The 144,179-nt window shown below is 41.8% G+C and overlaps 1 protein-coding gene, 1 long non-coding RNA gene and 1 pseudogene across 7 annotated transcripts; 2 read left to right on the top strand and 1 right to left on the bottom strand.

Annotated features, from left to right (window-relative positions):
• The first annotated feature begins 1,200 nt into the window (after positions 1–1,200).
• On the top strand, positions 1,201–13,730 carry LOC121136069. The gene is made up of 5 exons (XR_005873181.1): positions 1,201–1,342; positions 3,406–3,584; positions 3,862–4,097; positions 7,363–7,739; positions 11,462–13,730. It is a non-coding gene; the product is annotated as an uncharacterized LOC121136069 (long non-coding RNA).
• Positions 13,731–38,320: 24,590 nt separating this feature from the next.
• Positions 38,321–143,588, top strand: LOC101828751 (spermatid perinuclear RNA binding protein). Of its 6 annotated transcripts, none has more exons than XM_040735707.1 (18): positions 38,321–38,360; positions 79,733–79,902; positions 81,390–81,610; positions 85,525–85,690; positions 88,635–88,779; positions 96,872–96,963; positions 97,838–97,933; positions 99,190–99,301; positions 99,887–99,984; positions 100,185–100,296; positions 109,384–109,476; positions 110,096–110,295; positions 118,942–119,100; positions 122,777–122,911; positions 123,418–123,558; positions 131,773–131,896; positions 136,379–136,423; positions 141,110–141,960. In XM_040735707.1, the coding sequence occupies exons 2-18, from the start codon at positions 79,900–79,902 to the stop codon at positions 141,202–141,204; spliced, it is 2,037 nt and encodes a 678-aa protein (XP_040591641.1). In that variant the 5' UTR covers positions 38,321–38,360; positions 79,733–79,899; the 3' UTR covers positions 141,205–141,960. The 6 variants fall into 6 exon arrangements, 4 of the variants coding, with proteins under 4 accessions (XP_040591641.1, XP_040591642.1, XP_012977481.1 ...); XM_040735708.1 differs by lacking the exon at positions 38,321–38,360 and adding an exon at positions 38,591–38,610; XR_005873204.1 differs by lacking the exons at positions 38,321–38,360; positions 141,110–141,960 and adding exons at positions 141,967–142,100; positions 143,444–143,588.
• On the bottom strand, positions 68,285–68,641 carry LOC110343109 (annotated as a pseudogene).
• Positions 143,589–144,179: the final 591 nt, after the last annotated feature.

Below are 144,179 nucleotides of genomic sequence, written 5' to 3'. Positions count from 1 at the left end.
TAGACTGAGACTGCCTGTCTGGCCCATGCGACCCACTTCCTGGACAGTGAATCCAGGTATGTAAAGAAGCCACCACAGGTGCAACACCTCTGAGAGCCAAGTCCCACAGGGACGATGTCAACCTGCTGGGGGCGCACAGCTCCTCTCAGGGTTTGAGAAGGGGCCTCACAGGGGGCAGAGGCTCTGTCTCTGCAAGAGTGAAACCAGTCGGCATGAAGAGAAAGAAACCAGGACAAGAGAATCAAGAGTGAGTGAGATGGGTCTGGGGGAAGAGTCCTTGCACAGCAAGTAGAAAACGTTGGGACCCTGGACTTTACACAGATGTGACAGTGACTAGCACAAGCATTCCTCAGGCTCTTGACTCCTGGTTGCGGGTGTGACGTGAGCAGCTGCCTCAGGGTCCCGCCGCTGTGAGTCCTCACGATGAGTGATTGCACCTTGAGCTCTTCCATAAATTGCTTTTATCCCAGCAACAAGAGAAGGAAGACACCGAAAGGTTAAAACAAGGATGGCGAAGGACCTGCCTCACCATCCTTGCTCTCTCCACGCTTCCCACGCTCCCGTGTTCCCTCCCTTCCTTCGTCCTTCCTCCTCTATCCTCCCTTTTTTGGTTTCCTCAAGCAAACCTGACTCTAACTCATCACTCGGTGATTCAAGCACCCAGAAGAATCTCACTGACGTCTCAGAATATGGAATCTTCTAGGTCCCCCTGGCAAAAAAAAAAAAAAAAAAAAACATTTAAGTAGTTTCTGGCAACAGAATTGGAGGAGATTGAATGGAGAAGGGGTTGAAGGAGGTGACCCAGGTGGTGGGGCTGCCCTCTGGAAGTGAGGTGAAGTAGGGGAAGTCTTTCCGCCCTCTGGAAGTGAGGTGAGCTGGGGCAGACTTCCGCCCTCTGGAAGTGAGGTGAGCGGGGGCAGACTTCCGCCCTCTGGAAGTGAGGTGAGGTAGGGTAGGGAGGTAAGGAAGTCTTTCTGCCCTCTGGAAGTGAGGTGAGGCGGGACAGACTTCCGCCCTCTGGAAGTGAGGTGAGGTAGGGTAGGGAGGTAAGGAAGTCTTTCTGCCCTCTGGAAGTGAGGTGAGGCGGGACAGACTTCCGCCCTCTGGAAGTGAGGTGAGCTGGGGCAGACTTCCGCCCTCTGGAAGTGAGGTGAGGCGGGACAGACTTCCGCCCTCGGGAAGTGAGGTGAGCTGGGGCAGACTTCCGCCCTCTGAGGTTGGCATCATGGCCAGGAGAGCAACAGTGAGCACAGCACATCCAGGGAGCAGTAAGAACGGAACGGATAGGAGGATACGTAAAATGAAGGGCGAGGGGCCAAAGAACAGCGCGTACAAACGATAGGTACAGTGTCCAGAATCAATATTTGTTCAGTAGGCGGCTGAGACCCACGCCTTTCCAACCGGCATTCTTCCCACCTGAACACATCGTCTGGGGTCAAGCTTTGGCTCCAGTGGGTTCCAGCGCTGCCACTACGGCGTTTTCTGCCTTTCCCCCTCTTCCCTTTTTTTCTTTTTGAAAAATCAGAGGCTTCAAAGACGTGCTGTTCACACATTCTTTGGGAATGTCACATTTGATCTGGCCACTGGACGGGTTTGACTGCTTTATTTATGATTTCTGGCACTTTTCCTCTGTGGCTGCTCAGAATAGCTTCTGATCCTGCTTGCTCGCAGACACGGTGAAATCGAATCTTCCTGTGCTCATCTTGATCTAAACAGTTTTGCTTATGTAAGCTTCCAGGCCCTCCAGAGGACCCAGACACTGAGAGTCTTACACCAGCAAAGCCCGGCACAGATGTCAAGTGTGCTTTTCCTTACCTGTACATCCTTAACTTGCAAACTCACGAGCACGCTGGTGAAGCCCATTCCTCTCTAGAAATCATGTGGCAATCTAGAAGCCGTGTGCACTCTCAGAAGGCCAAGGTTGGGACATTTGCTCTCTTCTGACCTCTTTGTACCCCTTTAAATGTTGGGTTTTATTCCTCGATAGTATTCAAATCAATACCCCGACTTACTCTATTCTTTTGAAATGTCATCTTCTTCCTCAGTGTCACAGGACTTCTGATCAACTCCCACATTCCGGGAGAGCAACAGGCCCAAAGCAGTATTTGTTATGGCAATATCACATGTGTATGTTAATTATTTTCTTATTACTCTGGCAAAACCAACTTAGAGAAGGAAGGGAGTTACCCAGCACACAGTCTTTCATGACAGAAAGGGCATGGCAGCAAGATCTCCAGGCAGCCATCGGGTCATGTGGCAACCTCAGCAGCCAGGAGAGAGATGAAGGCTGCTGTTCATCTTGCTTTCTCCTTTTCATTCAGAGCAGGACCATAGACCGAGGGTGATGCAGCCAGACCTAGGGTCTCCCTCACAAAAGGTCCAGAGGTCTGTTTCCATGGTGATTTTAAATCTCATTGAGTTGACAATCCAGAGTAATAACCGCCATAATGTATGTGAATGAATACATGAACTTCTGTGCATGTTGAATGATCTCTGAACTTAAAAGCAAACATGTAGGTGAGTGGGACGGTTCTTTCAGGTTCTATCTGGTAATTTTAGTCATCTTGTAGCTCAGCAAACATGTCCACATAATAGCTTTTACATGAATGTACATGGGAGTATTTATCTCATAAGAGTACCCAAACTGTAAACTACTCAAAAGTTGGTTAACTGATAAGTGGGTAAATGAATGTGGTTTATCCACGTAGTAGACTATTACTCAGCCACAAAAATTACGATGCTGACTCATGCTCCAGTATGGATAAACTCTGAAAACAGTATGCTGAGTGAAAGAAGACAGACACAAACCCTGTCCTTTAGTGTCTCAGGCTGCCATGGGGCAGCACCACAACCAGGTGGCGTAAAGTACAAAAGTACACTGTCCCACAGTTTGAGAAGCTGTGAACCCAAGAGGAAGCTGTTGGTCAGGTTGCTTGCTCTGAGACTTCTTCTGTAGCATCTCTCGGCTGCTGTCAATCTCTGGTGCTCCTTGGCTTCCCCTTTACACGCTGTTCTTGTCCATCTCTGTATCTAGCCTTCCTGTTGGTGTGCGCACATCAGTCATACTGCATTAAGGCTCATCTTAAATTATCATATCGCCTAGGACCTTATTTTCAAAGAAGGTCATGTTCCGAGGCACTGGGGTAGGACTTCAGAGTATGAAGTTCTATAAACCACACATTACATGATCCTCTTTGTGTAAAGTGTCCCAAATAGGTAAATCCAGGAAGACAGAAAATAGATCCGTGGTTGCCAGAGGCTGGGAGAAAGGAGGAATTGAGAACAGCTGTTCATGGATTCAGAGTTTATTTTTAAAAATGTTCTGAATTTGCTAAAGCCCAGCAAGCCCCATAGATGGCGAACTGCTTGAGTTAAACCTCCTTAAACCTATGATTTTGATTTTAGGTGCAGTGCTTGTCACACTTTTACCACAGCAGGACCAGGCCAAGTATGTGATACCACCGGAGCAAGACATTTGAAAAAAAGCAGCAAAGGCAAAAAAATTGTAGCCTCAGGTCTTCAATTTCTCAAAAACCTTCTTCATTTGCTGTGTGAGCCCCACCCAGCTACATTGGGGAGTATCTGTGAGTACCCTCAGGGATAAAGAGGCCCCAGTTCCCTTGGGAGCCAACCCCACAGCTGAAGTCTGATCACTCTTATTCTGCTTAGGAAAACATTGTCCCTTAAACTTCCCAGAGTTTCTGGCAAAATGTTTGTCCATACTGAGTGGTGGTTAGGATGGATACGTGTGTCTTAACTCACAGGGCAAATACGATTTTATGGCAGTGTCGGGACTCCGGAGGCTGACAAAATTCTCGCCTGTGCCTGAGCTGACACCATGCATCTTTGCCTACACCGCAGGGAGCAGTTGGCAGAGCCCCAATGTGTAGCTCTGGAAGGGATGATGGCTTACCCGCTCCACTACCAGTAGCCACAGGAGGCAAAGGTGTCCTCCTCCTGACCGTGACTCGGGCTGACCTTCCGCTGTGGATCCCGCTGTCTGACCGTCCGCTGTCTGACCGTCCTCTGTGGATCCCGCTGTCTGTGCCTGCTCTGCTGGGGGAAGTGGGAAGCGCATCGGGATGAGCATGCGGCAGGTGAATAGCCCAGCGCGGTGAACCCCAGGATTTAGTCTATCAGCCTCTCTTACTTGCCTGTTGCACTCTCACACCTGGGGAGCCAAGCCCCCATCCTACCTCAGCAACGCCTTGCTGTCTGGTTTTGGCTGTGTTTCTTAATACCTCTGGGCCTCAGTTTCTCCTCCTCTACAAGTATATAATGGTCCTTGTCACATAAACTGCACCAAGAATGAAACAAGACTTGTCTTCCCAGGAGGACGGTGAGGTCTGATGGGTAAGGTCCATCCTGACTACACCGAGAGCAAGGGAAGAGCAGAGCAGGCAGGTACAGCAACCAGACTCTCACGGTTAGTCCAAACCCCAAGTTCAGCTCTGTAATCCTCTGTAGAATGTCCGCCCGAATCATCCTGTGCCACTGGGTTTAGGGTAAGGTGAAGAACAGTGGGATTGTGGGAAAGAAATAGCTTAGAAGCTGGATGGGGTCTGGGTGAGAGATGCCTCTGTCAGTCAAATGCTTGTAACTGAAGCATGGGCCTGAGTTCCATCCCCAGAACACACAGAAAAAGCTAGGAACAGGCCAGTGAGGTTGTTCAGCAGATAAAGGCACTTGCTTCACAACCTGGAATCCCCATCCATCCAGGTGGGAGGAGAGAACCAACTCCACAAGGTCATCCTCGGCCTCCACATGCAACCACATGGTGTACACACACACACACACACACACACACACACACACACACACACACACGCACACGCACACACGCACACACGCACACATGCACACTTTTTTTTTAAAGCTAGGCAAATCAGCATGCACTTGTAATCCCAGTGTTGGGGAGGCAAAGACAGGAGGATCCCTGGGACTCACTGATCAGCCCAGTCTAGTTGATGAGCTCCAAGCCAATGAGTTAAGAGGCTTCAAAGATGGCTCAGCAGTTAAAATTGCTTGCTGATCTTTCAGAGGACCCAGGCTCAGGTCCCAGCACCCACGATGGGCAGTTTGTAACTGTCTCGACTCCAATTCTAGCAGATTTGACATCTTCTGTCCTCCAAAGGCACATGTGTACACACATACACAGACACAGAAATAAAAACACAGCATAGTTTTTTCAAAAAGAACTTTATTGTTGTTTTCAGACAGGGTAGCACAGGCTGGCTTCCAAGTTACCATGTAACCAAACGTGACAGTGAATCAATCTTGCTGCCTCTGCCTCTCAGATATTGAAATCATAGACATGTGTCATCATGCCCAGATTTATCTTTCATATTTTGACAATGATCAAAGCACTTGTCTTGCTGCATGGATTAACATAATCCAACCAGACCTTATGACACACACCTGTAATCCTAGCACACAAGAGGCTGCGGCAGGAAGGATAGTTTCAGGCCAGCCTGGGCTACAGAGCAAGACCCTGTCTAAAAAAACAAAAAAATTAAAAACAGGGGCAGGAAGAGCCGTGGAGTGTAGAGAAGTTGCAGCCGGTTCTGGCACACACTCAGTGAATACTTGACACTGTCCTTGCTTATTCGTTCAGTTGTTCACTGGGCGGCCACTCCCGCTGCTTGTATCTGCCGGGCTAGAGACACAGCGAGGCAGAGAGAGACCCTGGAGGCTGTGGAACACGCAGACAAGAGCGTGGCCCATCTCCTTTCAGGAGAATAACAGACTGGAGAGTTGGGGCTCCTGTGCACAGTAAGGGAGTTGGGTTCTGGAGAAGTGGGGAGGGGACAGCTCCCTGGTTTGAAGAAGCCTAGCAGGGGAAAATGTTCCCTGGGCCATGCAGGGTGTCGGGACCTCACTGCTAGTGAAGAAGCCTGAGGAAGAGACTGGAGGAGTAGGGTGTACATTCTGATGAACTTGGGGGCCCCTGTTCTGTTGCTTCCTTGCTGGTCCATTCTGCTGATTCTGGAAATGCGGAGTGTCTGCGACTTATGCCGCAGCTGTCTGACAGGCTGACCTGGGCCCAGGAATTTATCTCAGCCAAAGGTGGGGAACTGGTGACAAATGCCAAACAGTACTGTTCCCTCAGTGGAGTGACATCCGGTGGGGTGACAGCTCCTCCTGAATGCACCCTGGTATGGGCTCACTTCTGATTACTTGTTCCGCATTTCTGGCAATTACTGAGTGTCCAGTCCATGGCCAGTACTGAGTTCCATGTTCTAAGGTCTTACACACGCTAGGTATACACTCCACTAACTGATTTACACCCCAGTCCCTGGCCTCCACACTTGGGGAAAACAGTCCTTCAAGCAGTAGGAACTTGTGACATTTATGGGGTAATGATGGCTGACAGAATAGTGGGCCATCTCAGTGTCACTATAAGTAGCTGGGATTTCCAAGGTCCCCAACACAAAGACATGATAAAATGTCTGAGGTGGCCAGGTGTGGTGGCACACATCTTTAATCCCAGCACTCAGGTGACAATAGCAGGAGGATCTCTTGAGTTTGAGGCCAGCCTGTTCTACAAGTGAGTTCCAGAACAGCCAGAGCTACACAGAAACACCCTGTCTTAAAGAAAGAAAGAAAAACATTGTGTCGATTAAAAATAGATACATTTTTTTAAAAAGAATGTGCTATTTGAGGAAGTGTCAACACATATCTGTGAAAAGGAGAGCATTTCAAAAGGAAGGAGGCGGGGTTCATTTAGGGAAGGTTGGTGTCTGGTCCGGAGAATGTAGCTCAGTGGGAGAAAGCTTGCCTAGCATGAGCAAGGTCCTAGGTTCAAAACTCCTGCATGGGAAAGTTCAACTTAGCATCCGGCATTCTCACCTTTCGGAACCCTGGACGGCCTCTGCTGGGTGTCTGTCTGTTCCCTAGTCACTGGGAGCCATGGAAGTGTTTTGAGGAATTGGAGGAGTGGAAACTGGGTTCATGTGGAGAAAAATTAGGAGGGGTGAGGCTGGAGTTAGGGGCCTAGGAAGAGGCTATTGGAGGAGTCTTGGCCTAGCCACTACTGTATTATGAGCCCAGCTAAGGCCCTTCATGGCTGCTGGGCTCCTCCTAGGCTAGCCCCAGGCTCCTCCTAGGCTAGCCCCAGGCTCCTCCTAGGCTAGCTCCAGGCTCTGGGGGGCCCCCTCTCACAAGCCCCTCCTGCTTCCCCACCCTTCCTTTCCAGCTTGGCCTCCAGACCGACTCTCACTCCTCCTACCAACTCCAGTGTCTCCCTCAAGATGCTTGCTGTGTCTCCCTCTGTCTCTCTCCTGCTCTCTCCTGTGGTTAGCAGTGGGTACTCAGTGGGGAAAAAAACATAATAAAGCAACAAAAGCCCTCTCCTTCCTGCAGGCTGGCTCCGAACCATCCACTGGAGCGGGGACTGTCTTCTTTATACTTTAAGTAAACAGAATTGAAGCAACCTTGGCCTTGGACAGCCGGCTTGTCTCTAATGACTTTTCTTCAAAACCACAAATGCATTTTGTCTCGATTTGAGGTGCTTCTTGCCTCTCGTCTGGGCAGCCTTAGGGAGGGCGTGAAGCAGCATCTGGCAGCCTGAAGATTTCGCCGCAGATGCTGTGCTTTTGTGAAAAGTCAATGTCATTGCAAGCCAGACAAGAGGGCGAAGACGGCACAGGGCTGCAAACCTGTCAGCCAAGGCTGAGAGTCCAGAGATGGCAGACGGCTGCTCTCAGGGAGGCCCCGTGTCAGATGGGAAGGACCAGGAGGTGTGTCTCATGGTTGTTCACAGTGCCGCCTGAGAGGCACCACTCTGGGAATGTTATTAACCCTCCTGCCTCAGTTTCCTCGCCTTTCAAGTCCAGGCTGTTGTGAGGAGTCAGTAAGATGGCACCCAACAAGAGACAGCAAGCGGAAGCCACAGGAGTGAGCACCAGATAAGCGCAGGCTTCTGTTCCTTTAAAAACATCCCGAGGCTGGCTTAATTGGCAGGCCGCTCCCCTAGATTGATGAGGCCCTGAGTCGAGCTCCAGCAACAGAAGGAAAGTGGCGGTGCATGCCTCTAATCTCAGCACTCCAGAGATGGAGGCAAGATCAGGAGTTCAAGGTCATGCTCGGCTATGTATTCAATATGGGGCTCAGTGGGAGAGCACTCGGCTTGTATTTGTGAGGCCTTGGGGGTTTAGCTTCAGCATGGAAACAGCAGAACACAACTCTTCATCAAATTCCCCCCCAAACAACTCTTAGCATAATTGTAAGGTTACCCTGTGTGTGTGTGTGTGTGTGTGTGTGTGTCTCGCGCGCACGCGTGCATGTTTGTATGTACAAGTTCATGGCAGGGTTCATCTGTGAAAGTAGGAGGACAACTTTTGATAGCCATTTGTGGGTACCAGAGGTCAGACTTAGGCCTCCAGCTTGTTAGTATATGCCTTTACCTGCTGAAGCGCCTCACAGGCCTCCACCAGCACGCCCTGCTCCAACTTCCCAGCTCAAAACAACTGAGCCTCTGCTTTCTAGAAGTCTCTATGGTTTGCATGCATATTTCATATCACAGAATGTGACTGTGACCTTTTGTATCTGGTTTTCTCAGAGTAGCATTTTCAAGGTTCATCTCTTTGTTTGTTTGTTTTTTTAGACAGGGTTTCTCTGTGTAGCTTTGGCTGTCCTAGAACTAGCTCTTGTAGACCAGACTGGTATCAAACTCACAGAGATCTGCCTGCCTCTGCCTCCAGAGTGCTGGGATTAAAGGTGTGTGCCAACACTGCCCAGCTAAGGTTCATCCTTTTCATAGCACAGTTGAATCCTTCCTGAGTAATATTTTATTGTGTGGACATACCACATTTTTTTTTCCAGACAGGGTTTCTCTGGATTGCTTTGGAACTAGCTTTGTAGACTAGGCTGGCCTTGAACTCACAGAGATCCGCCTGCCTCTGCCTCCCGAGTGCTGGGATTAAAGGCGTGCACCACCGACACCCGGCTGGACATATCACATTTTGTTTGTCTCTTTGACAGTTGATGGGCATTTGGGTATTTCTACTTTTCAACTACTGTGAACAGTGCTGTTGGAAACATTCATGTGCACAGATGTTTTTGCTTCACTTGGGTGTCTACCTAGGAGTGCAGCTGCTGGATTATATAGCGCTGCTGTTTAACTTCTGGAGGAACCCTAGACTGTGTTCTCAAACCAGCGCACCAGCTTTTCTTGACTCTAGTTCTCCAAACAGTTTCCCTTGCGCCATTTATTCCACAGTCTCCAGAGGAGCCATGACAGCACCAAGAGGGCAGATTTGCACCCAAAGTCCAAGGCAAGTTAGAGACGACTCCAGATCCTGGGTCAAGAACTCCAGGCCTAGGTCTACCTTGCTGCCTCAGGCAGATGGTGTTTTTGTTGTATCTCTGGAGCAGGAGAGGTACCATTCCCTCTGCCCAGTGTAGCACTGCTTACCAGCCCCTCCCCTACCTACCTCAGCAGATGCAGGGGCTCTTGAGCGTTAGGCCAAAGGGGCAGGGGCGGTCATGATCTAGAAATGACTTTGTTGTCCCAGGTGGGTGGCTAGAATTTCTAGCACAGAGGGGACCCTGGAAAGATCCTTCTTTGTCTGTACTTCTCCTACAGACCTGGAGGTCTGCCTTCCTGGAGAGGCTCATTCCTCACTCACTCAGATTTTCCCCTTATGACTCTCCTATTCATCTCCTCCTGCATGGACCACATGTGTCCATGGCCAAGAATTCAGATACCTCTGCATTCAGGTGAAATGACCTTGAACCATGTAATCTTGATAGAACTTAACTCCTTTTTTAAATTTATTTTTTACATTCCAATCCCAGTTCCCTTTCTCTCTTGCTCCCCACACACCCCCCATCCTCCATCTGCTCCACAGAGAGAGTAAGTCCTCCTCTAGGAAGTGCACTAAATCTGTCCCATCATCTCATTGAGGCAGGACCAAGGTACAGCCCCACCCTCCACACCTATGTCTAGGCTGAGCAAAGTATCTCTCCATATAGAATGGGCTCCACTAAGTCAGTCTGCGCATAAGTGTTAGATCTTGGACCCACTGCCAGTGGCCTCATATACTGTTCCAGTCACACCACTGTCACCTATATTAAGGGAGTCTAGTTCGGTCTTATGCAGGTTCCCCATTTGTCAGACCTGAGTCAGTGATCTCTCACTAGCTCGGGTCAGCTGATTCTGTGGGTTTCCCCATCGTGGTCTTGACTCCTTTGTACATATTATCGATGATGGAGCTTACTCTTCATCTCTCCTACTGTACGTGGCTGTGAGAGAGGAAGGGGGTAGTGGCTGAGCCATGAAGTCGGCAGTCCCACAAGGGCTGGCGTGAAATGAGACTTCTGCTTCCCCCCTAGCTCTGCAACCTTGGACAGCTTACCTTACTTTAACTCGGAGCCTGTCTCTAATACTCTGGGGAAGGGAGGTGCCTGCAAAGGGGAGAGCAGTGTGGGCTGGCACAGAAGATACAATAAAGGGTCGCTGTGGTTATGATCACTTTTACAGACTACAAAGATTGCATGTTGATGCTATGTCTCTAGCGTGTGTCTTACGTAGTACGCAAGAGACATGGTTTTCATCAGCCTTGGCCTTTGCATGACTGATTAATACAAGGTTGAAGGCCTGAAAGAAACCTTGGCTGTGACCCAGAGCATTGATATGACCAAAAGATAAACTCCAAAGTGGTTGGGGCATGACAAGCCAGTGGGAGGTAGAAGCCTTGGGACAGAGCCAAGGGAATAGCCAGCCAAGCATGAACAGGTGAGATCATGAGGCAGGAGGAGCTTTGCATAAAGGCCACTGGGAGGGGCCCTGAGAGCCACTAGGGTTTCATACACTCAAATACGTGCTGTGAAAGCAGCCAGATCTATTTAAAGATCCAGAGACCAAGAAGTCACTTTGGAGATGCCATAAGGAACAGACTTTGGAAGCAAGAGTCTCATGACCACCAGCAGCAAGCTTACTGTGAGCTACATAAGTCAGGGAGCCGAAAGTCGATACAAATCATGGCAGGCTTCTTGGAGGGGCTGGCTTTGCAGAATGGACAGAGTAGGTTGTAAGGGGGGGGGCTCAGTCAGGAGAGAGGGAGGGAAGTGCTAAGGCTGGACCACAAAAGTTGCTCTAGGGGACAATGATGAATCTGCTTTAAAAATTAATATGGGGTGGGGGGAGGGTTGGCAAGATGGCTCCATAGGTGAAGACTCGCTGTACAGGTCTAGAGACTGAGACTGAGCCCCAGAACCCAGGCAGAGGTAGGAGGAGAGAGCTGACTCTAGAAATTTGTCCTCTGACCTCAACACATGGACTGTGGAGAGCGCAGGTGCTTGGGTATTCTCTCTCTCTCTCTCTCTCTCTCTCTCTCTCTCTCTCTCTCTCTCTCTCTCTCTCTCTCTCTCTCATACTTTTTGAAGTAGTTACTGGAGAACAAATCCAGGGCATGCTAAGTATATTGAGACACACAATTTTTTTTTCTTATTCCAACAGACGCACTTTTATTGGAAGAAAATTTAGTGTGGAGGGGAGATGCTCGACCAGTTAGGAAAAGGAAGAAGAATAAAAGACCTTTCTTAGCCTCGCTCCCCCGGGGCGAGCATCCTGAGCCCTGCTTCACCTGTTTTCCATGCACACTGCTACTGTTGCTTGCATTTTTTTAAAAGCAGAAACGGACTCCTGTAACACAAACTGTGGGTGACCTACTTTTTAGGATGTATCATGAGCTGTGCTCCTCATCATTAAATGAGCTTCTTTGCCACCATTTAATGACTTTATAGTAACTCTCATATGAATGGAACATAATTTATTTAAGTAATTTTCTATTCTTGGATATTTAAGCGGTTTCTAATTTTTCAGTATCATGAGCATCTTCCAAATGATTATCCTAATGGTTGAAATTCTGTGCACATCCTAATTATGTCCTTGGGATACATTTCTAGCAAAAGTATCACGAGAATAAAGGGTGTACAGAGTCTAAAGGATTTTGATACAAATTGTCAAATTGCTCCCCAGAAGGCTTGTACAGCTTTGTGCTGTTAGTAGCAAAACATGAGTTGCCTATTTTCTAGCAATTTTATTACCATTGGTTGTGTTCTTTTTCCTTTATGAATTTAATGACGGCCAGAAATCAGGAACCTGAGTAACCAGACACATGAGATGGGAATGATAACAAGGGGCTCTTTTACAGGTCTGTTGTGGCAATCAACCCGCATAATGGATGTTATGCATTTGGAAAGAAAACAGTTCGCAGTCAGGGAGCTTTGTGAAGGAAAGGTAGTTAGGAAGCCAGATAAATAAAGGGATTTACTTTCTCCCTTAAGTAGAAAATTAGTGTGTATTTATAAAAATTGAGATAACCCACAGGTCTAATGGTAAGAGGTAAAATCACTTCCTCACCTCCCCCACAGTTCTCTCGCCAGAGGTAGATGCTTGTAGCTGATCTTCCCTTGTATGTATATAAACCCTGTGTGTGCAATCATGTGCACACATCCGCATACACATGTGTCTGTGCATTCATCCATATGGTTTTTAAAGATTTATTTACTTATGTGTGTGTGTCTTTGTGAGTGTGCATGTGTGTGCAAAGGCTAAAAGAGTGTCAGCCTCCTTTATCACTCTCCACTTATTTCTTTGAGGCAGGATCTCTCCCTGATCCTGGGGCTCTGGTTTTCTCAGCTAAGCTGGAAGCTTGCAAGCCCCACCTCCTGTCTTCACCTCCCTGAGAACAGGGGTTACAGATGCGTGCAAGTTACTAGGCTTATTACATGAATGCTGGTGTCCAAACTTTGGTCCTCATGATTACACAATTGCGCTCAACCACTGAGTGGTCTCCCCAGCCCCAATCTACAGTATTCTGTTACTGGTGTACATGTGTGTTCATGGGAGTGTGGGCACACGGGTACATAACATAGTTCACATGTGGAAGTTGGACAATAGCTTTGGGCGGTCCACCTAACTCGGGCCCTCACACTTGAGCAGCAAACGCTTTACCTACCAAACCATCTTCGCATTCTGTGTTGTTCTGAAGACGGGAAGTCATGCGGGATTTTATTTTCATCTCAGAGCAGCGCCTCCACAGGCTTCCTAACGCCAGCTTGGATTCCATTGCTGGCTAAAGCATCCTCTACTCCTTCTTTCCCCTGGACAGTGTGGTGACAATTCACTCTCACACCCTTTTTCTCCAGTGCTTAGCTGGTGTTGGATCTTAAGCAACGGAATGTTAATTGGAAGTAGACGGTTGTTCATCAAAGAGAAGATGCCAATGTGTCCCCAGCTCTGGGGCATGTGGAAGGCTGGGGATCCTGCACCTGGGATTTCTGGCTGTGCCCTTCAGTAGCCTCACCTGGGTCAGAAGCAGCTGGTCGCCCACTGAGTCTTTTGACTATCAGCGTTCTGAGCAACCTACAGGGAAGAATGGGTCTGTCTCCAGCACATTTCTTGCTGTCCTCTACCGTAAGGCAAACCACTGAGGATTCTTTCTCTTGTTAATTAACTGGGGCTTTATTAAACACCTTAGCAGCTAGCCAACTGCTCTGACCCAGCCATTCCTAGGAGACATTCTGATGAGAAATTTTGTGTTCTAATGGGTACATATTTAGTGACAGCTTTTGTGTCAGCGTGTGCGTGTTTAATTGGATATGTCAGTATCAGTTCAACCTGGTCGTGCAACCTAATATTTATCAGGTTCTTAATCTCTGCTAGGTACCAGTCCAGAAATTTATGTCTAGGATAATAATAAAAATGATGGTGAAGATGCTTATTACTCTGTTACCAATAAGAACAGAAATTAGAAGGGAACTAGATGTCTGAATTACGGCAATTATTGAATGTGTCCTTAAAGGAGATGGAGAGATGGCTAGGGTTTAAGAGCACTTGCTGCTTTTGCAGAGGACACAGGTTTGGTTATCAGCACCCACACGCTGGCTCACAACCTGTAAGACCAGTCCCAGGGGGATTGACACCCGCCTCTGAACCATTTGCACCAAGTGTGTTCATGGTTCACATACACACATGCAGGCAAAACACTCACATACAATCAAATAAAAATTAAGGTATGTACTATGTACATCTGTGTGTATGTTAAAATCATGTTTATAGCCAGGCAGTGGCGGTGTATGCGTTCAATTCCAGCAATCAGGAAGCTGAGGCAGAAGGATCTCTGAGTTCAAGGCCAGTTTGAGGTCTACAGAGTGAGTTCCAGGACAGCCAGGGCCACACAGAGAAACCCTGTCTTGAAAAACCAAAAACAACAAAAATCATGCTTATAAATAATATAATAACATTAAGTTTATAAAATAACTTAGTAACAGGAAGATTTCTGAGAACCCAGACGAGGGCTGCCAACATACCGGACAAGCATTCCACATCCTGAACTGGGTGTGGTCCCACATGCCTGCAACCCCAGCCATTAGGATGTGGAGGGTGAGGAATTAAATGTCATCCTTGGCTATACATTGAGTTCAAGACTAGCCTGGGCTACATGCAACTAAGAAAAGAAAAGAGAGAAAACAAATGAGCAAATGAAGAGGCATGCGGGGCCCCCCCCCCGTCTGCTGTTTTGTAAGTAAAGGCAGTCTGTGAGGTACACCAAGCATGACCTCAGTTTGGTTTTCTCTACTTGCAATCTCTGTTTCCAGTTTGCCCTGTAATCTATCTATCTATCTTTCTTTTTTCTTTTTTGGTTTTTCAAGACAGGGTTTCTCTGTATTGTTTTGGAGGCTGCCCTGGAACTCGCTTGGTAGACCAGGCTGGCCTCGAACTCACAGAGATCCACCTGCCTCTGCCTCCCAAGTGCTGAGATTTAAGGTGTGTGCCACCAACACCCGGCGTAATCTTTGTTTCTTATCTCCCCTATCAAAACAAAATCTGCCATGCTCTGATGTGGCTGTATTCTTTCTCAGAGTGTGACCTAAACGCTCTGCAGTAGGTGTATAGAGATAGACTGACTTTTAAAAAAAAAGTGGTTGAAAAGGCAAAGAGATCCATGAAGGTTGAAATGATCCAAATGACTAATGAACATGCAGAGTGCAAACTCATTAATTATTAAAATGCAAATTAAAGCAACACTGGGATGTTCTATTTTAGCCTATCAAGTTTAGAAGAAATCTGCTAGTGAACAGCGCGTCCTGACAGCAATGCGGTGAGAGAAACACTGCAGACTGCACATTTAAGGCTGACTCTGTTTGGTCTTTCTGAAGAGCTCTTTGGCTAGATGTCAACACCCTTTAAAATATGCAATCTATCAATAAAGTTGATTTAAATATCTGTGTTTCTGTTCTTCAGCTATCTTAAGGAACTGCATACAGGTGTATGGTCGGGGAGAGCTTGTCACAGCATTTTTTTTTCTTAAATACAGAAGTACAAAGTTGTTTAAGAAGGCATGGCAGCCTGTGCCTGTAGGAGCAGCACCAGCGAGGCAGTGGCAGGACAATCCAGTGCTAACCTGACGCCAGCCTGGTCTGTACGGTGAGCCAGCCCATCAGGGCTACACAGCGAGACCCTGCCTAGAAAGAAAGCAGCAGCAGGGCGTTGGTGGCGCACGCCTTTAATCCCAGCACTCGGGAGGCAGAGGCAGGCGGATCTCTGTGAGTTCGAGACCAGCCTGGACTACCAAGCAAGTTCCAGGACAGCCTCCAAAGCCACAGAGAAACCCTGTCTCGAAAAACCAAAAACCAAAAAAAAAAAAAAAAAAAAAAAAAGAAAGAAAGAAAGCAGCAGGGCTATCGAGAGGCGGCTCAGCAGCTAAAAGCCTTGCTGCTCTTGCAGAGGACCCTGGTTCAATCTCTGGCACCCACATGGTGGTCCACACCTGTCTGTAACTCCAGTGTCACAGACCTGGAGTCCTCTTCTGCCAGACACACAGTGGTGCACAGGCAGGCATGCAGGCAAAACACACACATGAAATAAACTAAAAAACTTGCTTTAAACAATAAGGAAACAACATCAAAGAATTGTTTAAAAGAATACTGTAGAACTGTATTTATGAATGTGGAAATGTGAATAGTATCTTGTTAAATTTTAAAATATGGGTAGATACTTGCATTTGGTCACATCTCTTTGAAAAGTTTTAAGTCAAACTGGTCTAGAAATTATAATTAAAAATTTGGGATGGAGGCCGGGCGTTGGTGGCACACGCCTTTAATCCCAGCGCTCAGGAGGCAAAGGCAGGTGGATCTCTGAGAGTTTGAGGCCAGCCCAGTCTACAGAGTAAGTTCCAGGACAGCCTCCAAAACAATACAGAGAAACCCTGTCTCAAAAAACCAAAATAATAATAATAATTTTGAGATGGGAAACTTCATTCAGCCAAAAGGCTAGCCAGAGGCTGTGAGTGTGGAGCAAGCTAGCTACAGTTGTGAGGACCTGGGGAGCATGAGTAGCTAGAGGTTCCAAGCATGGAGAAAGTGCCTGTACCAGAAATGGGCTGCAGAAAGCTTCTAGGAGACAGAGTCCTGCTCTCTGGGTGTGTTGGGAATGGCTCACTAGACTGCATCCCTGGGACCAGCAGAAAGAAGACTGCCTTGAGCCTAGAGGTTGGGCCCAAGGTAGACTGGCCTTAAGCTTATCCCTGGGAATGGCCTGTCCTTTCTAACCCCTCATTTGTAGGGCTGCAGAGATAGTCCAGTGTGAAGAGCACTGTTATTGCAGAAAACCTGGGTTCGTTTCCCAGCACCCATGTGGTAGTTCAGAGCCATCAATCATCCCAGTTCTGGGAGATCCACCATTCACACACTTGGTGCACACACATGCGTGCAGGGAAAACATTCATACATGCACACAGGCAGAACATTCACACACACATGAAGTAAACCAAGTAAATCTAAAATCTAAAAATGAAAACAAATGAGCTTCTCATTTGAAAGCTGCTTTTTCCTATTCTGGAGCCTGAGCTGGAGGGTATCTTCTCCCTAAAATAGTCTCCCCTCTCTTTCCCTGCCCCCGGTGTGGCCCACTTTCGCTCATAGGAGCAGTTTGTCAGCTGCACTTCAGCAGAGCCAAAGGACAAAGCACTTTCTCAGCGAGGCCAGTCTTGAACTCCACCTCTGACCATCTGTATCCTCAGGCTCTTAACCACTTTTAACGTTCTCTAGCACAAACCACGAGTAAGTGTTTCGTGAGTGCGTGAGTGCAGAGGGGTGCAGCCTAGGTCACAGACAGGCAGAGAGCGGCAGAATCTGTCAAAGAGAGGAGAGGCAGTCGGCACGGAGTCTGGGGTGACACCTGCCAAGTCCTGAGACTGACGCAGAGGCCGAAGGTCAAGCCAAAGTCTCAGAGTCCCATCATTTTAGAGAGGGTAGGCACTCTGGGTTTTGCCAGACGAGAGAGTAGTAATAAAGTACTATCTGCTTTATTGTCGAAGGTTAAACTAGTTATGTAGAAGGTTTAGAATGAGGCCTAACCTGTTGGAGATGTTCATTGCTTCAAGTGAAGCATATTTGGTGCTGACTAGCATAGTGGGGAGGGGCTGGTATAAACCTTTGGTAAATGTGGATTTTAGTGGGCGATTGATGGTTTCAGGGTTGTATTCTCTCCCTAAGGCAGCATCCTGTATCCCCCCACCCCCAACACATGCAGAATGTCATCTATCCCTTAATCTTTCTGCAGATTCCTGCCAGTTTCTCTGCATTCTTTTGCAAGGCTGTCTTTCTGAAACCTCCTGTCGCCTAACGGCAGAAAAGCACATATGCTGCGGCGTATGCTTCTATTTAGAGTGGAGGGTTTGAAAAGGGTGTGCTTGCACATGTGGATGAGCATTTGTGTACGCGTTCATGTGGGTTTGTGGTTGTGAACACACACGTGCATGCGTATGTACTTGTAAAACCTATATTGTTGTATGCTTACTTGTTCACGTGCATATGATCTTCTGCCTGTGCATGAAGATGAGTTTGTGTTTAAGACATGCATGCACACGAGCCAACAAGCATGTATGCCCAGGGTTTGTGCTTGTGGTGTAGCAGGATGCACTCGTGGGCATCTAGCATGGTGCCCAAATGCATGTGTGTGTGTGCTTTAGACTGCTTATGGTGTGAGTCTGCCTCCCCTCCTGCCCGGACGCACCAAGGCAAGTGCAAACGATGAGGAACAAAGGCTACATAATTTAGCCTTTGATCTCTGCCACCCCTGAGTCCTCTGCTCTCGCTCCAGCTGCTAGGCAGCTTCTCAGCCCACTGGACCTCCACTTTGAGCCTATGGAAGCCCTGGCCTCTCCTTGCCAGCTTCTGTAGCTAACAGGACCAAGGAAGGATGAGCAGCCATTAAGCGTGCGTGGTAGATGAGGTGCCAATAGCAGACATCTTACATGCAAGTCTTCAGTCAACCTACAGAGTATAGCAGTTGTGTGCCCTTGGTTGAGGTTTGAAGAAATTAACCAGGGTATAAAGCCGGATGGTGATGGCTCACACCCTTAGTTCCAGCAACTGGGAGACAGAGACAGGAAGATCTCTGTGAGTTAGAGGGCAGCCTGGTCTACAGAGCAAGTTCCAGGTTAGTCAGGACTGTTACACTGAAAACCTGTTTCAAAAAACTGAGAAAGAGAGACAGAGAGACAGAGAGATAGAGACAGAGATAGAGACTGAGACAGAGAGAGACAGAGACAGAAAGACAGACAGAGACAGAGAGAGACAGAGACAGAGAGAGAGACAGAGACAGAGACAGAGACAGACAGAGACAGAGACAGAGACAGAGACAGACAGAGACAGAGACAGGTTTACCTGAGTGGCGCATGGAGACTGGACGGGAATACTAAACCCATGCTCTTACACTCTATCATGTGGTACTCCTGGAGCATGCCCGGCGTCACACCCTGAGAAGCTGAAAGTGCAGCCAAGTGCCGTGACTGAGGGAAGACACGTCCTGGGAGATGCAGAGGTTTGATGTGGGAGAAAAGAGGGTTGCGGTGGGAGTCTGTGGGGTCTCCGGAGGAGCACACTCTAGGCTCACAGACTGAAAAGTCCCAGGTGTCTAAGTGGTCCACAGGTGGAATGGACAGAGAAGAAAAGAAAAAGCCTTGTCTGTGCTAACTCCGCAGAACCATGGCTGGATCACAGCAACACTAGCCTCCATTCCTAATCTGTAAAATGTGTCACAAAGTTTTCCTTTATAAGAGCTGCCATGGTCGTGGTGTCTCAAATCTAAGACAGTCCATCATGATGGTGGGGAGCGTGGCGTCGTGCAGGCAGACATGGTGTTGGAGAGGTGACTGAGAGTTTTACATCTGCATTCACAGGCTGCAGAAGAGACGGTGAGCCGGCCACTAGGCCTAGCTTGGGCTTTTGAAACCTCAAAGCCCACCCCCAGCGACACACCTACTCCAACAATGCCATACTTCTAATAGTACCATGACCTGTGAGTCTATAGGGACAGTTTTCATTTAGACTGCCACGTTATTAATATTATATTGATGATTAAGGATGATATTAGTTCTCAGATGCCAAAATTGCTGCTAAGTCACACACTTTTATTAATTTTTTATTTATATGTTTATTTGTTTGTTGTTGGTTTTTTTTTTTGAGACAGGGTCTTGTGTAGCCCAGGCTGGCCTCAAACTCACTATGCAGCCGAGGATGACCTTGAACTTCTGATCCTCCTCTCTCTATCTCTCAAGTGTGGGGATCAGGTGTGTATCACCTTGCTCGATTGATATACTAGGGATAGAAACCACAACTTTGTGAATGCTAGGCAAGTATTCCACCAACTGAGCTACATCCCAGGCATAGCGATTGTTTTTAGAACAAGAAATGCTATCCCCAGCGAGAACAGTGATATATGCTATTGGTTCCCTAAGAGAGCCAGACCAGTCTCAAAGCCCAGCTCCAGGCACACTTCTAAGCTCACTTCTAAGCTGTGTGGCTTTGAGAGGCCTCATTTCCTTATCCGTAAGTATGAGAGTACGCCTCACTTGCTGGGCGGTGGTGGCCCACACCTTTAATCCCAGCACACAGGAGGCAGAGACAGGCAGATCTCTGTGAGTTTGAGGGCAGCTTGGTCAGCTGTTGTGGAATATTAGTTGTAGATGTGTTACATTTGTTTATGCTGTGGAATATTTGTTTAATGATGCAAAGATGTGTTGTATTCTTTTATATTGCATCTGTTTAACTCTGTGAAGCTGTGTTACTTTGCCTGTCTAAAACACCTGATTGGTCTAATAAAGAGCCGAGTGGCCAATAGCTGGGCTGGAGAAAGGAAAGGCGGGACAAGTAGAGAGAATAAATAGGAGGAGAAATCTGGGAAGAGGATCAGGAACTAGAGGAGAAGGAGAGGAAGACATCAGGGACCAGCCATCCAGCTACACAGCCAGCCACGGAGTGAGAAAGATATGGGCTAGAGAGTGACAAAAGCCCAGAGGCAAACAGTAGAACGACAACTTAAGTTGAGAAAAGCTGGCTAGAAATAAACCAAGCTAAATAAGAATAGGACTCTGTATTTATTTGAGAGTTGGGTGGTAGTCCCCCAAAGAGCAAAAGAGTAAAAAATAAAAAACCCAACTACAGTCTATAGAGCAAGTTCCAGAACAGTCAAGGCTACATAGAGAAACCCTGTCTCAACACCGTCCCGCAACACACACACCAAAAGAAAAAAAAAAAAGCAACCAAAAAAACAATAGCCTTAGTTCTTCAAAAGACAACCTAGCAATTCCACACAAACGCTGCTGGCCACATGAAAACTTGAGTTGAGATATTCTCCGGAGTATTATTCCCAACAGTCCCACAGCAAGAGCAGCCCAAACCTCCCCCAATCGACGAATGGATGGACAAAATGTAGACTGTTCATAAAATAGAGTATTATCCCATCACAAAAGGAATGAAGTATGAACACCACAGTGAGACGCGGCTGCGTACATCCTGGGGTGGAGAAAATAGGCATGGGAGAGGTGGCTCAGGGGTTAAGGGCGTTTGTTGCATTTGCAGAGGACCCAGATTTGGTCCCTGGAACCCATATGGTGGCCCACAACCATCCATGACTCCTGTTCTAGGGGATCTAATGCTTTCTTCTGACCTCCATGAGCACCAGGCGTGCATGTGGTACACATAAACACACACAGACAAAACACTCATGCACATGTAAAATGAAATAAATACATTTTTAAAAATTGAGCACACGGAGAATAAGGCTGGCGAGACAGCTCAGGGCATAAAGGTGGCCCATGCAAAGACGGATGACAGGAGCTCAATACTTCTTTTTTTTTTTAATATTTTTTTTATTTTTTAGATTTATTTATTACATATACAGTGTTCTGTCTAAATGCCAGAAGAGGCCACCAGATTGAATGTAGATGGTTGTGAGCCACCATGTGGTTACTGGGAATTGAACTCAGGACCTCTGGAAGAGCAGTCAGTGCTCTTAACCTCTGAGCCATCTCTCCAGCCCCAGGAGCTCAATACTTCTGTCTTAGGGTTTTTATTGCTGTGAAGAGACCATGGCAACATCAACTCTCCCTTTTTTTTTTTTTTTTTGTTTTTCGAGACAGGGTTTCTCTGTCCTGGAACTCTCCTTGAAGACCAGACTGGCCTCGAACTCACAGAGATCCGCCTGCCTCTGCCTCCTGAGTGCTGGAATTAAAGGCGTGCGCCACCAACACCCGGCTTCCCCCTTTGGTTTTTTGAGACAGGGTTTCTCTGTAGCTTTGGAGCATGTCCTGGAACTTGCTCTGTAGACCAGGCTGGCCTTGAACTCACAGAGATCCACCTCCTGAGTGCTGGGATTAAAGGCGTGTGCCACCACTGCCATGACAACAAATTTTTTTTAAATTTAGGTTAGAAACAATCTTGTTTCACATGTCAATCCCAGCTCCCTCTCCGTTCTCTTCTTCCCCTCCCTCCCTGCCAGGTCCCCCAGTCCCCCCACCCAGTCTCCAGTCTGATCCCCAAGGAGGGTGAGGCACTCCATAGTAGATCTCCAATAACTGTTATTTCATCCAGAGCAGGGCCTAGGCCCTCCCCCAAGAGTCCTGGCTGAGAGAGCCTCCCATATTGTGGCATGGGCACTCAAAGTCTATTTGTACGCCAGGGGTAAATACTACCCAAGGCCCCATAGATTACCTAGGCTTCTCACTGACACCCACATTCAAGAGGTCTGAGACAGTCCCTATGAGTTTATGGGGCAATTACAACCAAATTACCATTACCTGAGTCCGACAAGGCAGAAGGAAAGAATTGACTTCCATATGTGCTATGGCATGTCGCCCCCTCAACACATACACACAAAATTAAAATCTTCAAATAGAAAACAGCAATGGCGGTGTAGAGACTACAGAACCCTCACTCAGTGCTGATAAAAATATAACCTGGAGAGATGGCTCTGAACAACCTTGGCAGCACATCCATTAAGTTACATTGAGTTACCACATTGACCCAGGGACGCCAGAAGAATTAGAGCCAGGGACATGAGCCATTATTCATAGCAGTGTTGTTTATAAGAGCTAAAAGGCAGAAAAGACCCAAATATCTATCAACGGACTAAAGGAGATGTAAAATGTGGCCCATGCATGCCGTGGGGTATGGCATAAGAGATTGATACATGCCTCAACACAAATGAGCCATGAGGACATTATTCTAAGGGAGAATAAGCTGGCGTAAATGAAATATATGAACTCCACTTGATGAAGACACAAAAATATGATGGAAGCTTCCCAGGAAAGGGGAGAGAAGAATAGGGCGTTGCTGCTTAACTGGCACAGAATTAATATTGGAGACTTAAAAAAAAAACTTCTAGGTATTGTTGTGGTTTGGGTAGCTGTCCCCACAGGCAGCAGGTTAAAGGTACAGTATAGTATGTGGGGTGCCACTGGAAAGACACCGTGGATTTTAGCAGGAGGGGTCTTATGGGAAGTCCTTATGTCGCTGGGGATTGTGGGACTCCTGCCGCTATCCCTTTCTCTTTTTTCCCTGACCCACGGTGCAAGTAGTCAAATACTCGGCCGTGGTTCATTGCCTCAGTACCGTCTCAGAACAGTGGGGCTGGTAGGTAGGTCCTGAGCCAGGACCTCAGAAACTGAGACAACAAACCTTCCCTCTCTGTATGAGAATATGAGTTATTTAATGCCACTGAATTATGTTTACAAATAATTAAATGCTAACTATACAGTTTACCACAATAAAGGAGGAAGGGGCTGCCTGGGAGACAAAGTGCTTACCATTCCTCAGGTAAAAAGCTGAGTGTGGCGACACACTTGTCATTCGGTGTTGGGGAGGCAGAGGCAGGCAGTGTCGGGGGGGCTATATGACCAGCCAAAGCTAGCTGAATCAGTCAGCTCCAGAGCCTGGTACACTGGTGCACCCTTTAATCTCAGCGCTTGGGAGTTAGAAGCAGGCAGAAATCTGAGGTCAAGGCCAGTCTCATCTACAGAGTGAGTTCCAAGATAACCAGGGCTACACAGAAACCCTACCTCAAACCTCCCCTCCAAATTGAACTAGAGAAGGTGGCTGAGGAAGATACCTAGCGTACATGCACACACATGTACTCATACCCAGAGAAACATGTGTATACACATAAACACATATACCAAATTATTTAATTAATTTAAAAAACCCAGACAAACATAAGCTAGGCATGGTGGCTCATGTCTGTAAATCCAGCACTTGGGAGGCTGAGGCAGGAGGATCTCCAATAGTTTGAAAACACTTTGAGTTATACAGTGAGTTCCGGAAGTGGAGGGAGAAGGACTAGAAGTTAGGGTCATCTTTGCATGGTTAGCTTGAGGTCAGCCTTGGCTGAAAGAGATCCTGTCTCTAAAAACCAAAATCCAAAAAAACCAATAAACCAAAACCAAGCTTCAAATCTTTATGGAGTGTAAAGTTCATGTCTCTGGACCATTCCTTCATTGGGGGGGAAAGATCCTGATTGACAATCTTTCTAAGACTACAGATGTAGAGGAAGGAGAGATGATACCCAAAGGGAAATCCAGAAGCAAGGTGAAGAGAGATTCAATCCATGCTGCTGCAAATGCCTCACAGAGGTTCCTGGGAGGGTCAGAGAGATGCCGTGCTCCCACACTGAGAGCACAGGGACTGAGGGTCCCAAACTCAGCTTTCTCTGCCAGCAGCTTTAGATTTGAGTGGCCTTTGCCTTACCAGTTTATAAAGTCTGAAAAAGGCAGCAGGTGCCATACTAAAGGATCTGCACCTTGGAGAAGCAAGCATAGCACCCTCCTTCCAAGGTGCCTTGCTGTGTGGCCACGGGTCACTTACCCAATGTCCCCAGGCTTCAGCTTCTGTATATAAAGCGTGGGACACATTTTGGTCTCTCCTGGGATTTAAATGAGATATTTGCAAAGTTCCTAAGGATGGTGACAATAGGTTGCATAAGTATATAGAAGATGAGGGTTAAAAGCTCAGCCTTGCTGACTGTGGGTAGATCCATGGGGTCAGAGAGGTCATAGCACTTTGCACATAGGAAAAAAAAAAAGGCTGTGTCTCATAGCTGCTCTCCTGGTTGCGATTGCTGCCGGTGAAAAGGCTGGCTGGCACCGGCACTGCCATCTTTTGTGGAAGTAAGAGACATCAGATGTGCACATCGGTGATAAGATAGGGCCTGCTCCAGAAACATCAAGAATCCGAGAAGGATGAATCTTAAAACCGAGGATATAAAATATTGATAATTTACCGATTCAAATAACTAAGAAACATTCCTCTACAGTCTATTACCAATTTCCCAAAACTTAGAACACACTATCGCTTACTTAATGCTAAGAGGGCACAAAGGATAATTTGATGTTTCCTTGAAACCTTAGAATTTCCTTGACGGCAAGGTCAGCAGTTTTGAAATATACTTTTGGATGTCTAGCTAAATGTTTCCCAACCCTGGCTACACATTAGCATCCACTTGGGAGCACTTTAAAAATGCTGTTGCCTGGGTCCCATTTCAAGCCAATTAAATCTGAGTCTGGGGTGTGGGGGTTGGGGGAGCCTGAGTACTGGAATTTTTTTTTTGAAGCTCTCCTGGGTGATTGAGTGATTTGGATCCAGGGTGATTTTCAGAGGGTGCCAAATGAGTTCAGAGGTGAGACCAAGGAGGTCCATAGAGATTGGGCCACGGAGGGTATGGTAAGCCGCAGGACAGAAACAGGACATCATCTTAAAAAATGGGAGATTCTGAAGGCTGCGAATGAAGCACTTGCTCCAGAGGGAGCCCATGTCTGAATGACTGCTCTGGTGACCATCAGAGTTGAGCTGGGGTTGATAAAAGTGGAGATGCAGGACCTAGGGCGGAGGCTAACTTGTGTCAGTTGTCTCTGCTGTGTAACAAAACAGCCCTCAGCCCCGGGGGTTAAAGCAAGCTTTATCATGCGGGGGTGGGGTGGGGTGGCGCGGGCTCTGTGTGCTGGCTGGCTGGGCGGCCCCTCATGAGGCTTTCCTGTACACCCTTACCCAGCTCTGGCAGGCTGGCTGGGGTCTTGAGTAGTGCGTTCTCTGTCTCTCTCCCATGGTCTGTCATTTAGCATGATTGTCTCAGGGCAGTGTTCTGCAAGAGCGGGGCAACAGCGATCTGAAAGCTCTCTTCTGGCCTACACTGTCATAAAACAGTCACTCATATCTCGTTCTGTTGTACTCACTCAGCCAACGAGTCAGCTCATTCATTCAACAGGTGGCTGCTATTAAACAGCCCCGCGAAGCAGCAGACATTCCTCTAGGTACGGGTGAGAAAGCTGACCTTGACAGTGACAGAGCAGGACTCTTGTGGAGCTCGCAGATCTGGGGGTTTGTGGAAGCATGCAGTAGAAAAGAAAGCAAATCAACGCATCACATGAAGAGCGATCCCTGAGCGCTTAGGAAGGAACCGGAAGCAGCTAGGGGAGCAGAGAGGTTTGCGTCGGGTGTGGCATGTGTACAGAAAGGAGGGCTCTGGGTGAATAAACGCCGAGCAGAAGTCTGGGTGGGGTGAGGGAGTGAGGCAAGCATGCTAGGAGGAGGCAAGAAAAATGTTGGGGGGGGGAGAAGTTCAAAGGCCCTGAGGCAGAGTGTGTGTCATCTTCTGTTTGAGAGATAGCAAGGAGCCTTGCGTGGTCAGGGCGCAGAGAAAGTGAAGGATGATGGGGTGGGCGGAGCAGAAGTCAGAGTGTGTGGACTTTGCACACCATAACAATGAGTCTGAATTTTATTTCAAGTGTATGGAGAGAAGCTACTGGCAGGTGTGTGCAGGTCTGACCTTGATCTTGTGTTTCCAAGGTTCATCCTAGGTGCTGGGGCGATAAAGAGTGAAACGGGGGGGCGGCATTTACGAGGTTGTTGCTCGGACAACCTTTGTGGCAGAGGAAGAGCTGAGCAAAGGTCAGGCTTCGCGTGTACTCTGAGGGTAGAGGAGACAAAACTCCCTGAATTCTGCTGTGTGTGTGTAGGAAGAGGAGAAGAAGGTGCAGAGGCTGGATGAGGGGTGGGCTCTTCTCTGACATTCAGGGAAGGGCAGGGAAGAAGGCGGTACCCATGTTTGGCTTTGGACTTAGTAAATGTGAGATACCTGTTAGTGCTCCAGTGCAGGAAGCAGCCGGCCACAGAGCAGGAGCAATGCTGGCTGTGTGGATAGACATTTCAGTGTTGGGCTGGAGAACTGGCTCAGTGGTTCGATTCCCAGCCCAACCACCTGTAACTCCAGCTTCGGGAGGATCAGATGCTCCTGGACTCTGGGCACTGTGCTCACATGTATACACACACACACATGCACACACGCACGCACGCACATTAAAATGATAAAATTTAAAAACAAAGTTGAGTAGTTGGAGAGATGGATTAGTTGGTTAAGAGCACTTGTTATGTCAGCAGAAGACCGGGGTTCTGTTCCCAGCACCCACACAGCAACTCACAAGCAACTCAAGTTTCAAAGGATCCAGTGCCATCTACTGGCCTCTGCAGGCATTGCACACACAGGTGTACAGACATACTCAGAGGCACAGCACCCATACACATAAAATAATTTTTTTAAACAGAGCTTCTCTGTTGTAGCCCTGGCTGTCCTGGAACTTGCTCTGTAGACCAGGGATCTACCAGCCTCTGCCTCCTGAGTGCTGGGATTAAAGGCATAAACAACCATTGCCCGGCCAAAACAAATTTTTTTAATAAAAAGGAAATTTGAGTGTAATCAACAATTATATCAAGTCACAGGCAGAATAGATGACTCCAGAAGGGAATTCCCTAAGCCTGCTCCTTGAACCACTCCAATGTACAGAGTAGGAATGGGATATCTGGCCCAGGCTAAGGTGGAAAGTTTGGGAGGCAGGATGCATTGAGTCCTGGAAGCAAGAGTTTCAAAAGAGAACCCGTGAGACAGATGGTGGTGAATACTGCTGAGGAGACAGGTAAACTGAGGCAGAACTGACCATTCAAAATGGCAATATGGGTGGAATTCACTGGTGATGTGCACGTGTTTAAATGGATGGGAATAGACTGACAGGATAAGGCAACTGCACAGAAATCAGTCTGTGCTAGCGTCTGTGCTTAGAGAGCACAGAAGGATTTGGGTTGGACATGTAGCCCTCAGTTGGTTGGGTACTTGCCTAGCATGCATGATAAACCCTGGGTTTAGTCCATAGCCATCAAAAACTGAGCATGGTGGCGTATACTCCTGTGAGACATGGAGGCCAGTCTGTGATACACGAGATTCTGTCTCAAAAAATGGGAGAAAGAAGGAAGGAAGGAGAAAAGAGTATTTATATGTTGGTAGAAATAGTTTACTAGAAAGAGAAAATTATGGATTACAGATAGATCTTAGTAGTAGAGTATTTGCCTAAATTTAATTTAATTTAATCTCCACACCAAAATGAATAAATAAAAGAAAAAAGGATAGAGAAAATTACCAGGGACACAGGATGAGCAAGAATAACCGCAGAAATTATGGGCCTGGACTCAGGGGACAGGGGAGCAGGCAGCCTTAGGTAGCAGTGGGAACAGAGCTCCCATTGTCTGTAAATGGAGGCCAAGCTCTGGATGAATGCAGTCATCTCTGGGTTAAAGCGTGGAGCCCCATCCATCTCTTCCCAGCCCTGCGCCGTGCCAGGCAGAGGGGTCTGAAGATGACTCACCTCGTGTCCCTGACTGTTTGGGAGGCAGACCGGTGAACTGACAATCCCAGTGCCACACACAAATGCGCGCACACGGTGTTTTGAGAAGGGAGAGAGCATGAGTCACTGCCTGGGGGGGTCAGGGAGGCTGCGCAGAAGTGGCGTTGGAACGCGCTTCAGGCAGCAGCAGCTCACACCTTGCTTGCTGGAGGAGGAAGGTCGTCCAAGAGCGCACGAAGACCTCGGAGATGAGAAGACTGGCCCGCTGCTCTCCTCGGCTCCACCTGCATCTCGTCTTCTTTCTCTCTTCTCCCCTTTTCCCAAGCTGTCATCTCTCAGGCTTCCTTAGTTCAAGAGGATTTTTTTCCTCCTTTTGGAAAGTTTAATAAACTTCCGTTCAGCATGCTCTGAGTCATGACAAAGGTGTGCTTCACACTTAAACAAATGTCTCAGATGTTATTTTTTGCACTTGAAGAACGAGCTATTTTTAAAGAAACTCAAACTCGCTGGAACTCAGCAAGGGCAATCTCTGTGACCCATTTTGAAGCAGCGAGCTTTACAAATGAGCACAGTGACCAGGGGTGGCAGGACCTGAGGACCTGGCAAACGCTTTCCCTTAAATGCCTCAGTGAGTCACTGAGCAGCTTCACCTCGGTAAGCTGCTCCTTTGATCTTGCCTATCTGGTCTTCTGGAAAACTCCCAGGGAGTGCACAACAATTAGTCGATATCAGAATGAGGGGAGCTGAGGGCACACTCTCTCAGGGGTAGACCAAGGCAGCCTCACAGGAGGTGCGGAGAAGGGGGGGCTTTGAGAGATATCCATAGTGCTGGGGCTGCGGCTCGGTGACAGGTTCCACACTTGCCTAGCACGCGCACGTGTGCGCGCGGTTCTAGGAAAATGCATTAAGTCACGGAGAAAAAGCATGTCTCAATTGTTATGCCTGTCCGTGGGACTTGTCTCCTTCCTGTCTGGGCATCATGCATCGCCCACGTTTGAGTTCCATCTTCTACCCCTTTGAATCTGGGCCAGCTGGTGACTACTTAGACCACCTGAGCATGAAAGAGATGCTATAGGCCATTTCTAGGTTCCGTTTTTATGACGTTTCGTATTTATTGATGTGAGAAGCACCAGACATCAGGAAGGGTAGGGCGAAGTCATTGCAACTTTAGCTTTTCTCCTGAAAACATACATAGTGCTCTCTCTCTCTCTCTCTCTCTCTCTCTCTCTCTCTCTCTCTCTCTGATTTATTTTGTTTTTATTTCTATGTGTGAGCGTGGGTATGAATGCACAAAAACCAGAAGAAAGCATTAGATACCCTGGAACTGGAACTACGGTTGTAAGTTGTCATGCGGGTGCTAGGACCTAAACCCAGGTTCTCTGTTTGCACACCAAGTGCTCTTAACCACTGAGTCATTTTCCATCCCCTCAAAATGTAATTTTTAATGACTAAAAAATTCTCAACTTATGTTGGGCAGTGATGGTGCACGACTTTAATCCCAGCACTTAGGAGGCAGAGGCAGGCAGATTACTTCGAGTTTGAGGCCAGCCTGGTCTGCAAAGCAGGACATCCAGAGACAGAGAAACGCTGTCTCAATACAAAACAAAACAACTCAACCTTTTTTTCTCTGTGTGACCCTGGCTGTCACTGTAGACCAGGCTGGCATTGAACTCACAGAGACCGGTCTGCCTCTGCCTCCCAAGTACTAGGATTAAAGATGTGAGCCACCACCACCTGGCTTTTTTCTTTTAAAAGGAGAATTTTAAGGGACTGATAAAATGGTTCATTAGGTAAAGGTACTCATTGGCCAGCCTGATGACCGCAGTTTGAGTCTCAGGGTCCATATGGTTGAAGGAGAGAGCTGACTCACAAAAAAGCTATCCTCTGGATGAACCGTTGTTGTAAAGGGGCGTGGTCCAGTTTTGTGTAGAATGACATGTAGACTCTTGTTCTTTGTAGGCATGTTATGAACTTCATATAATGTTTGTGTTTGTGTCTGTGTTTGGCTTAGGGATTATTTAAAATGTAAAAGATTTAATGATTTAAATATTTGCATCAATCATTTATGTGATCTCAAAGTCAAAGCTACCTTATAGGTTTCACTGACAGAAGTCTCATTTCCAATTCTTTTTCTCCCATACTATGAGTTTCTCCCAACAGAAAGAAAAACTTACTTTAAAACAAACAAACAAATGCTTCATAGGCTGATTTTGATTAAAACACACACAAAACTCAAAGTCTTTTGGCAATCCTCTAACATACAGTAAAATCCGCAGGATAGTTCCACATCCTGCTGGCTTACGGTGAAAGCAAAGATTCTCTCTGTGACTCTACCCTGCAAGCTCTCCCCTCCCCACTTTTCTGTAGGAGAGGACACTGCGGCGTGGGACTGAGGTAAGGAGACGCTCAGGAAATGCATCATGCCGCAGGAAATGCATCATGCCCCAGGAAATGCATCATGCCCCAGGAACCATTTAAAAAGTGCTGTTCTACAAGGGTTAGCAGCTTTACTGGCTCCTACCTAGTAAGGGCAAAGACATCTAGACAGTACTGGAAGAGAGATGCTGGATACGGTGCCCACCCCTCTATTCACACTATTCAGGAGGCAGAGAAAAATGGGTCTCTGTGAGTCTGATGCCAGTCTGGTCTCCACAGGGAGTCCAGGCCAGCCAGGGCTACACAGTAAGACTTAAAAAAAAAAGGGAAAAGAAAGAGTGAAGGGAAGGAGGGACAAATTCGCCATCAGGTAAGATTGACTATTTCACATTTGATTGTCACTCTAGAATGTAGAGTCTAGATAACCACTTGGGTCCAACATGATGACTGAAAATTGAATTCTAGAAATCCTTTGTAATGGATCTGGGGATCCCTTAAACTCAGTATGGAGCCCAGGCGACCTTTGAATTTGTGGCAATCCTCCTGCCACAACCTCCTAAGGGCTGAGATTGCAGGTGTGCACCACCATGCCCAGCTCTAATAGATGTATCCAGAAGTTAGAACAAATTCTGGAAGAACTAGAGACTTCCTGACCCCAAGTCCCTCCCTGCTTTATTCTTGTATATTCTTCTCTCTTGAAATCAGCTTGAAATTTCTCATCCAAAAAAGGGAATGTAGCCAGGTGTGGTGCATGCCTTTAATCCCAGCACTTGGAAGGCAGAGGCAGGCATATTTCTAAGTTCCCAGGCCAGCCTGGTCTACACAGGGAGTTTCAGGATAGCCAGGGCTACACAGAAAGATCCTGTCTTAAAAATAAACAAATAAACAAAAAATAAAGGCAATGGGAATTTTTATAATGAATTCATCCAACAGATATTTGTTATATGAACAATATAGGAAGAGAAGACAGAACAATAAATTCTGCCTATATAGGGCCTTCTGTCTATGACTTATTCAAAATCAATGCTAACATGACTTCTACAAGGGAACTGACTTGGATTTATATTTAGGGGAAAGATTCAGCAGTTAGGAACAATTGACAGAAGCACAGAAGATATTCAAGTAGGTCACAGGTATCCACTGAATGATAGCCTGTAGTTCTGGATCCTTGGTGGTAGTTTCTAGACATTGTGCTGAATCTGGGTAGTTACAGTATCATTTATTGGGGTAAGAGAAGACCAAAATGCTTCATGTCCTACAGTGTGTGCTTAACACTGCATGGCTTTTGAATACTTATGTAGGGGAAAGTTTACTATGTAATCACTTCAGTTTTCAAATGAACAAAGTCCATTCCAGCATGATTTACTATTCTAAGGAGGCAAATGCTATGCAAAGTGAATGAAACGCTACACCCTGCTTTGTTTGGACTGTGCCAAGGGTATGTTTTACCCTTTGGAGCATCTCGTCAGCAGCAGGGTCCTACGTCGGAATTGGAAGCTCCATTTGATTGCTATCTGTCCTCGTTGCCTTTGGGACAGCGCTTCTCAAGCTGTAGCATGCACATGAATGACCTGGAGATCTTGTTTCATTAAAAGAAAACAATGGAAGGGACTATTTAATAATGGAAAATTTCCAGTACAGAGAGACTGGCCACATCAAAGGAAAACAAGCTACGGAGTGATGTCCCTTAGAGAGTAGGAAAGGGGGCAACCAGACACCAGAGAGAGACCGGCCATTGTTCGGTATCTGATTCTGTAAAAGAAGAGAAGGCAGAGGGAGTGGGGAAAGGAGACTAGAGATGGCCAGACCTACCTTGGTATGCCAGGACATGGGCTCTACAAGGGAGGTGTGACTGTTACTGTTCTTGCTTTGTTGTTATTGAGCCCTGCGTCAGCACTGACCTGCTTCTGCTTCTGGAGAGCTTTAACTGTGCCTAGTGTTTCTCTATTTTGAATTTTCTTTCTTTCTTTTTTTTTTTTTTGGTCACAGTCTCAAGTAGCTCAGGGTAGCTTGGAACTTGCTATATAACCAAGGATGACTTTGAACTCTTGTTCCTTCTGCCTCCACCAAGTTCCAGGAGTACAGGCTTCACTGGTTGACTTTATGCGCTGCTGGGGATTGAACCCAGGACTTGTTATAGGCCATGAAGGTACTCTACCCACTGAGATATGTCCCCTAGCCCTACATTATATTTATTTTTAAATACATTCAATTTAAATGGCCACACCTATTGCATGGACAGCACCGCTCTGGAGATTTCTTCCCTTGGCTACAGTGTCATCTTTCAGTGTCCTTTGGCCTAAGACTACTGCATTAGAGTCCATCCACTCCCCCTCCCACCCCCTTTTTTTGAGACAGGGTTTCTCTGTGTGACTGTCCTGGCTGTCCTGGAACTCACTTTGTAGACCAGGCTGACCTTGAACTCACAGAGATCCACCTGCCTCTCAGGCTCCCAAATACTAAGGTTACAGATACAAGCCACAACTAGTGGCTTAACATAAATCAGTTTCTGAATGCTGGGAATATTTTAATGGATATTCCATTAGAATATCCTGCAGAGGCAGGTGGATCAGTGTGAGTTCGAGGCCAGTCTGGTCTACAGAGCGAATTCCAGGACAGGCTCCAAAACAATACAGAGAAACAAACACACAAACAAACAAACAAAATGATTGAAACAGGCAATGCTGGTCTTTGAACTAAGGTGTGGTTTCAAAATAGTCTAAGCTTTAAAATGTTACAACATCCATTATCTTCCCACTATTTATAATAATGGAAACGCTGGGAAGGGGGTAATAACAATTATATGGAGTGTAGTTTAATAAAATGAACAATATTATAGCTGGGCAGTGGTGGAGCACACCTTGGATCCCAGCACTCAGGAGGCAGAAGCAGGTGGATCTCAGAGTTCAAGGCCAGCCTGGTCTACAGAGTGAGTTCCAGGACAGGCAGGGCTACACAGAGAAACCTTGTCTCAAAAAAAAAAAAAACACCCAAAACATTAAAAAAGAAAGAAAAGGTACAGTATGCAGGGAAACACGAGAAGAGCATCTAAAGGAAAGGGTGTACTCAGCCAAGGGCAGCAATACTGCCCCTCATCCCAGCACGTGGGGGGAGCTGGTGCTCTGTGAGTTAATGCCAGCTAGAGCCACATAGTGAGACCTTGCATTATAAACAATGAAAAGGTGTATTCACTTTATACTATGAAAAGCATCAATGCAGACAGTATACAATGATCTTACTTTGTGAAAGATATATATTAAACTGGGTATGGTGACTCATGCATTTGGGAGTCTGAGGCATGAGGATTACCCATAATCAGTCTGGGCTACAGAGTGAAAACCTAACTCAAACAGCAACATACATATTTACATGCACATAGAGAGACTGGACTAAGTCAGTGCAATCAACAGTGGTCATTACCACTGGATGAATGGCTGATTCCCTTGTCCCACTTTCTGAGGCAGTGTCTTACTAGTGCAGACTAGTTTTGAACTTTTTATATAACTGAGGATGACCTTGAGCTTCTGATTCCCCTGTCTCCACCTTGCAAGTCCTGGGATTGCAGGCATGTGTAGTCGCTGCCGGTTTACTTAGCACTGGGATGGAGCTGAGGGCTTCTTGAATGTAGACAAGCACTGTACCAACTGAGCTACATCTCCAGCCCTGATTTCCTTATGCTTACCTAGTATGCCTGGGGCTCTGAGTTCAATTCCTGATACCACAAGAAAAAAATTGCTGTAAGTGGTGGTGCTCGCCTTTAATCCCAGCACTTGGGTGGCAGAGGTAGGCAGATCTCAGTGAGTTCGAGGCCAGTATGGTCTACAAAGCAAGTTCTAGGACAGTCAGCTAGGACTGTTACACAGGGAAAGCCCGTCTCGAGAAAACAAAAAACGAGAAGAAAACAAGAAAAAAAAAGATTGCATCACACACACATACATATAGGAGACAGAAAATAGATTAGTGACTAGGAATAGGGATGGAGACAGAAGGAATTTATGAGAATCCATTAAAATATTCCCAGCATTCAGAAACTGATTTATGTTAAGCCACTAGTTGTGGCTTGTACCTGTAACCTTAGTATTTGGGAGCCTGAGACAGGAGAATCTTCAGTTCAAGGCCAGTCTAGGTTATTTAATGAGACTGTCTCAAACAATGAAATCAAACCAAAATAAAAACAAGTACCCCCAAACCACCCTCAAAGTAATAATAAAACATTAAGCTTGAAATGCATGTTTTTATGATGTGAAGGTATTCTTTAAAAATGTTAAAGATTTACATATATGTTTGTATTCTTAAAGTTTCAAGCAAAAAGTGTTTAAAGCAGGGGCTGGGAAGATGCTCAGTGGTTAAGAGGAGGTGCTGCTCTTGCAGAGGACCTGACACTGTTTGTAAGCTCAAGTCCAAGGGGTCTGACACTCCTGGTCTCTACGGGCACCTCCACTCATGCGCACATATCCACACGCAGCCATATATACAAACACATAATTTAAAACTGTATACTTAAAAACTTCAAGCAACGTAGAAGGAAAGTCCTCTGCTCTCCTACTCAATTCAAGACGGGGTTTCTCTGTATTGTCTTGGAGACTGTCCTGGAACTCAATCTGTAGACCAGACTGGCCTTGAACTCACAGAGATCCGCCTGCCTCTGCCTCCGGAGTGCTGGGATTAAAGGCATGCACCACCAACACCTGGCCTCTCCCACCCAATTCTATTTTCTAGGCAAAACCAGGAGTGATGTTTAAAAACTTTCTGATTTTTTTTCTTTGCAAATCTAAAATATAGATTATAGATACATGAGTTGTTTGTAATTTTTTTTACCTTATTTCCTTAAAAAAAAAAAAACCCCAAACCAATGAAATAGGAACAAGAACAACAACAAAAATCCAGGCTTCAGTCTCTTGATTTTGTTATATACCTGAGGATGACATTGAGATCTTGATCCTCCTGCCTCTACCTACCATTTGCTAGGGCTGTAATCTTGATTTATGCAGTCCTGAGGTGGCAAGCACCCTCTAGCTAACCCATACTTCACCCCCTTATGTTTGGTTTCTTTTTTTAAAAAAGATTTTATTTATTTATTACATACACAGTGCTCCGCCCACATCCCCACAGAGGGCACCAGATTGAATTATAGATGGTTGTGAGCCACCATGTGGTTGCCGGGAATTGAACTCAGGACCTCTGGAAGAGCAGCCAGTGCTCTCAACCTCTGAGCCATCTCCCCCGCCCTATTTTCAGTTTCTTAAGACAGAGTTTCCCACAGCCCAGGCTGACTGACTGACAGCTCTCTGTGTAGCGGAGTCTAGCTTTGCTTCTCCGGTCCTTCCTTGTTGGCCTTACGAATGGGGGACTCACAAGTGGGCAGTATGACACCTGGCCACTGTTTTCGTCTTTCACTGCCCATGTGATGGGAGACACAACAGAATCTTCTCTGCAAGTGTTCACAGCGCGCTCGCATTTGTCAAATCACACCTGCTTCTGCTTCCTGAGTCCGAGACTAAAGGTGTGTGCCACCACTGCCCTGCTTGCTTTAGTTTTTTTTTTCTTTTTTCTTTTTTTTTGGTTTTTCGAGACAGGGTTTCTCTGTAGCTTTGGAGGCTGTCCTGGAACTAACTCTTGTAGACCAGGCTGGCCTCGAACTCACAGAGATCCGCCTGCCTCTGCCTCCTAAGTGCTGGAATTAAAGGCGTGCGCCACCAACGCCCGGCCACTTGCTTTAGTTTTTACATTTTTATTTTTGTACTGTCATGTATGACTGTAGGCACATGTGGCATAGCATTTCTATACAAGTGGGTTAGAGGATAACTTGTGGGATTCTGTCCTTATACCATGTGGGTTCTGGGATTTAACTGAGATTTGTCAGGCTGGGCAGCAAACACTTTTACCTGCTGAACCATCTAGCCTACTCTCATTTGCCCATTTTTGTTATTAATGCTTGGAGTCATAAGCCCAATAAAAATCAAAATAAGAGACACCATTAATGGCATGCAGTCTTCTTACTTTAAAAAGGGACTGCAATTTCTAAGTGTTGCATTTCTAAGGGCAGAATACCTTAAATGTAGTCTCATTGACTCTTTGTAACAGAGCTCCAAGGCATGTAGAATTATGTGCGATTTGACAGATGAGAGCACTAGGACCTAGATCTGCCAAGGTCACATAGGTAGTGTACAGAGAGCTTGGATCTTCACACCGCAGCGTCTCTTCTCCCTTGGCAGACTTCCTTTTGTACTGCAAACCCCCGCGTTAATGATCTCATCCTCTGTGCATGTGGTCTTCCCCAAATCACTCAGGCAGAGGGCTGAGCCTTCCCTCAAGGTCCTTGAAATCCATGAAAGAGATTGACTGAACTACAGTTCAGTGACATAACAATGCATTGTAGGAGCTCCAGAGAGAGATGTTTTCAGCCGATAGAACCTGCTTTCCAGAAGGCTAGAATGTAGCAATCAGACAGAGTGATCTTGGGCCTCACACAGACTTTAGGAAGCTCAGAGGTGTTGCAGACCTGGGCAGACTTTGCGAGGACAGTTTTGTAGTTACCTAAGGGTCAAGCTGGCTCGAAGGAGGGGCAAGGGGAATGTGGATGCCCCAAAGTTGAAGGTCACACTGCCACAAGTTTTCCACTAAGCAATAACGTAACGCATTATTCTGTGAATGAATCACAGCAGTTCTATTTTTTTGGTGGTATTGTGGATGCAACCCTGGATCCTATCATTGTGCACTATTTTCAGTTCAGAGCTGGTAATAATATTTGTGTCTAGTACAGTAGGAAGATGAGAAGTACCACCAGGGGGACAGGTGTGGAGGTCATTCCTCCACCGTCTTCTTGCATCAGGTGGTCAGGTTCTTTGCCAGGAATTTGCTTTAGGCTAAGGACCTTGGCTCATTCTCCAGGGCATTCTAGCTCTCTGCACGGTACAGGGCACATACCTGTAGTAGGGGCTGATCTGGCTGGCAGAATGCTAACCACGAAGAAGATACCAGCCAATAACTGTATCCAGTACCAGGACTTAAACAAAGCGGGTAGGCTTTTAGCCAGTCTGCCACAACCCTAAGGAGGGAAAAAGATTTCCCAGACGGTTACGGGCGGAGTAAGCACAGGCGATTTTGAGTTCTGTTCAGTGCTTGCTATATGCCCTGAAAATTCATATCTATTGTTTTATGCCATCTGCTCAACGACTCTTAAATCGGAATTAGTTTTAGTTTCTGTGAAGTGGAAACTGAGGCTCAGAGAGCTTCTGTAACTTGGCCAAGGTCATATAACGGGTAATAGGAGAAGAGTCCAGGACGGGTTCGACTCTTTTACTTAATCAGGGTATAGCCTGCCCCTCCTCCACCAGGAGAAGCACTGCGGCGCTTACTCCGTTTGCGTAGAGGCTGAGGTTGGGGAAAGCATCCCGCGCCGGGGCGTGGAGCCTGGGAAGGCCGGTTCGCTATTGCGGCTGGGAGCCGCTCTGGGATTCCGAGGTTACAAAGTTTCCGCGCCTTTCGTTCTTTCCAGCAGCTGGCCTCCGCTCAGCAGCGCTTACGTCGAGGGCGCAGCGGGGCTCAGGTGCGACCGCGGTCAGCGCTGGGAACCGCGAGGTGGGCGGGACGCAGTTTACGTAAGCCATCTCGCAGGTGCAGGCGGCGGCCGCGGGCTTGAGAGCCCTGCGCGCTCCCAGGTGCGCAGTTAGCGCAGGCGGCGGCGCAGCACGGCGGCGACGGGCGCTGGCCGGAGCTCTCAGGTGCGGCAGAGCGCGCGTGCAGGGGGCGCGCGGAGGGCGAGGGGGCGGGCTTTCCGTTCCCCAGCAGCCGCGGGCCCGCCCCCCGGCTCGGCCAATGGGCGTGCTCGGCGTCGTCACGTGTGCGCCGCCGCCGCCGCCGCCGCGGTCGCCGCCGAAGCCGATCTCGGATCCGCGAGCGCCACCAGGGCAGCAGCCGCCGCAGCCGCCGCCGCTGTGCTGAGGAGCCGGAGACGCGGGCGGACGAGGTGGCGGCGGCGGCGGAGCGGGAGCGGGGAGCGGACGCGGGCGGAGCGCGGCGGCGCGGGTAGGCTGCGGCGGGGCCGGCGCCTGCGCGGCGGGCCGACCCGGGCGGGCGGCGGTTGAGGCGGCGGTTAAGTCGGTTGGCGGAGCGGGCCCGGGCCCCGCATTGTTTGTTGTGCGTCCTTAGCAGCGGCGGCGGCGGCGGCGGCGGCGGCGGCGGCGGCGGCGGCGGCGGCAGCTGCCGAGGCGAGGAGCGCGGCGCAATCCCGGCCCGGCGGCTTGGGCATTGTGGCCGCCGCTGCGGTGCCTGGCCGGTCGGTGCCAGGACTGCGGGCCCCTGCTTGCTTTCGGGGTCGCGAGTCCCGGCCCTGAGCCTCCCGAGGGCGTGGGCAGAGTGCGGGGCGCGAGCTTGGGGAAAGTGGGAGGGCTCCGGGCAGGTGCTGGAGGACGTTGCGGGCAGGAACCGGGGAGAGGCTGGGGGGGGCGGGCACAGGGTGTGGGCTGACTTAGGGAGAAGGGAGGGTTGAGGGACCCGGCCCCTTGGTGACCAGGGCCTCAAGGGCAGGCCTGGGAAACCCATGGGGGCCTAGGTTGGATTTGAGAGGGAAAGAGGACGGTCCGTTTGGGGGATCAGATGAGTGTGAAGGGGAATTTGGGGCGGGGAGGGGTAAGTGAGATGGTGGAGGGAGGGAGGTGGGCAATTCTGGGCAGAAATGGAAGGAGCAGATGCCCCGGTTAGCGCTGCGTGTGAGGGGCCGGGAACGGGGCTGAGGGTGGGAAGGCCACCGGACCGCCTAAGGGGAAATGGCGGAGGAGGGGTCCGTAGCAGGGAGTGTATGTGTGTGTGGGGGAGGGAGGTCGGGATGTCTGTCTGTCTGTCTGTCTGTCTGTCTGTCTGTCTGTCTCTGTACAGTCTGTGTGTGCCCAGGGCTCCTGGAGTCCCTTGATGGGTGTCTGGCCCAGAGAAATGGAGGGAGATGGAAGGGGTTGACAAGCTAGGAGAGAAAGGCAAATGTTTGTCCTGTACTCGGGGGAGAGTAGGATGGGGCTAATGTGGGGGGGGGGTGATTGGTCCAGGGATTGAGTTTGAGGGGTTTCAGAGAGAAATGGGGACAAGGGGGTTAGGCGATTGGATGGAAAGAGGTGTCCAGGCAGGAGGTGTGTGTAGCAGCAAAAAGACAACAGAAGTGGGTGAAATGAAGGTGTCTGTGTGAGAAATGTTGATGGGCAGCAGGAGAAGAGGAGCTGTGAGGTTGGGGGACCCTGGGGAGGGACAGGTGTGTGGGGTGGGGTGGAGAGTGGGGTGGTGGGCACGGGGAGGAATGTTTGAAACGGTAGGGACGTGTAGGCAGTAATCCTCCCATGCAGGAGGTGTGTGAAGAAGTTGGAGAGGAGGGAGATGAAGGGGAAATGTAGAGGTGGGGTGGTAGCGCGGGGCAGGGTGTGGTGTAGGCAGGGCATGCTAGTGAGGAGAAGGGAGAAGGCGCTCTGGGGTAGAGTGTACACTGCAGGAAGGACGAGGTAGTGATAGGGATGCATGTCTGACTGAAGGCACCGCCATGTGGGCTCTGCTGAGGGAAGAGGTGGGGTGCCCACGTTTAAGGGAGGGAATGACTGTTGGAGAGCCTTCACAAGTAGCTTACCTAAGAGTTTGGAAGATTTCAGGTGTTGAAGTGTGAGGAAAGACAGGAATATTTACAGTTTTAAGACATTAGAAGTCCCTGAGGTAATAAAGGGTAGAGTGCAGAAGTTGACTGGGAGGAAAAACACTAGAGAGGATTTCCTTCAGGCTTAGAGGGACTAGACATTTGGGGCAATGGCCAGGGGATGTGGATCCTAGACTGATATTAACAGAAAGCAGAGGACATTCAATTGTGTACCATATCTTAAAGTTCTTTTAGGGTCACAGAGAACCCTGGCTTTTAGTTCCAGAACAGTGAATGGGAAGGAATAAGGGAGAAACATGCCTACTCTCAAGTTGGGAGGTATGTGATGTGTATTAGCTTTGTTGACTGATGAGTAGACAGACAGCTATACAGCATCATGAGGAATACACCCAGAAAGGGTAAAGGAAATGGGATAGCAGCAGGTTAGTGGCAGATGTCTTTGTGAAGCTGCAAGAGAGCAGATCCCAGAGGCCAATAGCTTCAAGAGTTCGGAGAGAGGAAGGGATACCTTGGTGTGCAGTGTCTCAGGTACCCAGATGCTTCCTGGGTAAAGGGACAGTATTCAAGCATTGGATGATGTAAGACCTGAGCCCTATGCTATAGGCTGACAAAAGTAATGTATATCTAGCTTCTAAAAGTGGCAGAAATGGAACCTTTGGATTCTAACCTTTAAAATGTTAATATCTGATGTTGGATTGTCAGCTTTTTGTCCCCAAGCAAACTAAACTTTAGCTTGAGGCCTTGGTTCTTTGGTTTGCTTTGATGGTATATGCGATTTTAGCTTTAATGAGGGAAGACACCTCTGGAGTTGGGGGACATAAAGACCATCATCAGCTTGCTATGGGAACTAACCTTTAGCAGTCTGAGCAGAGACATTTCAGTGTCTTGTCTCCTTTAGTGTTCTGTAGCTTGTGTTAGGTGTGTGTGTGTGTGTGTGTGTGTGTGTGTGTGTGTGAGAGAGAGAGAGAGAGAGAGAGAGAGAGAGAGAGAGAGAGAGAGAGAGAGAGAGAGAGAGATTTGGAAGAATTAAGCAAACTGCTTTGAGACTGTTTTATAGTAAGCACTGTTTTCTAGACTCATGGAAAGTGATTTTCTCTTGACGGTTGAAATTTGTCAAATAGTAGATAGTAGATGTCCTCTTGTTATAGGAATAATTTTAATTAATACTCTGCATTTCATACAGTATGTAGTATGGGCTTCAAAGAAAAGGTCTGCTTTGGATATGTGGGGACTTTCTGGGTTTATTGTTTTTTTTTGTCAACTTGGCAATTATCTTCATGTAGTGGAGTGAGAATCTTGCTGAGACATAGCAAGGGGGGAGTAGAGCACCAATTTTTAAGTAAGCTAATGATTTTTGAAATCTAGGTTTGCAGTGTTTATGCAGGCAATAAAGTAATATTCAGAGGCATTGTGAAAAGATTTTTTTTGGAGGGAAATATATTTTAGTATGCTTTTGATCAAAACTCTCAAAAGCTTGTTGAGATTTGATGTATATATACAATAATTATAAGGAGCATATCTGCCCCTCCATTGCTCCTTGGCAGGGAATTTGAGCAGTAGGATATGAGATGACTAGAGTAACCTTTGAAAATTATCTCTTAATATGGTCACTGCTTCTTCCTTTAGTTCCCCTCCCCTTTTTTTGAGATAGTGACCCACTCTGTGGCCGAAGATACCCATAGAAATCCCTGTGTCACCCAGGGATTTCTCAAACATAAGAAACACCTTCATGCCTTCTGGGTTACAGACATGAGCCAGCACACTCGCACCATTGTTTTATTATTTTTTTGGGCAAACAATATTTCCTTGCCTCAAAATACTCAATCCTGAAATAGTGTTTTGATGAAATGTATTATTGGGTGAAATTCTACAGCTTGTGATAATTTGTAGGTACTTTAAAGAAAGATTATTTAGACTTTGCAGGCTAAATAATCCTGGTTTTATCTTCACTGGTGACTTGCTGGACAAGACACTTAATCCCTTTGTGCTTGTTTCTCTTCCAGAAACCTGACTCCTTATCTACCTTCCAAGAGTATTGAAGTGTTTATATAAGACAAGTTTGTCCTTTTTTTCCTCCTCCACCTTTAAGACTCACAATGTAGCCCTAGTTGTCTTTGAAACCAGTATATAGACCTGGCTGGCCTCTGTCTCACAGTTGACCCACTTGCCTTTGCTTCCTGAGTACTGGGATATACGGCCGGTGTCATAAGTTTAAGTCTTTTGGGAAGACTAGACTTTTGTTAATATGGAGATAGGTTCCTTTATTTCTTTTACCTCTGTGGCTTTTAGATTGGCCAAATATTAGTTAGGGCAGCCAGAGCTATAATAGAGAGTCCCTGTCAAGAGGGGGGAGGGAGGGAGGTCTCTTAATTCATTTTTGTCATTGTTGCTTTACTATATACTTTTTTCCTCTGCAATTGAATATACGGCTTATTTGAATTCTGCCATAACTGAAACTTGTGCAGGCATTGAGTTCTAGCTTAAGCCCAAGATTATTTCTAAACATGATTTCTAGAAGCAGTACTTTTTTTTTTTTTTTTTTTTTTTTTGGTTTTACAAGACAGGGTTTCTCTGTATTGTTTTGGAGGCTGTCGGTCCAGCCTGGCCTCGAACTCACAGAGATCCACCTGCCTCTGCCTCCCGAGTGCTGGGATTAAAGGCGAGCGCCACCACCGCCCGGCTGAAGCAGCACTTCTTAAATCATACTAATGCTTATATGTTTTCATATTTTCTTTTTTTGGTTTTTTTCGAGACAGGGTTTCTCTATATTGTTTTGGAGGCTGTCCTGGAACTCGCTCGGTAGACCAGGCTTGGTCTCGAACTCACGGAGATCCGCTGCCTCTGCCTCCTGAGTGCTGGGATTAAAGGCGTGAGCCACCACCGCCTGGCTTGTTTTCATATTTTCTTTGCAAAAAATTGATTCTTAGTAGTCAGAACAGAAAAATAAACCTAATGCTTCTGCAAGTGTCTTCCTGATTTATTGAGGTTTTTCTTTTTTCTTTTTCTTTTTTTCTTTTTGGTATTTACGAGACAGGGTTTCTCTGTATTGTTTTGGAGGCTGTCGGTCCAGTCTGGCCTTGAACTCACAGAGATCCGCCTGCCTCTGCCTCCCAAGTGCTGGGATTAAAAGGCATGCACCACCAGCGCCCAGCTAGGTTTTTTTTTTTTTTTTTTCTTTTTTGAGATAGGTTTCTCTGTATAGTGCTGGCTGTCCTGAAACTTGCTCTGTAGACGTCCTCTGCCTTCTGAGTTCTTGGATCAAAGATGTGCACCACCATGCCCAGCTTCAGAGCCTTTTCTTTCTTTTTTTTTTTTTTTGGTTTTTCGAGACAGGGTTTCTCTGTATTGCTTTTTGGACCATGTCCTGGAACTCGCTTGGTAGACCAGGCTGGTCTCGAACTCACAGAGATCCGCCTGCCTCTGCCTCCCGAGTGCTGGGATTAAAGGCATGCGCCACCACTGCCAGGCTCAGAGCCTTTTCTTTAACTTTTTTTCTCTTTATATTATTATTATTTTGGTTTTTAAACTAAACTTATTTTTATTTTTTCTGAACTCTTTATTATTGTTAATTGTGTGTGTCTGAGTGCATGTAAGTGTAGTTGCCTGTAAAGGCCAGCGGAGGGCATTGGGTCCACTGAAGCTGGAGTTAGACAGTTAGGACAGTGGGTGCTGGCAACTGGACTTGGGTCACTTGCAGGAACAGTGTGTGTATGCTCTTACCTGCTGAGCCAGCTCTCAAGCTTCAACTTCACTGATAGACAGTATGTGCTCTACTTGAAGGAGAGCAGTTTGTAAAAATTTAAGGTCTTTTTAATATTGTCCTTGGTTAATTTGTTATAAAAAGCTTCCAGATGCTACTCAGGACCAACACTGTAAACATGTAAGTAGCAAATTGCTTTATTAGACATTAATTTGCCTTGATTGTGGTAAGACCTGTCTTTCATAGTAGTCTTACTGTACCATCTGATCTGTTCAGCGGTTTACTGTCTCATGTGACATGTTTGGGACTTGTTAACTCTTTTACTGCTCTTCTGTTTTGAAAGATTGGCTTTTTTTTTTTTTTAATTTTTGAGACAGGGTTTCTCTGTAGCTTTGGATGGAGCCTGTCTTGGAACTCGCTCTGTAGACCACACTGGCCTTAAATTCTCATAGGTCTGCCTGCCTCTGCCTCCCGAGTGCTGGGATTAAAGGTGTGTGCCACCACCGCCTGGCAAAAGATTGTATTGTCAAAATTATTTTAGCTATTAAAAAAATTTCTGACAGGTAGCTGTGGGTAGCTTTATACTTTAATTTTAGGAAACTATTTAGAGGTATAAATTAAGTGTGTATGTCACTTGAAACAAATTGAGGGTAGATTAGTGGTGATATAACCATTAAATGGTTTATGACCGAAGCCTGTTACTCTTTAATCTAGCTTTAGGTTTTACATTGAATAGTGGCTTGACCAAATGATCTGACTGATCACTTTCTTCCCCAATTTGAATTATGTATTGCCCTGCAAGTCCTTTAGCACTGTATTTAGGAAGTACAATACCTGCTTTGCAAAAAGACTTTTACATGTGTGTGGTGCATGAAGGAAGAAACTCTAAATCTTAATTATTTGGTGTTCAGGGTCTCTTAACTTTTAACATGACACAATATAAAACACCTGCTTTCTCAAGTTAACTTTTGTATGACTTGAAAGGGTGCAGTTTATTATATCAGTAATAAAACCACGGTGTTTTTTGTTGTGACTTCATGGTTCATTTCCATTTGAAAAGTGAGAATTTGCCAGCTGGTGGTAGTGAACTCTGATGTACAGAGTGAGTTCTAGGGCAGCCAGAACTACACAGAGAAACTCCATCTTGAAAAACCAAAAAAACAACAATCAGCCAACCAGAACTATAGTCTGTGACTTTGGTTATGGTTAGTTACCTCACTATAAAAAGTATCTTTTAATATAGTTAGGCTGTAACCTCACAGTAAGCGACTTATTTCTGAAAGTTAAGATGGAGGCAGTCATTTTTGAAAACATTACTACATCTTATGTGCTTTCGTTGTGTGTACTGATACCAACCACAGTGTGTGTAGGTCAAGAGGAAGTCTTTTTTTGTCTACCGTGTGGGGGGGTATGGAACTCTCAGTTATCTGGAGGCAAGGGTGTTTACCTGCTGAACTATCTCCCCTGGCCATGGTTTTTGTTTTTTTGTAGTGAGACAAGGTCTTACCCTGTAGCCCCAGCTGACCTGGAGTTCTCTGTATAGCTCAAGGTGGCCTTTAATTATCCCGCCCCAGCTTCCTGAGTTGCTAGCTTTATAGGAACAAACTACATCTAGTTTTTGAGACAAGGTTTTGCTACTTATAGACTAGGCTGGCCTTGAACCTGTGAATTTTCTACCTCAGCTTCCCAAGAAGCTGTGATTACAGATCAGCGTGTGCTACCATTCCCCACTAGAGAGTTCATTCAAAGATGTGTTTGTAGTTCGAAGGGTATTGAAGCTCATCAGTCATTGCACCGACATACTGGCGTTTGTATATTGGGTCATTCTTAAACAACTCTGGGGTAACTAAGTTTCACTTAGCAAAGCTAATGAACCTGAGGGAAAGATGGTATAATATTTATGTTGGTTAGCAAGTGAGGGAGACTAAGCATTGGTGTGTGCATTGTCAGTTGTTTTTGTGAGCTGTGAATAAATTTATGATGTCAAGGTTAGCATGGACAAGTAGATACATGGATTAATAATGAGGACTTTACAATGGTGTTTTATCTACTACCTTTTAGATAATTATGGAATTGCACAAAATCAGCTATATCTGTTACAGGTTTCGTGTCTAAAATTGTAATACATTATCTAGTTTACAACTAGAATGGAGGTAAAAGAAGATTTAAAAAAAATTGTTAGAATGGAGAGAAAAAGCTCACCAGTGAAGAGCAGTTGATGTTCTGCAGGGGGAGAGGATCCAGGTTTGGTTTCCAGCACCCACATGGTGATTCACAACCATCTGTAACTCCAGTCCCAGGGGCACATGTATGGAACATATATACATTTAGGCAAAACACTCAGGCACATAAAATAAAAATAAAACCTAAAATTACAAAAAAATAAGTTAAGAAGCATGTTTTTATTTTGTTGCTTTGTTCAAGACAGGATCTTGCCATGTAGTCCCGACTGCCCTGCCTGAAATTCATTATGTAAACCAGGGTTACTTACAGAGACTTTCCTGTTTCTCTTCCCCATGCTGGGATAAAAGGTGTGCGGCACTGCTCCTGGCTTTCGTGGTTGCTTTCAATGTAAGCTAAGATCTGAGAGGCAGACTCAAGGCCTCTGGAAGTGTAGCTAGCATACTCATCTGTTGAGCTGTCCCCAGCCCCCAACTTTAATTTTTATTTTGTCCAGGAGCAGGATTTGGCATGGTACCTTGCCTGCCTTTTTTTGTTTGTTTGTTTGTTTGTTTTTTTTTCAAGGCAGGGTTTCTCTACTGTTTTGGAGCCTGTCCTGGAACTTGCTCTGTAGACCAGGCTGGTCTGGAACTCCCAGAGATCCACCTGCCTCTGCCTCCCAGGTGCTGGGATTAAAGGCGTGCGCCACCACTGCCCAGAACATGCCCAACTTTTCTTTAGCTTGGATCTCTGGGCTTCTATAGCCCACTGCCAATGTGCTATTTCTCAATTATGGGCTTTATTGATATTTTAAACTGAATTTTTCTCAGACCAAATTCTCACATCTTTTGTCTTTTCTAATCTATTGATAGGCTCCAAGTCTAGGTAATTGATTTTGAAGTCTTGCTAAATCACCTGAGCAGTGCCTTAGCTTGTTTCACTGTGTGTTGTAAAAACAGTTTTGAGCTTTCCTGTATTGCTGCTTCACTGGCTGTGATATTTAAGTAGAGTCTGTCTTCCCTCTTTGAAGTTAGGTGATGAGAGTCCCAACTAGTAACCTTGACTACTTTGTCAAAGTGAAGGAGATGCTTATTCAGATTAAAAGGTTGGGATGACAAGCTGTATTCTTTTTACATTTTTATTTAAATATATATATGTGACCATGTGTATGGGTGTCCTTAACCATGTTGCCCATTTGGAGGTCAGAGGACACAGTGTGGCTGGGGGATGGAACTCAGGCACTCAGGTCTTCAAGTTTGGTGGCAGTGCCATCTCCCCTTTAAAATCCCTTAGGACATAGAAGCACACTGGGAGAGGATAGGCCATCTAACCTAATTAATGGTAGTTAGGGTGTTGGTTGCCAAAACATTTCTTTAACAACCAATACTTAAAACATGCCAGAAGATATCAGAGGATTTAGCTTTGGTTCCAAGTGCATTCAAGAACAAGAATAAGATTCTTTTAGACTTCTGTACTTTAGAGCTTTGTAGTAGGAAATGTTTATAAGAAGGAATTTTTTTTGTAAAATAATGTTGATACACACACACACACACACTTTTATAGGCTACTAATGATACCTTATTTATAGTTGATGCCTTTTTAAATAGTAGGGAAAGGCATCATTGAGTTTATTAGCTGAACAATTGATTTAAAGGGAGACCTTGAACTTAGCGGATGATTCATTACTCCTAAGCCTTTTCTTTTGTGAGGACTTTTAAAGCCCTCTTTGTTCCAGAGAGGTTAATATACTATTCCAGAGTCACATACCAAGCTAGTGACAGGAAGCAGCAAGAGGTAGATTTGCCTTTCTCTGTTCTTCCTTCTCCCTTTCCTCTTTTCCTTTTTTCTTCTCCCAGGGTTTCACTTCAGTAGCCCAGGCTGGCCTGAAATTCATGATCCTCCTGAGGCCTCTCTCTCCCAAGAGAGGTGTAACTGACACAAGCAGTGGATTTCTTGGCGTTCAGAACGTAGCCTTACCTTCCACCAGACTTCTGTTTGTTTTTCAAGAGAGGATTTCTTTGTGTACCCCTGGCTGTCCTGAACTCAGTCTGTAGACCAACCTGGCCTTGAACTCAGATCCTCCTGCCTCTGTCTCCCTAGTGCTGGTATTAAAGTGCTCCACCACTACCCAGCAGAAACAATAATTAATTTAAAACAGTCTTCGGGCTAGAGAGATAGATCAGCAATTATGAGTGCTTGCTGCTTTTCTAGAGGACCCGAGTTCAGCTCCAGCCCCTGTTGGATGGCTCACAACTGCCTGTAACTCTATAGTGCCTCTGTGGTCACCTGCAGTCTACATGTATATGTACACCATGTGCAGGCCTGGTTCCTCCAGAGGGTAGAAGGAGTTGAATGTCCTGGAATTGGAGTTATGGGTGGTTATGAACCATCATGTGTGTGGAATTGAATTGGGATCCCGTACAAGAGCTCTCAGCCATAGAGCCACCTCTAACACTGAAGTTTTTTAAAAAGGGTTTTTCTGGCCTAACTGAGCTACAGCAGCAACAGTGTGGCAGGTGTCATGTATTTAAGTGTATTGATAATTATCAAAAGTAGTATAGATTTGTGACTGTGACCTTGTCTTTTGCTAATGTCCAAGCAGTAGGTATCTCCATAAATGGATTTCTTGCTTTTAAATCTATTATTTAAAAAATCAAAAATGCCTTTTTAGCTTGGCTCAAATATTACACACTACTGAAAACATCTGTCAACACACTACTTTTCTAATTTGATGTAGGAAGTTTCATTTTCTTTAGTCCTAGAAAATGTGGAGTACAGACATGCTTTGAAGTTGGTCAGACCTGTTAAAATTTTTTTCCATAGTAGCTGTATGACATTCATCATTAAAAATTTTTAAAAATATATATTTTGGTTTTTTTTTTTTTAGAACAGGTTTCTCTGTGTAGCCCTGGGTGTCCTAGAACTCACTCCATAGACCAGGCTGGCCTCAAACTCAAGAGATCTGCCTGCCTCTGCCTCTCTCTCTGCCTCTCTGCCTCTTTGCCTCTGCCTCTGCTTCCTGAGTGCTGGATTAAAGTGCACCACCACTGCCCGGCTAACATTCATCATTCTTTTTGCTTATTTGCTCATTTATTTAAGTGGGATGTTTATTAGACAATGTCTCACTATGTGTCCCTGTTGGTTTACAACTTGCTATATTGGTCATGCTAGCTTTGAACTCAAAGAGTTCACCTGCATCTGCCTCCTGAGTGTTGGGATTAAAGGTGTTATGCCAAACCCTAAATTGGACTTTTTTGTTTTGTCTTGTTTTCTTTTTCAAGACAGGATTTCTCTGTGTAACAGTCCTGGCTGTTCAGGAACTCACTTTGTAGACCAGGCTGGCCTTGAACTCACTGAGGCACCTGTCTCCGCCTCCCAAGTGCTGGGATCAAAGGCTTGTACCACCACCACCCAGTCTAAATTGAGATAGGGTTGAGATTGATGTCTCAGATATGTGGTGATTCTCCTATTTCATCTACTTAGTTTTAGGATTACAGATGTTAGTCCCTATGCCCAGTTTTCATATACCCCCTCCCCCAGCCCCCAGGATTTCCCTAGCTGTTCTAGAACTCTGTAGATCAGGCTGGCCTCAAACTCTGAGATACACCCATCGTTAAAGGCTTGTACCACTACATCCTGCCTCCCCTTTCTGACCCCCCCATTTTTATCTTTTAAAATGAGTATTGTATCTCACAACTCTGCAGAGTACAAGTAAAGTTGATCTTTTTAAAGGGCTCCACTCCTATTTGGCACATAATAAATGGTGTTCAGATTGTAGATACTAGAACCAGAAGTCTAAATTTTGATGCCTTAGACCTCAACATTTGCATAAACTAGTAAAACTTCACCTACCTGTTCAGGGTCCTTTCTCTCCTCCCTTCTCTGCTTTTTTTGTTTTTCCTCTGTTGGTGTGCATTGAAGTGTCACGTAGTAGTTTTATGGTTCACTGTAGTTTACCCTTCTTTTCTCAAAAATTCTTGGCAAATGTGTCCACATCTACACTGATAATTGTAGATTACTTCAAGGGATAGGTGTTAAACACGCTGAAGATGAGGTGTTTGCCCATTTAGAGCAGTCCTTCAGTTAGGTGAAAGTTGTATCATGCTAACAGTGCTTATATCAGCTGTCATGATGCCCAGCCTTCTTTTTTTCCCTTTCTTTTCTTGAAATCTATTCTATTCATTCATTCATTTATTTATTTATTTATTTATTTATTTATTTATTTATTTATGGTTTTGAGACAGGGTTTCTCTGTATGGTTTTGGAGGCTGTCCTGGAACTTGCTCTGTAGATCACATTGGCCTCAAACTCACAGGGATCCGTCTGCCTCAGCCTCCCGAGTGCTGGGATTAAAGGTGTGCACCACTAACGCCGGCTCTTATGTTTTGCCTATATGTATTTATATATACCATATGTGTGCCTGGTGCATGTGGAATGTGGAGGCCTGAAGAGGGTGTCAGGTCCCCTGGAACTGGAATTGCAGTTATTTGCCATATGGGTGCTGGGAATTGAACCCTGGTCTTCTTCAAGAACAGCCAGTGCTCTTAACTGCTAAGGCATCTCTCCATCCCCCAAAACACCCAATCTTATGTAAAAAAAAAGAAAAAAAAAAAGGAAAAAAAAGAAAGTTTGGTTGTCTGCAATGAATGAAAAGTATGTACTTGGTGCTAATCTATTTTATGATGATCGTTAATAGTAAAGCATGGAAAACTGTATCCTAGCTATTAACTTTACTCAATTCTATTATTGTTGTTTTGAGACAGGGTTTCTCTGTGTAACAGCCTTTCTTGGCTGTCCTGGAACTCACTCTGTAGACCAGGCTGGCCTTGAAGTCACAGAGATCCACCTGCCTCTGCCTCTCCGAGTGCTGGAATTAAAGGTGAGTGCCACCATTACTCTGCACTCAGTTATTAAGTCCAGAAAAACACATCAAAGGCATTTTTTACTTTATAACTGTAGGGTTGAGGTCAAGATGAATCATAATCTAAGAATATTAGCTGTGGAGAGGACTTTGGAGATCAAATAGACTAACCCTCTTATCTTGTTGATGAGAAAGCTGGCTCAGAAGTTGGGGCTTGCTCAAGGACATAGAAAGTAAGTGAAGGTCTGATTTCTAGTTCAATACTTTGAAGGTAACTGGTAGAGAAAGAGCCCTGGACTGTGGAGTCGCACAGACCTGGCTTTAAGTCCATATGCCACTGCTTATGTGTGGTCTATGGCAAATAAATCTGAGTTTGTTTCTTGTTTTCTGCTACTTTGTGGGGTCCTGAGAATTAAGAGATAATGTAAGTAGCACAATGCCAGGCATTGCTCAGAGTTCAGTAAGTGCTGTCTGGTCTTTTGTACTGTTTTCTTGATTACTTAAAACAGGTCATATGGCTAAGTGACTATTCTTTATGAAATGGGGATCGATGAGAAAGGTTTTATGCCAAAGCCCTTCACTGGAAATCTGAGTTGTTGGTTGATTGGAGGACACTGTTCACTGAAAAATGAATTGCAAATTTTTATCACCTGCCCTTTATGGTGTTGATATATCTGTTTCTCTTAAGTATTTTTTTTCCCACCAGCTGTGATTATTTAACAAGTGAAATGGATGTAGAACCTTCTATGGGGAATATTTAATTTAGATCAAGCTTTACCTTTTTTTTTCTTTTGGAGACATGGTCTCATTATGTAGCTGCCCTGGAACTTGCTGTGTAGCTCAAGTTGACTTTGAACTCACAGAACTCTGACTGCCTGTCATACACTACCATGTCTGGATTCAACATTGTTTTAAAAAACAACTCAGGACACTTTTTTCTTACAAATTTGAGGATATTAAAAAACTCTTGTTTATATGTGCTATTAATTATTGATTTCCAGAAATTATATATGTGAAATTGTATTAATTTTATTAAATGAATAATTAAAAAGTGTGTATGTGTGCACTTGCGCATGTGCACGTGCATTCATGTCTGTGGAGGCTGTTGGATCCCCAAGAGCTAGAGTTAGAATTGTGAGCCTCTTCATGTGGGTGCTGGGATCTAAATTCAGGTCCTCATGGTAGCAGCAAGCACTCTTAACTGCTGAGCCCTTTCTAAAGATAAAATTTACATAGGAATGTAGCTGGAAAGGGTAGTTTTTCAGATGATTTTAAATATTTTAACTACTCTTCTTATATTTGACAGATATTAGGCTTTTAAGATTTTTTAAAAAAATTTATGTGGCCAGGTGGTGGTGGCGCACGCCTTTAATCCCGTGCTCAGGAGGCAGAGGCAGGCGGATCTCTGTGAGTTTGAGACCAGCCTGGTCTACAAGATCGAGTTCCAGGACAGCCTCCAAAGCTACACAGGGAAACCCTGTCTCAAAAAACAGAACAGAACAAAAAACAAAAAATTACGTGTATGTATGTGAGCCTTCAGGAGTTTATGTCTATTGAGTACAGGCAGAAGTCTATAAAAGCCAGAAGAGGGCATTCCCTGGAACTGGAATCATAGGCAATTGTGTGTCACCTTGTGGGTATTGGGAACCGAACCTACATCCTCACTGATCATAACAGCTGAGCCTAGGCATTAGTTTTTTAAGGGAACCAGATGTCAGATATGAATAGTGAGTAGATCAGTGACTTTTTCCACACTTGGGTATATTAAAATCTATTATCTTGTGCGTTTTTAAATTTCTTTTGTCTATATGTTTGTGATACTAGGGGCTGTATGAGGACCTTAGGCATGCTAGGCAACTCTTCTACTTTTTACTTTGGTCTCTTGAGATGCTGGGAATATAGGCCTACAGCACCATGCCTAGCATCTATATATAATACACACATATACATATACATAGTTTTATAACATCATGTGTGGCCATTTTGGAAAATGCTGGCATACAGAATTAGGTTTATCTTCTATCTTGGTTCTTAGTCTAGCCTTTAATGGCTGAGCCATCTCTTCAGCTCAGATTTATTTTCTAAATGTGACACATTTCATCATAAGCCATATTCACACATGCTTCTGAGAAAATTCTCATGAATTAGAAATAAAAAGGTATATTACCTTTATATTACTGTGAAAATTAATATTGATCTAGTAAGACCCCTGATAAGGTTTTGAGGACACTCAAGGGTACTTGGACCACACTTGGCAAGACACAGATTTAGACAAACTTACTATATTAAATAGATAATCTAGATGTTACTATGAAATGGATGCAAGCCTTAATCTTAGAAGCCATCTTGTTACTTGAAATACAGAGCAGCCTAATTTTGAAATGTGGTGAATTGGCCATTACATATTTCAATGCTTTTTATAGACAAGTATTATTATTGTTTAAAGATAGAAATTATGAAAAAATCTTTCTCTTCAGTTTATAGTCTAGTTGCTAGAAGAAGGTATGTAATTCAAGAAAATGACTTATTATTGCAGTGTTCTCTGTTGTATGACCTGCAAGGAAAAAGAGAAGGCAATTGTTGTGATTCTAGTTAGATTAGACAGGAAGACTCAGAATTAGAGTAGTCTTGCAAAGTTAAGTTGTAATGTACATTTTTATTGTCATTGCTATCCAAGCTTTAAAAATAGATTTCTATACTTTATTTCCAGTATATTTAAAACAATTATTTTGAGACAGGGTCTCACCATATTATTCTGCTTGGTCTGGAATTCCTAGGTAGACAAGGATGGCCTCCTGCTTCTTTGTTCCAAGTGCTAAGGTTAAAGGTATGCACTACCACACCTGTCTTTTTTCTAGTATTTTTAGAGGTTTGTTTTCTTTTCCTTTTCAGAAATTTAGCATATATCATTGATGGGAGAATAAGGTTAAGATCACATGATACATACATACATATGTATATGTCATATATTTTCTTGCCAGGTGATGGTAACACTTGCCTTTAATCCCAGAACTTGGGAGGCAGAGGTAGGTGGATCTCTGTGAGTATGAGGCCAGCCTAGTCTACAGAGTGAGTTACAGGATAGCCAGGGCTACACAAAGAAACCCTTGAAAAAGTAGTATGTATATGTGTGTGTGTGTGTGTGTGTGTGTGTACACACATATATATGTATGTGTACATGCATATATTCTCATTACAGAGAATAAAATACTCAGGTTTTTCTTTGATTGGAAGAAATACATGCACAGAATAAACATTTCCATGCAAACATTTTCTATTGTAGAAACTGTTCTAATGCTTTGTAAGGTACCTTGTGCTTACATGTTTCCTTATTGAATTGTTAAAAGGAATAAAAAAGTGTTGTAAAGTTCCTGTGTTGTGTGACAAAACTTCTCTTGAAGGGGCACATTATGCACATCTATTCACCCCAGACAGGGATCCCAAAATAGACCAAAGTAGGGATACCACCAGAGTCCAGCTTTGTGAGCCAGTGAGTGTTTATTGAGGTTACTTACAGGAGTATGGGTGAGGGGGTCACTTCCAGGAGCATAAATGACTCACAGACAGCTGCATCACCAGTGCCCACCCCAGCACAGGTGACAGCTCACAAAAGCTAGGAACCCGGAGTACACTATACATCCTGCAGGCAGCATGACATGTTGGAGAGTGTCCTTTCCAAGGGACTCTGGTCTAATCTGGTCTAAACCTCCTAGGCAGCTCAGCTGGTTTCTGCTGCTTCTAGTCAGCTGGCCAGGCCTGTCTTCTTTGCAGCTTGGCTTGTCTGTGAGGGACTCTCAGCTTTTATTGCTTGCTCTGGCTAGAGGGGTCTAGTGAATCTGGCCAGTTTCTGGGACTTCCTGGAAGTACTTTGAATTGTTGACTTTCCTGTTTAAAGAGCTTCCCTGCAGGATGGAATGTTTGAGTCTTGGAGGAGACTGTTAAAGAACAGCCTGCATTAAAAACACATCAGCTCAGTGTTATCTCTAAAATACTATTTATGTAAGACATAAAAGCATCTTTTGGATATTCTGATTTTTCTGTTCAGCATAGTAATGGAGCTTCTCTGACCTCTGTGGGATGTTGTTAGTATGTTTAGGCACTGCTGCTACCTGTTTCATGTACATTGCATCTCTAAGGCATCATCACCTTACCATAAGGTGACAAAAAGTGTTTCTATTTAATAAACGATGACACTGAGGTATGGAATTGTTAACTGTCCAAGGTACTTTAGACAAAGAACAATAGAAGTAGAGTTGGGAATTAAACCTATTCTGCTGTGTTTTTAGGATCATTCTTTACCTTTCCACTTTGGCAGTAAATTGAGGTAAATATATTTGGATTGTAATGGAACTTTTACTGTGTTTGTGTGGGATATCTGTATGTGGGGAGAAGGTGTTGGGCAGTGGTTATTCATTTTAAAAATACCAATTGCTACCCAGATTCCAAAGCTGATTTTATTTACATCTGTTCTCCCTCTTCCCCCCATCAATCATTGGTGCTCATGAGTGGAAATCAGAGAACAACTTTTGGTTCTCTCCATTATGTGGGGCTCAGTGATTGAACTTAGGTTGTCATGTCTGGCATTGACTCCTAACATGGATTTAAAAGTTATCGAAGCACTTAATTACTTGATTGCTTGATAAAATTGTGGTAAACCAGTAATGTTAACAAATTTGAGGTCTCTTTTCAAAAGTGACAAGTTTTTTTAGGCTTATATAGATGGTTTTAGGCCAAGCATTGGCTTACTTATGCCATCTTGTAACATTACCTCTTGATTGAATAATATTGTTATAGTCATGTTTGAAAGACTGTGTGACTTACAAAGCTTGAGGAAAAAACTCATTTGTGCTGGCAATCAGCCAGTATTTCATAAGCTACAATTTTCCTTAGAAAAACCAGTGATTTGTGGTCCCATAATTTTTGGTTTTTTTGAACTTGTAAAAAGATTACATGTATTTAAAAATGACCTTATTACTTTAATATTTTATTCAACATGTAACTGTCAGATTTTTGTTATAGCTTTTATTTAATTTTCTGGGCTGGCAGTCTCAATAATTTATATAGCATGATTAGATTCCAACCCCCCATTACAAACGAACCTAAAAATTAAAAACATTTATATTAAAGTCACAAGCACAGTTAAAGGCAAGAGGATGTGCCTGTGTTAGTTACTTGGTAAAATCCTTGTAGAATCCATGAGATTTCATTACATACCCACTGCTTCTTGGATTTGTTGAATTAGGTTGTAGTATGTGTCCTGTTTACTGTTTTGCATTAAAAAAAATTTTCCCCCCTCCAGAGATAGCGTTTTTTTTTGTAGCCCTGGTGTCCTGGAACTCGCTCTGTAGACCAGGGTGGCCTAGAACTCATTGATATCTGCCTGCCTCTGCCTCCTGAGCACTGGGATTAAAGGCGTGCACCACTACCTCCTGGCCTTGTTTTTGATGCTGCCTCTTGCTTTTTCCCATGCAGATGGAAAAGAACACCGCACTTGAAATGCTTCCTTATATTTCTTTATTGTAATGGTTTGTTTGTAGGTTGTTAAATTTGTGAAATTACTCACAGATTTGTGAGAAAATACTTTTTGATTTTAGGTTAATGCTAAATGGGGTATACTGTTGTTCCTGCTTAAAAGATTTTGATAAGGGCTGGAGAGATGGCTCAGAGGTTAAGAGCACTGACTGCTCTTCCAAAGGTCCTGAGTTCAATTCCCAGCAACCACATGGTGGCTCAAAACCATCTATAATGAGATCTGGTGCCCTCTGCTGACCTGCAGTCATACATGCAGGCAGAATACTGTATGCATAATAAATAAATGAATCTTAAAAAAAAAAGATTTTGCTAAGCCAAAGTAATTCATCTTTATGTCTATGGATGCTCCCCCCCTTCCCCTTTCTTCAGTATTGCCTAGGCTGACCTCCTGAGCACAGCCAATCATTTCTCATCCTCTCAAGTACTAATAAAGGCAACTGCTTAAAGTACTTGGCTCAGGGTTTGCTTAAAAAGTATTGTGTACTCTCCAGCTCTGGAGGCCACTCACTCTCTTTATTAAACATTGGAATTACCTGAGAGTTTGAAAAACCACATTCTCGAGTTTTTTTTTTCTTGAGTGATTCTAATTTAATTAGTCTGATATAGTGCGTAAGTCCTTATAGAGTTTTAGAAGTAGTCCCAATAAATGCAATCCTTTAGTAGAGTTGTTCTCAACCTGCCCGTCTTGACCTTTGGTTTTAAATGACCCTTTACAGGGGTTAAATAGAAGATATTCTGCATATCATGTTCATATTATGATTCATAATAATAGCAAAGTTACAGTTATGAAATATCAATGGAATAATTCTGTGTTTAAAGGTTACCACACCATGAGGAGTTGTATTAAAGGGTCACAATGTTGGGAAGGTTGAGAACCCTGCTTTAGTATGTCAGTGTTTAAGTTTGTCGTTTATTTTAAATTCGATGTAATTCTCTTAAGATTCATACAAATTGCTTGATGTTTTAGTAGCTAAGTAGTTTTCCATGTGTGTATCACAATTTATTTAATCCTTTACCTATTGGAGAACCTTTGAGCTATTTCCAATTTGGATATTACTAATAAAGTTACTGTTTGAACATGCCTTTTGAATAGTGATAATTTTCTATGTATTTGGATTAAATGTTAAGTACAGGTGCTGAATTAATTGTTCAATGAAAGTATTGTTGGTTTTGTAAGGCAGTGCTGTATCTTAAGATTTGGGGTGTTTGTGTGTATGTGTGTGTGTGTTTGTTTTTTTGTGTTTCAAGACAGGGTTTCTGTAACTCTCATTTTGTAGACCATGTTGGCCTCAAACTCAAGATTCACTTGCTTCTGCCTTCTGTCTTTTCACGTTTTTATACATATTTGCTTGCCTTTAACATTGTGGTTTTTGCTTGCTTATTTATTTATATATTTATTTATTTATTTATTTATTTATTTATTTTTGAGACAGGGTTTCTCTGTGTGACAGCCCTGGCTGTTCTGCGACTAGCTCTGTAGATCAGGCTAGTCTCAAAGTCACTCACAGAGATCTGCCTGCCTCTGCCTCCTGAGTGCTGGGATTAAAAGTGTGCGTCACCACTGACCAGTGTCGTTAACATTTTGACAGAAAAAATTGAAGTCTTTAAAGAGCAGTTTTGCTCATTCTCTAGTTTGATTGCCTCTTTTACTGTTTCATTTTGATAGTTAAAAAAAAACTGTATTCTAGTAAGAAATCCTCTATTAGGTTTGAAGATTGAAATTTTCTCCCAGCCTTTAGATTGTCTCTTTTTCTTTTATTTATTATCATTACTATTATTTTTTTTTTGATTTTTAAATTTTTTTTTTGGTTTTTTTGAGACAGGGTTTCTGTGTGTAACAGTCCTGACTGTCCTGGAACTCACTTTGTAGACCAGGCTGCCCTTGAACTCACTGAGATCCTCCTGCCTCTGCTGCCCGAGTGCTGGGATCAAAGACGTGCACCACCACTGCCCTGCCTGTCTCTTTACTTAACCACAGTCCATTGGCTTGATGAGGGTATCAGTGAGAGATTTCCCTGTCAGGGTCTTGATTCTGAAGTTAAGTTTAAGAACTCCACTAGCTGTATCCTCTAAGGAGTTTTAGTTTTTTTCCCCCTAAAAATGAAATAGATTTATATTTTTTCTTTTAAGTCTATGCTGCATTTTGATTTTTTTTTAAAGTGTGGTTGGTTAAAGTTTCTTTCTGACTTCCGGATATCTAGTTCCTTCAGCTTCATTTGTTGAAAAAGCTATACTTCCTCTACTGAATTGCTTTTATGCTTTTGCAAAAAAATTGCTTTGACATGCCTTGTGTATCTGTCTGGGTTCTCTTTATATTTGCCACTTTTATAGTACTCTGTAATCTTGGTTATTAAAGCCATAACAATAATGCTTAAATGGGATGGAGTATTCATTTATTCTTTTTCAAACTGTTTTAGCTATTCTAATTGTTTATAAACTTATCTATGCCTATAAATACATGTTGAAAATTTCAGGAAATTTATAGATAAATTTGGAGAGAATTGACATTTTTACCGTAGGTCCTTTTAGCATTGGATTTTGATAGGTTGGGATGAGTTTAGGAAGTAGTTCTGTATATGGTACTCAAATTGCTAAAATTGTATTGAGATATATATGTATAGTTCATAAAATATTAAAGTTTAAAAGCTCCCAATAACGACCATTAATACAATAATGGAAGTAGAAGCAGTTGTTTACTTATTTGTGTCTTTATTCACTTTGAATCCTTCAGAGCTCTGTCATGGGACAGACACAGTGGTGAAGACGACAGACATAGTTCCTCCTGGTATTGACCTTATATTCCAGTGGGGTTAAAGGCATCAGAGCCCAGTACATTTTATGAATTAGTGATGTCCTGTTGTGGTTTGAGTGTGAAATGGCTTTCCATGTTTGGATACTTGGTCCTCAGCTAGTAGTGCTGTTTGGGAAGTTATAGAACCTTTAGGGAGTTGAGTGTTATTGAAGGAAATATGTCACTAGGGGCAGACCTTGAGGTCTTATTTATTTATTTAGACAAGGTTTTCTGTGTAGCCCTGGCTGTCTTGGTACTCACTCTGTAGACCAGGCTGACCTTAAACGCAGAGATCCACCTGCCTCTGCCTCCTAAGCGTTGGGATTAAAGGGGTGTGTTGAGGCTTGCCTTGAGGTTCTATAGAGTCTGTCCTTGTTTTCTGCTCTTTCTCTGCTTCTGAACTACTGATGCCTGTCACTCATGTGGGCCTCTTATACTGCTGCTGCCATACTTTCCTTGCTGTGATGGACCATATCCCCTTTGGAACTGTAACCCAAACAAACCCTTTCTCCTGTAGATTGCTCTTGTCACAATATTTTGTTACACCAGCAGCTAAGATAGCTATCATTGTTGTGGCAAAAGTCATGGAAAGATAGGATATAGAAAAACAAAATTTCAAGTGCCTTCTAGAGATGGAAGGGGAATTTTTTGATCAGCATTGAAAATACTAAACAGGAGGAGAACAGATGAGAGTGAAAAGATTATTTGTTGAAAATTAGCTAGTGATATTTGCTTCATAAGGTTATATCCCCTGGGGCTCCTGTTTGTTCCTCTCCCAATTCATTGACTTGGTAATTAAGGAAGATAGAGGGCTCTTTAGATTTTGGTGTGTTTTGAAAATAGTATTTGTGTGTGTGTGTGCACGTGGAGGTCAAGGGTCTTTATTGTTCTTATTTTTTGGGACAGTCTCTCATTGAATCTGGAACCCATTGTTTTAATTAAACTGGTTGCTGGTGAGCTTCAGGTATCCACCTGTCTCCACTCCTCCAAGGTAGGGGGTTTATTGAAGTGTGCCATCACTCTTGGTTTTTTATGTGAATGATGGGGAGCTGAACTTGGATCCTCAAGCCTGTGTGGTAGGTACTTTTACTGATTGACCCATCTTCCCAGTCTTCTGGTTAGGATTCCCCCCCCTTCCCAGATAGTGTTTCTTTGTTTTTCTTTATATAAATTTTATTTAAATTAGAAACAATCTTAATTTTACATATCAATCCCAGTTCCCTCTCCCTCCCATCCACTCCCTGGGAGGGTGAGACCTTCCATGAAGGACCATCAGAATCTGTCAGGTCATTTGGGGCAGGGCCTAGGCCCTCCCCTGTGTATCTAGGCTAAGAGAGTATTCCTCTATGGGAAATGGGCTCCCGAAGTCTGTTCATGCACTAGGGATACATCCTGGTTCCACTGCCAGAGGCCCCATAGACTGCCCAGTGCTCCTAGCTGACACCCATTTTCAGAGGGCCTGGTTTGGTCCTATGTTGGTTCCCCAGCTCTCAGACTGTGGTTCATGAGTTTCCACTTGCTCAGGTCAGCTGTTTCTATGGGTTTTCCCAGCGTGGTCTTGACTCCAAGACAGTATTTCTCTGTGTAGCCCTAGCTGCCCTGGAACTCAAACTCAGAGTTTTGTCTGCCTCTGCCTCCCAGGTGCTGGGATTAAAGACGTGTGCCACCATTGCCCATTTTAGAACTCCCTTGGAGTCCCCTGATGATTTCTTTGCCTTTCTTTTTAGAGAAGATTTATTTACATATGTATATGAGTGTTTTGCCTACATGTATGTATATTCAACCATATGTGTGTCTGGTGCCTGAAAAGGCCATTTGATACTTTATTAAAATATTTAATGATCACGTTTTTATGATTTAAATTATTTATGAATGGTTTCCAGTTCAGTGCTAGGCATGCATGTGATATTATTTTACTCTTTTTAAAATAATGTTGTAGCAGAAAGAGATGTCATTGCCCTTTGCGAGTGTTTGGTCTCAGTTACAAGCCACGTTCCCAAGACATGCTATTATAAATGTAAGATGTATGCTATTGTGCCTATGTTTGTGGTACAAGTGAAGTCAGAATACTTAATGTATCAGTGAGACTAAGTGTAACCCAGGGAAAACACAATTGATGTCTCCATACTAAAAAAACATTTATGTGCCATGCTGTTTTTTTTGGGGGGGGGTTGGATTTTTTTCTTTACAGACAGGGTTTCTATATGTAGCTTTGTAGACCAGGCTGGCCTTGAACTCACAGAGATCCACCTGCCTCTGCATCTGGAGTGCTGGGATTAAAGGCATACGCCACCACTGCCCATGCTGTTTATTTTTAGAGGCAAAAAAAAGCATAAATATGACTTCCACTGCTGCAGAAATCTCAGCACTTATTTATTTATTTATTTGCAGTGTCTCTTTATGTAGCCTTGGCTGGCCTAGAACTTAAGAGATGCCTGCCTCTGTCTCTCCAGTGCTGGGGTCAGAGATGCCTGCCACCACAGTAGGCTTTTGTTTAAATTAAAAAAAAAATTGTGTGTTGAGTGTTTAGCCTCCATGAATATCTCTGTACCACTCGGACGCCTGGTGCTCAAGAGGCCAGAATAGGGGTTTAGTCCACTGAAACTGGAGTTTCAGATAGTTGTGAACCACCATGTGGGTACTGGGAGTTGAATCCTCCCCTGCCCTTCCTTGCCCTCCCCTTCCACCTCCCTCCCCTCCCATCCCCTCTGAGTGGAGTGTGGTGGTTAGTTTTAGTTATCAACTTGACACAGGTAGAATATTAGTGGTTGGCCTGTGGGTATGTGGATTAGGTTAATTGATATGAGAAGAATCAGCCCATTGGCACCATTCCCTAGGCAAGGGTTACTGAACTGTCGCAGTAGAGAAATTGAGCTGACCCCAACAAAGCACATGAGCATGCAAACGTTCATTTCTCCCCCTCTTCTATGTATGTGATGTGACTAGCTCGCTTCAGACTCTACTGGACTGTAACTGTAAGTTGTTTTATTGCAGCAAAGAAATTGAACTAGGACAGGGTGGGGTGTTTTTTTTTTTTTTGTCTTTCTAAAGTGAGTTTTTGTGACAGACTTATGTTAAATGTCTGCTGTGGCTTTCCTGCTTATGTGTAAATTAATGAAGCTCTGATTTCATGCATTAAGATGATTGTTAGAGGCTGTATAAATTTCTGAAAATGTATTGGGCATGTAGTTTCACATCTTTAGATTAATTGGATTTCAGCTTTGTTTTTCTTTTTCTAGATAGGGTTTCTCTGTGTAGTCCTGGCTGTCCTGGAACACATTCTGTAGACTATGCTGGCCTCAAACTCAGAAATCTGCCTACCTCGCCTCTTGAGTGCTGGGACAAAAGTGTGTCCCACCACTGCCCGGTTCATTGCCCATGCTCTCCCCCCCCCCCCCCCGTAAATTCATGTGTGTATATGTGATAATAGGAAAATTTTCTCTGAAAAAAAAAGTTCTATCAGTTTTTTAAAAAAAGATTTATTATGTATATATACAGTGTTCTTTCTGTATATAAGCCTGCAGTACAGAAGAGAGTACCAGATCTCATTTTGGATGGTTGTGAGCCATCATGTGGTTGCTGGGAATTGAACTCAGGACCTCTGGAAGAGCAGTCAGTGTTCTTAACCACTGAGTCTCTCCAGCCTGTTCTATCAGTTCTATACAGTTTATTCTGAAGTTGGATTTTCCTGCACAATTCTGTTGGCTGCTATGGTGATTTTATTAAATAACCAGAACCTAGGCTATGCTTCTTTTATGTAGCTGTCTTTTGTTACTGACAGGCAGGTGGCTTTTGTTTGTCTATTTCCTAGAACATGCCACATAACACTATGACAAAGAGAAATTGTTAATCTTTCTTGTCATACTTTCTTGTGGGACCACCAGCTCCCCAGTAATGACACTGAGACTTAACTATTAGGCTTGTTCGCAGCTAGCCCTTATAACTTAACCAGTTTCTACAAACCTACATTGTACCACATGGCTTTTTACCTCTCTTCCAGTCTGTACGTCTGACGTCCTCAGTTCCTCTCTGCCCGGAAGTCCTGCCTAACCTCTCCTGCCCAAGCTGATCTAGAACTCACAGTGTAGTCCAGGTTGATCTGGAACTCTAGATGATCTTCTCAAGTTCTGGTTTACAATTAGTGTATTTCTTGTGAAATACAGTGTTTATCTGGATAGTTAAATCTTGCCTAAGAAACCAAGAACCAAGATATATTCTGCTGTTTTTTTTTTTTTTTTTTTTTTTTTAATTGGAGAACAGGGTTTGGCTACATAGATCAGGCTGGCTTTAAACGCACAGAGATGCACCTTCCTCTGTCTCCCAAGTGCTACAATTAAAGTTATGCGTCATCATGTTCAGCTTCTTAAAAAAATTATTTTGAGGCAGTATCTTTGCTATGTAGTCTGGGTTTGCTTTGAACTAGTGATCCTCTAGGCTCAGCTTTCTAGGTGTTTAGGTAATGGCATTTGCCACCAAATCCAGGATTTTCCTTAGTGTTAAAGTGTTGTGAGTATTGTATTTTCAGCTGCAGAGTTTTTGGTAGCTTGAGTATTAGAAGCTGTGGCTGTTGTAGAATGTTATTTGTACAGGTTAATTATTAATAAGAGAACAACATGGAAACTTCAGGCTATCCCCTACCCCTTTTTGGTGCCTCATTATGTTTTACATAGTGATGCCTCGCAGTGCCTCACTATGTAGCCATGGCTGTCCTGAAACTATTGTGTAGACCAGACTGGCTCTGAACCTAGAGATCCACCTGCCTCTGCCTCCTGAGTGCTGGGATTAAAGGTGTGTGCCACCATGCCTGGGTATTCCCATTTTAACATACTAAATTTCCCAAGCATTTTTTTTTAATTTTTGGATTACTTTTCTTAGAACTCTATCTTGTTAGAGATTCTTTTCCTTAATTTATTTCAGAAAATACGACTTTAGCTAAATTTTAATTAATATACTCATGATTTTATTTTATTTTTCTTTATAATAAGTGTCCTTTAGTGATCCCTTACAGGTTTAGTTTTTCTATAAATGGGAGTAGATCAAATACTATCTTCATATGTTTTCCAAGATCAAACCCATGCTAGACAAGGGCCCTGCTGCTTTGTTGTAACCAAACCCACAGCTACTGGTTTTTTGTTTTTTTGTTTTTTTTTTTGTACCTGGTTTATGACCTATAATCTTTAGGGTAACAGTGCTCTACTGAAGGTGCAGATTTTTTTTGATTTGTTTTGCTTTGCTTTGCTTTTTGTTTGATATGTTTACAATAAATAAATAGTAGTTTATATCATGAATTCTCTGAAGCCTTATTGAGGTCTGTATAATTCAGGCTAGCATTCTTAGAATAATTTTGCATGAATACAGTTACCCAGTGTCTTAGGGTTTCTGTTGCTGTGAAGAGACTCCACAACTATGGCAACTCTTTAGAAAGGAAAACGTTGAATTGGGGTGGTGGATTACGGTTTCAGATGTTTAGTCCATTGTTACTGTGGCGGGACATGGTGCATGCAGGCAAACATGATACTGGAAAAGGAGCTTAGAGTTCTACATCTTGATCCGAAGGCAGCAGAAGCAATTGCATGCCACAGAGCTTAGCTTGTGCATAGGAGACCTCAAAGCCCATCTCCACAGTGACACACTTGTTACAGTAAGGCCACACCTACTCTAACAAAGCCACACCTCCTAATTCTGTCACTTCCTATGGGGTCCATTTTCTTTCTAACCACCACTCTCAGCTTTCTGTAGCTTGTTATTTTAACATGAATATTGAATAAAAAGTAAAAACCAGATTAAGGAAAAGTTACATGTAAAATTTGTTCTCCTGTTGGCTAGGAATGGAAAGTTCTGATATTGCCTGTTTATTTACCTGAAGTAACCTTTAAGTCATTTTAATAAAGCTCAGCTATGATTAGTTGTATGTCATTTGAATCCTGTCCATAATGTGATTTCTGTATTTACCTGTTTTAAGAACATGAATGTCTAGTAAAAGTAAAAATTAAGCTATTGAACAGATGCAAAATATTGCCTAGATGAAATACTCTGTGTGATAATACTCTCCTGAGAAAAGGGGAGGAGAACATTAAGTACAAACTAGGGCAGGCTAGAGAAATGGGTCAATGGATCAAGAGTGTTTGGCTCTGAAAACACGAGGGCCTGAGCTCCAATGCCTAGTTCATGTAAAAAGATAGACATGACTGCGTGTGCCTGTGACTCCAGCATTGGGGGTGAAGACAGGTGGATTCCCCAGAGCTTGCTGGCCAGACAGCTTAGGTGACATGCTGACCTTCCAGTTCAGTGACAGAACTTGTCCGAAGGCAGTAAGACAGATGAGTAGGGCACCCAATGCCCTATACTGGCCTTTGCATGAGGTGTACATGACTCACACATAGGACCCTCCCACCAAAAATAAAAACAAAAACCAACAAGAGGTGCTGATGAGGATGGGAAGAGAGAACATTGGATGAGCCTGGGATTTGAGCAACGTCACAAAGAAGAATCTTGACCCTCTAGAGGCTTATTATTTTTTGAGAAGTGTTTCAGGCTTTTGACTGGTTTTAGAAATCTGTGGTTATGTCTAGTTTGCTTTGTGAAGAAAGTTACTAACATAAAGCATCAAGTTCTTTTTCTGTTGTTTTGATGACTGGTTGCTATAATAGAAAATGGATTTGGATTGCTGTTTTGTAAAACTAGTTTTAAAGAAGGAATGAAATTGAAAGTACTCAGTTTTGTATTTTATTTGTACGTCACTGTTGTCTTTCCCTTTGTTTGCTTGCTTGTTTGAGAGATCCCCACTTGTAGCCCTGGCTGGCTTGGAATTTGCTAGGTAGCCCATGCTGGCCTCAAACTTACTTGAACTCACAAAGATTGACTTAACCTCTGCTTCCTGTGTGCTGGGATTAAACCATTACCTGTCTCATGGTTGTCACTTTAAAGGAAGCAGTTAAACTAGAAAAAAGGACTCAGCACTTTGAAAATTACTACCCAAAGAAAGGTCGCCATTTAATTATACTAGTTGAATTTCTTTTGAGTTTCCACTGTAAGGCTAAAGTGGCTTATTAATCTGTTAACCTGAGTTGCATGTATTTATATAAACTACGTGTATAAGTTAGTGCATTTCTCCCCAATTTTGTTATGAAAATTTTAAACACGCAGAAAGCTGAAATAATTATAAATGTTCTTCAGTCAATGCAACATCAAACCTAGTGCTAATATTTCCTTTTATTTATCTCACATTTATCATCAGTCTTTTTTGATGAATATAAAATTTATTGCTCATAACATTTCATCATTCTTGTTTTCTGTTTTAGATTTATTTTATGTCTGAGTGTTTTTCCTGCATATACATATATATGTATGTGCAATCACATGCGTGCCTGGTGCTAATAGAGGTTAAAACAATGTAGTATATTCTCTGAACTGTAGTTATCTATGATTTTAAACAACCGTGTGAGTCCCAGGAAGAATGACAAGTGTTGTTACATACTGAACCATTTCTCTGTCTGTCATTTCATCATTCTTTTAATTAAAGAACAATACTTGTACATTTTTGCTAAAATTTATATGTAAAATGCACAGTTCTTAGGTATGTCATGAATGGTGGTCATTAATCATCTGACTTTTTAAAGGGTCTGCTAGTCCTGCAGATGGAAACATGGGTAACGTATTATCTGCTTTCATGGTACTAGTAGGAGAGAGACAGGAAAGAAAGTTTAGTGCAATACTATTTAGAACTGTTAGTTGTGAATAATGGAAATAATAGGTTTTGTTTAAAGATGCTAAAGGCATTGCTCTGTAGACCAGGCTGGTCTCAAACTCACAGAGATCCACCTGCCTCTGCCTCCTGAGTGCTGGGATTAAAGGCATGTATCACCACCATCTGGCCTTCACTTATATTTTAAATAATATTTTTTATGTGTTTATGTGTATATGTGTGTATGCCTGCTCATTTGTATATGGACCACATGTGTGCAGGCGCCTGTGGAGGTCAAAAGTTGGAATCTCTGGAATTGGAGTTAAAGGCAGTTGTGGAGTTGCCAATGTGGGTGCTGGGAACTGAGCATATGTCCTCTCTCCAGCCCCTGTATTCATGTTAAGTGCATTGAAAATACCATTTTTCTATTTTCTGACTTCATAATTTTTTGGGTGGGCAGTCATGTCTTTCTTAGTGTCTGATGCTGAACCAATGGAGCCCTCCCTCATCTACAGGGAACTTTAGTGGGCACTCTAGCCACTGGACCAGGGACTTTGGCATTTATATTGGCAACTGGGACAGGGTAGTAGAAGAGTCTGGAATAGAATCAAATGGAAAGATTGTTTGCCACCTACATGAGGGGTTCCCCATGGTGCCAAGGTGGGTCAGGCCCCAGAGTGAAATAATGCCAGTTCCCCCAAAGTGAAGGAAGAGAAAAAGCCTCAGATGGTAACAGTCACAACAATAGAGCTGAGCTCCTGGGATCAGAAAGGCATTTCTAATGGAAGCAACTTCCTAAGGCTGGAGGTCCCAAGGAGCTCACCTGTCCCATAGCCAGGAAACCCAGGGGTTAGCTCAACTGTCATGGGGAAGCTAGTAGTAGGAAGAAGGTGCCAAACTTCGTATATGGAGTAAGGATATGTGCCAGTAGTAACAAAACAGGCAAAATATTCATTATATTGAAATCACAAAGCTGCTGTCCATAAAAAGCTCCCTTCTTTATCCAGCAAGCACCTTAGCCTAGAGGACACCATAGTCCAAACCCTGCCTCCACCCCAACCAACTGTATTCTTTGATTCTTTGGACATGTCAGGATGTTCTCTGCTCATTCTTGCAGACCGCCTGCCTTGCTCCTTACCCCCACGTGTCCTCCTCAGACTGGTAACTAGCTTTGTTGTTTACTTGTGGTCACCATCCCTCAGATACTTGGAACCAAATGAAGTCACGTTTGCTGTATCTAAAGAAGTATATCTGTATGTGATTTATGGAGGTATCTGGCAATAGGTGAGAGGATTTTGGCCAAGAATGCCTGAGATGTTAGCTTCCTCTGAGAGGGAAGGAGGCTAAGTGGTGGGAGGAATGGACTGGGCATAGAGAGCTTAACAGAGAGGAAAAGGTCAAAATGCGACAGTCTAAGTGGTAGGTAGATAGCAAAGGGTATTGGAGGAAGAAAAGGGTCTTGTGTTCCACGTGCATGTCCAGAGATTGGCGCCGCAGGGCTCAGAACCAGTAAGGCTCACATGAGTGAGCCTTTTGGCAGCACCTGCGGCAGCCACAGAGAGTATGCCCAAGGCCATCTCTCACTATCACGCGTCATACCAGGTCCTGCATAAGGTGACCCATAGTAGCACAGGACATATGTAGCCTAGTGTGCATTGGGTGGGTGGGCCCTTCCATGCTGTGGCATCATACCAGGTCTCCTCACACAGGTGCAGGGGGCAGCCTTCTGTAGGGTCACTGTCAGTAGGCCGTCTAGGGCCTGTCCTCTGGGGGCTGTACACTGTATGTCTTGAATATTGAAGTGGATAACCACACGGTCCTCCTGGTCTGTGCCATCTCATCGTGGTAGTAAACCAGTGTGTTGTCCAACCACAGAGAAAACCAATGTTGCTTCTAGTGGCGGAGGATGGAGCTCTGTCACCACAGCCAGACACCCCTCACCAGGGCCATTTCTTCAGGACTTTACAGGGTAGAGTCAGGTGGGACCTGTCCACACCTGCCACAAACACCCACTACTCTACCATGCCTGCCTATTGTGGGTAATTTAGTTCTTTTTTTTTTAAGTTTTAGTTTTTATTTATATGTGTATGTTTTTCTGTTCATATCCTTGTACCTATGGAGCTAGAAGAGGGCACCCTCCAAAGCTGGAACAACAGGTAATTGTGAACTGCCTGGTAGGGTTATAGGAACTGGACTCAGGTCTACTGGAAGAGTAGCTCTTAAAATCACTGTGTCACCTCTCTAATCCCAGGTATCCTTTAAAAAATGTACAGGTTTGGGTCTGTGAATTATAATTAAAAGCCCTTATACATTTTGTAAAGATTAAATGAAGTAATGTGTGCAGTGTGTATACAATAATGCTAGGAACACAGTAGACATTATTTAAAGTGTTATACATAATCTATTGTTGTTATAGTTAACTGCTTATTAGTATTCATCCCAGTGCCTAAAACACAGAGTGTGGGGGTATAATTCTGGTCAGTAGCAGAATGTATATGGGATACACATTTTTAACCCGATTTTATTTTCATATCTTTGTAATTAATTGGGAGTATAACACCATTGAAGATGTATTAACTATAAATAATGATGTGATTCACTTAGGGTCTGTTCCTATCACATTGGCATTTTAAAATTACATATTATATATCATTCCTAGTCCACATTTCATTTAATTCAAATTTGTAAATAAATAATAATTAAGAAAATATTCCATGTTAGGAATCCATAGTAAAAAGGGAGGGAAGAAGTTGCTGTTGAATCTGTGGTAAAGCAGTGTATCATGGAAAACTTTTGAGTAAAATGTTTGTGCACACATGGAGAGGGAACTATTAATCCTGAAATTCACCAGAAAAGCCAGTTGCACCATTTTGGCCAAATGTAAGCAGACTTTTGTTAGCATTTTAGATACTGACCAAGATTAAATTTGGTCAGGACCACCATCTGGAAAATTTCCAGTCATGTGGTGCTGAGACACCTGTTGGTGGTGCTTGTATGTATAGAATCCATAGGCCTGTGAGGTTTTGTTGTTATCTTTCCTTTTTTTTTTCTTTACTTTGTCTTTTTTTTTTTTTTTTTTCAAAACAGGGTTTCTCTGTGTAGCCTTGACTGTCCTGGAGTTTAGTCTGTAGACAAGGCTGACCTTGAACTCACATAGATCACCTGCCTTTGCCTCCCTAGTGTTGGAACTAAAGCTGTGTGCCATTACCGCCTGGCTTGTTACGTTTTTCAAGAACTACAATTCCCAGAATCCCAGGAAGTTACCTGGTCTTTGGGCAGGTGAAACTTACAGGTTAAGTTGGGGTTTAACATTCCCCCCTGAAGTTGTATCCTGGGTTAAATCCTTGACTCTATGATGGGTACTGATTTATATTTGGATCTAATAATTATTAGCTTAATAGTAACCAAATAGGAATTACTATTTAGTAACTATATCAATGATGTAAGAGCCAACAGTAATTAGCAGAATCAGAAGGGCTTGGAGCCCCGTGAACGGATATTTCTTTGTTTTGCATAAAGTAGGTCAAGTGTCCTATCATATGGTTGATGGAGGATGTCCTTTTGTATATGTGTTTCTCTTGTTGGTTGATGAATGAAACACTGGCCAGTAGCCAGACAGGAAGTATAGGCGAGGCTGTGAGACGAGGAGAATTCTGGGGGAGAGGATACAGAGAGAGGTCTTAAGGGATATGCCATGCAGCTGCTGAGGGAGCAAGAGTCTTTGGTAAGATAAGACCATGTGGAAAAACTTAGGTTAATAGAAATGGGTTAATAGTTAAGAGACAGCTAGCTAATAAGAAACCTGAGCCATTGACTAAACAGTTTATAAGTCTGTTTATTTGTGGCTGAAGGGCAGTAGGAGCAGGCTTAACAGAAACTCTGCCTACAAAATGGCAACCAGCTTGGGGCACCAAAATGTAAACTGAGTTCTTAATTGGTCTAGATAATAAAAACCTGGAGTCAGATATAGAGGGAAGTGCTGAGAGATCAGAGAGAAGGAGCAAGCCACAGCACACCTTTCCTTAGCATCTCAGCAGACAAGAGAGCGATTTCTTGTTTCTCCCTGCTTATAGCCTGTTATGTGCATTGGTGTGAAGGTATTGGATCCCCTGGAACTGGAGATACAGACAGTGTGAGCTGCCATGTCGTTGCTGGGAATTGAACCCAGGTCCTCTGGAAGAGCATCCAGTCCTCTCTCCAGCCCCCTCACTCAGTCATTTAAAAGAAAAATTTAAAGAAAAATCTGAGATTTTTTCATAAAATTTCATATGTAAAATACTTTGGTATGCATCTCACCCAATAAACTCATATGATTTCATTTTTACTTTCTAGAAATAATTCCAAAATGTTCAGGTTCTGAAATAATGCTCATATTTCCTTTGTTGTCTGTTTCTGAGTTTTTTGTAAAATATGATTGTGTTGTAATATCATAGTATTTTAAGGAATAAGTTAAATCTGTTCATATTATGTGTACTTAGAGAGTTGTCATTTATCATAGGATTGTGTTTAAACAAACTACCTAAAAAACAATCGGAGTGTAGTCTGCCTTACAATAAATGTGTTATATATTAGCTTTTTGGAGTTGTTGCTCTCCTTGTACCATGTGTTCCAGAGGTGGATTTATGTTGTCAAACTGTCTGCAAACACCTTTACCTGATGAGCCATCTTAGCAACCCACTTTGTGAGTTTATGAATGGAGGCTTTGTTCAGAACTGACTAGCTGTAACTGAATGAAATCTGACTATAAATCTGTTCCTTTTACATTAATTACATTATATAGCCTGTCATCTTTCTTTTGCTCATAGTCTCTGTCAGTGTTTTAAGTCTAGCACTTTTCACAGATTATCAGTAGTACCAATCTTGTGATTTGATGTCAATTCATTTTAGAAGGAGTTTGTGAAAGGGCTGAGTTACAATACCGACACATGAGCCAGAGACACTGAGATGTCCTGAAAAGGTCCTGACCTAGATACACAGCTTCTATCCTGATGAGGGTATCAGGGAAAGGGAGTGAGTGCTGGCAAGAGCTGAAAGTTAAGTTGGATTATTGAAGGGCCTAATATATTTTGTAATATTCAGCACTTTTGTATAACCTAAACCCTTTTTGATGGCAAAAATACCTACTTTGCCAAAGTGCAAACAAAACCTCTATTTTCTTTTAAATTGCTAATTTTTAACCTTATTGGGTGTTGAGAGGTAGATAGCAGGTTTTCTAGTCATTTTTGCAAACCTGCTTGATTAAGAGAAATATTTGTGTTTATTTCATCTTTAGATAGTTTCTTTGTCAAGCTGTTCTGCAGAATACCAGCAGAAGAATTTTTGAGAATTAAATAATGCTGGCTTGTTTACCAGGGTGTTGATTTACTCTTCTAGAATAAGTGTGCAGAATCAGGTGCAGGGGACAGGAAATACTGGAACACTAAACTGTTGACACATTCCCCACCCCCACCCCCTTTTTCCTTTTGGTCAGAATTTTCACAGGATCTGGAAATTCTAAAGATAGTCTTCTGATGACCTATATCACAGCCTTTCAGTGAGAAGAAAACCAACAGCTGCTATGGTTCACACAGTTGAGTTGCTGTTCCCATGCTTGGGTATGGTTTAAAGGAAAAATGTCAAGTTGAACTTTCACAGATTATTGTGCAAAATGAAATCCCTGCTCTTTCATATGCTCATGGGGACATTGATGTGAACTCAGAAGGATTCTAGGGACACTGTTTGCAGGAGTGGCTCTGCCAGGACCATACTTTCATATGCTCATGGGGACATTGATGTGAACTCAGAAGGATTCTAGGGACACTGTTTGCAGGAGTGGCTCTGCCAGGACCATACTTTCATATGCTCATGGGGACATCAAACATGTTTGTTTACGTGTGCTTCATGCTATAAAATACATTTGTGCCATTTGTTCTTTTTTCCAGTTCTTCTCAGGACTGTTGTGGGCATTAAATGCAGTGCCATGTAAGAAAATACTTAGAGATATTCTAATTTTTCCTTTGCACCAGGAACTGTTATACTTGTAGAACACAAGTAATAGTAGAGCTTTTATGTACCAATGATACATATGTATGAGAATAATACAGCAGGTGTATTTGGGAGGGCATTCTATTGTCTGTGGACTGATCAGGAATTGGGTTTATGATAATGGGACATTTGAATGCAGTCCTGAGACAGTGGGGGAAGGAGTTACATGGATACGAGGGTAAACTGTTAGCAAAGAGAAAGGTCCCAGAGTGTGGACCTCAAGTGTGGCTCCAACACAGTGAGTGTGAAGACTGAGAGAAGAGGCCAGGAAGTGAGAGTCAGAACATTGGAGATCTGTATCCTTAATTATTAACAAGTGTTTGCTCAGACATGCAAAGATACGCTGCGACCTAATTTGAGATTTTAAAAGAAACAACTCTGCTGTTTCTGAGAACCAATACTATGTGGGGGGACTTAAGACATGTTGGAATCAAGCTGGGCGTTGGTGGCGCACGCCTTTAATCCCAGCACTCGGGAGGCAGAGGCAGGCGAATCTCTGTGAGTTCGAGGTCGGGCTGGACTGACAGCCTCCAAAACAATACAGAGAAACCCTATCTCGTAAAACCAAAAAAAAAAAAAAAGACATGTTGGAATCAATAGTATAGTGTAGATGAGGGATTTTGGTGATTCAGTCTTATGGAAGATAGGATTGAAGCTAAAGATAAAAGGATTTGTTGATGGAAGAGAGGAGTTTGGCCTAAGCAGTTAGAGGGATGGAGGTGTAGAGTGGAGGGAAGAGAGGAAAAGGGGGAGGGAAGGAGATAATTGGGATTGGAGGAGTGGGCTCTGTGTGTTTGTGAAGCATCCAGGCCTCTGTGTTTATATACTTGACTTTGAGTGTGCACTTGGGTTGATAGGAATTTAGGAATCTGTAGTATGCGGATGCATTTTCAGGAATGTAGTTGTTGAGATCTGAAGTTTTGGAGAAAGGGAGGCAATGGACTAACGTGAAGTTGGATGAGAATAGAGAGATTGGTGTCTTGCGTGGAGGGCAAGGGAAGTGAAGTGGGGCAAGTAAGGGGACACCTATTGCTGAAATGCCAGCTCAGAGTGAAGTCATTTACAGCCCTCACAGTATGTAGATTCAGGGGATTGTGGCCAGACCTGTTTCTAGAAGTACTCTTGCCAGAAGCGATTGGGTGGATTTTAGAGGAAATTGGATGGGGGGGAGGTCAACCAAAATTGTAAACCCAAAGAATTGTGCCCTTAAAATAGGAATATGGGTTTGTAGGCCGGTGGTGGTGGTGGTGGTGGTGGCGGCGGCGGCGGCGGCGGCGGCACATGCCTTTAATCACAGCACTTAGGAGGCAGAGGCTGGCAAATATCTGAGAGTTCAAGGTGAGCCTGGTCTACAGAACAAGTTCCACAACAGCCAGAAATAACACAGAGAAACCCTGCCTTGAAAAACTAAAAGCAAAACAAAACAAAAAGCAAACAGGTTTGTAGGTATAGCCATGCAAGAGGTCAAAGATTTGTAAAAATTTCCTTTTTAAAAAGGCTACAAGTGTAATGTGGGCTGCTGACATGCTCCAGTAGAATGGAGGAAATGATGGTGCAGATGACAGGCCAGTTAGGCCTGTTGAGTACAGGGGTTAGGAGCTCGTAGGATTTAAGTTCCGAGGTTTGTATTATATAGGCGTGGAGACAGTTCATTCATAGTACTAGAAAGGAAGGAAAACACATGGTTTAAAATGCACTAGTATGTGCGTTCGAGGCCAGGCTGGACCGATAGCCTCCGAAACAATACAGAGAAACCCTGTCTCGTAAAAACGGGAAAAAAAAATGCACTAGTATGAGGGCATGTTGAATGAAAAAGGAAGCAGGGTGACTTGTGGAATGTGAGGAGGTAGGAAAAAAATTTCCAAGTTAAGAGAAGATGTGAAGAAATGACGGTTGAGAAAGCTGAGCTACACAAGGCACATAGGAGAAGCAGCCTGACTCTCACATGTACCTTGTGGCGTGTGCAAACCTTCCTTTCTCCCTTTACACAAAATAAAGAAAAATGGAATAAAAAAGTGAAAGAGCTGAATATTTCTATTTTCTCAGTAGGGTTCTTATTTGCCTCTTAGTTGGGGCAGTCCTTGAACACTGGACCATACCTAGAGCCCAGGTTGCTGGTAACTTTACCAGGGATTTTGTTTTTCCAAATGCTGGGACATCACAATAGGAAACAGCATTTTCCTTGTAAAAAAAAGTGTGTTTATGTGTGTGCCAGTGGAGGCCAGAAGAGGGTGTGGAGTTCTGTGGGTGGGGCTGGAGTTACAGGTGGGGATTAACCCCTTAAGCAAGTGCTGGGATCAGAAGGGCAAGTGCTTGAAACCATCTTTCCAGCCACAAATTTAGCATTTTAAATGCAGAGGAGGGGGCACCACCTTTGTTTGTGGGAGCTCTTCCTTGTGAGTCCTTGAAGTTTAAAGCTGAGATAGATAAAAAGGCCATTCATTAGTTTTGAAGAAAGTTTCAGTCCCTCCAGGTCTCGATGTCCTTCACCACACAGACGCTATATTAATTATTAAAGTGTTGGCCAATAGCTAGGGCTTCTTCCCGGCCGGCTCTCTCTTAATTATTAACCCATAACTACTAATCTATGTATTTCTACATGGTCTTCTACCAGAATGCCTGGTGCATTCTTATCTTCCCGGTCTCAACATGGTGTCTCTTAGAAGTCTCCTCCTGCCTTCCTCTCCCCAGCTTTCTCTTGGTCTGGTAGACCCGCCTATGCTTCCTTGCCTGGCTGTTGGCCAATCAGTGTTTTATTCATCAACCAATAAGAGAAAGACATACAGAAGCTTGCTGCTGATACCCCTGCCCCTCTCACTTTCAGCTGCCCACAGTTACTGGCCTGCTAGCTGAGAGGATTTAACCAGGGCTGCTGCTGTGTGAGGCGAGGAAAGGAACTGCTGATGTGAATTGCAAATGGTGGATTGTAAATTTGAATAAGTTACAGATGGAAGTGAGGGTCTGAAAAGCAGGAAGAACTGTGAAAGAACTGGTAGCCAGGTTACAAGATGATAAGTCCTGGCCTGGCGGGGAGTAGTTATCTAAAACAGGAAAGGAAAGGAGATCTGTAGATGACAAGAATATAAAGTAACACGCCAGACTTTTAGAACCTCCTTTTGTGGTTATTAAAATTGAAAGATACATGACAAGAATAGGGTTGAGTCATTAAATACTATCTTGGGACAGTGAGAATAGGTTTTGAGACAGGGTTTCTCTGTGTAGCCTGTCTTGGAACTTTTTCTGTAGACCAGGCTGACCTCGAACACTGAGATCCACTGCCTCCCAAGTGCTGGGATCAAAGGCGTGTGTCACCACAGCCCACCTTGTTTATGTGTGCACAGCTTGTGGGAATTGCTTCTCTTCTTTTACGGTGTGGGTCCTGGGGATTGAGTTTGATGGCCAGCTGGCCAATTTAATCAGTGAGCCCATGGCCAAGACCCTATTTCCAAATTGGGGAAAAAATAGAAAGAAAAACCAAAACCACAAACAACAACAACAAAAACCGTTGACATGGACAGTATCTGAGGAAGGACATTTGTCCCTTGGCTTCCCCATGCGTGTGGACACATATATGCTTGCACACACAACTTAAACCTATGAGTCTCCTCATGCTGGGTTATTGGAGTGCACTGCTTCACTGGATGCAGCTGTTTTTATGTTTTATGTTTTTAATTTCAGGACTAGACTTTAAACCACTAAACTGACTTTTTAAAAGATAAACTCTCTGAAAAATATTTCTTGGTTTCTTCCTGGTTGTTTAGATTGTACAAAATACAACTTGACTTAAAGTATTTTAAAAATTACTTTATGTGTGTGATGTTTTGCTTTCATGCCATGATCAGGAGTAGTGCCCATGGAAGCCAGAAGAGTGCATCAGATTCCCCTGGAGCTATAAAGTTGTAGATGGTTATGACCTGCTATGTGGGTGCTGGGAATTGAACCCAGATCCTTTGGCTGCCTCATTCCTCCTAACCCTGTTTTCCCCTTTTCCCCCATTAAAATCAGATTGATAAGTGAGGCAAAAATCTTGGGCTGTGATTTAGATTTTATCAATTGTGCCCAAGCTTTTGACATTGTGACATGTTGTCATTTACAAAGTTCATGCTTAAAAATAAAACCACACAGTTGAGTTATGAAAAATTCACAAAATTTAGTATTTTAAGCAAGTTTATGATTATGTGTTGGACTGCAATTGTAGCTGTCATTGGCTGCATGTGACCCATGTTGGACATGCCTGTAAGATATGCCATGTTGTATATGACTTGTGTCTGGCTAGTAGTGCAACCTTGATTTTTTATTCTGTTTCATTTGTAAACTGTGAAGTTGAATGAGATAAGTTCATTTATAGCCCCCTCCCCAATGTGATCTGTAGACACTGCTTTTATTTTGAGTTATTATGTATATTGTCACACTGTGAAGTTGTCAAAGGTTCTTATGTGCACAGAATTGTTGCTCTCTGTGTTAACCTTGACGAAAATCAGTGGTCAGGGTTCCATTGAAACATCACAAGTTTCCTTGTCGTGTTGTTCTTGATTTGTTTGCTTTCATTGGTCTTCCTTCATTTTGCTGGCCTAATAGCTTCACCCTTTTACAGAGTAAAGTTAATTGACTTTTGAGTTTTTGATATGCTTATTGGCTGAGTCATCTCTCCTGTAGACTTTCAGTTCTTACTGAACATAGAGCAATCTTTTTCGCTACTGGATTCACAGCCACATAATGAGTGGCTGACTCCTGTAGAATAAAATAGTGTTGAGAATGGGAGGTGCTGAAGACTACTTGGATTTTATATGGATGTTATAGTCTTAGTGAAAGGGACATTTTTGAGATACTTCTTTCCTAGAAATTGTTTAGTACTTGCACATTCTCTTCTTCATGTGCTACGTTCAGTAATCACACTTTTATTTGAACCTATCGTCTCTCTCTCTCTCTCTCTCTCTCTCTCTCTCTCTCTCTCTCTCTCTCTCTCTCTGTGTGTGTGTGTGTGTGTGTGTCTGTCTGTCTATCAAAATTTCATTCATTTCAGGGAGATTTTTGTAAATCATTTAGGGGAAATCGGTTGTAAGATAGGAATAAGTCGTGTTTGTAGGTCATAGCTGAGTGCCGTTTGATGTCAGCCTACATTTTCTTGTAAATATTAAGTGGAGTTAAATTTCCAAAGTTCAAAAAGAATTTCTTTAACAGGCCAACTATAATATTAAGAACCTGTTACTGGTAGTAGTATGGAGAGTGTCACACGAAAAATAAAAGACCCAGAAACTGATAATGGGGTTCAAACTTATGCTGAAGCTCAGAGAAGCAAAGCAGCCAATCATTAGCTTTTACCTTCTGACTGAAATGGTGATCCTGTTTCCTCCAAACCTCAGACTGCTGCTTCTCCTCATCTCGAATGGAGAGAATCAGTCTCCTCCTATCCTGAGTGTGGCTGGAAAATGAATGCCAGCTCTGAGACCCTGTTCCTGTCTTAAATACCTCTCCTGAGTCCTACAATTAAAGGCATGGGCTTTGTTACTCTTTTAGACTGAGTCTGTGTCCTGTAGCCCTGGGTGTCCTTGAACTCACAGAGATCCATCTGTCTGTGTCTCCTAAATCCTTGGATTAAAGGTGTGTGCCACCACTGCCTGACCTCTGTGGCTAACTAGTGTGTCTGCTTTGCTATTTTGATCTCCAATGGTTTTAATAAATCGTAAACCATATTACACCACCGGACAGGGTTTCCATATTTGAAGCAAACTTCCAGACTACTATTTAGATAAAGAGGAAGCTATTTCTTTTGCATTGTCTGTGGCTTTCTTATTCTGATAGCTGCATTGCTAAAGCCTGGGATCTATTTGTCTTGATCTAGCCCTTGTTTATTTATATAGCTAGGGCATATTTCAACCACTAGGGCATATTTCAACCACACTCAGAATTTATTGTTTTTTCTTATCTGTAGTAAAATAAAATCTCATGAAGTAATATGGGTAGTAGAATGATTATTAAGGTTTCTGACAGATAATCCAAGAGAATGGAGAGTGGATGGATATCCAGGAGTAATGAAGAAATGAAGCCAAAATGTAGTAGAGTTTCAAGTCTGGGTCATGAATATATATATAGATCAAGGGGATGCTTGAGTGTGTGTGTCGTTCCCATCCTGTGTCGTCCCCATCCCTGTCTTTTTAAGGAGTTAAGAAACAGAACCAGAAAAAGTATTCTGAATGTGAATCCTAAAAACAAAGGATAAAGATTATGCCAACATATACTGTCATTGTAATGGCAGTATTAAGTGGGAAAGTATCATGGTAAAAACAGTGGTATATTATGATGCTTTATGTATTGAGTTTTCTTGTGGGTCTGAACAAAGTGGTAATTTTGTAATTCTGATGGTTAGTTGAAGCACTGCTACTATTAGTAGCAGTATTGCCTTTTCAGGTGGTGACTCTTTAGTGAGTCTGCCTGCTTTGCAAATATACTTAGGGATCCAGTTGTCATACTGTAGCTACTAGGAAGGTTGGTTTTTCTGGATCCAGGCAAGTTTTGTTTGAGATAATGTAATTATTAAAAAAAAAAGGGGGGGCTCAAGAGATGACATCGTGGTTAAGAGCAAGTAGAGGAGCTGTGTTCAATTCCTAGCACCCATGCATGCACCAGGCTTTCTTGTTTGGGCCCCCGGCCAGCTCCCAAGTCATGACATGGAGACTTACTATTAGTTAGGAGTATTCAGCTTGACTTAGGCTGGTTTCTGGCTAGCTCTTTTAACTTAATTAACCTGTTTCTTTTTTTAATCTTTTGCCTCAGGGCTTTTAGCTTTTCTTCCTTCTGTATACCTTACTGTCATTGATTTTCATGTCTTACTGGTGACTGCCTTGCTTCTTGCCCCAAGTGTGTCCTTTTCTTTCTCTCTTGTTCTCTTCTTCTTGAGCCAAGATTTCTCCTCCTGTGCCTGTCAGAAATCAACATGGATCATGTTTATGGGCTCCACATTTAGGTTTGAAACTAATTGTAGACAAGTTGAAAAGTTGTTTTTCTTTTTTCTTGCAGGTGTAATCCAGAGAAAAATTTTTAGACATCTTTGATTATATTTGACACTGAGCAGTCAGGGGATTCAGGCATATGAGGAGGTACTGTCACACAAAACAGTGTCTAGTGAAGACGACAAGAAAGAGAGAAAAGGATCGGAAAAAGAAGCTAAAATATCAAAGGAAACCATGGTGGGTGATGACCGGTATTTCTTTCATTTTTTTTAATTATAAAAGATTATATAATATATAATTGGGAATGTTAACAGTAAGGGTAGATAGTGAACAGGTATCTTGGGTTCAGTGCCTAGGATAAATGTGGTTGCTCTACTGTTTTGACAAGTATGTATGAAGGTCAGAGACAGCTTACAGAAGTTGGGTCTCTCCTTTCTACTGTATGGGTCCCATGGACCAAACTCAGGCTGTCAGACTTTTCTACTATTTAGAAAAGATTAGACAGAGCTAGGGAGGTGGCTCAGAGGTTGAAAGCATTTCCTACAATGAACCTGGATTGGAATTCTCAACAAGCACAGGATAGTTCACAACTATTTGTAACTCCAGTTCTGTAGAATCCGATGCCCTCTTCTGGCTTTCATGGGTATTGCATGTGTCCAATGTAATACACGCTGTGTGGCAAAGCACCCACACAGATATGAGATTAATAATAAACTTAAAGAAAAGATTAGAACTGAGTGGTGGTGGCACACATCTTTAATCCCAGCTCTCAGAAGGAAGAGGCAGGGGATCTCTGTGAGTTTGAGTCCAGGGTGAGTTCTAAGATAGCCATGGTGGTTACACAGAGAGACCCTGTCTCAAGAAACTTAAAAAAAAAGATTAGAAGCCACATTTGGAGTTCAAGCTACTCTATGCCATAACTCACAAAATACAAAGAGTAAGAATGCTTAAAATAATATAATAAAACTGGCATTAACAAATCACTATAGCTTAGTAATCTTGAACTTTAATTTCTGTCTAGACTTTCACATGAAGTGCAGATTTCTCATGAAAATTAAGTAACTTGTAAACATGAATGTTTTAACTTGAAAGGTACCCACCTCTTTTATATGGTTTTAAAAGAATCAATTGTTGGATATACTAAGGAGTGAATGTTAAAGAAGCTTGATCATGATGTTAGATGAGGTAATTATCTCTGGTGTCTTGGTCCTTAAATTTTTTTGTTTGTTTTTGAGACAGAGATTCTCTGTGTAATAGTTCTGGCTGTCCTGGAACTCACTCTGTAGACCAGGCTGGCCTCGAACTGACAGAGATCCTCCTGCCTCTGCCTCCCGGGTGCTGATATTAAAAGTGTGCACCACCACTGCCTAGCATTTCTAGAGCTTCTTGAAGTTACAATGTCATACAGTATGGATGATTTTTTTGTTTTGTTTTGGGAAGGGGTAATCAGAAAGCACAGGCTCAGCATAAAGACCAAGTGTGTACAGTACTCAGTGTGACTGATATGAGCCCTCTCGTCACACGAGGGAAATAACTCCTATTGTTTTGGGTGTGGTTTAATAAAGTAGGACTTTACTTCCCATTTGGGAACATATTTTTATTGTTTGAACATTAACTGATTTACAAGGGTTGTCAGTTGGTGCTATGTTGACTTAAAACACTTATGTTAAACTTTCAAGGTAACATTCCTTTTGTTAAAGTTTTTTTCCCCCTCCTTCTGACAGAGATCTATTAGATCTTTTGCCAATGACGATCGCCATGTTATGGTGAAACATTCAACAATCTATCCATCTCCAGAGGAACTTGAAGCTGTTCAAAATATGGTGTCTACTGTTGAATGTGCTCTTAAACATGTCTCCGATTGGCTGGACGAAACAAATAAAGGCCCAAAAACTGAGGGGGAGACAGAAGTAAAGAAAGATGAGGCTGTGGAAAACTATTCCAAGTGAGTGTTGAGGAGCTTTTGTCAAGCTCTGCTTAGAAAAGCGTGTGGGCCTTCTGGATTGAGTTGGTGATGTGCTTGCTGATCTTTGAATTTTATCGTATATGGCATAAACAAGCTAGTAAATATCTCCTGGTGTTTTTTTTTTTTTTTTTTTTTTTGCTGAGTAACATTTTGTAGGAAAGGGAGGAAGAGTAATAAGTAGAATCAGAAAGAGAAGATAGTCCTTACAGGCCTTCATGATATATCATTTGCTGTGTTGGTTTAGCCTCCCAAGTCCTAAAGTAAATACTAATGTTTTCTATTTTGAGAAAGTCATAAAAATACTATTTCTAGCTGAATGCCATGGCACACACCTTTAGTCCCAGTACTCTGGAGGTAGAGACAGACTGATCTCTGTGAGTTTGAAACCAGCCTGGTCTACAGAGTGAACTTCAATACATCCAGGGCTGTCTCAAAACAAAACAAAAAAACATACTGTTTCTGTCACGCATTTTGAAATCATGGCATAGAAGATATAGGAAAATATGCTAGCAGCATTAACTATATTTACCTTGTTAATTCACAGAACTTATCAGTATCTGTTACACAGTGTTGATGTTCATTTTGTGTTATTTGTAGAAGGAAGGACTAATGGAAGCCTGGCCTTCTAATAGTTACATGAGAAGTGTTGTAATGTAGCAATAGTGGCAACCCATAAGATGAAACCACAGTGCTGCCTGCAGTCAGATCATGAGGTTTTATGTCATGATAGTTCGGAGATACTGTTTTGAGTACTGTTGCTGTGATTAGAGTAAGTCTATACCTACTGTAGGCAATGAAGTTTATTTGATTGATTATACCATATTTATGGGTTTAAAAATACAACTTTAGCCATGGCTTATGTAAGTGAAAAGTAAGAATGTCCTCTCAGATTTCAGTTCTGTTTCCATCACTGTGGCAAGTAGACAGGGAAGAGTAGGAGAGGGTTGGTGGGTGGGTGGATGGTCTGTACTGAAAATAGTGCAGCCTTTTCCTCTTTAGTGAAAAGATAAGCTGTGAGCTTCATGCTGCAGAGTATAGCAACTGACTGTTCCATGTAACTGGCACACTGGATTATGTCTCTGTTTGTAGGTTCTTGTAAGTAATCTAGTTTTTCCTCAAATATGAATGTTTAAAATGGTAATTCTTTAATTTGGTACTCATTGATATTTTCCAATGGTTAGCTTATCGAGGGACCCACATAGTTGCTTCTCTTTGTATATATTATAGTTCATATGCAAGTTAAGTCATTAATAGTTTCCAGATTTAAATTGTAGTATTGATACTGCTTTTTCAAAATTAAAAAAAATTTTATACACAACATGCCCCTTCCTACTCTTTATTATTTTTGAGTATATATTTCATGGGAATTTGTTCCTTTTAAATGAATCTTCTAATTTTTTTTGAGATTGGCATAGCTATAGAAAAAATTAAGACGTTTTGCTTAGTTAGATGAAATTACTATGCTTTAATTAAATGTTTTTAAGAGAATATATGCTCCGCACTTTCATTTAGTCTTTAAAATACAACTTTATGTTTGGAAACTCCTCTTTGTCTGTGTAAAGTCTTTGCATTTGTGGAGAAATCCCAGGTTGAGTGCTTGTCTATGATTTTTTTCCCCCTTGTGGTGGAACTCAACGAGTACAGATAGATGTTTGTTACTCTCTGTAAACCAGGGGCCACTGTGTCTTTTTTAGTGCTGTGTTCCATGGATTCCCATATGTGGGTTCCTGGTCTATCATAATTGCTCCAAAGAGCATGACGATCAGTGACACCGGGCAGAGCTGTTCTCTGTGCTCTCTTCCTTGAATCTATCATTTGCCTGTATACAGTCTGATGCCACAGTCACATCAGTGGCACTAGGTCTCATTTCATATGACTGGCAATATTAGAACTGTTTTCCCAGTTCTAAGTAGTTTATTATAATACTGGTTTGCTTGTTTTTCAGTAACTTATATTCAAATTCATTTTTTTTTTTTTTTTGGTTTTTCGAGACAGGGTTTCTCTGTGGCTTTGGAGGCTGTCCTGGAACTAGCTCTTGTAGACCAGGCTGGCCTCGAACTCACAGAGATCCACCTACCTCTGCCTCCCAAGTGCTGGGATTAAAGGTGTGCGCCACCAACGCCCGGCTCAAATTCATTATTTAAGTTCAGGACTTTTGAATTAGGAATTAGTTTCTTTGCTCAATCATGCTGTCTTCTATATGTGGGATGATAAGATGAAACATGCCATTGCTGTGATTTAGAATTTAATAAGTGAGCTAACAATGGCTACTTACATTTACTGTGTGCTAGCTACTATTCCAGATTATTTTTCATGCTATCTTTCAATAAATCAGCTAGTCTGTTATTACTGTTTCTCTTTTTTATGCTTAGAATTTACTCATTTTTAAAAACATTTTACTTATTAAATTTCCACCATTTCACATTTGCTCATGAAGAGAGTTAACTCAGAGTCATTAATGAATTTTAACTTGAAGATAACTCTGAGAACGTGAGTGCATGCGTGTGTTGGCAAAGTAGTCTCTGTGTCTGTCTTCCAGACTTTGCTTCCTCTTTCCCTTTACTTAGGAAGGAGTGGACTTGAGCATGCTACGCAGGTACTCTACCATTGAGCTATATCTCGTCCATTTTCCTTCATATCTTTGCTTCAGTTTCCTTTGGATAAATTAAAGTACAGAGGAGGATGAGATAGAATATTGTTTGTAGTAATCAGAAAAAGCTTTATGAGCCAGGTCGTGGTGGCACATGCCTTTAATACCAGCAGTTGCGGGGAAGCAAAGGCAGGTGGATCTTTGAGTTTGAGACTAGCCTGGTCTACAGGGCCAGTTTAGTTCTATAGAGTCAAAACCAATCCAAGGTGACTGACAGATTCCAACAGTTGCTTGTACTCATCTTCATCTTGACTTGCTTTGTCTTTATTAAATCTTCATGATGGCTCAGGCACTGAGTGCCTAGTTAATTTATAACTTCCTGTCTAGTTGGCATCACAGTGTACTGTCTTCATTTCATTCTCAACTTCACTGACTTTTGACTAACTGGTGATTCTTTGCTTCTAAACCACCACCTCCTCCAATCCAGCCAAATCAAATCTTCAGGTATCTTGCTGGCATCTCTAATTGTAACTGTTTCCTTGAGAAGCAACCACAGAACTTAAAGAAAGAGCCTAAGTGTTATGGTCAACTATTCTGAGTTTAAGTTCAGGCATTGACATGCTACTTAAAAAGCAAAAAGTTTATTTATAATGTGTGTTTGGGTGGTGGTGAGGGTAGTGGTATGGTGTGTGTATGTGCATGCATGAGTACATGGTGTGTGTGCTTCACATGTTGAGACCACAGGTTGATGGTGGGTTCTCTTTATCTCTGCCTTTCCCACTCTTCCTTTGTGACACATTCTTTTAAGGGTTTAAAATGTCTCTCATTGGCCATCAATTACCAGAGAATGTTACCACATCTTCTTCCTCAATGTTCCTGTACTCAACTTTTTTGTGGGTGCTGAGGATTAGATTTCGGGTTATCATGCTGTATGGCAAGCACTTTACCCACTGAGCTATTTTCCCCGTCTTTCTCATATGTTCTTTAGTTACTGCTAAGAAATACAGAAGTTTAAAAACAGACAAACTGTTGGAGGGGTTTCAATATTCTTGGGATTCTTGAGTAATAGAGATATCATAATGAATTGAAAAACCTATAGTGTGACATATGATCCTTGTTCAATTTTTAGGGAAAAGTAACTTTAAATAAATGTGAGAGCCTTAAGTCTGATACTTAATTTGTAGATTTTTGGATATTTGAGTGTACATAATTGTTTACTTATATAGGTATTCAGGAAGCCAAGTGATGATTAACTGTGGCTTGGGAAATAGGTTATAGAGATACTAATACAGGCTTTTTGTAGGGATCAGGGTGGCCGGACATTGTGTGGTGTCATGAGGATTGGCTTAGTTGCAAAAGGCTTGCTGATTAAAGATGATATGGACCTGGAGCTGGTTTTAATGTGCAAAGACAAACCCACGGAAACCCTGCTAAACACAGTCAAAGACAACCTTCCTATTCAGATTCAGGTAAGTCTGTTTAACTGCATTTGAGAGTTTGTAAAGAGTTGAGAAACTGTGGTCTTGATGACTGTTAACAAGAATTGGTAAGTTAGGGATAGGTATCAAAAAGAATCTAGCATGATTTGGTCAATGAGGAACCCATATTTAAAAAGCACATTTCTGGTGGCTTATACTCAGGATATGTTTACCAAAATAAGGACATTAGTTTTAAACTATTATAAAACACTTGGAATAGTTGGTGAGATACAATTAAAAAGGTCCAGCTGGGTGGTGGTGGTGAACACCTTTAATCCCAGCATTTGCAAGGCAGAGACAGGTGGATCTCTGAGTTTGAGGACAGCCTATGTACCCTGTCTCGAAAAACCAAAAAAAGGAGAAAAAAAAAAGAGTCAAAGCAATGGTAGATAATTTCATAATGATACTTTTTCAAAAAACTTTATTATGTATACCGTGTTTTCTGCCTGCATGTATGTCTTGCATGCCAGAAGAGGACACCAGATCTCATTATAGATGATTGTGAACCATCTATGTGCTTCCTGGGAATTGAACTCAGGACCTCCGAAAGAGCAGCCAGTGCTCTTAACCTCTGAGCCATCTCTAGCTTTCTAGGCTAGAGAGGACTAAAAAGTCATAAGTATTCTGAGGTTTTTTTGAAGGGTTATGTTAGAAGAGGTGACAGAGGCTTGAACACTTAGGGCCAATGTTGGATGTTATGAGACATGTATTTCAATTTAACATAGTCATTATAGGTTGGAATGATACAATGAATTTTCTGTATCTGGGTGAAGTTGCATCTCATTGGAAAGTGTTAATCTTAATTGTCCACTGATGTTAACAGTAAGCCATATACATATACACAGCTATTCTGCTAGTTTAGTGTGTGTGTGTGTAATAATAATCTATGATAGGACCTTACTTTCTGAATACTTTAGGAACAGTTTTGTTATTTACTTACTGCCTTAATATAATTGACGTGGAAACACATTTTTTTCTCTCCGTACTCTTTTTCAGGGTGATTTTTAGAGTTTTTTTGAACAAAGGAGGCAGCGGATGACAAACCCAGTAACTTTTGAAGCCAGTCTAGTCCAAACAAATACTATGTTTATAACTTTGGATGTGTCTAAAAATTGACAATTTTAGATTGACTTACAATAGATACCTTAATTTAAAAAAACAATTTATTTTATGTGTGTTGGTGTTGTGCCTGCATTTATTTGGTAAGGGTGTCAGGTCCCCTGAACTGGAGTTAGAGGAATGTGAGCTGCTGTGTGGGTGCTGGGGATTGAACCCAGGGAGAACAACCAATGCTCTTAACAACTGAGCCACCTCTCCAGGTCAAATAGCTACCCTGTGATCTGTGTGCGTGTGCGTGTGCGCGTGCCTGCATGTGTGCACTTGTATGTGGAGAACAGAGGACTGTTTGGTTTGTTCCTCTTGCTCAAAGCACTGTCCACCAGAGTCTCTTGGTGTGACCTGAGACTCCCTAAATGAGGATAGACAGGATGGCTGGCCATTGTGCCTCAGGGATCCATCTGTACCCATTTCCCCAGTCAGGATTTCTAGGCAACTGTGCCTATTATTCTAAAAAATGTATTTATTTTTATTTTGTGTTGTGTGAACCATGTGTGTGGTGCCTGAGGAACCAGAAGAGGGCATCAGGTCCTCTGTGAGCCACCATATGGGTGCTGGGAGCTGAACCCTGGTCCTCTGCAAGAGCAGCAGGTGCTGTTAACCACTGAGCCAGCTCTCCAGCTCTGTTTATTGTTTTATGTGGGTCTTGGGATCAGATTTGTCTTTGTGCTTATGTGGTAAGTACTCTATAGCCAACTCATCTCTAATAGATAACTTTAATGTTTCCCCTCCCCCCATTGGTGGAATGAATGGAAATTTTTTTTGTTAATTTGTTTGTTTTTTGGGGTTGTTTATTTCACTTCTGGTTCTTCCATTCATGGTGAAGTCTTTCTTTGGCTTTTTCTGTTCAACATTAGGGTAATAAGTTTTCTTGTTCTGATTTTTTGGGAAGTATTTAATATTAAAATGATATTTTTTATAAATGAGTTCTTTTTATTATTTCCACCAGTCCATTTTTAGGAAATGCCTTGTATGATTTATTTAGTTACAATTTAATTTAATGTCTAATAATATTTAATACACAATTTGGATTATTTTATGAAAGCCCCAGGGTTGAATGTTTGTCTCTTAGGTATTTTTAAAGAAGCGATGTGCTGGGTGGTGGTGGCACACACCTTTAATCCCAGCACTCATGTGCATCTCTGAGTTTCAGGCTAGCCTGGTCTACACAGCTAGTTCCAGGACAGCTCAGGCTGTTACACAGAGAAACCATGTCTGGGGGGTTGGGGGAAGCAATGTAAGTTTCCCTGTGGATGCCATTTGGAGTATCTCATAATGATAAGTCTCAGTGGAGTGACTTCTGAGATCTATTATAATTATACAAGGCAACTGTTTATATGCATTCTTTCATGTGACTATAAGTAGACATCTTTTCATTCATACTTTCTTGATTTACTTTAGGAATCTGTATAGTCATAAGTCCTTGGCAAGTAGTTGTTCAGATTGTTTTGTCAACAGTGCTATAATTTTGGAGAGCATTTCCAGCTATAATAATTTATAGTAATAATTTAAAGAATAATTATATTCTGCTGTAATGCTGCTGGTGACACTTTACATGGAATAAAAAATGGTTTTAAGTATTATTCATAGTTTTCTGCATGGTTGACATTATGATCCTTTTATGAGTAATGGAGACTAGGTTTGTTTACATTGAGAGAGGTTATCCCTGAAGTAAGGAACTAGTTAACAGTTGTGGATCTCATTTACTCTTTTGACATGGTGATACTGATAGTTAATAATATTCACAAACTTAGCATAAGTGTCCCCTCTTAGAGATTTTAATATGATTGAATGTTTTTGGAATCTTGATGACTTTCAGAAACTGACAGAAGAGAAATACCAAGTGGAACAATGTATAAGTGAAGCTTCCATTGTAATTCGGAACACAAAAGAGCCCACACTGACTTTGAAGGTGATACTTACTTCCCCTTTAATTAGGGACGAAATGGAGAAGAAGGATGGAGGTACATGTGTGTATATACACATACATACATATCTATGTTTTGTTTTATTTATGTAACAGCTCTTTTCTATACTGTGCTATCTGTGCCTTGGGATTTAGAGGTCACACACTTCATTTGATTGCATATGCCACTCCATGGTATTGTTAAAGTTTTGTTTTTATGTAATATTTTGCAGTGGGCTTTAACTCTTTTAATTTTTCTACTTTTTTTTTTCCGAGACAGGGTTTCTCTGTGGCTTTGGAGGCTGTCCTGGAACTAGCTCTTATAGACCAGGCTGACCTTGAACTCACAGAGATCCGCCTGCCTCTGCCTCCCAAATGTTGGGGTTAAAGGCGTGAGCCACCAACACCCGGCTTAATTTTTCTACGTTTCAATGATCTGCTTTCCTTGGCTTAGTGTAACTTCAAGTTATTGGTATCCACTAACTAACCTGTTCTATTTATATTGACTTATTGTTCAGATTCAGGATTAAATGTTGTCTAAAATAGAATTATTTTCAAATTTAATTGCTTATTTTGAAATTACTTGCATGTTGTGTTTGATTTCCAATAATTGTGTTCCTTATAAATTTTAGTTATTTGTGTCTAGATTTGGTTTATAGAATAAAGAAAAAGAATCGGTGAATATATTTTACTCAATAATCTTTAATCTTCAGAGAGTATCTCTGTGCGTGTTTACGCGCACACACATACGTGTTTTTATTTTGGAGACAGGGTCTCACTGTATAACCCTGGTTGTCCTAAAATTCACCGTGTAGAATTGAATGGCCTTGAATTCACAGAGATCTGCCTGCCTCTGCCTCTTCAGTGCTGGGATTAAAGGCTTGGGCCAACCCATTTACCTTCATTAAATTTTGAGAAGCTTTTTGATCCTGTTATAATTTGAATAAGATGTATGTTAGAAGGAATTACTGTATTCTACCATAATAAATGTAGAATTTCTTAACTGTTAGTAGTTTTGAAATTAATGAAGGATGTGTGATAAGCTTCATTTTCTTATGTTTTATCTTGTCAGGCTAGTTTTTTTTGTACTCTTAGTCCTGTTCAAGAAACATGCCATGTGATATTTTTCCTGTGTTGGACCTTTGACCATCTGGCCACTCTGTCACAGCAATTTAAAGGCGCTATGATATATATATAAGGATGCTTGCTATTTTCCATTTGCCAGATTTCAACAAATCTCATTGCGTTCCCCTTTACCATAAATACCACTAAAGTGAAAAGAGTATATGTCAGTTTTATAGTTTTTTCAAATTGTTGATAAAAATAGAAAAAGGCACAGTTAACTGTGAGGTAGATTTTTGAGTTTTAGTTCCTAGACATGAATCATAGAGTCCTGGAACTAAAATAGATGGTCGCCTTTTAAAAATGCTTTTTTTGGGGGGGATGGGGCGGGGCGGGGTGTTTTGTATGGTTGACTAAAATCAGAAATAAAATAGCCATCAGAAACCTGATACATTTAGAGTCATATTTAAATAAAAGTACATCCAATCTAAAATTGGTTTTAATGCCTCTACTTTACCCTTATGTAGCATGTCTATAGCACCTCAGAAGAACAGGTCTCTTAAATGACTTAATTTTTTTTAACATCAGATCTATGATTTCTGGTTCTGGTGTGTCAAAGTGTGTTAATTTTGGTAAGATGTGTTTTCCTTGACCCTGTTGTACAAAACTAACCATTTCTATGTAGAACTGAAATTACAGATGCTACTAAAAATAATTTTTTCCAGGTATGTTTTTTTTTTGTTTTGTTTTGTGTGTGTGTGTGTGGGGGGGGGGGTTTGGAGACAGGGTTTCTCTGTGCAGCCTTGGTTCTGAAACTTTCCCTATAGACTAGGAAAATTTACAGAGATCTGCTTGCCTCTGCCAACTGAATGCTGGGATTATAAAGATGTGTGCCATTACCACCTGGCTCTAAACAAAATTTTTTATATTGAAAGATGTTTGCTCTGCTCCTTGTGTTACCTCTTTGAAGGTATCAGGAAAACACAAAGCCTTTTCTCTTGTGGTTTTGTGTTCTCGCATGGGATTTTTGTCATAGCTATCAGTGTTGATTCCCTCAGGCTTAACCGGTTGCCTTAAAAACCTTAATTTTTGTTCGGAGAAGCTGAAAACAGGTTCTTAGTATATTATACCATTCTGGAGCATTTTAATCATATAATGGGATTTGTATCAGACACAGTTGCGTCTTTGTTTAAGGTGTTTTGAGTTTCTCTGGATCGTGTGTTGATGTATCAGCTTTGTGAACTTAGGTAAGGTTAAGGAGTAAGCTTGGAGCTAATGTTTGACAGGTGTTATTTCTCTTTTTGAATGGCAGGAAGATTTGCTTTGCTTTTCTTAACATTCCAGCCCTGTTGACCAACTTTGATGTCTTACAGCTTATTCATTTTGTCTAATTTTGGGTTTGTCATAGACAACTTTTTTCTACATTCCTGGGCAACGTGGAGCATGCAGCATATTTGAGCACCGGTAGTTCTCTGTGTTCACCTAGACACTACTCTTTCCCTTGTTGTAAATCTTTCTCTTTGTAGGATGGAAACACAAAGCACATTTAGCTTTCAGGGATACCTGGCCCTGAAAGTTGGCATCCTCTTCCCTTCTAATAATTTTCTTTCTCAAAGTTAGTTAAACAATGTCTTGTATCATCTGCCCTCCACCCTGAGACATTGTGTCGTATAAAGTATTCTGACTTGCTTTGCCATTCTGACATATACGGTTTGCAGTAGATACACAAATCATCTCTTTTTCTTCCTTCTCTTAACTTGCTAAATGACTTTGACAAAATCTAAAGGAGAAGAAAGGAAGGTCGAGAACAGGCAGAGCCAGAGGCCTGGCCTAAGATAGGACATTAGATTTATCTATAATATTTTCTGTGTAGAAGTGGATAACCATTCACTTCCAACCACCATTTATTTAAGTTGTCAAAGAGTGCATAAAGAATGTTCTTTTTTTTTTTAAATGATGTCACAAGACTTCTATGCTGTCATTGTTAGCATACTCTAATCCTTTACTTAAGTCTGTGGAATGACCGTTTCCCTAGTACTATGTATTTCCTTAAAAAAAAAAAAAAAAGCACGAGAGAAAAAGCACAGATCTTGCTGCATAACATCTGTGTGTTCAGTTTTTCACTCTGTTAGTGGTGTGTGACATTGGGCACACTTCTTAATTTCAAAGTGTAGATAATAAAAGACAGTAGTTGTTTGCAGGGTTCAGTGAGAGACTACATACACAGTGGGGTATACAACTAACTTCAAAGTAGTGAAGTCCAGAAATCCCTCCGCTTACTAAACATTCCTACCTACTCAAATTGTCTCAAAAGAGAAATGTGGTCTCACTAGGTTCAGTTCTGCTTAACATAGCAGAACTATTTATTTTGTATTTATAGATAAGGACTTACTTTGTAGTTCTGTCTGCCTTAGAACTAAGTGCACCAGCTTATTACACTAGGCTGGTCATGAATTCACAGTGATCCTCCTGCCTAAGCCTCCTGTGTGCCGCACCTACCACACTCATCCACATTGCTAAGTTTTAATCCACACTGAAATCCAGAATTATAGTCAGTATGGAGTGGACTCTGGTGCTAATAATGAGCTGGCTTATTGTGTTTCTTGAAAGGCAGGTTTCTTCCCCACCCAATGACTACCCTTTATCCTAAGCCCCTAGAATCATACTGAGGTAGATTACCACAGAGGACCACACATGAATCTTCACAGGGAATTTTCCGTCAGTATATTGTCTGAGAAAATACAGTCCAGCATATAAAAAAAGAAATGTTAGCAATGGGTAGCATCTTATATGGCTTGCATAATATTTATTACGGATTCATTTATTTATGCTTCAGTGTTAACCCCCACCATATTTTAATCCTCATATATGATTTATTTAAAGAAAAACAATCTCAAAGTGGCCTTAGAAAGGAGGTGGCTATTTCTCTTTTATAGGCAGGAATGTGTCATATGTTAGTGTAGAGTCTTCTCTCCTTCCTGCCTGGACTTGCTGCATGTATACATGCTGATTGTTTTTGTCTGACCATTAGAGACCTGCAACTTTGGTGCTTGTGGTTTTAAACTAAAAATACACTTGCTATTTTGGGGTGATAAATTGTTTTTAAAATTATGTTTACATTGCAGTCTTAAACGAAGCAGATAGTGAAAATAAAGTCTTTTCTGTCATTAGTACTGAGGTAGAGTCAGTACTATCAAGTCAACTTGATAGAGAAGTTGTCTTTAGAGTTCCTGTTCACCTGTTGATGCCAGCTCTTTTTGGCAAAGGCTCACTGGTATGTTTCCTGCTAGGGTCAGGCTAGTAGATTGTTGCAGTACATAAAAATGTGCTGCAGGCATTATTTTACTGCCTTCCCCAGGTGCTAGATATGCACTGTGCAGAGCAAACCTGTGGTCATTTTCTTTCTGGTGCTCTACTATCACAAAGATAGTGTTTGTGCCATAGTTAGACTAATAAGAGGATGTTACATCTTGATTCGACCTTATTGCTGTATCTATTGTTCGTATTACTATGTCCTTATGTTTTTCATGAACAGTAGTTCAGGTATATTGTCTTTCCAGAAAGTTTCACTGAATTGAGAGAAATGAGGTTTCAGAATATTCTTAAATATACTAAAAAATTCTGTCAAGATGAGCTGAGAGCTCAGCTTTGTCCAGATTGTCATGGGGCCTCCCACTATATCTCAGCTCAGCTATTTTACTTTTGAAGAGTCAGGTTCTAAACACCTAACACAGCCACAGCCATTTCTGGCTTTCCCCCTTTTCTCCTCCTAGTGTTTTGTTAAGAGGACAGACAGCTTGTATGTGAGGCACTGAGAAAAACTGACTGTGTGCTGCAGAGTGGTGTTTGCAGGTTCATTTATTTAACCTCCAACCAAGCAAACAGGTTTAGGCAGAATAGCCCTCCTCCCTGTACTTCCATTGTTCCGATGCACATAGATACATGCTGTATACACCTTCGTGCTTTGATGGCAGGCTGCAAAAACATTTTAAAAGCTGTATTTTTCTTTGCATTTGACATTGTTGTCAATACTTGCCCATTTTTGTGCTATTTCTTATGTTTCCTACAAAGCAAGTGAAATGTACATAGTTCCAAATTCTATTTATTCATTTATTGATTATTATTTTTTTAGTTTTTTTAAGACAGGATTTTCTTATGTACCCCTGACTTGGAATTCCAGGCTGGAACTGTCCACCTGTCTCTTGAAAGTGCTGGGGTTAAAAGTGTTTAGATGAGCCGGGCGGTAGTGGCGCATGCCTTTAATCCCAGCACTTGGGAGGCAGAGGCAGGCGGATCTCTGTGAGTTCGAGGCCAGGCTGGACCGACAGCCTCCAAAACAATACAGAGAAACCCGGTCTTGGAAAACCAAAAAAAAAAAAAAAAAAAAAAAAAAAGTGTTTAGATTACAAGCCCAGCAGTTCTGCTATTTTGAATTAATTAATGGCAAGATTTTTTTAAAAAGTAAAGTCTTTGTTTATCTAATAAAGTTGAAACACACACACCTGTATTAAAGTCCTGAAACATTAAACTTGAGGATATTGTTTTCCCAGCAATAGTTCTGTGATTGTCACTTTTTTTAAATCAGTGAAAATATGTAAAAGTATATTGTTGGCTCTGAGTAGCACTGTAACGCCATGTGCTTATGAGTCACATAATACAAGACTCTGAAGATAAAATGTATTGTTACAGTCCTGCTGTTTCCAGTCTCAGGAATAGTAAAACCTTTTGGGTCCTTTGACTGTCAGAACATGAAGAAACATGACCATTTTGATGTCGATGTAAGAGGAACCTGCTCTAGTCCAGTGCTTTTCCTTCTCATCTCTTTTTAGTAAGATCTGTTGTTTTCAAATGCTGACTGTAGCAAGCTAATGTCTTGATTTTTTTTATTATTACTTAAAATAAGAGTTCATGGTAGTAACCTGATTTTGAGATGAAAGAAGTCATCAAAATATCTTTGTCTTGTCACCGTTGAGAATATGTGTGTCACAATCAGGGTAAGGTACTTAGCATCTCTGGCATTTGACAACACACTTGAAGGTGAGGAAGGGGCTCTGGGTCCTGAGTCTTAACCTCTGTTCCCTCTTCTTTTGTCAGCCTCTTTCTGATGTCTGGGCTCAGTCAGATGACAGAATAAAACCTAATTCACTTCTCTGTTAATTTAAAAATTGAAGTTTAAAAAAAAAAGCAAACCAAGCAACTTGGATTATGTTTCTTAGCAGTCAGTCAACCTTGGTCATATCTGCCTTTCTAATAACTTGCCAGGTGGTGGTGGCAGAGGCAGGTGGATCTCTGAGTTAGAGGCCAGCCTGGTTTACAGAGTGAGTTCCAGAATAGCAAGGACTGCATAGAGAAACCCTGTCTCAAAAAATAAAACAAAACAAAAGAAGAAAAGAAAAAGAATATTTTAATAACTCAGGCATATTTTACCTTTTATATGAGCTTTACACAGATGATGATAAAATATTAAAATGACTCAATTGTATATTTTGTGCCTGTAAACACCAGTCCAGGAGCTAGAACACCTGTGAGTACCATATTTTTTTTTGGTTTATAAACAAGTTCACATTGATGATTCATTTAGAAGCTTCTGATTTTATTAGTAGAAATCAGTAATGTAATAAGACCTCATGTTGTGATTTTTGTTAACAGAGGTTAATGGGAAACAATGCAAACATCTGCCATGAAGTTCACTTGGCAGGAAATAAGTGTGTAGCACATCATTGGTTAGTGTTGGCAGCAGCACAGGGAATCCACAGTTCTTCCTTTTATAGTTGTGGTTTTAATTGGGCATTATGCCTTCAGGTTTAGTAACGTTTTAACTAGTAGAATTAAACACTAGACTTGTCACTATAGAGTCACTGATAACTTAGGAAGCCAAAAAGTATCCATGCTCTTGTGCACCATCTAAAGATATTTATATCCCTTGAATCATGCAGTGTACTCCGTATCTACTGTTTGAGAATATTGAGCAGTGTTGGTGGGATTCATATTTGAAATCATTCTTAAGAGAGAATGATGAATCTTAGTCAGGGTTAGACAACCCTTCTGTAGGAATCCATTTGTAGAACTGTACTTATTATTAAATGCATCAAGACTTCAAAAATTAACCTGCATCTCCATATTTAGTGGAAATGAATTTGGTGATAGAAACTTGGATTTAGTATCAGGTGACATCTCAAATATGTGGGTTTATTGTGAACCATGTTTTTTTACCATCTCAAACAATTGTGAAATAGTAAGACAAATCAAACAACCATGGTTATGTAGCAGTCTATGAGTTGTGTTAAAGAAGAAGAGATCGATAAATATGAAATCCATTTCTATTTATTTTTTATTTGTAGTTTTAAATTTTTGACTCCAAAAAGAAGTACTGAATGAATTTTGAAGGTGACTGTTGAGATTCTCATCAGTGGAGTCTAGTTTCTAGTGGTAGTGGTTGTAGTGACTGGGATTGTTTAGAAGCAAGTAATTTCTTTTTTGGTCACATTCAGTATACTTTCAGCCTACTCAATTTTACTATTTTATAAGAGGTCCAACTTTTTAAAGACCCTGATCAGTTATCAAAATTTTTCTATTAATTTTTTTTAATCCTAGAACTCAGGAGGCAGAGGAAGGTAGATCTAGATCTTTGTGAGTTTGAGCCTGGTCTACAGAGCCAGGACAGACTCCAAAGCTACACAGAGAAACCCTGTCTCACAAAACAAAAACAAAAAAAGTTGTTTTTATTGCTATTGTTCTCAGATGTTCTTCTTTGTATCTTGACAAATGAAAAAGTGCTGTGTATTTATTTTGTTTTCTATGATGGTGTACATGTTCATTAATAAGATCCCTTGTTGTTTATAAGAAGTAGTGGTCACTGATTCCTTTGCTGAATGAATTCCTTTACTTTGCCTTATACTTTTGCACAGAATCTGATGATTATTTGTTTAAATAGTGTGTACTTAATTAAAAAAAAGCAACAAAAAACCAAATATGAACATTTCTGGAGTCAATTGTAAGTTCACTCAAATGCTACTTTCTTTTGGTTGTTATTGATTTTTTAAGAACCCTCAAACTATATGTTTTCCTTTATCCCATTTTACTACTAGAAAATATTATGATGAAAGATCCTCCGGACTTACTGGACAGGCAGAAATGTCTGAATGCCTTGGCTTCTCTTCGACATGCAAAATGGTTTCAGGTTGGCACTTTGTTATTTCCTTACTGTTCTGTGTTGATTGTATTTGGAACATCTGCCAGTTAGTGTTTTCTGTGTTCTGTATGAAATGGACATACTTTGTAGCTCCTAGTGTTATTGTTGGAGTAAATCAGTTCCTTTGGATAAAGTGCCTAAAATAGCTTCCATTGTGGTGGTGGGGGAGAAGGAGAGAGAGGGTGGGGGAGAGAGAGAGAGAGAGGGAGGGGGAGGGAGGGAGGGAGGGAGGAAGGGAGGGTGGGTGAGCATGCAGCAGAGGTCACCTTCAGTGTCATTTCTCAGGAGCTGACCACCTTACTTTTTCAGGTAGGGTCTATTACTGGGATCTAGAACTTACCAAGCAGTCTAGGTTGACTGGCCAGTAAGCCCCAGGGATCTTCTATTGCTGTTTCCCCAACACTGAGATTCTAAGTGTTTGCCATCATGCCTGACTTTTAAAACATAGGCTCTGCGAGTTGAATTCAAGCTGCCATGCTTGCATGGGAAGTACTTCACCCATTGTGCTATCTTATCTCTCCATGATGTTTTGTTATCATGTAATTCTTTTTGGCTTATTATTCTGAATAGTAGATGATGGATTGTAAAATATAAACACAGGAAAGCTGAAAGTTAAGATAGTGCCTAGAATAAGGTTGTCATGAGTTCACAAAACATTTTTATGTTATGTTCCTTTTACTTGAAAACATGACTTTCTGAACTATAACTTGCTATTTTTCATAACTTGATTTTTTTGGTTTGCTTGAAAACCAGTAAATTATTTGCTAATTGGGATTCATTAAAACAAACTTATCTGTGGTCAGTGTATTTCAAATGAGGAATGGATTTCTGCAGGGCTATTGGAATCATTTTTTTGTTTTAGGCAAGGGCAAATGGATTAAAATCGTGTGTTATTGTCCTCCGCATTCTACGTGATTTGTGCAACAGAGTACCCACATGGGCACCATTGAAAGGATGGGTAAGTACTTAAAATGTGATTAAAAAACAAATCTGAAGCTATAGCAGAGGAAATTCTAGAAATGATGTTACTATAGAATGACAATCTTTTGAATTAGTTAAGGCATTCGTTGTCTTATTTTGCCCTAGAATTACAGTTTTATGAATCATGCATTACAGTTTATGCATATCACTTGCCTCTTTTGTCTTGTCATTTGTGTTCTAGACATATGTATATAAAATTTTTAAATCTCCCTCCCCTTCTTTATCTCTCTTTATGTATACACACACACACACACACACACACACACACACACACACACACACACACACACACACATATTTATCTCATCTAAAGGTTGTATACCTTTTAGAAGTAAGTCCTGAACTGATCATTGATCACTCATGAATCACTTGCTGCCCATCATAGCCTTCTTGGCTGGTCCATTGCCCTCAGTGTGTTGTTACATTTCTGTGGAGATTATCTGATAAACTGGTGTCTTTTGTAATTCTCATGAAATGTAGAAACATATCTAACATGTTAGGTTCAATGCAAGGTTATAATATATGTGTATATATATATATGTATGTATGTATGTATGTATGTATATATATAATAAACTATATCTGCAATTAGTTAAGTGCAGTGTTTGCCTGATATTAATTACTAATTAGGAACATAATATATATTGTAACATTGACTTAATTTGGAAATTATTATGCCTGATCTAGTCAGGACTACAATTTAAAAATTTATGAAAATAATTTATAGTTGTAAAGGCTCATTTAAAAAAATGAGCAAATATGAACATTTATGCAACATCACAGGCTTCATTTTATCTAATACAGAGATGTCATTCTTTGTTTACTCTAATTGTTCTGGGAGCAGGCTATATGAATGAACTCAACTATAAGAGCAACTATAAAAGTTGCTTGCTCCTTAAGAGGGATTTAGATAGTTGTTACCTTGGTTATTTATTAGCTGTTACTCATGTGAAAGCTTGTTAATCTTAAATGAATTATATGACTATGATTTCTTCATTTTTTGTAACTATAATCAAAGTTTTTGTCTCGTATTTTCAGAAAATATCTAAAAATAATTTATTTTAAAAAATGTTTGGATTAGAGTAGATAATCATGGAAGGGTTAAACGGACCTTAAATATTAAATTGTCTATATTGTTTGGCTTCCCTTTTAGATAGAAATGTCAGCTCACATTTAACTGGAATCCTTTTAACACTTGGTGCATGTACTAATTTGTAATTTAATATCTTCTAGCCACTAGAGCTTATATGTGAAAAGTCTATAGGTACTTGTAATAGACCTTTGGGCGCTGGGGAGGCCTTGAGACGAGTAATGGAGTGTTTGGCATCTGGAATACTACTTCCTGGTAAGGGTTTCAAACTCTCAAGGCAGAAGAATAAGAAAAAAAAATCTCATTTTAGTTAACTTATCTAAACATATCTAAACATATGCTAAATGTTTGTCCTCTGCAGAGAAAAATGACGTGTAGGAGTTGTGTTCTTTGGAATTTTAGCAACTAGAATGTTTGTGTGTGGAAGAGTGCTGTAAAGCTTTTCCATAGTTCTAATTGTGTTTTATATGTACTAACATAAAGGGTACTAATAGATACTGTGTCTGCTATGCATTTGCTTCATCTACAAATCTGAATTTGGAAATGTAAATGTAAATGCTTATATGAAAAGTATGAAGTTCATTTTCATTTCAGTCTAGTATTAAATTTGGAAACATTAAATATGTAATCCATTTAAACATTAGGGATAATTTATCATGCTGTGGTAAATAAGGACAGTTAGGAGTTTATGCTGCAAATGGCAGATTGTCCTTAATATTGTACTTATAAGAGAAGATTTTAAACTTAGTTCTTCAGTTTTTTCCCGCCTTCTTTCTTTTGTTACTTTGTATGTTCAAAACTCATTTCTAAATTTTTTATTTTTCCTTGTTTTTGCCAAAGGGGGTCCTGGCCTTCATGATCCTTGTGAGCGAGACCCAACAGATGCTCTGAGCTACATGACCACTCAGCAAAAAGAAGAAATCACTCATAGTGCACAGGTGTGAGACTGGTGTAGCCCTGACTGCTTAGAAAGATACCATGACTCCCATTTCTGAATTCTTGTTGTGTGCCTGCCTTTCCTGTATGTCTAAGTTAGGGAATTCTACCAATAGAATGTCAGTATGTAAAGAATGCCATTTAAGTGTCATATAAGCTAGAATGGCTGTTGAGAGTTGATTAAATATATTTTATTCTTTAGCATGCACTTAGACTATCAGCCTTTGGCCAGATTTATAAAGTGCTGGAGATGGACCCCCTTCCGTCTAGTAAGCCTTTTCAGAAGTATTCCTGGTCGGTTACTGATAAAGAAGGTGAGTATGAAAGTTGTTTTGTTTATTTTTGTTTTTGACTAGAGTTGATGGTTAACATTGAAAATGATGGTTGTACACCTTGTTTAGGTAGCTTAAACATTGATTATCTAAATCACTGCTTTTCTTTTTAACTTAAATGGCTTCTGTGTAAAACATCAATGATTTCAGCCTTCTGTCTCAGTTGTTCTAATTAGTGATCAGCTTATTTTCCCGTGTTGCTAGATTTTGTTACTGCATAGACTTAACCATACTTTAAGCTTCTGATCTAAGAGGAGATAGACCATACGTGAAGAAGAGATATTGTCCCCGTCACTGGTCAGTGTGATGAACTTTCTAAAGCTTGCATGTGTTTTGTAGAAAGAAAGAGAAACAAAAATAATTTTGGTTGAGAAATATGAATTGGAAAATTCATGATCACCTGTTTGTAGTTGTCTGCCTGTACTTGTTGTGTGACAAAGTGTTTCCTGGGTACATGAAACACATTCATCTTCCCACCCCAGAGAGGGAACTCATGAGAGACCAAAGTACAGATACCACCAAAGTCCCAACTTGGTGAACCAGTGAGTTTTATTGGTGTTACTCACAGGATCAGAAATGACTTAGAGGCAGCTGCATCACCAAGACCACCCCAGCGTGGTTGTCAGCTCACAGCAAGCAGGGAAACGTGGAGCGGCAGCTCAGCAGGCTGGGGAGTATCTTTCTAGCTGCCTCAGTTGCTCTAAACCTCTTCCAGACAGCTCTTCTTGTCCCAGAATTTGTAGCTGGCCTATGCTTGCTCTGGCAGAGAGGGACATAGTGAATCTGGTCAGTTTTAGGGAGTTCTTGAAATGTTTTTCCATTTTCTAGCATATTCTGTGATTTCTTTTTCAGTGTCTTAAAGTTTTTATTATGTCTTTTGCTTTCATAGTTAAGACTTATTCAGAGATCGTGTGTGTGTGTGTGTGTGTGTGTGAGTGTGTGTGTGTGTGTGTGTGTCTACGTGTGTGTCTACATGCAGACACAGGAACGTGCACACATGCTATATGAATGCTGTTTTCTTTATTTCTCTCTTGGCATGTTTGTTTCTATTTAGCAAGGCTGCTGAGTTTTGTCTGTTAATTTTGTATCCTGTTTGCAGAATGTACTTATGAGCTGTAGAAATTTCTTGGTGGTGTCTTTAGGGTCTTTTTTTTTTTTTTTTTTTTGTTTTTGGTTTTTTACAAGACAGGGTTTCTCTGTATTGTTTTGGAGGCTGTCGGTCCAGCCTGGCCTCGAACTCACAGAGATTCGCCTGCCTCTGCCTCCCGAGTGCTGGGATTAAAGGCATGCGCCACCACCGCCCGGCGTCTTTAAGGGTCTTTTATGTTTAAAATCATACTGTTTGCAAATACCATTATTTTGACATCTTCCTTTCCTGCTTGTATCTTCTTGATCTTCAATTTAACTGCTCTAGCTAAGATTATATACAATATATTGAATGGCAATGGAGATAGTTGTTTTGTTACTGGTTTTGGTTTTAGTTTAGAATGATGTTGGTTATGGTTTTGTGGTAAATTGCCTTTATTATGTTGAGGACTTCAGGACTTTTATCGTGAGGGGAAGTTAGATTTTGGTAAAGGCCTTTTCTGCCTCTAATGAGATGATCATGTGGTTTCTATCCTTCTGTCTGTTTATATGATTGTTTATTGATTTATGTATGTTGAACCATACCTACATCTTTGGGATGAAGCTGACTCAATCATGTTTGATGATTTTATTTTTAAAGATTTATTTATTCTGTATACAATATTCTGCCAGCATGTATTCATGCATGCCAGTAGAGAGCGTCAAATCTCATTACACATGCTTGTGAGACACCATGTGATTACTGGGACTTGAACTCAGGACATCTGGAAGAACAGCCAGTGCTCTTAACTTCTGAGCCATCTCTACAGCCCTAATGATTTTTTAAAAATATATGCCTGCATTCAGCTTACAAATATTATAGAGGACTTTCATATCTATGTTCATCAAAAGTCTTAGCTTGTCATTTTCTTTTGTTGGTTCTTTGTGTGATTTTGAAAATAATGACTTTGTAAGAAGACCATAAATATTCTTTCAGTGTCTATTTTATGAAATAATTTCAGAGTTATTACGTTCCTCTGTATTTTCTCATGTGTTGTAATGTCTCCTTTTCGTTTCTAATTACAATTAAAAATTTTTTATGTGTATGAGTGTTTTTTGCCAGCATGTAAATTTGTGTGCCATATGTGTGCCTGGTGTTCATGGAGGCCAGAGGAGGGCTTTGGATGCTGTGGAATTGGAATTATGAATGATGTGAGCCACTATGTGGGTGCTGGGAAATGAATCCAGGTCCTTTGCAACAGCAACTAATGCCCTTAATCTCTGAACTGTCTCTCCAGCCCTTTTCTCTAAATTTGGATCCTAATTTGGATTACATCCTTCCTTGTGATAAATTTGACTAAAGGTTTTGTCAGTTTTGGTTTTAGTTTTCCCCCAAAGAACCATCTCTTTATATCATTGATTTTGTGTTATTTTTCTTTCCTTTTTCATTAATTTCAACCCTGGATTGATTATTTCATCTTGTCTACTTTCTTTGGGTGTTTCTTCTTGTTTTTTGTTTTTCTTAAGCTTTCAAGTATATTATTAAATTATTAATATGAGATCTTTCCAGTTTCTTGATAGCACTGTGGTATGGACTTTCCTCTTAGAACTGCCTTCACTGGGTTTGGTATATTTTGATATGTTATATTGTGTGTTTATTTTGGTTCAATTCTACGAAGTTTTACACCCCCATGGTTGTTCTGGAACTCACTGTGTAGACCAGGCTGGCTTTGAACTCAGAGATCTGCCTGTCTCTTGTCTTGCCACTGCTGCCTCACTTAAATTTCCTTTTTGATTTCTCCCTTCACCCAATCTTCATTCAGTACCTTGTTGTCTTGTTTCCATGAGTTTGTCTGTTTTAATGCCATTTCTGTTGTTGGAATTCAGCTTTATACCTTTGTGACCAGATCAGATGCAGGATGTTTAGTTTTCCTGTATTTGTTGAGACTTACATTGTGTCCTAATATGTGGTCAGTTTTAGAAAAAGTTCCATGGGCCTTCCGAGAAGAAAGTGAATTCTTTAGTGTTTGCATAGAATGTTCTGTTAGGTCCATTTGATTTATGACGTCACTTAACTCCAGAGTTTCTCTGTGTAGTTTGTGTCTAGATAACCTATTGGCGAGAGTGGGTTATTGGAGTCACACACTTTAACTGTGTTAGCGTCAATCTGTGAGTTTTAGATTATTTCTTTTACAAAATTGGGTGGCCCTGTGTTGTATAAATGTTTAGAACTGTAATGTGCTCCTGGTGAATTTTTCCTTTAGAATATGAAATGCCTTTTTCTGCCCTGTCTAGTTTTGGTTTAAAAATCTATTTTGTTTGGTATTAGAATAGCCTGTTTGTTTCTTAGTTCTGTTTGCTTGGAGTATCTTCTTTTGTCTTTTTACCCTAAAGTAATGAGGAGATGTGTTTCTTGTAGGCAACAAAAAAAGACATCCTGTTTTTAAAATCCCTTTGTTAGTCTGTTTTTTTATCAGAAAATTGAGATTGTTCCTATTTAGAGTTGCTATTGAGCAGTTTTTATTTTTGTTACTTTGTTGTGATGGTAGCATTCAATTTTTAGAACCTTATGGTTAGCTGTTCTGGGGTTCTTTATTCCTCCTTTTTCTTGGGTATGTTTGATCTTCTCTTTAGACCTAAGTATTTCTTCTAGTATCCTCTGTTGGATTGGCTTAATAGATATGAATTCCTTAAATTTGTTTTTAATTATGAAGTATTTTACTTTCTCTTCCAGTTATGATTGAAAGTTTTGTTGGGTATAATAGTTGACATCTGTGGTCATTCAAAAACTTGTAGAACATCAGACCATGCCTTTCTTTCAAAGTCTGTTGAGAAACTATTATTCTGATGAGCCTGCCTTTGTATGTGACTTCGCCCTTCTCTTTGGAAGCTTTTAATAACCTTTCTTTGTTGTGTACATTTAGTATTTTTATTGTTTTGTCTTCTACCTGCACCCCCATTCTATTTGGTTCTGTATGCCTCTTGTACTTTGATAGCATCTCTTTCCTTAAATTTGGGAAATTTTCTTTTACTTTTTTTTTTGGGAAATTGTTTTCTGTGCCTTTGACCTAGGTTTCTTCTCCTTTTCTACTTTGTATTCATAAGTTTTGTCTTTCCATAGTGCCCCAGATTTCTTGGATGATTTGTTCTTTGTTTTTTTTTTTTCTTTTTGTTTGTTTTGATTTAACTTTTTTATTTTTTTAACTGAGTGATTAACTTCCTCTTTGTCTTTGAGACATGGCGTTCACCCTTCCTTGGCATGTGCTTTGTTCAATCCTTTCCCCTGATCTTTCTATTTGACCTCCTGAACCAACCAGCCCCCCTTCCCTCCCTTCCTTCCTCCCTTCCCTCCCCTCTCCCTTTCCTCCTTCCCTCCCTCCCTCTTTTTTTGAAACAGGATGTCTTTGTGTAGCTCAGACTGTCTTGGAACTCATTCTGTCGACCATGCTAGCCTAAAACTCAGAGAGATCCACCTACCTCTGCCTCCAGAGGGCTGGGATTAAAGGTGTATGCCATTACTCCCAGCTAACTTCCTGACTTTTTTCATTTGAAGTTTTGTTTGACTTTTCTTTATAGAGTATGTATTAAATTATACTTTTATATTGATTTGTTCTCATTCAGCTGTTTATGTTTTCTCAGTTTTTATTCAGGCATTTATTTATTTATATCCTCTTTGAGCTTCTTGAATATATTTATAATACCATTTTGAAGTCATTGTTTTGTGCACCAGCATAGTTGCTTTTTATAGGGAATATTATAATTGGGTATTAATTTCTAGAGGAGGCATACTGTCTTGGATGTTCTTGTTTGTGTTTTTGTAATGAAATCTAGGCAGCTCGAGTTAGGCCCATTAGTAGTGTTGAGGATACCTGGTCTTGCCTTTGTTGAATGTGTGTTTGGATCTTTGTTCTCTGGTATCCCAACTTGTCATGTTGTGGATCTGTTGAATGATACCTGGTTTTCAGTATTGGGGCCATTCATTCTGAGTGCCGTAGTGGATTGATGGGCAGGAATGCATGGAATTGGCTCTGGGGGCCTCAACTGGGTTTCTAGGAGCTCTACACTACCCTGAGGCATAGGTAGTTGTCAGTCAGGCTAGTCAATAGATTAGCTCTGGGAGTTCCTATTCAGACTCTGGGTTTGGATATCTCATGGTTCCAGGCTGGCTCAGTAGGTAGTGTGGTTGATAGGGAAATGATTCCATCTCTATAATTTTTTTTCAGTATTCACTCATATGGTGTTTTTCCTCTCAAATTTCAATTGCCTGGCATACACTTTTCTGCACCTTAGCCCCTTGCTCTAGAAATTCGTCTTTAGCAGTGATAGTGCCTGAATTCTCTTCATGGTCTTACTTGTGTCTTCACTGTGTATTCTCTGGCTTATCATCATGATCTCTTCCTACCGTACAGCTTCTGGTTCTGGGTTCTCCTTACTGGATCTCCTGTTGATATTTTAACTAGTTGAAATCCATTTTCTCTCCATACTACATTGCTGAACACGGTTGAGGAAAAAAAGCATAGAGCCATCTTGACTACTCTTTTCCATAAGGCATTTTCCTTATGGAGGACTGTTTGTTTTGTCTGATACTTCTCTGCAAGTGGAAGAGTTGTCTCATACTCCTTGAAAACTTTAACACATCTCATTTCATAGCGCCTCTATGACCCCCTACTCCCATTGGGAGACCTTGTTTGCTTCTCTTTAGAGGAGCAGTGCCTGAAGGTAACTTGTACATATTCTCAACATTCTGTCCAACATCCTTATTTGATGATCAGTTGTTTTTACTTGTGTAATATGTTGTACCTTCTCTGTCTTTTCTTTACAGCATGAATTCCATCCACTATGTTATTTTCCTAAATCCAAGTAAATTCACTCTTAATTCCTACCCCTGAACAGAGTCCCATTTTTCAGATCCTCTTGAGAACACTACTTTAGCTATTTTTCTGTTATGAGCTTGTTTTATCAGGCTCTCTTCCTCATCACTGCTGAAGTATTGTCTGGAACCTTTCCCTTACCGCATTGGGTGGTTTGCTTGAGCCCTTATCTTATCCTGCTGCAACTTTGACACAGATGAGTACTTATTTTTTGAATTTTATGTATGTGTCTATTTTGCCTGCATTTATGTCTGTTCAGCACATGAATACCTGGTACCTGTTGAGACCAGAAGGAAGGTGTCAGAGCTCCTGGTACTGGAGTTAGAGTCAGCTGCTATGTGGGTGCTGAGAATTGAAACCAGGTCTTCTGGAAAAGTAACTGGTGCTTTTAACCACAGAGTCATCTCCCTAGCCCCCCAAATAATTATTTTTAAAAGTTATTTGCATAATCAAACAAGAGCATTGTCTATTCCTCAGGCACCATCCATGTATCCCACCCTTTTATGTTCTTGGCATGTGCACTCCAGTCCTGACTTGTAGACAGTGTTTTCCTAGATTTTCTTTCTGACTTTCCCACCTAGATATGCTTTCTTCAGTAATTTAATTTGCCTTAAACTTTCTAGAAATGAAACTGTACCAACTTAGCCTTTTTGTCCAGTATTGTTTGAGATTAATTCTAGGTGTTGCACTAGTTTGTCATCTTAATAGTTCTGTGGTATCCATTATGAACTTGTCACGATTTATTCACCTGACTTTTGAAGGGTTTTAGGTTGCTGTGAATACTTTCATGTATATGTGCGTCTTGAAAATATTACAGGTAGCAAATATGGACCTAGGTTGTCCTTCCTCTAGCAGTGTGTGACAGTTCCTCTTGCCGACTGTTCGCTGCATTTGGTGTTGCCAGATACTTTGTGACATGAAACACTACTTTTCAATCGAGTATCACGTGACTGCTTTCTCTTGGCTCTTCTAACCCCAGTGCCAGCTTCTAGTTTAGTTTTGTTTCTTCTTAGTTTTTCTGAATTCTGAATACTAAAAATTTCCCAGAATTTAATCCCTCAGCCTTTTGTCTTTATTTATACTGATTGATTTAGTCATCTGTCTTTGTAACAAAGATGGCCATATGTTTATATTTGCATCTGGTTACTAGCTGTCCAATCCAGTGTGTCTTCACAGGAATATGTAGCCAAATAGCACCTCAGACCTAATATGTTTAAAATCTAAAATTAAAAAATTAATTTTTGTGCTGAGTGTTTTACCTATGTGTGTGTCTGTGTATCCTGTATGTGCCTACTACCCGAGGAGGTTCAAAAAGGGCACCAGATCTCCTAGGACTGGAGTCACAGATGGTTGTGAGCTGCCTGTGTAGGCGCAGGAATCAAACCAAGCCAGGTCCTCTGGAAGGGCAGCCATTGCTCTTAACTGCTCAGCCCCTAAAATCTGAACTCTCACTCTGTGAGTCTGCCCTTCTTTTTCCCAGGCTCTGGGCATTTTTCATCTTCTGTATTTAGGCCAGAATCCAGTCTTGAGTTCTCTATTGACTACTGAGAAACTCCTCTTACAGTTCTTTATTGAACCCACTACTTTTATAGGTGGTCAGGGTCTGGGCCAAATGTTCAGAAGTTTTTGATCTCTGATCCATTAGAGTTAAGGGTTCACACAGACTAGCAGAAGGAGCAAGATAACTTAATTTGGAACAAAGCAGCAGTGCAGATCTGAGGGGTAAACTGTAAAAATTGACCCATGAGTGAGCATACTTAAGGACCCAATTATTGTTTGGGGCTTCCTTTTATGGGGTTAAGGAATGGAGTTTGGTTATAAATGGGTGTAGTTTGGGTAGCACTATAATTTGATAGATTAGTTCAAACTTTTTTTTTCAACTGTGCATGTCCCTTGCCATAATGCATTTGACTCTTATTCATATGTATACCCACTTATGCATAGCATAAGGTGTTAATGGGGGTAATTCTTCTTAAGTTTATCAGAAGGCACAATTTTACCTTACTTGGCACACATCTGTTCAGAATAAATCTGTTCTTCTGTTGTTTATACTTGCACATGTTGGGAATACACTTGCTTAGAAATTGTCTATATTTGAGTGCTACTAGGGGTGAAGAAATTTCAGCTATTATTCAGAGATGGAGTACATATTGCCAATGCAGTTTGTGGAGTGAGGGCATTCTGAGGTTTCTTAAGTGCGTTTTTTGATATGCATATGTATCCATACTATGTGAAGGGTAAGGAACTAGGATGCCCAAGTACACTATTTTTTTAATTTTTATTTTTAAATTTAAATTGAAATTAGAAACAAGGTTGCTTCACATATCAATTCCAGGTCCCTCTCCCTTTCCCTCCCACCCTCCCCCGTCTCCCAACAACCCCTCTAATATCCCCTCATTTCCCTAGGAAGGGTGAGGCCCTCCATGGGGAGTGTTCGTAGTCTGTCATTTCATTCAGGGCAGGGCTTAGACCCTCCCCCAAGAGACCAGGGTGAGAGTGCATCCAAGTACACTATTGAAGTGTGTGTGTGTGTGTGTGTGTGTGTGTGTGTATGAATCTGTATACACAGCCAAAACCAAATTGGGGTCCTAGGTACTGAAACTCCTGTGTGTGCCTGCCTCACCGTTACATGGCATGTTGATTAGTCTCTACCACTTGTGACTAAGCTGTTTGAGAATAGGGCTACTGTTTGCCCCTGTTACATTTAATATTGCCTATATGTAGTAAATGCTGGAAATGCTTGTTATTGAATAGATGAATGTATGAGTTTATAGTGGGAATAATAAAGGGTAATGGTTTTGAGTGCATTCGAGGATAAAGTCGTAAGGACTAAAGATGGTGCCAGACCTCAGAATTGATTTCTTTTCATTTCTGGACCATGAAGGTTAAAGTGACTTGCTGTTTCTAAATGTTAGTCCATGTTTTCCCTGATTACTGTGATTAGCCCCAGGTATTCTTTTCCAATGGTAGGACTGATAAATGATAAGTGGTTTCAAAAGAACATTCACATTCTAGTATGTATTTTAATTGATCCTTGATAAACTTGTGTTGATATTTTGATATTTTTTTTCCACTCAAACATTGAAAAGATTCTTCTTTTAACTGACAGTGAAGATCTCAAAATTATTTGTAGGTGCTGGGTCTTCAGCTCTAAAGAGGCCATTTGAAGATGGATTAGGGGATGATAAAGATCCCAATAAGAAGATGAAACGAAACTTAAGGAAAAGTATGTAAATCTTTATTCTTATTAAGGAACTGGAGAATGTTTATAGCTTCAGAAATATAAGAAATGAAGAGTTTCATTGACTTGAATTAGAATTTTAAGAATAGACTGTAGTTGACAAAATTGGTAATTGGTGAACTTTGAGTTTCTGAGTTTCATTGCTTAAGACATCAATGCTGAAACTAGATATCAATGGGACATTATTTTTACCATCATATTAATATAAGAAATTTAAAGATTGCTTATGGAGTGAATTTGTATTTTAAATTTTCATTTTTGTAAGCACATGAGAAATTTAAAAACATTATATTTGTTGATTTTATGTATATGAATGTTTTATCTGCATGCATGTATTAGCACCGTGTCCATGCCCGTTGCCTGAAGAAGTCAGTAGAGGATATCAAATACCCTAGAAATGTAGTTAACAGGTGGTGGTGAACCACCATGATGTGGATTCTGGGAACTGAATCGAGGTCTTCTGCAAGAGCAAGTGTTCTTAGCTGTTGATCCATCTTTGTAGACCATCACATAGGGAATTTATAGTGGTTAATGAGAGCTACAGATGTACAGTTTGAAGCAAAATGTCTTTCTAGTTAATTTCTAATCTAATTTTCTTTCATAGTTCTGGACAGTAAAGCAATAGACCTTATGAATGCACTAATGAGGTTAAATCAAATCAGGCCTGGGCTTCAATATAAGCTTTTGTCACAGTCTGGCCCAGTCCATGCCCCAGTCTTTACAATGTCTGTAGATGTGGATGGCACAACATATGAAGCCTCAGGACCATCCAAGAAAACAGCAAAACTTCACGTAGCAGTGAAGGTAAGTATTCTTTTACTTGCCAGTGCTTCCATTGTTTGTTCAGACAGAGTGCTTACCTGTGTCTGTAAGGCGTTAAGAAGAGTGACATAGAAAATGTCACAGATAACGCTTCTACAATGAAGACTGATTTTTAAAGTCTGTCATTTAAGAGTATATGGTATAAAATAGAATTAGTCTTGTTTTCGTGGATATTACATTTGCTAAAATATTGTTAAAGGATTGTAAGAGTCTACAGAGTTTAGTATGAATAGGATGGAGATACAAATAATGCATAAATGGAAAGTATATGGTGTGTTAGTGATTAGAACTATACAGAAAAATAGTAATAAACTGATGCAAATACCAAACAGTATATTTTGCTTTGTTTATGTTGGGTGTGTAAGTATGATGAGGGTATATGAATTTAAAATGAGACTTGTAAATTGAACCCAAGACTTAAGACAAAAAAAAAAAAAAACGTGGGCAGGAAAAGGTCTATTTCAGCTTGCACCTTACACACAGTCAGTCCATCATGAGGAAAGACAGGGACCTGGAAAGAATAACCGAAGTGTAAGTAAGCCGTGGAGGAGTTCTGCTTACTGCTTTGCTCCCTGTGGCTTTCTCAGTTTGCTTTCTTATACATTCCAGGGGTGGCACTGTCCCCAGTGGACTGGGCCTTCCCACATCAGTCATGTTTAACAAAACTCCACAGACTTGTAGACAGGCCAGTCTTATGGGAGCATTTTCTTGAGGTTCCCTCTTCCCAGATGACCCAAGCTTGCAAAAACTTACCATCACAAATGAGCTGTAGTGAATACTCTTTGACATAAGAATAGTCAGTTGATTTCTGAGAGTCACTGTTGGGTTTGTATAAGGGTAAGATGGGCATTTCTTCTTGGGTAGATCTTCACAAAATAAGATACCAGTGAGCCTCAATGGATTGTCTCCTTTTACTGTATGCTAATGGCCTCATAACTTGTAGTTAAGTGAAATTTGCATATGTCTTAGTATAGTGGCAATTTTTTATACAGTGAATTAGATGCTATTTTTATTTGATGCAGCAATGCAATATTATACTGTGATGGATTATTTTAACCTAGCTTTTGGTAAACACGGGGGACTTGTAGACTGAGAGTTTATCAGTTTGCTTTCTTACATTCTAAGGGTGTATAAATACACATCTGAAGTATCAGTTATAATTCTAAGGGCATTGGGTCAGAGGAGTGAGTTGACATCCTTTTTGTAATTTGTGTTTCAGAAGTAGATGGCTTTCATGTCTTTTCTCTTCTTTTGTGTTTAGTTACAATTCGGGTAGAGTGTGCACTCTAGTAATAAGTCTGAACTATGTGAAGAGTTGAGATTTGCCTATTTTGAATGATCACTCAACTAGATTGCTGATCCACTTAGCCATGAATTGTCACAGTAAATCAGCTTTGAAGCTTTGGATACCCTCTGTAGATAATTTGTTTGTTTGGCTTATGGTGATTACTCAGCACTGTGATGTAGAGATGTGGTCAGAAGTAGCCCGAGGTCTGTTCTGAGTCTCCCCATTCTTTTTTTTTTTTTTTTTTTGGTTTTACAAGACAGAGTTTCTCTGTATTGTTTTGAAGGCTGTCGGTCCTGCCCGGCCTCGAACTCACAGAGATCCACCTGCCTCTGCCTCCCGAGTGCTAGGAGTCTCCCCATTCTTATACTAGTTTATGTACTGGGTAGCTATATTCTAGAGTTTACTCGCTGTGTTGAGGCAGAGTTCTTCCTAAGATTTTCAAATTTTAGAGAGAGAGAGGAGAGAGGGAGAGGGAGGAGAGAGAGAGAGGGGGGGGGGAGGGTGTAAATTGTGTGGTGGCATGATTGACTGTCAGATGACAACTTGCAGAAGTCTGTTCTCTCTTTTTACCTTATGGGATTCACAGATCAAACTCAGGTCATCATATTTGGCAACAAGTACCTGTACCAGCTATACCTAGCCAGTATAAGCTTTTCAGGTAGATTTGTATTGTACACCTATCTCTGTAAAAGTTGACTTTTCTTTTTATTTCATGTATGTTTGTTATAGTTTAGAAAATGAATGAAACATCCTTAATTCCAACAGTTAACAATAATAGTAATGGTTTTTATGTTAAGTGCAGAAGGTGTATATTTTTTTGAAGTTTTACTTAAACTTGCAATTCCAAAATTCAAGGAAGTTTACCTGTTTAATCATAGGTTTTGTACTAATTTGTACTAATTGGGTGGTAAGACTCAAACTGAATTAATGCAGGCCTATTTTTAGTATTATTATCTATATATATGAATATAGGATAGTACCTGAGAATTCACTTGGGATTTGGCAAATAATTTGGTTTTGGGAAATGGAAACATAAGAATTCTCAAAACAAATTGGCCCCAAGAGCAGTGAACCTGCATGTTGTATATAAATATGTACATAAAGTAGTTCCATGATGTTTTGATCATCTAAAGAACATTTACTTTTATCAAGTGATCATGAAGTAATTGTTTTGGATGTCTTAGTTTATATTGTTTTTCATATTTTTGACCTTGTCTGATTATCCTCTAAGATACATTCTAGAGATGGGATTACTGACCCAAAATTAATGAATAATTCATTAATTCATTATAAAATGTGTTTATTGGGAGTCCTATTATGTATCAGAATACATTGCCAGATTGCCCTCCCTGTAGGTCATGCCCACATTTATAGATGAGCCAGGCAGTGCTGCACTCCTGAAGATAGATCCTTTGACAGGACCCCATAGGCCATCCTTCAGTTCCTTCAGTGGCTCTTGGGAAAATACCTCTTGAGAGAGTCAAAGCACAACAGATCACCTAGAAATCTGTTACTGCTACATTAGTGTGGCTTAGCTATCACACACAGCTTCCCTCTCCTCCCACAGCTCTTGTTCCTGAAAGCCCCTAACAGAGGGTACATTTAACATATTTTTGTCATGGAAATAATTGTGCTTAGTGTGGAGAAAGAACATGGACAGGGACAAAGAGTGAAGACTTTTTTTTTTTAAAGACATGGCTATTCTGTACAGCCTTGGCTGGCCTGGAGTGCACTCTGTAGGCAAGGCAGGCCTCAAACTCAGAGATCTGCCTGCTTCTTCCTCTCAGTGGCTCTGAGTAAAGGTAACCACTGAGGACCTTTCAGAGAAGGGTTTAGATCCATTAGGTGTTCTGAGAACCTGAGACCAGATCTTTATCCTACAGAGGCCATGAATCTTAGTTCTTTTGAGTATTTTCTTTTCACTCCCACTGCTCAACCTCTGAGGGTAGTTCATCTTTCTTAGTCTTCACCTGTATCAGACTCATCTGTCTTCCAGGAAAAATGGGCCACAGTTACATATATAACTTGCTTTTAAGTTAGCTTGTTTCTGTGAATTGTCTTGAGAATTTTAAGCTCAGCTGATATGTTATTAATAGTTTTGAATATGTTTTCTAGATACGTAAGCTGGCTATCTTTGGTGTACTGGTTGTACTTGTTTTTGCCTTGACATTGATTCCAAACAAAGTTTGGTTTTGATGGAGAAAGTAGAGTAGGACAGTTGTTAAATAGATGAAAATGAGTTTGACACAACACAAGTATTGCAATGGGTGATGATGAGGAAGACACCTCAGTATGTAACTGGACTCAGTTCTCCATAACTTATTGCCAAGGATCAGAAAATGATGGATGGGTGGGAATTTTTTAAAAGGAAACATCGGTGTAAAGCAGGGTTTGTTTTCTTTAAAAAAATTGTGTGTCTGTATGTCTGTGTCTGTCTGTGAGTGTACAGATGTGTACGTGTGTGTGTGGGGGGGACCAGAAGAGGGCATTGCATGCCCTTCCTCATCACTCTTTGCTTTAGTCCTTTGAGGCAGGGTCTATCCCTGAACCTGGGGTTTGCATACTCTGCACTGTGCTGGAAGCTAGCGTGTCCCACCCATCCTCTTGTCTCGGCCCCACATAGAGCTGAGATTACAGGTATGTACAGGATCCCCTGCTTGTTGCATGGTTGCTGGGATTGTGCAGCAAGCAGTTTTAACTATTGAGCCATCTGTCCAGCCTCTGACTAGCCGGATTCTTTCTGAAGGCAGGCCAGGGTAATTGGACATTATATGTGAGATTGTGTGATATGAGAGGATTTGGTCAGATACTATGAATGATAAGATAGGAACAGAAACAATACAATCTAGCAGGATTCTTGCTGCTAATAGGCTACTGAGAATAAGGGACCATGGATGGAGCCTAATTTAAAAAGTGGCCCAGCCAGGGTGTGATGGCACACACCTTTAATCCTGTCTCTTGGGAGGCAGAGGCAGGTGAATCTCTGAGTTTGAGGCCACCCTAGTCTACAGAGTGTGTTCCAGGATAGCAAGGGTATCCTGTCTTGAAATAACAACAACAACAAAAAAAGTTCAGAGAATTGTAGCTAGACTTTGATTAAGAAGAGGTTTACCAGTTGTAAAGATCTGATAACTCTTCACCTGACTTCTTTAGCCTATGATACTACTATGAGAAGGTGTGTGATAGAAAATGACTTGAAGTTTCTTAACCCCCAGGCAAGAGCTCCATTTCAGAGCGATTTTGAAAAGATTTGTTTCTTTTTATTTAAGTGTTTTGCTTTCCTCTATGTATGTGTGCTGGTGCCTGTAGTGGTCAGGAAAAAGTGCTGGATCTCCTGGAACTGGAGTTACATGTGGCTGTGAGCCACCACATGGGTCCTGGGAACCTAACCCAGGTACTCTGCAAGATCAGCCAGTGCTCTTAATGGCTGAAGGTCTCTCCAGTCTCTGTTATTTATAAGAGTTATTTGGTATCTATTTAATATTGAAAGTAGGTACTGTTTCCCTCAAGAGGTAACACATCACTTTTTATAAACTGTTTGTAAATGACCTGAATTTTTTTGCTGTCTTAATTAACTTGTGTTAATAGATAAATGACTTATGAGGAAGTAAAGGAAGAAGTGGTATTCAGTGATTAGCATTGAGGGTTCCTTGTCTGTGTTAAGCTGGGAAACATTTCTCTCCCTTGCTGTGAATCTAGGCCAGTACTGCCTTTTGAGCCACATCCCTCTCTGTGCCTTTGTACTAAAGGAGATAAGCCCCATTATTGGTGATGCTTGACTTTCACCTGTGGTGGGCATTATTAATGTTAGTTTTATACCGATGGCTCTTGTCCAGGGAGAGAGTTCCCAGGGAGAGCATTATTTTCAGAACTCAGTGGAAGTTTTCTTTGTGAAATGTTGATGTACTAACCAAGTGATGTTATTGTACTTAGTATAAAGTGCTGTTTGAGTACTTTTAGAACTTAAGATGTTAAAAGGGGGCTGGAGTGATGGCTCAGTGGCTAAGAACACTGACTGGTCTTCCAGAGATCCTGAGTTCAATTCCCAGCCACATGATGGCTCACAACCATCGGTAATGAGATCTTGTGCCCTCTTCTGGTCTATAGGATACATGCATACAAAACACTATATACATAAATAAATAAAAATTAAAAAAATAAAAAAAGATTGTTAAAAGGGGTTCTTGGCTTTATTGTCCAATAAACTCAAGGAATATTTATGAGAATGACAGATTCCCCATATATGAATTAGATGAGTTAATTCCTTTTTAAAAATTTTTAATTTATTTCTTACATTCCAATCCCAGTTCCCTCTCCTCCTGCTCCCCCACTCTCCGCATCTCACATCTCTGCTCCTCGGAGAGGGTAGGACCTCCCCTAGGAAGTCTACTAAGTCTGTCCCATCATGTCATTGAAGCAGGACCAAGGCACCTCCCCATCCCCCACACCCCTGTGTGTAGGCTGGACAAGGTATTTCTCCATATAGAATGGGCCCCACTAAATCAGTTTGTGTTTTAGTGTTAAATCTTGGACCCATTGCCAGTGACCTCATATATTGTCACCTATTAAGGGAGTCTAGTTTGGTCTTACACAGATTCCCTATTTGTCAGACCTGAGTCAGCTGATTATGTGGGTTTCCCCATCATGGTCTTGACTCCTTTGTTCATATTATCATTCCTCCCTCACTTCAATTGTATTCCAGTATCTTGGCACAATGGTGAGTTGTGGATTTCTGCATCTGCTTCCATCTTGTAGATGGAGTTTCTGTCCAGCCTGGTCCTGCTGCCCTTCAGTCCCAAATAAATACACAGAGGCTATATTAATTATAAACTGTTTGGCTGATGGCTTAGGCTTCTTACTGACTAGCTCTCTTAATTATTAACTCATAACTATTAATCTATGTATTTCTGCATGACCTAGAGAATGCTTGGTGTCCTATCCTCCTGGTAGCTACATAGTGTCTCTATGTCAACTCCTCTCTACGTCCTGTCCCCAGAATTCTTCTTGTCTGGTACCTCTACTTGTCTGGTACCTATACTTTCTGCCTGACTACTGGCCAATCAGTGTTTTCATTCATCAACCAATAAGAGAAACATACATTAACAACATACAGGACTTCCACTATCTGAGGTTATGGATTGTAGGCTGAGTATCATTTGCTTTATGTCTGGTGTCTACTTATGAGTGAGTACATACTATATTGTCTTTCTGGGTCTGGGTTATCTGTTTGTTTTCTAGTTCTGTCCATTTGCCTGCAAATTTCAAGATGTCATTGTTTCTTAATGCTGAGCAATACTCCATGTGTGTATGTATGTATGTATGTATGTGTATGTGTATGTGTATATATATATATATGTATATACACACACCACATTTTCTTTATCCATTCTTTATGCCCTTTGGTTGAGGGCATCTGGGTTGTTTGCAAGATCTGGCTATTATGAATAATGTTGCTATGAACATGGTTGAGCAAATGTCTTTGTGGTGTGAATGTGCCTTCTTTGGGTATATGCCCAACAGTTGTATTGCTGGGTCTTGAAGTGGGTCGCTTCCTAATTTTATAAGAACTCACTATACCGATTTCCATAGTGGCTGTACAAGTTTGCGCTCCTACCAGCAATGGAGGAGTGTTCCCCTTACTCCACATCCTCTCCAGCATAAGCTGTCATTAGTGTTTTTGACTGGTATAAGGTAGTATGTCAGAGTGGTTTTGATTTGCATTTCCCTGATGACTAAGGATGTTGAGCATTTCGTTAAGTGCCTTTCTGCTATTTGAGATTGTTCTGTTGAGAATTCTGTTTAGATCTGTACCCCATTTTTTAATTGGATTATTTGGTAGTTTGATGTCTGGTTTCTTGAGTTCATTGTATATTTTGGAGATCAGCCCTCTGTCAGATGTGGGGTTGGTGAAGATCTTTTCCCATTCTGTAGGGAGCCATTTTGTCTTGTTGACCATGTTCTTTGCTTTACAGAAGCCTTAGATGAGTTCATTTCTAATTTGCTTTGTACAGAGTTCAAATTAAGCCCCCTCTTTTGTTTGGAGTATTACTGTTTTATCTATATTGGTAAAATCTTTTGTAGATGTCATTTTCGTTCAAAGATTTTTTAAAATTTGGTCACTGTAACATTTTTAGTCATTTATTAAACTCAGTTGGTATAATGTAGAAATATACTCCAGCAACTGAAAACTGATCTTTTAGATCCTGCTCCTATATCTGTGGGTATATTGCTTTAGTTAAAGGCTGAGAGAATAGCTCAGTGGTGAGCATGTATGTAGCCTAGCAAGAACTTAGATTTGATCTTTGTCATCCTCTTTAATTTAAAAATAAAGTGCAGAAAGATTAGTCAGTAGCTCACAAAGTGGTACTAACCTACTTTGAAAGAGACTTAATGAGATACTAGCAAATTCATCCTCTTGTTTACTGCAAAAGCAGTATAATCTGAAAGGAGAGGTCAAAGACGATGCCCATGCACATGAACAAACATATTTGCACACAGGCACACATAGACAGCATTGTGAAAACTTTGTTTCAAAGCGTGAGAAACTCCCACCCCCATAGGGTTTCTCTGTAGCTTTGGAGCCTGTCCTAAAACTTGCTCACATAAGAGTGAGAACCTTTGTGAAAACTTTGTTTCAAAAGAGTGAGAAACTCCCACCCACACAGGGTTTCTCTGTAGCTTTGGAGCCTGTCCTGAAACTTGCTCTGTAGACCAGGCTGGCCTTGAACTCACAGAGATTCAACTGCCTCTGCCATCCGAGTGTGCCATCAACACGCAGCCAGAAGAGACACTTAAGCACAGCTGGAAATTATGGCTCTACTGGCAAACCAATTTGAAGGTAAGACACAAAACAAAACCAGTCAGATGCAAACAGAACAAAGCAATAACAAAAATAACTCTGTCTTCTGTTCCTTGGCCAATTCTTCAATGGTTGTCATAGAATTTAGAGGTTGACTGATCAGTCTTCTTGCTTTGCAGATTAAGAGATTGAAGGCCAGAGGAGAGTGATAGGAGTAGACTTTACATCTTTTTTCTTTCTAGTTTATTTTCCTTATTTTGGTGCTATTTGCCTGTCCCTTTTCCATTGGTTCACCTCCAAATTAAATGAGCTAGCAGTAACTTTAGGCTTGCATTTCTGAAGTCTTTGAGCTAGGGATTTGGAGGCAGCTTTCCCATTTTCATGCAGTGCTGCCCTGGTGTGTGGAATGTACTATCTTGTTCTTCACAGGTGTTTCTGGAAACTAAATGTTATAGATTCTGAAACTTTTTAGCTCATAATTTCAGCTGCCCTTTTTGATCTTTGGTAACTGAATATATATGTTTTATTGGAATTTGTACAGGTTTTACAAGCAATGGGATACCCAACAGGGTTTGATGCAGATATTGAATGTATGAGCTCCGATGAAAAATCAGATAATGAAAGCAAAAATGAAACAGTGTCTTCAAACTCAAGCAATAATACTGGAAATTCTACAACTGAGACCTCCAGCACCTTAGAGGTATACTTGTGTTCTTTTCTTCCATAGAATAAAGTAGTGCGAGTGCTTTTGAGATGTGGAAAAGAGTTAAGTGTCTCATAGAGGCATGTATTACTGAAAGTTTGCTTTGTTTTTGAGTGTTGCTGGCTATCAAACCCTAGACTCTGTGGATATTAGGCAAGCACTCTACCACTGAGCCACAGCTGGCACTCTCTGCCTCCTTGCTTTGTTTTGTTTTTGAGATTGTGCTTCTAATAGTCCAGGCTGGCCTTCTCCAACTCAGTGAATAGCTGAGGTTGACATTGAATTTGTAACCCTCCTGCTTTCACCTTCCAAGTGCTGGGTTACAGGAGTATTGCCACATCTGTCTGTTTTACCTTACCTGTGCCCAGGTTTATTTCTGAATATATTTATGAAGGCAGTCGTATTTTCACATAGTTTTACATTTGAACTCCTAAAAAGAATATCAACATACCTACCTATGCAAAAAAAAATTTTGATACACCCTAATTTAAGTAGCCTACTGGCCATGGAAGATTCTTCTACAGTGTCATTATTATAATGTATCAAGACTATCAGTATGATCCGAAGAACAGAAACATAAAAGATATAGTAGAGCAAAGATGTTTTTGAAGTGTGTGCTAAGCTGTGGCACATGAGAGTGTGCCTAAGAGCGTCATTTAATTTGTAAATCCTTATAGGAGGGCATAGACTGCCCACTGCATATTTCAGAATTGGAGTCAGCCCCTGGACTATGAACTAATGGTCCCATATAATAGAATGTGATGAATCTAAGTGCTGAGAATGTATAGTATACTGGGAGGAGCTACTGTTGACTGCATTCTCTTTGAAGACCTGGCATTGAAATAATATCAGGAACTCAAGTGCAGAAGATATACACATAGAAGACACAGCATGCAGAGAAAAAGACTCTGCAAACAGAAAGAGGACCCAGAAAGTTAAGAAACCCAGTCTCTTCTGGGGTGTGGCTTTATAGCCTCTGAAAAGTCTTTCTCCCCTAATTTAGGGTTGGTCAGTTTGAAGAAATACAGCTGTTCTGTGACATGTCCTGAGCAGGCCTTGAACTTGCACCTGTTCATCACAGGGGGCCTGCTGGTGAAAAACAAGAGCCACCAAGGCAGTTTGTTATAAACTGCCAGACTTTTGTCTCAAGTTTGGAATGTGATGAAGAAGTTGACCATCTTAGAAATTTGCCACCTCTCTTGCCTAGCTCCTCTCCCTATCTGTCTGCCAAATGGGCAGTCTGTCTAACTCCTAGTCTCTCATTGCCCTTTCTCAGAAGTCACTCTAGCAAGTGTTAGGGGGTTTAAGGATGACAACTCCTTTTAGCTTCTTTGAGCTGACAAAGGGTGAACAGTGTGGGCAGCAGTCACAGTGCCTCAAAAAAGAGGGACCATCTAAGAGACCATGATAAAATTTAACTGATGATAATGATCCAGAGCATAAGAAGGTTATTTGGTGATGGTATTGAGTTGGTGGTCTTCAAAAGAAATCTCAAGACAGGTCTTAAGATGATACTGACTTCAGAAGTCTGAGATGAGCCCCCACAGTGATACTGTCTGGGAGTCTTGGTCAAGTTTGTTTTCTCTGCCAGTTAAAGGATTAAAAGGGAGGGGAAATCGGGAGACAACAGATAGCAGCAGAGAAATCTCAAGCTCTGCAGATAGAATGGCAGTTGAAGAAAGAAGGCACTTTATTGAGGATGAGGGAACACATATAGACAGCACACATGCAGGAAAAAAGACCTGTAATCAGAGGGAGACTTGGAAAGCCCCCCCACAAACTTTACATTAGAAAAAAACAGCAACACAATCCCCCTCCCCTTTAGTTGTAAGAATATTGTTAAGGACTCTTGTCTGTAAATCCCTGTCAATAACTACTTAGCTCCAGGTGCTGCAAACATTTTATCTAGAGCCTGAAGATGTACCACTGTGGAAATCAGAAAGATTGGTTCATAATAGGTGTTCCAGACAAATGCAATGCTGTGAAATCTAAAGGGAAGAAGTGGTTGTTCCTGGCATATACATGCAAGCCATGCAAAATTAGAATACTGCAACAAGAAGAGTTCTGCATGAGGAGTTTTGCCATCCCAAGAGTAGGGGGAGTAGGTATTCTGGGCTGAAAGAAGAGGAGCTGCCATGATCTAATGTTGCAAGTACATGTTGAGAAGTGGGCTGATTGGTATGGAGAACACTGCTGGGACATGAAGTCCCAGGAGGATACTGGGTCTCCTAGGTGCTGAAGAGTGTAGTTGTGGGTATGCTCGGAGAGCATTGGTCATTTACTGGTGGCAGTGACAGGGCCACGTACTGTCGTTGACACTGGTATGTTTACCAGGGCAAGGGAGAGCACTTACATTATGAAGTCCAGGTGACTAGATCACAGAGTGAATTAGGAATGGATAGAGCAGGGTGAGCTTTGAGAATAGCAGCTACATGAGTTTGGTAGAACTGTTTCTATTTTATGGTAATTGAGTGGAGACCTCTTATTTTTTCTTTTAAAATATTTGAATTGATCAATATTGGGTGATTTGTATGTGCTGGTGTGTGTGTGTGGGGGGGGGGGGATAAAACTTATTTGTTTGCCTGAAAAGGGTTTTGTGGTTTGGACTCATCCCTCTAATAAGGCTGTAATATATCCCCACCCCCATATTGCCAAACTGCCCTTGGCCTTTGACTTGCTAATTCTCCCTTCTCCCTTGATGCCTACTCATGATTGGTCTGGCACTTAGCCTTTAAAGCCAGGTGTACATGTCTATTTTAAGAAAACTATCCTGATTGCCTTTAAAAGTAATTCTTTGTGGATGGGTGTAACAGCACATGACTATAATCCCAGCTTTTGAAAGCTGGTAGCAGAAAGAATGAGAACATAAAACTTCAGTTCCACCGAGCGGTGGTGGTACACTCAGGGGACGGGCAGGCGGCTCTCTGTGAGTCTGAGGCCAGCCTGATCTACAGAGTTCCAGGACAGCCAGGCTACACAGAGAAACCTTGTTCTGAAAAACAAAATACCACCATCAACAAAAGGCATTGAGTTGTAACTTGCTTGGGCTAGAGAATGAATTCAGAGTAAGATTTCATATCAGCCATACAAAACAGAAGGTGTTCAGTTACCGTTTTCCTGTGTTTCCGTAGCAGTCACCTGCTCTTTAACACACACTTTCACAGTGATGAAACCAGGGATTACTGTTATTTTTAAACTTCAAAATCCAGTTAATAGGATATTGTTTTTACACTAGGTATCTTCAGATATGTTTAGAGGGACTCAGAGGCGTATAGAAACATTTGCCTCCCACATCCAAAATTGAGAATTAGTTTTTGCATACCTAAAGATGGAAATGGTGAGCTCTCATGGTATTTGCAAATTCCTGTTGTTGTATCTGCTTTGTTAGTTACCTACAGTCTCAGAACATGCACAGTTCAGTTCAGCCCTGGACTGCTATGGCAAGGTTACCTTAGGTTTCTGAATGGGGGCAGTCCTGCTTCAAAGACAGGCTATTGAGATGACCACAGCAATTACCCCTGGCAGGGTTTCAGCACGAGGGGACAAAGGTAATTCATTTTGACCCTTAAATGTTTTAAAGTAGAATTAATGAGTTTACTTTTTAATATAATTAAATTAAAAAGAAATTGCATGTTCTGAAGTCTTGATTGAACCTCTTTCCTGTCTCTTTCAGGTAAGAACTCAGGGTCCTATCCTTACAGCAAGTGGCAAAAACCCTGTAATGGAGCTCAATGAAAAAAGGAGAGGCCTCAAGTATGAACTCATCTCAGAGACTGGTGGAAGCCATGACAAGCGCTTTGTAATGGAGGTGTGTACCTAGATGCATGCCCACCTTACTTTTCATCTCACAGACACCTTTTTTTTTTTCCGAGACAGGGTTTCTCTGTGGCTTTGGAGACTGTCCTGGAACTCGCTCTGTAGACCAGGCTGGCCTCGAGCTCACAGAGATCCGCCTGCCTCTGATAGTAAAAGGCATTTTTGACTTCTATTAGCTTTTATTTTAAGAATACTATTTGGCTTCATTATTTTCTTCCTTTTCTTTTTTTAAAGATTTGTTTATTTTACTTTATGTGTACTAATATTTTGCTTTGACTGTATGTCTGTCTGTCTGTCATCGCCTGTTGAGTACCCTGAAACTGGAGTTATAGAGAGTTGTGAGCCACATGTGAGTGCTGAGAACTGAATGGAGGTTTTCTGTAAGAGCCTGAAGTGCTCGTAGTCACCGAGCTATTTCTCCAGCCCTGTGGTGCCTTTGAATTAATACCACATGTGGGGAGCTGTGTGGTCTAACTGTGGTGCTGTTCTTACTTTCAGGTAGAAGTAGATGGACAGAAATTTAGAGGTGCAGGTCCAAACAAGAAAGTGGCCAAGGCAAGTGCAGCACTAGCTGCCCTGGAGAAGCTGTTTTCTGGACCCAATGCAGCAAATAATAAGAAAAAAAAGATCATTCCTCAGGTATGAGTGAAGCAACCTTGTAATATTCACAAATTACATTTCCTGCTCATTTGCCATTTTACTGTCTCCTCAAAAAAAAAAAAAAAGAAAAAAAATTTTTTAATTCACACTTGGGAAGCCAGGTCTGCTGATGAATCCCTGTGAGTTCCAGGCCAGCCTAGTCTATATACCCAAGTTTCAAACCACTTGATTTGAAACTACATACTTATCTTGTGTTTCTGTGAATGTATACTACATGTGTACAGGTGCCTACAGAGCCCAAAATAGAGTGGGAGATGCCCTGAAGCTGATTGGAGTTGCAGGTGGTAAATGCAGTTGTGAGCCTCCAGAAGTAGATACTGGAAACCAGACCCGAGCAGTATGCACTCTTAACAGCGGAGCCATTCCCTTACACCCGTGATAGTTTTAATTGGCATGTAACATAAGGGGTTTCATTGTGACTGTTCTTTTTGGTTTTTGGAGACAAGGTTTCCCTATTTAGTCCTGGCTGTCCTGGAACTTTCTCTGTAGACCAGGCTGGCCTCAAACTGCCTCTGCCTCCAGAGTGTTGGGATTAAAGTGTACATCCCCATGGCATGTCTTATTGTAACATTTTTATACATGTTTGTCACTGTACTTTGGTCTCCCAACCCATTGCCCTCTCCCCTGTCCCAATCCGTTCTTCCCCACTGCTGGTACTTTTGCCTCCCAAATGGTCTTATTTTTACATATCTCAGTGATCACCATTTCCATCTATTTTTTTGTAAATACCATAATTTCATTTTCTTTATAACTAGATAGAATGTCTCTCTGCCTCTGCCCCCACCCTCTTTCTTTGTGTTATATTTTATCCATTTATCTGTTGGTAGATTTCTAGGTTGATACTGTATCGTGACTATTGTAGATACTATAGCAGTAGATATGAATGTGCCAAGTATCTTTTTAGTATAGACTTAAAATTCTTTGGAGTGGGATAGGTGTGTTATACTGTAGTTCTATTTTTAGTTTTTTGTGTGTGTAGAGGTATGTTCTATCTCCTAGTTTGTTTGAGGCTTATTTTTTTTTAACTTTATTATTTGTTGCAGAGGGGAGGCAAACCTTGACATAGGTGTGCATGTGAAGTTAGGATAACTTGCAGGCATTGATTCAGTTCTATACCACATGGTCTTTGGGGCTCTAACTCAGTTCATCAGAATCAGTGGTAATCTCCCTTATGTAGCACAAATAAAATAATCAAAACCCCCAGACAGATACTGGGTTTAAAGCTGACAATCAGAAAAGCAAAACAGCCAGTCACTGGAGAGTTCTCACCTCAGACCAAAGGGGTTATCTATAGAGCCCCCCCCCCCCACTGCTTCTCAGACTGCACTGAGCTCCTGTTTCTTCCAGTCTTATATTCCTCTCTGCATGCAACCATATCACTCCTGTCTCCACCTCACCAGTGCTGGGATTAAAGGTGTGTCATCCCAAGTGCTGGGATCACCTTTGTGTGCTCTCTGCTTCTCTTTTAGACTGCTTCACTCTTCATGCAGCCCAGAGTGGCCTTGTACTCAAGAGATCCATCTGCCCCCCTCTCCCGAGTGCTGGTATTAAAGGCGTGGCCACCACTGCCTGGCCTCTATGGGTAACTAGTGGATCATGTGCGTGGCTAACTAGTGACTTATCTCTGCACGCTGATCTTCAGGCAAGCTTTATTTGTTAGATTACAAACAAAATAGCACCACAATTTTATTGGCCCACTTCTGAATTTTTTTTTAAATCATGAAGAGATGTTGAACTTTGTCAAAAAGCCTTTTCTGCACCTATTGAGATGATCCTGTGATTTCTGCCCTCAAATTTGCTTCAGCTTTGTGAAATTGTCTATTCTTAATGTCTTGGTAGGTTTCCCTTTTTGGATAAGTTATAAGTAATATACATCAAGACACTACTTTGTCTGTATTATGGTTTCTGCCCATAATTTTGTGGTGAGTGAAGTCATCATTGATACAATGAGGAATGGAGGTGATTTGAACTTTATAGTAAGAACATTTGTCTAGTTCAGGTCACTGCCTGACTGCTGGAGCTCACTCACCCCCAATCTGTAGTTACTCATCCACTTTCTCACTACCTTGCCCTCCTATGCTGTGGTGGTAGTTGATGTTTGTTACTTGTTTAAGGGCGGCGCGAGAGGCAGAGACTCTCCTCTGTGGGTAGCACAAAGCATGACAATGTTGTCTGTGTAGACAACTGCTTTGGGAATGTCAGTGCCACTGGAGGCCCAGAGTCTTCATACGGTATTTGGGACAGGTGGCTTCTTAGTTACATTTGCTAGCATTTGTATTTTGAATTTTGTATCACAAAGACATTTTTTATGACTCAATTACATAAATAATTCTGAGGTAAAAAGAGATAATGTGAGTAAAATAAGACACATTGTCTTTCTCATAGTGAAAGGAACTTAAGACTATTTGAACGTCAGTGAAACATTAGATTCTTTTGCATATGGTAAATCCATTGTAGTAGGGTAAAACACCAGTATATTTTACAGAGGAAAAGACTAAGAAAACTGTAGGAGTAACATGATTAACTGATAAAGTTCCCTGTCAAAGGCACTGGGAAAAGAAGGGGGTTAGGGGAGGAGGATCAGGAAAAACAAAGTGTGTATAAACGTGCAGGGGAACTGCTGCACTTTGTTTGCTAATTAAAAGTGGTAATTGTAGCTGGGCTCAGTGGCACATCCCCTAGCACTCGGGAGGCTGATGCAGGGGGATCTCTGTGAGTTTGAGGCCAGTCTGGTCTATAGAGTGAGTTCCAGGACAGCCACAACAGAACCCAAACTGGTTCCTTTCTTCCCTTTAAGTGCGAAATAGGAAAAGCAACTTTAATTTCCATGTGGATACATAGGGGAAAAAACAATCTGTATAGTAAAGCAGCATCACAGGTGTCAGGGAACTTGGTGCTGCTGCTTTAATTCTGGTCACAGGCTGCCTCCACTTGGTGCTGAGAAAATTGCTGCCTAGGGGCCAGTCTGCATTTGTCTCTCAGGATGTCTATCCATCCTGTAATCTGAAACTACAGATGGAGAACAACTGAGAAAATAAGGTAGTGAGGACATGCTCCTTCAGTTCCCCACTGTTAAATGTTTCTGCTATTCTTCCATTTAGCTTTGCATTGGGTGGGTGGCTGGATGGTTGATTGCCTGGGTGGTTGGAGTTTTTGAGACCAGTTCTCACTCTGTAGCTTGGGCCAATCTTTAACTTAACAATCCTTCTGTCTTCGTTGTCAGTCATCATTTATTTCCTTCATCGCTACTGCTGGCTGATGAGGTAATGTGGGGATTGTGGAAGGAAGACTGAGTGAGAAACTGTTCCTCTTGTTTTTTCTAGGGATCATAGCAGATGCATATCCAGGCTGATAGGAACGTGGCATCACCAGACTCTCTTTTCCTGTGGTGCCAGCCTTACAATAATTGTAGTTATGTTAGATTGCTGGCACATGGCAAATCACCATTCCCCAGAAGTAGAGCTCCAGTGCACCATCATCCGACTCAATTACAAGACAATCCGGCCTGGCATGGTTTTCACAACCCACAGTCACCCTGTATGGTATAAGATAGGTACCTGTTGCCTGCCTGCCTGCCTTCCTTCCTTCCTTCCTTCCTTCCTTCCTTCCTTCCTTCCTTCCTTCCTTCCTTCCTTCCTTCCACATTGCAATCCCAGTTCCCCCTCCCTCCTCTCCTCTAGCTCCCCCCACTTAACCCTGTAGGCACCTGTTTTTGAAGAAATGTTTCCGGTTGAACTATGTAGACTTACAATGCGAACAGTGTTACACATCTGTTAAGGAGTTTGCCCCACTATTTGGGAACCCTGTGAGAGTTCTTTAGTTACAGAGTCACATAGAAATAGTTGAACATGTTCCGCTGTCTTTGCAGCCAACCCCCGCGCCCCTCCCCATGCCCAGCTTTGCTTTTGCACTCTTCAGTGCTGTATGTTCTTGTATTAGAGCACATATTACTTTCCTTGGCTGCACTTTTAGGTGTCTCCTGCTTCAAAAAGAAGAGTATGTACTTCCTACCAACTAGTAGGAAATGTGTTATCCTTGTTTTGAAATCTAACTTGAAACACTTATACAGTGAGATTGGCTGCCTGAGTTTTCCAGGGAAGTCTGCTGTTGTCTGAGAGAGGGTGAGGGTGCTTTCTGTATGCCCTGTGATCCTGATGATGGGCTTAAGAAACTCATAGTCGAATGAATCTGTAAATAGGTTCAAACTAAAAACAACAGTGATTTTAATTCGTGGTTGTTGAAGATGAGTGTTGTCTCTTGAATTGATATTTAAGCCATCTAGTTAGCTGCTGAGTAATCCAGGGGTGAGGGGGAATCTGTTGGTGGTGCCTTTTTTATTCAGGCGTAACAATTTCTCCACAAACATTCTCAGGTGACCCGACACAATTTCAATGTTATATTTCATTAGGGTGAGGAAGGCGTGGTGGCAGGAGGAGGAGGCTGACACTCAGGAAGCAGAGAGCAGGGATAGACAGACAGACAGACAGACTGACTGACTGACTGACTGACAGACAGACAGACGCCTCTTTAAACCCGGACTTCTGTGGCTTGTAGCATGTTTCATTTATGTGGATATTTGTTTTGTATTCACTTAAATTTGTTTTATCAACTGTAATTAACACTACTTATATCTAAGGATTCAAAATATAACCAGAGAAAACTAACAAAAGTAAAATTAATTAAAATATTTAACTGTATAAATATACAAAATAAGGTTTTCTCGATTCTTTTAGTAAAAATTGAGTCTATTTTCTAGATTAAGTAGAAAGATCATTGTCACCTTGGTTTGCTCTTCCCATAGGAGACATCCTACACTTAAATCAGTAAATTTTAGTATTTACAAAGCCTACATTTAGGGGCTGGAGCAATGGCTCAGTGGTTAAGAGCACTTGTTCTTGAAGATAACTTGGGTTTCGTTCCCAGCACCAACTTGGTGGCTCCAGTTCCAGGGGTCTTGATGTCGTCTTTTGGCCTCCATAGGCACCAATCATGCATGTGGTGTGTACACACATGCATAGTTATATATGAGGTGTGTACACACACACACACACACACACACACACACACACACACACACACACACACACACTGCCATGCATATGATGTATCACAGACTCATACACAAAATTAATCTTTAGCCTGGGTTAAAGTATTTATTAATTAGATAATGAAGTTTGTTAGTGGTAGCATAAATTAGATCTGTGTGGAGTTAAAACTATCCATTCAGTTTTAGAAAATTTTCACAGTAGAAACCATTCAATTCATGTGTTCAGTGTGCTTGACTGCCAGGAAGCAATGTTTTTATGTAGTGCTTGGCTAATTTCAGCAGAAAGAGAAATGATTGTCTATGTGCATGCATATCCTTTCTACTTTGGAGGGTTCTTATGGTCAGTCAGAGCTGAGGTGTGGTTCTGAAGGTCAGCATTGCCTGCTGTGGGCTTTGACCACAGGAAGGATCCAGTAGTTCCAGCTTACACTTTGTGTGTGCTCCCCACCCCACCTTCTACCTAGCTTGAGTTTTTGTTGCATTTTTGTGCTGAAAAAGAAGTATATAGTATTTAAAACTGGACACAGCTTGATTTTTTTCCGACATCTTAGGAGTATCATCGTTTTTTTCTTTTACTTATTGATGTCTGTTTTACCCACTTCTGCTTCTCATGTAAGAAAAACAAAGTAGGTTTCATCCTCATTATATAGTTAATGGTGGAGACACCTGACACATTGGTTTAAAAGATACTATGTTAGCCACGCGTTGGTGGCACACGCTTTTAACCCCAGCACTCAGGAGTCAGAGGCAGGCGGATCTCTGTGAGTTCGAGGCCAGCATGGTCTACAGAGTGAGTTCCAGGACAGTCTCCAAAACAATACAGAGAAACCCTGTCTTGAAAAATAAAACAAACAAAAGAAAGATCCCACCCAGTTAAGTTTCCAATTTGTGAAAAGGAAGTAAAGAAAAGATTAGAGCCATGTGTAGTGGTGCATCCCTTTAGTCCCAGCACTGGGAAGGCAGAGGCTGGCAGATCTGAGTTTGAAGCCAGCCTAGTCTAATCATTGAAAGCAGAAAGTCGGTGAAGATGAAATTGAACAAGGGGGCCATTTTCCAGCCACAGTAAGCTGCAGGATGGAATTTACTCCCTCAGCTAAGGAAAGCCATTGAGACCAAGCATGTGTCAGGAGTGTCCCTGAACGGAGGCCCAGAGAATCCATTGTGTGATGCTGTGAAGTTGAAGCCTGGATTGCTTTGCAGAACTCAAAATGTTAGTGATATCAGAGTCATACGATACCTGATGAAGAGATTTGCTAGTAGGGAGTAGAACCACCCAAGATAAAGAAGTGTGTTGTACTCAACAAAGCTGAATGGAGTTGGAGATCTGAAGAGATCTTTGACATAGACATAGAGATGCAGCGTTTAAAGCTCGTCCAGCTGGTTTTATGTCTTGCTTTGGTCCAGTATTTCCTCACTATGCTCTTTTCCCTACATTTTGGAATGATAATGTACATCCTGTGCCATTATATGTTGGAAGTATGTGATCTGCTTTTTGTTTTAATTTTATAGAGGATTACAATTAAGAAATTATGTGAGTCTCAGAAGAGACTTTGGACTTTGAAACAGATTTGGGACTGTTATAGACTGTGGGGACTTTAAAGTTGGACTGAACACATTCTTGAATTATGTTGTGGCTACAAGCCTTTGAGGACCAGGGAGTGGAATGGGGTGGTTTGAAAGAAAGTGGTCCCCAAAGGGAGGGGCACTGTTAGGAGGGGCGCTTTTGTTGGAGGAAGCGTGTCACTGTGTAGGTGGGCTATGAGGTCTCATACATGCTGAAGATACTACCCAGCACCACAGTCCACTCCCTGTTGTATTCTGATCAAGTCAGCACTATGTCTGCTTTCACACTGCCATTTCCCACGATGATAATGGACTGCACTTCTCAACTGTAAGCTACCACCTCCATCATGTTTTCTTTTATAAGAGTTCCCCTGGTTGGAAGCAGATGCAGAAATCCACAGCTAACCATTGGGCCGAGCTCCTGGAGTACAACCAAAGTGAGGGAGGAGCCATAATATGAACAAAGTAGTCAAGACCATGATGGGGAAACCCACAGAATCAGCTGACCTGAGCTAGTGAGAGATCACAGACTCAGGTCTGACAAATGGGGAACCTGAACTAGACTCCCTTAATATAGGTGACAATGGTGTGACTGGGATAATGTATGAGGCCACTGGCAGTGGGTCCAAAATCTAACACTAATGCACAAACTGACTTAGTGAAGCCCATTCTATATGGAGAGATACCTTGCCCAGCCTAGACTTGGGTGTGGGGTGGAGAGGTGCCTTGGTTCTGCCTCAACAAGATGATGGACAGACTTAGTAGACTTCCTAGGGGAGGTCTTACCCTCTCCATAGAGCAGATGGGAGGAGGCGGGGAGTGGTGAGAGTGGGAAGTGAGGAGGAAAGGCAAACTGGAATTGGAATGTAAAAAATAAATTAATTTTAAAGAGTATAAAAAGAAAATAAGAAAATACATTTATTTAATCTAATGATCAATGTTAATCTGCTATTATGGGTTGATTTTGATAATTGTATCCTTGATAAATGGCAATTATAACACAAGAAATATAAATTTGTGCTGTATTAAAAAAAAAAAAGAGTTGCCCTGGTCATGGTATCTGTTCACAGCAGTAGAAACCCTAACTAAACAAGGGCTATGTGATAAGAAAAGCCCAGACGCTTTGATGTGCAGGCGCTGGTCTGCAGCAGCTGAGGACTGGCCCCTGATGCTGAGTGCAGACAGGGCACCAGTGGCTACTGTGCTCCTGTTACATTCTGCTGGCCACAACACACTCATTCTAAACCCCACTGCGAGTTCCATGATTCTAAGGGCTAATGCTAAAGTGAAAGTGCTGATTAATTTAAAACTAAGTCTCAATCTTAATCTTGTTGTAGACTGTTTAAATAATTCATTAAGGGGGAAGTGGGAGTGGTGGAGGGAGGGGAATCTGTGGTCAGGATATATTGCATAATAGTAGAAAAAATGAATTTTTTAAAAAAAAGATAGCTGTCATTTCTGTTTTGCAGACAGTTCACAGAGGCGTCTACCCGTAGATGATTTGCTGGCTCACCTGACACTCCATAGCAGTTGAGAGGATGAAAGTTATTTCAATGATGAAATTATTATTGTTGTTAATACAGGCAAAGGGTGTTGTGAATACAGCAGTATCTGCAGCAGTTCAGGCAGTTCGGGGCAGAGGAAGAGGAACTCTGACAAGGGGAGCTTTCGTTGGGGCTACAGCTGCTCCTGGCTATATAGCACCAGGTTAGTGCCACTTGATAAAGATCAAATGCCTTTTTGATTCCAGGCCTGAAGAACAGCATTTCCTCATTCTCCAAAGTTGTATGTGGTCTCTGGGAATACTGCACATGTGTAAGAGGAATATAACAAGTATGCACATGTGTATACATGCACACACACACACACACACACACACACACACACACACACACACACGCACGCACGCACGCAGGTGCGCGCCCCTTCCTGGAGGGAGAAGAAAGACAAGCATGACTACCTTGTATGAAGGAGGATAGTTTGATAGGGAAGAATCTAAAGGCTGCTCTACAAATTATGGTGTTTGGACAGCGGAGTAGGGTGTATTCTGTGCAGGATCTCACAGTCATGCTTGGTTTACCAGAATTGCTATGGAACTTCTTAATAGGGGTGAATCCTGGCCAAATTAGCATTTATGAAGTTCAGTAATTGAACAGTCAAAGAAATACAAAACGAAAAAAGAACAATAAGAGAGAGGAGAGAAGAGAGAGGGGGAGGAGAGTATGAGTGTTGGGGGAACTTTGGGAAGTAGATGCAACTTATTTTCCAGAGCCCATTATATGCTAGACATTTCCATGTAAGTTACTTGTCAGTCCTCAGGGCCTCTTCAGATGGAAGGTAGTTTCCAGGTCGGGCAACCAGGTCTGGGTAAAACAAGCAGCATAGTATGGACTTGGATGCAGGTGCTAGCATCCTGAAGCTGTTGGTCTTTTTGTTTTACCTCATGGCTTGAGGGAGATTCAGAAATCTGTCTGATAATAGGCTTCTGTTCCAATCCATATGTTGTTTTAACTGTGAATGTCCAGCTGGCTTGTTCTTCACAGTGGTGAAACAGTGAAAGTTTTCACTTGACAAGCCATTTGTATTTGCGGTCGGTCGGTCGGTCGGTCTGTCTGTCTGTCTGTCTGTCTGTATCTATCTATCTTTCCATCCATCCATCCATCCATCCATCCATCCATCCATCCATCCATCCATCCATCCATCCATCCATCCATCCATCTATCTGGGACATTCCCAAAAGTACCCTTAGAATTGCTTCAATGTGCATGTTGTTGCCATTTGGAAAGTTATATGAATAATGTGGCTTTGGGATTACAAGTTCACTCTGGTTGCATTTCTAAAGGATATGTCTTATAAAGCATTTCTCTTGCTTAGAAACACACCATAGATTTTACCCATGTTGAGCTACAGTATAGAGGAAAGGTAGCAAAAGTAAACAAGTAACAAACTTAAATTAAACCTGAGATGAATCTGGGAGGAGATATAGGCTTCACGTCAACAGAGTGTAACAGAGTACCATGATGTAGCCTACTCGGTACACAGAGGCTTCCCTGAAGAATTGACACTGGAGTGGAGTGTGGAGGGTTAGTAAGTGTAACTGAGAAGCCTCGATTGTGCAGAGATTCACTACTGTTGGAGGCTTTCTGAGTAGAGAAATGAGGCTCTTTTGCAGGCAAAAGTTTGCTATGCGCTAGCATGATTTCTGGAAATTTTCCTAGAAGTCAGAGAAGAGAGTCTTATTTCCCATATGAGGTAGCTTACATTCTTGAAGGGGCACTTTAAATTACTGGTTATGAGGCTGGAATGGGGAGAAAGGAAGGGAGGGTGATTGCAGAAGAGATGTGTTAGAGTTGTACATTTCTTCTTGGCTCTTGGAGGCCCTGCCACTGTACTAACAATGGAGACTTGATGCATTTGATGAAGCAGGAACACTAAATAATTTGGAGGGTGGAAAACAAGAGTAGTGGGATGTAATAATTCTTTTTCTGTCCTGCTATCTCCCAAATAATGATGTGGAAGCTCTTTATTATTTATGAAAGCTCAGCCTATAACTTAGGCTTGTTCCTAACTAGCGTTTATAACTTAAATTTAATCCATTTATATTAATCTACGTTCTACCATGTGGCTGTGGCTATTAGTGCTCCTCCTGCACATCCTGCTTGCTCTGTGTCTCCTCCTCCTTCTCAGTGTTTTCTCTCTGCCTAGAAGTCCCACCTATCTCTCCTGCCTAGTTATTGGCTGTTCAGCTTTTTATTACACCAATGTCCCACAACAGTGGAAAGAACTTGGTGTGGGGGGGAATGTGAGTTAAAGTTGATGAGTTACCCAGTCCATGGCTTAGATTTTGTTTTAGAATCTTATGTAAAGTGAGAAGTCATCAAGGGTTCTAAGGAGAGAGGGCAATATTAGATGTTATTTGTGAATGTTATTCCTTCTATGGGGTCAAGTAGTTGCAAGGACAGATTTTGATGAGTTTATACCCTTTGTGGGGTCTAGACTGAGTTTCTTTCCCGCCTGGTCCTGCTGCAGTTTAGCCCCCAAATAAACACACAGAGGCTTATGTTAATATGAACTGTTTGGCCAATGACTCAGGCTTCTTACTGGCTAGCTCTCTCTTAATTATTAATCCATTTCTGTTAAACTATGTATTGCCACGAAGCTGTGGCTTACCCATAATCCAGCATGTTACTCCTTCGGCAGCTACGTGGCATTTCTCTAGCTGCTTCCCTCTGCCTCCTCTCCCTCAGAATTCTCCTTGTCTGGTAACCGCTGCCTATAATCCTTGCCTGGCTACTGGCCAATCAGTGTTTTATTCATCAACCAATATGAGAAACGTATATACAGAGGACATCCCTCGTCAGTGGAGTGTCTTATGTGCAGCAGAGATGGCATAGGTGTTTTCCATGTACTTTAACTTCCCTGCCCACTGGGCTGCTGTGCATAGCACTGATGCTCAGAGAATCTTCATGTAATTCAGATGCCTTGCTAGTTAAAGGTTGGGTTAGAATCCTAGTAGCCTGATCCCTGGCCAGTTTTAAGTAGTTGTAGTTTCAATTCTTTCAGGATAACCTTTGATATTGTAACTTATGGAAATAGCTCTCATTCCTTGGAACACATTTTTGAAATAAGAAAATACAAATTTTTAAAACCATTTATTTTAATTTTGAATTGACTACTCTCTGCTTTTCCTTATGTTTATCTTAGCTGTATTGTGTTCTCTTCAAATCTACGGTTAATGAGTATGGTGACTGTCCCATCCCCGTTTTCACTGCAGAGTAAAAAGTGGCACCTGTGTGGCACATGCTTGAGTGCTTTATAAAACCTGAACAAAGGTGACTAAGTTAAGTCCCTGCTTTTGCTCCAGTGAGTGCTCAGGGTCAGATGGGACAGGAGCAGACGCTTTGTTGAACATAGTGCAATATTAGCACGCTATAACATCATGGGTTGGGCATTAGAAGGAATATCAGTCCTGGCGTGTTGATACTTGATGCCAGTCTCAAGGATAAGCCATTTTGAGCAGTATAAGTAGTTGTAGAACAGTTGTGATATGATTGATATGAGTAAGGCTTTACATAGTTGTATTGTTCCGTCAGACAGCGTCTCACTATATCCCTGGCTGGCCAGGGACTTGCTATCAGAGATCTACCTGTCCCTGATTCTCAACCCTGAGATTTAAAGGTGTGGGCTAGTATGCCCAGCCTGCTATGTTTCTATGTGTTATTTAGAGACAGAATCTTGATTCATAGTTTAGTGTGCCCTGGAACCTTACTACATGAATCCTAGGCCTGCCTCAGCATCTGTGGTGCTGGGATTACTAGTATGCATGACCATGCTGGGACTTTGTTGTAGTTAGAGAGCAGTTAAAATGTGTCACCTGGGACTTAACCAGACCATTTCATATTTATATGCTTTTGGATTGTCTTTCTAAAAGATGAGAAGTTACTGTTTTTATCAACATGGTATATCTAGACCTTACAGCAACACTATAAAAGAAGTTTGGATTTTCCCATTTAAAAGATGGGAGTATGGGAGATTACATCCTCCTTGTTTATGGATGTGTAAGCAGTTAATGTCAGAATTAACTCACTCACAAACATTTGTGTTCTTAGTAGTAATTTTTACTTATATAATCAGTGTTTCTTTTTTAATAGTCATGAGATACTAATATATCAAGTTGCCAACTTTTACAGGGAGACTGAGTTGGGTCCTGGCATTCAGTGGACCTTGTCATTGACTCAGACATGATCTTCAGTGGCATTTGAGGATGCAGCATGCTCTGCCACTCTTTTCTGAAAGGAGCCATGGAAGGTTTCATGTTCCATCTTTTAGAAATTGGTAGTTGTGGTTCTAAGTATTATTGTGGTTAACAGATGCGGTTTGTTGTGCTAGGTTTAGGTGATAGAAAGCTACGCTTTGATCTCCACTGTAGTGGAGCACACAGACAAGTAGAAGGTTACAGTACAGGGTAAAGTGTAGATGGAGAGCGAGGGAGAGAGCACAAGTGAACGGGACAAAGGAGGAGGTGGTTAGGGCAAGTTATGAGGATCTCTGTAGGTCATAGTGTGAGGCTTCTAGCCCTAAGCAGGACTAGGATGTGGCGGGACTACTCTGTAGGGGTGCTCTTGGCTCTCCAGAGTCTGGGTGCTCCCCGCGGGCCTGTACTGATTGCTGTCTTCTTCTTTATACCAGGCTATGGAACACCATACGGCTATAGCACTGCTGCCCCTGCATATGGTATGTACACCTTCTTACTGTTTCCTCTTAGCACATTTGTCACAGCACCCAGGACATAGTCTGTAACCAGGGATTCTATAAACAAGTTGGAGATTCTCAGACCTAATCATTCTAGTGACCAACTTAAATTCCCTCTGAAAATGCCACAACCTTGTGGTTCTTGGTTTGGTTGAAGTTGCTCTTCTCTTTGCTTTGCCTGATTGGAGAACTGCTTGTTCTTATTGCCTGTTTCTGACCATATTGAAATTAAATATTTGAAGTAATTCTTACAGCCAACCTATACTCCATTCAAAGGCTACTAAAGGGCCATACCCTGTTTTTAGTCTAGCAACTTCCAGTTACATGGCTGCATTGTTGGTTTCTGTATAGGGTTTTATGAATGTGGGCTACTTGAGTCAAGGAAAGGAAGCCATCACTTCAAATTTGTACCTAGTAGTCATTGCTGTACATTTTTCTTTGACAATAGATAGATGTCATTGGTCCCACAGAGATGATAGGGTTTATTGTCAATGTTACCTGTTCCTTCTTCTAGATGTCAGTAGCTGATTCTAGAAAATCCTAGGCTTGTCACTTTTTTTTTCTTTTCAAAGCAAAAACTAACAGCAGATATGTGCTAATGGCCCTTTGGATAACTTTTGAATGAGGTTTATGTGGCAATGGAGGCAGTAGGTTTGGAGTCAGTGATATGCTCTTAGGCATCTTTCGTAACTCAGGCGCTATATGTTACGGAATCAGCTACCATCTTCAGGATGCTTGTCACTGAGAGAAGAGAGCAAAAGAGTGTGTGTGCGTGCGCGCGTGTGTGTCCACACAGCCCCTAACCAGGTGTGCATGCACACGGAGGGCAAAGGCCCCCACGCATCGCTGTTTGTGGCAAGGGTCCTCAACATGAGATCAGACCTTCACCTTGTACTTTTTCTCTTCCCACGTCAGCCTTCCCTATTTTATTTTGATGACATTTACAGGTCCGTAGACCTTGCTCTGCTGAAGTGTAGAGTTTGACTAGGTCAGACGTGTAGGAAGTTTTGTCTGGGCTAAGTGAAGAGCCTACACGTCAGTGCTTTGCCTGGTTGTTTTGCTGGCACAGTCTCACGTGACTCAGGCTTCCCCATGTTCTCTACTAGAGTAATCCCAGATATGGGGTTGGGGACTAGTCCAAGAATATGTTTTTACCTACAGTTCTTTCTGAATTCAGACTGTCAGATTCTTTTTAGTTTGACCATTGGCATTTGCCCTTTCTCTCTAGCTTTTGAATGCCCCAAACACTTCATCCTTCCAGAATGGGGTCGGTCTGTTGTCGCAGACACAGCACATCTGACACGCAGCACCAGAGCAGAAGTGCTGTGTGTCAGTCACATAATAAGATGAATTCTAGTAAAGCGTTGCTAGAGACATTTTCTTTTAAAAAATTTTTGGTCTTTAGACTCTTCAGTTACATCTGTGTTTTTTCAGTCTTAATTTTTCTTTCCTGGTCCATCCTTAACATTCTTTCACCTGTGGCCTCTGAGCCTCAGTAGGCTCCTCTCTTCCATGTGCCATATAACTGACTTCCAAAGCTGCTGTAATTTGATGCCCCATTTTTCACATAAAAGATTTGGGTTTTAAATGTTACTGTGATGCAAATCTACTAAAAACAGTGCTTTATTTTGGCTGTAAGGTAAATATGTCTTTTGGCCTTTGTAAAGCTGTTGCATGTGGGGTTATCTCCTCTGATCATCTGGTGCTCTTGAATACCTGCTGTTGCTGCTTTGTGATTTCTCCTAGGTTTAAACATCAGCATAGAGACGGGCAGATTTCAAATCCTCCTTAGTGTGCAGGAGTTTGTGAGGCCACAAGAACGTATTAATTACAAATTAAGCAAACAGTATTAATCTTTCCAGATTTGCCATGTCAAATTAGTGGTAGCCCATGAGAAGACAAATACCTGGTTGGTGGCTCTGGTTGGAGCTGTCTTTCCTGGGAGTTGAGGCCCAAACAGAAAGACTTATATCTTGACATATTTCTCCTTAATATGTCATATGCTACATGCATTTTCAGAGTCACTTTAGGACAAAAATGTTAATCACTAGCATTGTTTTTGATCTTTAGAATTCGTTCTCACTCACATGTCATGTCTGAGTATTGTTCAATGATACGGGCATTTTACTCTTGAGCAGAAAACATTATGTATCAAGATACAAGAGCAAATTGATTTGTGAGGAATCTGTGGGCCTCTTCCAAAATGGTATAAAATAGACTGACTAATCTGGAAATGGTTAATGATAATTATTGTAAGAATTTTTTAACCTGAAATTTTTATTGGAGTCCTCTCCGTTTCTTTTCTCTGTAGGTTTGCCCAAGAGAATGGTTCTGTTACCCGTTATGAAATTCCCAACATATCCTGTTCCCCACTACTCATTCTTTTAGCAAATGACAGAAGCTCATTCCTATTGAACAACAGTACAGTACAATGCAGAATGTTAGAGAAAAAGCCTTTTTATCCTGCTTTCTTTGAACATACTTGATCAAAATTATTTGTAAAGAACATCTTTCCTACTTTTTGATTTTAACAAATGCAAATTCAGTTCTCTAAAACTTGAAAAAAAACAAAAAGAAACCAGTTCTGTGAAACGGTACCTCATTCCTGGAAATAATTTATACCAGCCCCTTCGTTGTAGGGAAGTAAGTCTAGCAGCTCAAAGTTGAAGTTCTCAGAGAATATCAGATTATGTAAAGTTAAATTTGTGAAGGATGTATAGAGTCTCAGCACTGATCACAAATAAACTGCTTTGTTGTAACACAGAGTACTGCCTGGTTCCTGATGCAGCCACGGATTTGTAGCTGATTGATGTGCTTGCCCCAGGGCACTGTAATTTGGGCTGTAGTTATTTTTTTTTCAAAACATTAGAAACTTTTCATTTAAACCTTAACTTTGTAAATAATGAAGTGTGTAAGTAAAGCCAATAAAATATGGGTTTGAGTATTGTTTTAGCTTATTATTTTTGATATGTTTTGGTATCAAATTTCAAGAATTGCAAACTAATAATAACTTAGCCCTAGAAACCCATTCATTTGTAAGCAAGCTGCTAAAACAAAGCAGAGATGATTGTTAGCCTGACTCAGTCTACTTCCTTTGTAAGCTCTTTGTACCCCAGTTGTACAAGAGCAACCCAATGAAAGGTTACATTCTGTTATCCCAGCATTGCTTAGTAAGATGATGGCACCACCCAAAGGTGGGGAGGGAAGATTGTGATTATTTCAGTTTACGAATTTCCAAGTTAAAAAAATAAATTAATCAATCACCCTCTTTTGTTCTTGTGGCCTTCTTCACTCTGTAAGACTCTGTTCACTCCTTTTTCATGAAGGTAGACGATTAGCAGTTTTTCTGGGATTCCTTGAAGGGCCTCCTTTCCTCTTCAATGATATCAGAATCTAAAGCAGCAACAGGATCCCCATAAAAACTCGCTCTCCGATTGTCCCAGTTCTTGTTGAGTGCTGCTGTGAAAAGTGACAGGTTTCAGCCATGGGTCAGCATTTACTTTTAAGACACCTGGTTACGCTGGTGGAAGCTGAGTCAGTAACATTGTGCTGTTCTGTGAAGGGTGCAGACCCAAGTGTTCACTTGCATTCTCCCCTCGTTGGAAAGCTGATGATGTTACTAGAAGGTAATGGTTTCATTAAGGTGTTCACCCCCATTCAGGTGACACTACTGTGTCTTAAAGATGAATTAGTAGGAAATAGCCACTGTTCTGTTAAATTCCTTTTCAAAACCAAGCAGTGCCCATCACTTGGAAGTGGTCTTGACTAACTTACATGCCGTGCTCCTTTGGAAGCAAGGGCAAGATGGGCGTGGAGGCACTGCTCAGATGTATATTGCACAATCATTTGTTCCTTTCCTGACCCTTTGTTTCTACTAGTGGTGGGTGATACTTTAATAAAACCTTGTCACTTGCTAGAAATAGCTTTAACTTGTCATTCTCATTATGTGTGTTAGTGGCAAGACAATCGAGCAGGACCCCTTTGCAGCTGGGAGTTTTCATGTTCATTGATTTGTTTTGCTGACCTATGGATGAAACAGAGCCATCACTGAGAAGAAAAAGCATGGCTGCTAGTGTTCAGTTTTTATTAATTAAATATTTACAGTGGTTTTCTGTTTTTGAAACACTGTTATTAATTGGCAGTTGCAGTTGTATTGTTATTTGAAATTGATCATCAAATTTGGACTCTAGGCTGGAATCTCCTTAGAGATTTCTCTTGAGAAAATACTTTTGCAGTCTCTGACTCTGCTTCATAACTTAACCTCTCTCTGATGGAGGAGGGAGCTGTGCTGTTCTCCAACATGATGGCCGTCATTTCAAATGGTTTCTACCAAGTCTTCCCCCTTCTTAATTTTGTTGTTTGTTGGAAGTTACTAACCATGTTGTAAATCTGCCGAGTTGCTGCAAACTTTTACATTTCTCTGCTTTACTTAAAACAATGGAGCTGTCAACCCTGTGTTAGAAGTGGTAACCATGCAAATTTAGCTGTTAAAATCTGTAATGAATTAAGTGTCCTCCCACCTTTTGCCCTCCCCCCCCTTCATTTTGTAATGAAAATCCCACTTACAGCTGAAAGAGCAGAGAAGTTTAAGTGAAGCTCTTGGCTTCGTCCGTCCAGCTGTGTGACGCTAACACGAAGCCCGCTTCTCTGCTCTTGTCTCCACTGTAGGTGGCTTTTTCATTGACAGCCCCTATTGCCAGCCTCTGAGCGTCGCGCCATTTATTATTCACTTGGGCCCTCAAGATCTCTTCTCTGACTTCTAGAACCATCAGGTTGTCTGGCTTGAATGGCAATTTCTATATCTTGGTCTTAAGAGCAATGTGACCCCTGAGGCTTTCCAGCTTTCAGATCCACCACTCTAACCCTTTTTAAAAACAATGACTGAGAATTTTACAGAAGAGCAATACTTTCTCCAAAGCACGATGTCTGTTTTAATGCTCTCCGTTTGGAAACGTAGCAATATCTAGATGTAACCCTTTCCGTGTAGGTCTTGTCAGAGAGTTTACAGATTAATGTAGAACTTAGAGTCTGTGTGTGAGTTATGCTATCCTCTGACACTTTTGAATCATTTTTAGCACATAACTTGAACACTTACATTTTTGATTGTCCAGCTAGCAGTATTACAATTTATCTGAGACAGGTGTCCTCCCTAAGCCATATCTTTTGGTGGGGGCCGGCGCTTCACCAGAGGTGTGGCTGGCAACCCATGTCCCTTACAGCTGCAGGAGTGCCCCATCTCTTGTGCCCATAATGGTCCATAGATTTCCAACATGCCTCATGCTGATGAGGCTTGGTGCATAGTATGGTGGAATAAGGGGGTTGGGTTTAAGTAGCTCCTGGTGTTGTTATAGTATCTCAAATTGTTAACGTTGGGAATGAAATACTGATCATGCTTGGATTAGCCTTTTTAAAAAAATGGGTGAATGTTTGAGAATCATTAATCAGTCACCATAATTAATTGAACAGCTGGGAATACCTCGTTAATGTATTTTTAAAACTGGTGTTGGACCCTCTGTGTATTTCAGGTTAATACTTTTAAGCAGTTTTCAGCACGTTTATCTCACTTTATTCTCGTTCTCCTCGGACCTCCGTAGCCATATCACTTGTATAAGATAGGCTGAGATATAGTGACTGTAAGCTGTGATCTCAGTACACAAAGGTAAGCTCTTTTATTTTCTGATTAAAGAAAAAATAACCAATTAACACAACCTGCATATATGACAATCATATGATGTATTTGATCTCTTAGGTCTTATGTCACTGCATTAACTTTACATTTTTATGGTCTAAATGTAAAATAGTAATTTTCAGCATTTGTTTTAATACTCTTGTAAATGCTTTTTATTCAAGAGAAACATTTCACATTCACTGACTCAAGTGTATGTGGGTAGAAACTTGGGATATAATGTATATGTAAATTATACACACAGAGGCACTTGTTTGAATATAGTAATTCGGTGGTAGGAACACTTTAAGAAGAATTACAATGGCGGGGCACTCTGTTGGCCAAGGAGCTGGGATTTGAGGAGCAGTAACACTAGAGCAGTGCTGTAGGATTCATTTGTGCAGTTCCTACACAGGCTGAGAGCGGAAGTGCCAATCTCTCCAGAGGAGAACCTTCTCTGACCTGTGCTGCATGTCCCAATACAGCAACAGCAAGAAGCCATTAACAACAACAGCAATAGAAAAAAATAAAACAGACAAAACTATTAACTGTGAGAAATATGTGTAACTGGTTGAGTTAAGCTAATTATTTGCAGAATCAACTTGAGCAAGACTCAGAAAGGTGATACTGAGTCCACAGAAACTAAATCGACTTAAGGAATTTGTCTGTCATTCTAAGTTAGGTAGTAACTAGAGTATTATTTCTCACTATATTCAGTCATTGACAGTTCATTTCAAGGAAGTAAGGTTAGGTCAGATCTTTAATAAGGATTTGTTTCATTTAGTATACCCCATAAATATACCACACTATGTTAGATGTTTGTGTTCAAGCTGTATTTATACAGATAGATACATACAAATAAATTTGATGTTTTACAGTTATTTCTGTAGCAGTTTCTGTTCATTTGTAGCACTAAGGTTGCTGGAACAACTTTGTTCCCATATAGAACCTGCAGTTTATGAGGTCGGTTTTGCTAAAAACTGTACAAGGCAGAGCAGAGAGCGGTGCCGCGCCTGAGCCCATGCTGTTAACGCCAGGTCCTTTTCTGGGACCAGGGAATAGAGGTTCTGACCAGTGGGAACGTCTGCAGTTTGAAAGTTTCCTTGCTGGTGGGATTGGCCTTGTAAATAAATACCCTGCTTTGGGAGATAGTGTATTAACAGAGGCAAAGTTATTTATTTAGTAGTTTATAAAATACTGACTATTGTAGGCTTTGTAACATCACAAACTTTATGTTACTTGCCGATTTCCTCAAGTAGCATTTTTCCCTGGCACTTTTGAGGGCCTGAAATCTGCTCTGGTCATGCTACTTATGCTCTCTCCAAACATATGTTCAGAAAATGGGAGGACCAGCACACACTGCAGCCCCGCTTGGCAGCAGTCTCTGTAGAGTCATGCAGAGAACACAATGGAAATGTAAACCCTGACTGCATTCTTGCAGTGGCAGGTGAGTGTTATCATTGTAATAAATCACTTGCTGTACTTCTCCTGATTCTTACTTTTCACTAATGATTAGAGTGGAGGAGAATAGTCAGGACTAAGGGAAATTAGCGAGGGATGTTTTCTCCCAGGCTGTCTGGAGCCTGTAAACCAGGGGCTTTGTGAACAGAGTGACATCTGAAGGCCGCCTTCTCTGTGAATGATCTGCCTTTCATTTCCACTCTTTTAATGCCAGTGCCTCTGCAAATCACCCAGAACCAGAAAGTACCATGACGTTTAGATGTGTTCTCTGCAGCATCTGATGCCATCCAGCCAGTGACCATGGGTTCCTTAGTGTTACTAGGAGGCTTGGGAGGGCGGTGGGTGGGGTGTCAGTGACGACAGCAGACCTAAGCACCTACAGTTAAGATGGGCGTCACCATGGGTGTGCCTCTGGAGCACCTAACAGCACAACATGCACTGATTTACGACCCAGTCCCTTGTAATGGTGTCTCACAGAGAGGCTGTTACTAAGCAAAGAATTCAGGTTGGATTACTTGCATGAGTAGATACCCTTTCCTACATTACGGCCATTTCAGTTAGGAGCTAACAGCTTCCATAGATGTTTGAAGCAATAAGCCTTGGAAGATTTTA

Source organism: Mesocricetus auratus, unplaced genomic scaffold (assembly GCF_017639785.1).
Source record: "Mesocricetus auratus isolate SY011 unplaced genomic scaffold, BCM_Maur_2.0 Super-Scaffold_100047, whole genome shotgun sequence".
In the NCBI taxonomy this organism is placed as follows: domain Eukaryota; kingdom Metazoa; phylum Chordata; class Mammalia; order Rodentia; family Cricetidae; genus Mesocricetus; species Mesocricetus auratus.
This window is presented reverse-complemented; position numbering and strand designations above follow the sequence as displayed.

Coding starts and splice junctions, on each gene's coding strand:
- LOC101828751 (XM_040735707.1), top strand. Junction 97,934..99,189: donor GGGCACCATTGAAAGGATGG/GTAAGTACTTAA, acceptor AATATCTTCTAG/CCACTAGAGCTTATATGTGA. Junction 122,912..123,417: donor ACAAGCGCTTTGTAATGGAG/GTGTGTACCTAG, acceptor TCTTACTTTCAG/GTAGAAGTAGATGGACAGAA.